Source organism: Perna viridis, chromosome 14 (genome assembly GCF_037379345.1).
Source record: "Perna viridis isolate PV_CMFRI_1.1 ecotype Kerala chromosome 14, ASM3737934v1, whole genome shotgun sequence".
NCBI classification, from domain to species: Eukaryota; Metazoa; Mollusca; class Bivalvia; order Mytilida; family Mytilidae; genus Perna; species Perna viridis.
This window is the reverse complement of record NC_142458.1, coordinates 16,928,368-17,050,263: the sequence shown is the minus strand read 5'-3', so window position 1 is coordinate 17,050,263 and position 121,896 is coordinate 16,928,368. Positions and strand designations below refer to the sequence as shown.

The 121,896-nt window shown below is 33.0% G+C and overlaps 7 protein-coding genes across 11 annotated transcripts in view; 6 read left to right on the top strand and 1 right to left on the bottom strand.

Moving 5' to 3' along the window:
• The first annotated feature begins 248 nt into the window (after positions 1-248).
• LOC148598426 (uncharacterized) lies at positions 249-9,684 on the top strand. 2 transcript variants are annotated; one of them, XM_088562006.1, is made up of 4 exons: positions 280-390; positions 4,428-4,524; positions 5,180-5,531; positions 8,626-9,684. In XM_088562006.1, the coding sequence occupies exons 2-4, from the start codon at positions 4,436-4,438 to the stop codon at positions 8,992-8,994; spliced, it is 810 nt and encodes a 269-aa protein (XP_088418132.1). In that variant the 5' UTR covers positions 280-390; positions 4,428-4,435; the 3' UTR covers positions 8,995-9,684. The 2 variants fall into 2 exon arrangements, with proteins under 2 accessions (XP_088418133.1, XP_088418132.1); XM_088562007.1 differs by lacking the exon at positions 4,428-4,524 and having other exon boundaries at positions 249-390.
• Positions 9,685-18,137: 8,453 nt separating this feature from the next.
• Positions 18,138-82,883, top strand: LOC148598425 (intermembrane lipid transfer protein VPS13B-like). 3 transcript variants are annotated; one of them, XR_015918657.1, is made up of 51 exons: positions 18,138-19,193; positions 19,634-19,836; positions 20,362-20,568; positions 20,965-21,199; positions 21,705-21,893; positions 22,773-22,951; positions 23,639-23,827; positions 24,111-24,235; positions 24,596-24,771; positions 25,371-25,496; positions 25,663-25,824; positions 26,914-27,093; positions 27,469-27,644; positions 27,917-28,139; positions 28,669-28,886; positions 29,300-29,642; positions 30,009-30,132; positions 31,589-32,373; positions 33,436-33,544; positions 34,320-34,434; positions 34,840-35,476; positions 35,751-35,885; positions 37,258-37,425; positions 38,147-38,287; positions 40,185-40,447; positions 51,603-51,738; positions 53,089-53,270; positions 53,940-54,133; positions 54,939-55,105; positions 56,603-56,739; positions 57,543-57,653; positions 58,657-58,758; positions 59,455-59,538; positions 60,110-60,187; positions 60,631-60,783; positions 61,346-61,672; positions 62,082-62,254; positions 62,463-62,621; positions 64,156-64,402; positions 64,975-65,151; positions 66,263-66,400; positions 67,067-67,484; positions 67,851-69,140; positions 69,832-70,008; positions 70,652-70,822; positions 71,392-71,559; positions 72,163-72,268; positions 72,690-72,939; positions 74,902-74,922; positions 79,993-80,381; positions 80,468-80,577. XR_015918657.1 is itself a non-coding variant. In XM_088561808.1 (50 exons), the coding sequence occupies exons 1-50, from the start codon at positions 18,278-18,280 to the stop codon at positions 80,302-80,304; spliced, it is 11,802 nt and encodes a 3,933-aa protein (XP_088417934.1). In that variant the 5' UTR covers positions 18,138-18,277; the 3' UTR covers positions 80,305-82,883. The 3 variants fall into 3 exon arrangements, 2 of the variants coding, with proteins under 2 accessions (XP_088417934.1, XP_088417935.1); XM_088561808.1 differs by having other exon boundaries at positions 79,993-82,883; XM_088561809.1 differs by lacking the exon at positions 74,902-74,922 and having other exon boundaries at positions 79,993-82,883.
• Positions 82,884-85,047: 2,164 nt separating this feature from the next.
• Positions 85,048-107,380, bottom strand: LOC148598424 (WD repeat-containing protein 48-like). Of its 2 annotated transcripts, XM_088561810.1 has the most exons (19): positions 107,304-107,380; positions 105,156-105,296; positions 104,644-104,719; positions 102,548-102,630; positions 101,716-101,845; positions 100,984-101,174; positions 100,351-100,455; positions 98,731-98,850; positions 97,899-97,967; positions 97,097-97,187; positions 96,438-96,535; positions 95,641-95,748; positions 94,380-94,479; positions 93,725-93,796; positions 92,202-92,249; positions 91,283-91,488; positions 90,678-90,754; positions 89,987-90,176; positions 85,048-87,684 (listed from the first exon to the last, which is right to left on the bottom strand). In XM_088561810.1, exons 1-19 carry the CDS (start codon positions 107,367-107,369, stop codon positions 87,586-87,588), a joined length of 2,070 nt encoding a protein of 689 aa, XP_088417936.1. In that variant the 5' UTR covers positions 107,370-107,380; the 3' UTR covers positions 85,048-87,585. The 2 variants fall into 2 exon arrangements, with proteins under 2 accessions (XP_088417936.1, XP_088417937.1); XM_088561811.1 differs by lacking the exon at positions 92,202-92,249.
• Positions 107,381-111,256: 3,876 nt separating this feature from the next.
• On the top strand, positions 111,257-113,387 carry LOC148598423 (histone H5-like). Its single transcript, XM_088561453.1, has one exon. It carries the CDS (start codon positions 111,267-111,269, stop codon positions 111,834-111,836), a length of 570 nt encoding a protein of 189 aa, XP_088417579.1. The 5' UTR covers positions 111,257-111,266; the 3' UTR covers positions 111,837-113,387.
• A 152-nt stretch (positions 113,388-113,539) lies between these two features.
• On the top strand, positions 113,540-117,059 carry LOC148598422 (histone H5-like). The gene has a single exon (XM_088561451.1). It carries the CDS (start codon positions 114,939-114,941, stop codon positions 115,506-115,508), a length of 570 nt encoding a protein of 189 aa, XP_088417577.1. The 5' UTR covers positions 113,540-114,938; the 3' UTR covers positions 115,509-117,059.
• Positions 117,060-117,211: 152 nt separating this feature from the next.
• On the top strand, positions 117,212-120,731 carry LOC148598421 (histone H5-like). Its single transcript, XM_088561450.1, has one exon. The coding sequence runs from the start codon at positions 118,611-118,613 to the stop codon at positions 119,178-119,180; it is 570 nt and encodes a 189-aa protein (XP_088417576.1). The 5' UTR covers positions 117,212-118,610; the 3' UTR covers positions 119,181-120,731.
• A 152-nt stretch (positions 120,732-120,883) lies between these two features.
• The window catches only part of LOC148598420 (histone H5-like), a 3,520-nt gene continuing 2,507 nt past the window's right edge, over positions 120,884-121,896 (top strand). The window contains exon 1 of the mRNA XM_088561449.1: positions 120,884-121,896. This exon is cut by the window's right edge and continues 2,507 nt beyond it. The gene's annotated coding sequence lies outside the window, so the exon portion shown is untranslated.

The following is a 121,896-nucleotide window of genomic DNA, read 5'->3' as shown; positions in this document are numbered from 1 at the left end:
GAAGTCTGTCGGGTAGAAAATAGCCCTTTTGCGGTAAGTTGGTGACCATGCTCAATATACACTTCCGCGAGGTAGGGCTTTGGTAGAATAAAAGAATTTTCCTCGCGGAAGTGATATTGAGCATGCTCATCGACTACCCAAGCGTTAGCACAAAAGGGTCTATTTGTAGAAAGTTACTCCGCTTTGTTTAAAATCTTAAAAAAACGAAGCCAAAGTCGGGAATATGAAAAAGGACTAAGAGTACCATAATATGGGCCATCTTTCGGGAATACGAAAAAGGACTAACAGGACCATACTACGTCCATCTTTTGCATCATGCCCTTATCAGCGTACTTCCGGTTGAAGTCAAAGCTTGAGAGTCCACCGATTTTAGCATTTTATTTTGTTCAGGTAAGCCAGTAGAGAGATGTCATGTGAAAAGATGTACTTTTCATGCGATATTGGAATACTAGGATTGGTGCAAAATTGAATTCTTTCATTTGAAATGATCAGTTTATCTGCAACAGCGAACTTACCCATGTTTGTTTATCCTTGTCAGATGGTCATGCCGGCAACCTTGAGTCACTAGTACCTACATGTATTACTATAACTGTACATATAAATTACTTTCAAGTACTTTAAATACACAGGTTTACAATTTGCAAAGACCTTAGTTGGAATAAATATGTTGATATATGCTGTAAGAAGTATTTGTGAGATTCCTCTCGATCTAACATTTACATATATATGGAGAGACCACAGGGGTTTGCTCTCACTATCAGTTATGCATTCCCGCTAGTATATATATCACTGATGATTTAGGTCATATATTTTTTCTCATTTATTCATTTCTGCTATTTCACAATCATTTATATATATATTAATACACATTCATATCTCATTTGACTTGACCTGACATGACCTGCAATGACTTTGCATTTTCTTACACGTAGTAAAATCTATATGCATGACTAACTTTACATGCTTTCGACTAACTTTGTATGCTTTCACCCGTGAAAAGTTGTAGTTTTACGTGTACTAACTTTTTACTATTACTCTTGGTTATACTGTCTTTGTATGAGGTCGCTGTGTTATATCATGGCTGTTGTATTTTCAGATATTAAATTGTTGTATTTTCAGTATTGAAAATAAAAGTATATGATCATTCTATCAAGACTTACAGCAGTTGTACAGCCATTATGTTAATTCTTCACTTGGTCCCAAATACACTGCGACATATAACCACAAAAAGAGTGATCCCTGTGAGATGTGTGGATGCCTGGCTTCAACTCAATTTTCGTTCAAATAAAATTGAATATTAGGCTAAAAACCACTAATTCCACTTTCCATAGGCTTCTATGCTAATTTCACAATATTCAATGGCTTCTCTGGACTTTACCTTAACTTTAACCTGCAGAGGACTATATATCAGCATGATTCTACATATGTCAGCTCACAATCCTCAGAATGGCATGTGGGGTTAGCAGACTTGCAGTGCAGTACTGGTCACCGGAAGTGAAGGGTCTATAAATAGCATGGGAAATCCCAGTGTTTTCACAAGATAGGGGTATATTTAAAAATCATTATGGAGATTAGGCTTCACATCACAAGAAGCAAAATGCACCTATAAAATGTACAGAAATGTTTTTCCTTTCAGAAACTGTTTAAATTTTTTAAATAAGATGAGAACTTTTTCACAGCACTATGAGGAACAGGGGTAATTTCTGTGTAGGACTATTTTTGCGTACGTTCCAAATGCTCATTGGTTGAATTGGTGGTCTGTAACCTATTATTATTTACTGCTCAGCAATTACTTGACAAATGATGAATGAACATGGGTATCACCATCAAATGCTTCTAATTAAATAAACACAATGATTTTAACATTCAAACTCCATTTTCACAATCACTAAAAGTGAAACTGCTGCTACCTTGACATCCCTAAACAAATGCTTAAGTACCATTCTGTGTAAGAATCAGGCAATGGGTGGAAAATCATTATTCTCATTATTTTTATCTTGAACATACAAATGTATTCAATACATATAATCATGAAGCTTAGATACTTTTTGACAGCATATTGGGAAAAAGTGTGGGAAAACTTTCCTACCTTTTTTCCATAGTGCATTTCTTCTGAATTTGGCCTGTCAATATCTTACTAAGGCAAACTTGACTAATTAATACTTTAATGGTTATTTCTGGAGATATACGAGTTGTAAATACATGTACTTGGATAATGGAATAAAATCTCTGCGGTTTTTTTCTTCATGTGCCACAACTTGTATACATCTTGATTGATTCATAGACGGAGATTCATTGTGGTAAAACTAGGAACACTGATTTTCCCACACTTTCTTTTGCCTGTCTAGTGATGTAAAGGTTGTTTTATTTTTGGTGCAAGCGAAGAGATATGCAAATCATTGTGTTGATTTCAGGGACCATTCTAGACCCAAAATTCAGGGAGACTTCACTTCTTCCTTAGAGAAAAATAGGGAGAAGTTTCAAATCTCAGGAAGATTTCTCAGTGTGCGCAGGTTTCATTAGTTAAATTTAAATTTTGAATGATGTTATCATATAATGACATTCCTTTTTTGAACAACTTCATCTTTCTAAGACTATGCAAAAGATAAAAAGGTATAAGATCATTAACTAATGTATTTGATATTTTTTTCAATTAAAAGACATTAAATTAGTATAAAATTTCACATCTAGTCAATATAATATTTACAAACTTATCGTTTACACATGCACCATAGTTCATTTTCATCAAGTCATTCACTGAACTATTGTTAAATTGGTTTTCAACCTTGACTTGATTCGATTTTGGGTAGAGAATCCTCTTTCACATGTTGCACTATTCACTGGTAGAAGTGTGCAGCACTGAACAAGTTTTACAGTATTTGGTATTATATCTTCATAAATTCATTCCAGGTTTTTCACAATTTTCGCTGAGGGAGGAAGTTTGAAAAGAACCTGTAACAAGCCTTTTGCATTGTTTATATTCCATAGGCACTTGTTCTTTGTCAATTCCTTGGATGGCAAAATGATCAGCTAAAACAGCAACACTTTGGTTTCCAAATGTTGCCAACTCTCCTTTTTTGTGAGCAGAAGTAATGTGAAGAGGCTGCAATACTTGCATTTTTTCTATCAAACTACTCTCTTGAAAATGATCTTTTAAATTGTTCACGATGTTGTCTACATATTGTGGTATAATAGATCAGAGGATATCTTCAGTGTGCAATGTTCATTTAATTAATGATGAATTTTAATTTTCAGTAAGTATTTATTTGTAAACTAAAACAAGGATAATTAATTTATAGTTTATTATGTTTACTGTCACTTAGGGGCGACTTCGAATCAACTGATTATGTTATGCGGTCATATCCTTCAATGTTGACATGTGTACAGTTAGCAGTAACATTTTTAACATTCATATATTAATATATTTATGGTATTAAGTGTAATACTTTATCAGTTTAAGTGTCAAAATTTTTTTATAAGAATTTTGACATCGTAGTGACAGGTGTGTTGTCTATATATTCATTTTCAGAAATGTCAGCGTTAATTCTAGAGAAGTTCCGATTGAGTACTCGATGGGAGATCAGATGAGTGTTAGAAGCAGGGCAGAAACATTGTAGTGACCTGCTGTGAATCGTCTCATTTCATCTGTGAAAACACACAATAAAGTTATATTTAAAGAATCAACGATGCTCTTCTGCATTTTCCTTGTAGATTTTGAAAAATAAAAGGCGGTTGTGTGGTTTTTTTTTAAGGTGACTTTAACTTCTCTTTTGTGGCAATATACAGCGAAGTTTGAAACCAAAAAGCAACTATTTCGCCTCAGTCACCCACTAGATGGTCCTTGGATTTGATAAAAAGTATTTTGTGATACCTGTGTTTATTCATTAGATTCGTCATTTGTCAAGTGATTGCTGTCCAGTTAATAGTAATATAAATGTATTTGATTTCATTTGAAAAAAAAATTATTTGAAGCAAGGCACCTCCAAATCTGGTATCAGCCTTTTCCTGGTTGTATACATGTACATGTACTAGAAGGGCCACATATTTGATAGTACGAGCAAGCCCCTGTGGATACTGATATGTTTTGATGTGCCATATACAAAGTTGAATTTTTGTGGTACTGCTAAATACTGAGCTTTAAATGCTTCTTACAGAAATGTATGTCAGACCTACATACCATGCTTAATATTCAAAGTGCTGGAATCAAATTTATTGCAAAGTCAATTTAAATTTTTACTATTTTTGTTTTGTTTTGTTGCTTCTAGGCATTTGTTGGTCCACAGCTTGTAACAGAGCAAAAAATCCTACTACATGGAAGTAAAGTCGAATCTCTTTTTATATGGTTTCTCAATTTTAGTTTGAAGAGTTACAGGAATGTTAAAAAAGGGTTGACAGTCATGTTTTTTTTTTTTTTTTTTATTTCCCAGTTTACAATATGATGCCAGGAATCTTGCTAAAGGTTGTACTTAAGTCAAATAGATCTCTCCTGGTTGGCTGTCACAAGCTTCACAAGACTTTTAAATTGTGAGTATTGTACAGCCATTTCAGTGCTATATTCAGTTGTGTTTAATGTAATATTGTTTTTAATATACGGGTTGCTAATTTTCATAGAATTTATCAAATGAATTCGTTTCACATTAATTTTCATATTTTTGGTATGCGTTTAAAATCTTTTTGGGTACTAATGCTTTTTTTTTTTCACTTATCAAATATCAATTCCCAGGTCCCCACACCTCAAGATTGTGAAAATATTCTGCCTGACTTCTTGGTTTTTGAAGTGCTGAGCATGTTTCACATTTTACTTATTATACTCACAGGTTTAGGGATAAAAATTTTTTTGTGGGTTGTTAATATAATGTTGTCCACAAGTCTTCATTATTGGCTCAATTTCATTAAAATTTTATTCAGGGTGAGATCATTACTCAGAAATGTGCATATTGTTTGGCATTTAGATGTTGTTAAGTTATGTAAAATATTAGGATTTGACTTCGGCATCACACAGCAGCAAGGACTGTTAGTCCCATTAACAACTATTCTAGTCTCGTATTTAAAGAAAAAAAATGACTCATAAAAGGAAACAAATTCTAGGTTATCTTTGTTTCTTTAACTCTCTTCTTTTGGTAAATTATCTGTAAGATGTACATGTTTTTCCTATCTAAAAATTATCATTTTCTTTCAGAACCAGAGGATTGTCTTGTACATCTGTAACTATGTCTGGGAAAGCAGTTACGTTCAAGACTGAAAACAAGCTTGGTGATGGCAATGGCATGATATTTGGTGACCCTGCACAGGTTAAGAAAGGTGTCATTGTTATACAGGAATGGTGGGGAATGAATGAACAGATCCAAAAAGAGGCTGAGGAAATTTCCAAAGATGGTGGCTTTGTTACCTTGACCCCTGACCTTTACAGAGGAAAGGTTGCTATTGATGCTGAGATGGCTGGACATTATATGAACAATTTGGACTGGCCAGGGGCAGTTGCTGATATCAAAGGGGCTGTAATGTTCCTAAAAAGTCAAGGCTGTGCTAAGGTAGGAACATTGAACCAGAGGTTCATAGTAGTAGTGGTCTGACATCTGGGATCACAATATCTGACCTTGCCTTGGACCTTTGAAATTTCATTTACACAGGTTCTGGACCTCCAATCCCTTAGTCCAAGATGGCTCTGATGTCCAACGGCTGATTTGCCAGACAAGCTGGGACCATGAGGCGTCAGATCTCATCCCATATCAGAAACTTGAAACTTGGAATTATGTAAATTCAAAGAAAGACAGTTAATGGTTGTTGCATGTAGAACAGGTAACACTATTGACATGTTTTTCACTCTATATGCTATTTGCACACTGCTTAATTTTACAAAATTTCATAATGTATTGTAAGAGAGTAATCAAGGGAACCAAGGTTATAGCGGTAATCAAAAGAATGCAATTCAGGGACAAAGACCAGACATGGAAAACAGACACACACAACAAAGAACATAAAGTAACTAAAATCATACATACAAGGTAACAAAAGCAAATGAGCAACTCGAACTCCACTAAAAACTGGGAGCATGGACCTGGTGCACCTGTAGGGTAAGCGTCCTCTGCTTTTCTAGAAACATCCGCTGAGTTGCTCATAAAAAGTCAAGTCCAGGGTAGACAAACGAGGAAAGGGAAACTATGACCCGTTGAATAAATCAGTTTTCATGGTGCAGATGTATACACCATAACGATCCACGAGTTCATGATGACAACCATAAAACTTCTGTAGTGATGACTTCAATCTTGTAGCAACATAACCCTGTTCCAGAAGCCAATTTGTTAGAGTTCTAGCATGATACAAAAAGTCTGTGTAGTTTCAGCAAGCTCTGGTATAATGTATGAGTTGTGATGTGAACACTCCATACGCAGGTGCTGGAGGGATGTTACCATATATGAAAGGAAAGTTGACAATTTTGAATGAAAAGTCGTCACGTTTATCGTAAAGTTTGGTCAATAGTTTTCCTTTACCATCAATTTCTAAATGTAGGTCAAGATATGAGGCTGACTTCACAGTGTCTGTAGTATCCTTTATCTCAAGTTCTTTGGGGTAGATGCGATGTATCAAATCCCTGAAATTAGGATTGTTTAACGATAATGTGTCATCTATGTAGCGGAAACTGAGATTAAAGGATCTAGCTAAAAGATATTCTTTCTTTCGGATCAGATCAGCTATAAAGTCAGCCTCATAAGAGAGGAGGAAAAGGTCAGCAAGTAAAGGAGCACAATTTGTTCCCATTGGAATGCTGACCGTCTGTTGAAATACACGTCCACCACACTGGACAAATATGTTGTCGATTAAAAATTCCAGCATTTTGTAAACATCTTCCTCTGTATATTTGGAAGATGATTAGGAATTATTGAATTTGTAAAATTTACATTCTCATAGCACCAATTACTGCTGAAAAGCCTGATATTGTTATTAGTATAAACTTTCATTACATACTCTGTTAAAATTTTGCAAGAGCCAATAAAGTAAGAAATTATCACCTAAAACCACATACCAGTAATACAGTGTTTTTGATACAGGACAAGCTCAGATGTCCCACGACCCAAGCTTGTCTGGCAAATCAGAGCATTCTCGGACTACAACCCCTTCAAATTGACATTTTATTATGGACTTTTGATTTTCTTCAAGTGGACCTTATATTTGGAACTTGCAGAATTCCAGGACCTTCTACTCTCTTAAAGTAAATTTTCCATGAAATGAAAGAAGTTTGCATGTGGAAGGAGTCTGCATTTGCAGGTAAATTCTACATAAGTACTAAGAAACCTGTTGTCCGCATTAACTTTTAAACAAAAGGCAGAAAATCTTTTATCAATTTGTTGATAGTCAAAAGTTGAACACATATAGAAAACAATTTAAAAAGAGATAATACTTCTTTTCATGTACATTCTTGTTTATTCATGAGTCATATCCAATTCTTCAAATGCAATTGTTTTCAATTGTTGTTTTTTTCCTGAGACCTAAATTAAAAATACATTTGTTTTCTGTTCCCTTTCCTACTAATAAAAAATCTGTTACTCCAAAAAATTAATTGGTTTCCTAATAGAAAATTTTATTTTATTTTCTGACATTGATTAAAACCTCATTTATTCATAGGTAGTAGTGTTTTTAACAAATATAATAGGTTTTGAATGTTAGGCCATCGAATTACAGATTTGTTTCTACTTTCCTACAATAATGTACCTACCAAATCATATTCTGAGCTCAGAGAAATGGAAAATCTAACAGGTGTATCAATTTGCTTGGCCTGATATTATTACATAATAGAAACAAGATGGATCCACTGATCCAGGTAACAAAATGTACTTTATAAATGGTTTGTTTTGTATGATAACCTTAAATTTTTTACTTTCATGTTGCCTATACAGAAACTTTCATATTTTGTTGTTAGGTTGGAGAAATGTTTCAGATATAAGTCAAGTTTGATATGAATTTCAATAAAGACATATACTAGTAATTTGCTTTTAATAACATGGTCTTAACAATACCCCCTCCTTATTCAAGACATCAATAAAAAGTTTTGATACAAATTATTTTTCCTTAAAAGGAAGACAATATCAAACAAACAATGTTATTTTAGGCCTGATAGTAACACAATATGAACTTTGTTTCAGGATATCTTGGTGGATTGTTTTTGTGATTTTGTTGAAAAATAGTCAGTGCTATTTTGAGAAAATTTTAGTAATGGTTGAAGCATCATTCTGCATGATTGAATTCAAGTTGTTAGTAAAAGTTTTTTGTTTAGTTAGAGGAAAATTCTGTCAATATAATCGTAACACAATGGTTACTTAATTAGCTTAATTTATGTAAAAGTACTTTTATTCATGGATACCAATTTTCGTGGTTAAAGTTTGTAGATTTGACTACTCTATCATACAAAATTTCCTCTTTATTGGGAACCAAATTTCATGGTTTACCAAAACCATGAAAACCACGAAAATTAGTACCCCACGAAGAATAATATTTTCACAGATTTTTTAAATAGAATTTTAAGCCAGATTGGCTTTTCGTTAAATTGCTATATAGTATATCAGATTTAACTATCTTTGTACATGCTGGAGTGAGAAAATGATAACGATCATTTCTTTCTTCTGTTAGGTTGGTGTGACTGGATTCTGTATGGGTGGGGCTTTAACTCTTGCCTCTGCAGCTCTTATTTCTGAAGTAGATGCTGTTGCACCATTCTATGGAATTCCCGGAAAAGACCTTTGTGATTTGTCAAAGATTAAATGCCCAGTGCAATGCCATTTTGGTAATTTGGACACATTGGAGGGATTTTCAGCACCAAAAGATGCTGATGCACTTGAAAAGACATTAAAGGATGCAGGAGTCACTTTGGAATTCTATCGTTATGAAGCTGGTCATGCATTTACACACAAGGACGGGCCCCTTGGTAATTACAATGAGGAGTATTGCAAGCAGGCACTGAAAAGAGTTTATGACTTCATGCAGAAATATTTGAGCTAACTATTATATATCAAATAAAATTTAGTCACTGCATGTAGGATCCTATGACACTACATTTTACTTTCTGTTCATCCATCTAGAGCTGTTGAAGCATTATTATAAGGAAAAACTCAAGGAGTCTGAAAAGGTCATCTAAACTGAAAGTACAATGGGGTGTTGCCAGATTCTATTATGCTGTTACTGAATGGAAAAATTATAAGGTTTGATTGATTACATGTAAAACTATTTTCGCCATTCAAAATGGAAAGTATGACTTATTTTAAGCTTGTTATAGACTGCAGAATATTTTTTGTCAGACATAACCTTACAGGACCATTTAGCAGGCACACATCTCTTAATCTTTACTTAGGTAAACTTGTTGATATTACATGACTAATTTTGGAATTCTTTTTTCCATCTGCCATTTACTATATATACTATATGTAGAATATTGAATAATATCAAGTTTTGTTGAATTTGAACTGTTAATAATATTTTCAGGGTCTTATTAATAGTATTATATACCTACACAGCATTTATTGGTTGTAATTTGTTAAAGAGTGTCGTGTTTTTAAAACAAATGCTTCTTTTACCTAGAAAACTAGTTCTACTTAAATGTCTTATTAAAGTACCAATATTTCCTAAAGTTGTTAGTTTGATGGGTTTTGTATGTTGTATAACAAGAATAAAGATTTTTTTGCTTGTTTTCAATTATATTTATAATTTGTTTTATACCTCACAATTTGACAAGTGAGTACTTATTAGTCTTAATGAAATAGTTCTAGACCAAGATGACCTGTTATAAATACATGAATTATTACAGACATTTAGAACTGCAGTGTGGATATACATGTATTTGGTTTTTATTTGGCCATCTTATAAAATGTGAAGTATTATGGCATACTGGAGTCTGAGCTCCCGTCACACTTGTTATGGGACTTTATTTGTACAAATATGGGTGATTTCTGTTCTCAGAGTATAACTTGTATTTAGTTTTAATATCATTATTGAGTTAGGTGACTATTTATTAAAAAAAAAAGGGGGGTGTTCCCATTATTTTCATAACATTTAAATGCTTCAAGTAATTTTCTTGAAACTGTTGAGTAGTTTATTTCAATCAGTGTAAGCCCCCTTTTGATTTTTATCTATTTTGGATATTACATTTTTGACTTAATTCATACAAATATGGGCAAATTTTCCGTCTTTGGACTTTACTTAAAAACTCTTCCTCCAATTATCATGACATTGTGAATTTCTATTTTTTTTCATGATGGGTTTGATTATTTAAATCATACCCGTAAGAAACATAATTCTTGGATTTATAGAAAGCTCTTTGTCCGTTAGTCCGAATTTCCTCTGACCTTGCAACCCTCCTCTTTTTTATTTGGATATTGATATGTCGGGTTGGGGTCAGAACGATGTACCATACAAAAAGTTGGAGATTTAGCAGTACCATAGAGTATTGCCCTTCAGCCCCTTGTAACGACTTTCAATTTGAAATTGTGCATGTCACACCTAACTAGTTCGATTCCGGAATCATTTTCCTGTATGCTGATACCAAATTTGCTACAAAAATTATATTTATTAATGAAGTTTCGATGATTTTCCAAGAGAAACCCTGTTTTGTTGACATTTTGAACCGTAATAGAGAGTAGGCGGAGCTTGTTACTTTTGGAATGGAAGGGTAGCGGACAGGTAATTTTTCAGCGGAATTTTGAAATAATCTGTTGGATTCCAGTTTTAAAAATCGTTTCAGTTCCGTTCCGTTCCAAAGGTAACAAGCTCCACCTACTCTCTATTACGGTTCAATATGTCAACAAAACAGGGTCTCAATATCCAAATAAAAAAGAGGAGGATTGCAGGGTCAGAGAAAATTCGGACTATTTGTCCGTCTGTTCATATTTCCCTTTTAAAGTCTTAATGCAAGTATTTAAGTTATTTAACTGCTTTCATTCGGCTGAAAATATCTTTTGTCACACTATGAAACACCATCAAATTTCTGAGCTGTATTAAGCTTGAACTGTCCTATCAGTCCAGGTGCTCAACAAACAATTTTATTACTAACTTCAAAGGTAATATTGGAGCCACATCTGTTGCATTCTTCACAATTATAGAAAAACTTAATTTGTGACGTAATAGTGCATTACACGTATATGTCACTATTTATTGATGAAAATAGAATTACAAAAAAAAAAAAAAAACTTTCGTCACATCCACAATTTCAACTATGCCATATTCATCGTATGATCTTTCTTAAGTGCGAAACGAAAAGTGAAAATCTGCTTGAAGTAAACTATTGATGGTCTTTAAATCATGATGAAAACTCACATTTTTCGTTTTTTTTTTATTCAGTTTTTTTCAATAAATCTGTTACATTCAATTTAAAGTGCTATTCAGGTCCAGGATTCGGTCAAATTCTCGGGAACAGACATTCTCTACCCAGATTTATCAGTCAGAAAGGAGACCAATAACTCTCGATAGAAAATGGGGAAAAGAAGTCTGATCCATTAATATAGTAAAGTAGTTTTCCTATTCAAAATTTTAAAGGAAGGGGTCTTTGTACAACTAAGTTCATAATCTGCCACTGAAGAAACATACGTATTTTTTTGGGCAAATAATCACAAACACCAGCTTGCATCTCATTCGATATTTCTCAACAACTGATATGTATAAATTAAACAGTTTGCAGACATATGTCTCAAAGTATGCTTCATTAAAATAACAAAACATACATGCTAAAAATATAAAACAGACATTATATTCGTCCAATAACAAAATAGCACATAAGAGACCATTCCAATAGCAGTATTAATGGATATTAGAAATAATAACCAATGGAACTTTACTGAAGCATAATTCATGGTATATTTACGTGGTGAAAAACAATGGATAATTCTTGAATCGTTAGACTGCTATGATGCGATCTGTTATCTTTTATATAAAACATTCTAAACGTGGGTTAGAACTTTAGTAAATAATCATTGGTTATCCTTACGATTTTAAGTTTTTTTCTGCTTAAATTATGTTAGATTTTACGGGAACTTAAAAAAAAGCTAACAGGAATTAATTGAAATTTGCTTCACACCAAACTTCGATGCATATGAAGTGACAAAGGATCTTATTCCTATCAGATTAAAAAAAAATCATCACCTTTAAACTTGGAAGCTATCACTCTTTAATCCATTAATATCTTTTTTTATGTATGAAAATATAAAAAAAAAATGTGGGCAAGCATGTATGTCTTAGGTCCTGTCTACAGACATATAAACAGCTTTAAAAATTCTTGTCAGACACGGAGACAAATATTGTTTAATACGTGAAATTCATGTTTATCGAGCTTCACATGACATTCACGTGAAATAAGCACAATTTTCACATTATTTATTCACTTTACATGAACTTGGTATGAAGAGTTCACGCGAATTTCACGTGAAGGCTCGATTCACCCAAATTTCATGTGAACTTAGTCACATATTTCGTTTACTCAATTATGGTAAAATTCGTGTGAAAAATCATGTGAAGCAGTTAATTTTGCCTGCGTATTTATCACACTTAAAAACTGAATGTTGAGTACAGCGAGACATGCATAACTTTTCATTTCTGGATATATCAATCGTACCTAAAAACTGTTTCAACAAAACTTTTTTCCCGTCAAAGCAACGTACAATTATAATCTTAAAACTGTGATACGTGACCTATACTACTAAGGGATGGGAATAACGTTCTTGACTATCCTGTCAGGCATGCTGACCACTACGTGACCTATGAAATATAATCTTTACACACGCACACACATATATATATATATATATATATATATATATACAAACGTCTCAGAATGTGACGACTCTATTCGCTACACTGCTCCATCGGATCAAATTGATACAGGGAAAATACATAAACGTATAGAAAGGTCTGAAAAATTCCCAACGATGTTAGAACTGTCAATTTGCGATGCAAATATTTTTATATAGCCTAGCTGGGCGAGTGGTCTAGGGCGCTGGACTTAGTGCAGGCGGTGTTGCCATAGATGTCACAACGGTACGAGTTCGAGTCCCGCGGAGGGAGCGACCAAAAATTTGCATCGCAAATTTGACAGTTCTAACATCGTTGGGAATTTTTCAGACCTTTCTATACGTTTATGTATTTTCCCTGTATCAATTTGATCCGATGGAGCAGTGTAGCGAATAGAGTCGTCACATTCTGAGACGCATCGCAAATTTGACAGTTCTAACATCGTTGGGAATTTTTCAGACCTTTCTATATATAGAAAGGTCTGAAAAATTCCCATTGATGTTAGAACTGTCAAATGTTTGCGAAGCAAATTTTTGGTCGTTCCCTCCGCGGGACTCGAACTCGTACCGCTGTGGCGCTGGACTTCGTGCAGGCGGTGTTGCCATAGATGTCACAGCGGTACGAGTTTGAGTCCCGCGGAGGGAACGACCAAAAAAAATTGCTTCCCAAATTTGACAGTTTTAAAATCGTTGGGAATTTTTCATACCCTTCTATAAGTACATGTGTTTCAAGGAGCATCGGCATTAGAACAAATTACACAAGAAGACCTAAATCCAGAAATAAATTGTATACAAGCACTATTCGAAACCAAAAAAAACATGCCAGTGTAATATAATAAAATCCTACCAAACATATATCCGGTATTGGAGAATCTATCCATCAATATATATTCAAAACGTGAAACTGTTAACAAAATAGCAAAACGTGATCGCGGAATGATTACATCAAACACAACAATAATTACTGGTCTGTGTCTAAAATCTTTCATTTATCTTAAACACATACATACAACATATTGTTATCTGCAATTCATCAACATTTTTTTTTATTTAATACTTGAGTTATATGTTTGCAAATATGTATTATTTGAAATCATGCTCTGTAATTTTATCTTGCGAAGTGAAACAAAAAATGAAGGAGAAATAGCCATGTGTCGAGTAAATAACTTTGAAAAGAATGAAAACTCCATCTGACCAAAATAAGACCTATCAATTGTTCCATTCATTCATTCGCTGCATGAAGCCTACATGCAGTGACTGAATGGAACAATTGTCAGGTCTATGATTTTAATAAGAATGAATGAAAACTATGTAAAAATGAAAGAGCTAGAAGAAGAATGCAAGAATGAAAACGACAAAAAATGCAACAACAACAACAACAACAAAATAGCTATAGCTAAAATAAACATCTTGCACGAAACAAATCCAAATAAACTGTTCTTTCTTTTTTTTTTTTTGTTGGTTAAACTGATTTTTTTGTGACAACTGAATTATGTCTCTAAAAGGATGCTAATAATTTATATATAGCAATAATTCTTTATGGCAAGCCAAGGAGGACAAAAATCAATATTTTGTTATATGTTATTGTACTTTTGTAATAAATTTTTAGTATTGAAAAATCATAAAATCATTCTTTTAATATTAGAAAAAAACATTTTTTAGACTAGAAATTCATTTTGTGATATTAAAAATCATTTTCTAATATTACAAATTCGTGATTCAGTAATATTATAAATTTAATTTGTAATATTAGAAAATGAATTTATAATATTAGAAATAAAATTTTAATATTAAAAAAAATTACTTTGCAATATTGCAAAATCAGTCGTTTTTTTTATATTACAAAATGATTTTCTATTATTAAGAAATCGTAATTGAATACAACAAATCCATTTTCTAATATTAGAAAATTGTTTTTTTTTAAATATTAGAAATTCAATTGAATTTTTAATATCAAAATATGATTTTTTAATATTTAAAAAGGGTTGTGTAATATTACAAATCAAATTTGTAGTATAAAAAAAAGAATTTGTAATATCAAATAATATTTTTTTGGTATTAGAAAACACCCATTTTTGTCCACTTTGGCTTGCCATAATTCTTACTTCGTTAATTTGTTCTGTCCTTTTTCACATATGTAAGGACCTCAGTCGTCAGTTCTTTAATGCTACCTAACGATGAGGCGGCAACAGTGGAGAACTTCGGTTCTAGATAAGTGTTTGGATAACTTGTAGTTGTGACCTCTAGTGTGCAATTCGTTCATTAGCATCTAATATTTAAGTACTTCTCCGTCTAAGAATCGGGCTAATTGTATATAAGGTATGGCACATGAAAGAAAATAAAAGCAGAGATTTTATTGCATTAACCAATTAATTATACCTGATAACCATAAAACTGTTTGTAAAATTTACCTTTTTAAGATATTGATTGGTCAAATTTAGTTGAAAGGCACTACGGAAAATGGCGGGAAATTTTCCCGCACTCTATCCCTGTATAAGCAGTCAAAAATATCTACGTCACAGATGCTTCAGGATAAACTTAAATAGCTTTTTTTCTAGATGCACTGAATATATTTTACGCAAAAAATTGACTAAATTGAGGAAAATGATGTGCCACCCATTGCCCAATTCTAACACAGAATGGTACTTAACTCATTGAGAATGGTACAATCATTTATTTGATGATTATAGCGAAAATGGATATGGTTAATATGTCAAAGAGTACAACAACTCCACCGAAATGAAAAATGTCAGCTCGAAGCCACCCCATCAATGCAATGAATGGCGATGAAACCCTAACACCACAGGACGGGTTGCACCTGGTTCCAACATGTACAGCAAAATACTCCAGCAACATAAAAGTAAACAGAAAGTGAAAACGAAAACAGTACATACGGAAACAAAAAAATCCTGACTTTGGACAGGCGCAATAAACGCATGTTTAATTCAAAACAGCAATGATCTTTTTTTTTATTGATTCGTTCCATTTTATATTCTTGTTTTTCGTTATAACCTATTTACTCGCTTCTTACCCTACATGATTTTTCGGGAGTTTTCCTTTGAATTTCATTCGGAAGCTGTTTGATTTTGTCGAGCTGGCAAGTCGTCTGTTGTTGACATTTTATTTGTCGAATTTTCCATCTTATCACGAAACTACAGTTTATCAAATGACAGAAGTAATATTTATGTAACATTAACCATCTTCTAGCTTTCAGTTTACTTACTTTCAGCACAATTTCACCATATTGGCTTCATTGACGATTCTCTGACTGAGTCTGTTTCAGCATCAGAAACTTGTGACTCTGTTGTGTTTAGCTACTTTTGGGTGATCAGTTGCTTAAAATGTTTTGATTACTATCTGAAACAACGTGAAGTTAAAATAACGGTTATGAGAACTCTGAAGTTAAACAGAATCCCAAAGAGATGGGATATTATAGTACGAATTTCCTCTGAGTCTGACCCTGCAACCCTCCTCTTTTTTATTTGGATATTGATATGACAAATCAATATCCAATTAAAAAAGAGAGGGTTGCAGGGTCAGAGGAAATTTGGACTAGGGAAATTATTTCTGCTCTATCTGCCATTCTAACCACAGCAATCATTTGACATTTATGTATGAATGTAGTTTGCAGGATGTGAAGGTTGAGCATTTCAAATTTTCTTGGAAAAGTGAAGTTTGAATAGGGAAAGGCATTTTATAATCAGTACATCCTGTGGTGTATAGCTTTTTGTTGCCAATGAGATGAGTCTGACATTACTCCCTCAACCGGGGCTCAAGCTACATTTGTACATGTACATGTATGCTCATAATGCTGGATTTTGCATCTTAAGTTTCAGTTTTTACTTATTGGAAAATACCCTAAACCCCTTAGCGAGTTCAGCACACTTTGTAAAAACTTTTTAAAAAAATTTCCATTCTCTGTTATTTCCCTGAAATACTTCAATTTTGTCGAGATTAAATTCACTGTGATGCTTAAAAGTCTACACTCAGGGCTTTAGAATTCTCACTTGTCATCTCCCACTAAGGGAAATTAGTCCAAGGAATGATCTGTAAGGCACTAACTGGTTGATTTCTATTGAGGGAAAATTAATTGTCATTTCAAACTTTCCTATAGAAAGCATAAATTTTCACACTTCTGTAGTCCAACTAAAACACTACCATAGTGGCCCTGTTACCTCATTATTTAGAAAAGTAGCAGTTATTTACAGGTACATGTGTGTTAATATAGGTAAGGGATGTCTATGTCATCTTTGTTGTCATTAGAGTTGAAGTTTGAAACTACCAGTGGCATATTTATGAGTTAACCAATATGGACTCATCAGTTTGCCTAGTGGTGTGAGGGTTTCCTGGTCGTTCATTGAAAACCCATGGTTGGCCTTGGGCTTACATTTTTCATCCTGGTGGGGTTGTTCTCTCTCTGACAAATTCACCATATCCAATCTTGTATTTAAACATATGAGACAAATATCTGGACCAAACAATGACAGTAATCTCACGTACACATCTTAAGTTTTGTGTTTTTCTTTTATTATTTTAAATCCTATCAATAGCAGTATTTTTAGCTCACCTGGCCAAAAACCATGTGAGCAAATGTCATCACTTGGCGTCCATCGTCGTCCGTCATCGTCCGTTACAATTTTTCAAAAATCTTCTCCTCTTAAACTACTGAAACTTTGCACATGTGTTCCTTAGGGTATCTTGCACAAAAGTTGTGTTTAGATTTTTGATCTGTCAAAAAACATGGCTGCCATTACTAAAAATAGAACATAGAGGTCAGACTAGTTTTTCACTTATATCTCCGAAACTGTTTGGTTTAGCCAAATTGTGACACAGATAAAAGTGTTCAGCATGATGAGATCTATATTTGGTCAAAATTTTCATTTTAATCTGTTGAGCCATTTAGAAGTTATTTCCCTTTTTCTATGTTTTTTTGCTATTTCTAATGTGTTTTCTTCAAAAATCTTCTCCTCTGACCCTACTTGACCAATTGGAATTAAATTTGGTATGAATGTTCTTTGGTGTATCTTGTGTTTAGATTTTTGAATCGTCAAAAAACATGACTGCCATGACTTAAAATAGAAGACAGGGGTCAGACAATAGTTTTTTGCATATATCTTCAAAACAGGTTTAGCCAACTTTTGACTGGACTTCTTGTTAAATTTATTGCCATTTTAAATACAAAATTTAACCAGAGGAGCGATTAAGGCTCCTGGGAGCCTCTTGTGTAAAGATGTTTCCATGTTAGCTTCCATTGTACATTTTGATAAAAAAAAAAATTGTTATTTACATGTACATGTACATCAAGCTTTTATAGATAATTGTTTTCTATTTCCTTAGTCAAATAAGATTCTTTTATTTTTTAGGTTAACATGGAAAAATAATGTGAGTGTGCCATATTGAAAGAATTTATGTACAATGTACATGTACCTAGCCACTGTATCTGTATGTAGTAAAACAATAAAAAACATCAGCCTGATCAGGATGCAATCATAATTGATCAATAACTCAATATGTTCAAGCTAGAATCCTACATTAGCCCACTTCTTATGGGCTACATTGACAAGTATGTTAAACTTCACCAAGAGGATTTTCAGCTTTCTCTATGGGGAGGAGATGCAGTTCTGAACAACCTTGACCTTCGTCTAGATGTCATTGAAAAAGCTGTTCATCTTCCAATAGTTTTCAAAAGTGGGCACATTCATGAGCTTAGAATACATGTTCCTTGGACTAAACTTGGTTCAGAACCAGTTGTTATAACTATCAATACAATAGAATGTATTCTGAAGCTCAGGGATAGTCAGTTTGAAACAAGCAGCAAAGGGTCAAGAAGTGACCTCAAAAGGTCAAAGTCAAGGTCAGCATTGAAACAGAGGAAACAAGAAGGCGATGACCTTCCACCGGGTTATTTGCAAAGTTTGATGAATAAGATAGTGAATAATGTCAGCATAATTGTTAATAATTTGATTGTCAAATTTGTTGAAGATGATATTGTATTATCACTGAATATTAAATCAGCTGAATTATACAGTGTGGATGAAAACTGGGAGAGAGACTTTATAGAGTTGTCATTACCAGAATTAGTACTTAGAAAATCCATTAATCTCTGTGATCTTACTGTATGTTTGGATAAATGTGACTCCAGTGGAAAAATTGAGCATTATCAAGATCCACTTATATACCGCTGTTCTGTGACTGGACGTCTGTACACAAAGTATGATTCCATGAGTGCTAAAAGGGCAAGTGTAACCAAATTTGACCTGTTTTGTGAACACTTGGATGTGTCTCTGACTGACACACAGCTACCAATGTTTGAAAGATTGATAGAAATGTGCATTGCATTATATTATGGAACGTTAGATCCTGCCAAGAAAGATGAGGGTCTTGATGGGTCAGTGATGGAGGAAGAGGAAACCAACACAACTATAGGTCTGCAGAGTTGTTTTTTTATAAGAACTTAAGTAAAAGTATGAAGATAACTAACGAACAATATAGAAAAAAAATGTCATTTAAAATAATACTTGAACAAAGTGACAACAACATTAAAATGCTTACCACTTGATTGGTCCACAGTTAGTTAAAAAATGATAATGGCAAGGTTGGGCCTTAAGCATGGCTTCTTGTATTCATTTATTCATCCGTCTGTCTGTGCACACATTAATGACTTTGTAGGATTTTATTTAATTTTGGTATGATGTTTGTTTTCATAGGAGGTCTTTACTTTTGTATTTCATTTATATTCTTAGACATTTCTGTGATAGATTAATAGGACTTACATGTAAAATACAATAAAAGTGGTACATGTACAAGCATAGTACAATATACATGTATTACCACACTTGTTTATTAAACCTGTTTTTTTTATCAAGATATGGAGGAAGACTCTGCCAGTGTTGCATCAGATATGACACAGCAGCAAGGTTGGGGACAGTGGATGTGGTCCTATGTACCCCAGATCTTACCTGAGGGTACTGAAGAAGGGGAAGACCAAGAAAACATTACAAGAAAGAAACCTGTCCCTCCTGTACTGGCTATAGGGATGTATGGTCATAAAATATCTATCATATTCAAGGTAAAACTGGTCTCTTTGAATGTACATGTACAGTCTGTGCCTTTAGCCAGTAGCCCAGTAGCTGAGTTAATTAAAAATTGATTCAGGCTAGTGAAAATTAAGTAGTAATTTGCTTACTTATGATGGAAAGTTGTGGATATTTATGATTCTGGGTAGTATATGTAGCTGAAAAGGTTTTTGGCACAGACAGAATTCACATCTGGATTGTTTGTTAAAGACACTTTTGTAAGAGGACATTTTTAATGTTTAATACAAAATAAAACTTTTGAGAATCAGTTCTGAGAAATAATACATGTACATACAAAATGTACCACTTATGATACATAATGCTTGTCAAATAATTATGCATGTCAATTCGTAAAATAGATGTGACTTCTGAATGTGAGTACATGTATTTGAATGTACAATTGTAATGGTACATTTTGTATTGTTTTTGTTGATAAAAGTGACAAATAAGTTTCTGTTTTGACTGACATTAATTAAAGTGGCTAAAAAATGTTTGACAAATACAATTTAATTTTCTAGTTAACGGAAAAACTTCGAGAGAAGGTACACTATGGACCCCAGAAAATAGCATTCAGACCCTTCATTCTGCTGGAATGTGAGGGTATAGCTGTTGACATACTGATGCAGGGACTAGCTTTCTTTGATGCTCAAGTGGGGATAACTCATTTAAATATGTCATGTCAAGGACAGTGTATATGTGGGGTCAAGGATGATTCTGATCTCAGGGTAAGTTCTGTGGCATACTAATAAGAAAAAAAATAACTGAACACCTTATCTATAGTTGAATTATTATACTTACCTTGAGTTTATTTCATTAAGAATAAATGATAAAGGAGAAGGTAAGTTAATGTCTTAGTTTTGTTTCTCCAAAGAAATTGAGCTGGTTATAAGTGGTTAATTTTTTTTCTAAAATGAATTATTCCATGCTTGTAATTGTACTGTGCTATTAATAATGCTTGAGTTAGATTCTGAAAAAGTCAATGTTTTAGTACAATATAGTTGCAGCATGATGATTATTTTGTTCTTCTGTTTATAGAAAATAGCAAGAACGCAAAATAAATAAGTGGGGAAAAAAACATGAACAGTGCAGGCCTATGTTTTCAGCACCTCTTTTTTTTTCAGAGTAAAACCATGGCAATAGGTGGAGACAGTCTGATTGAAAAAACTGAGGTAAACTATTATTCAAACTCTTTGTTTGATAAATCATCAGCAGCCAATCAGGGCCAGCCATTAAATTTACTGCTAGACAGTGAGTCACATAATCAGACATATACAGAACAGTACAGTCTACAGAAGTTTGGAGCATTCTTTTTTGATTATCTGTATGTGATGCCAGAACAGGAAGAGAAGTCATCAGGTATTTTAAAAAAAAGATGAAATAGTCTTTCACTTTAAGTTTAGTCTCTTCTGATAAACTTAATAAAAGAAGTAATGTGATATGTATAATATTTTTTTTTACGAACATCTGGGAACACTTCAAAATCATAGGAGGTGTATCAAGGTGACACTTCATAGGTGCCTTGGGTAAATTACATAGAACCCTGAAAGCTAATTAAAAAAAGTTATCTTCCTCATTTATAAAAAAAAGACCCTCTTTTGAATGATCTTTTGAACAGATACATGTAATTGCATGTGGCTTAATGTCTCAATAATTTGGAATTTGTTATATAATGATGTGCAATTTTTTTCCCGTAAAATTTCAAAATTTAATGGACACAATAACTTTTGCATAATATTAACAATAACTATTAGCTACTATGAGCTATTTATAAAGTGCACCTAAGAAATATGTAAGGAAGTTATATTCTACATACATCAAATCTCCGTTTTTTTTATATGTATATAAAACTGGATTATTTCAGGACCAGGAACCAGTGCCTCCTCTGTATCAGACATGTCAGAAACATTATTTATGAAAGAGAATTCACTGATACGTTTTATCATTGGTCCCTGTCAGTTAAATGCTACATCCTCCTCCATACACAGATTTCAGAAGTTATTGGCATGTGCTTACAACTATAATTATGAACCATACTACAAAGGAAAACCAGGTTGGTAGCTAAGGAGGTGGATATTATCAGGCCTGGGTTTCATCAAATTTGATAGTGAATTAAATCATTATATTTAAGTGTCAGTCTATGTAAAAACCAGGCAGTTGGTGAAACTTGATATGAAAAAAAAATTTTGAAATTTTAATTTGACTATTTGCACCATCAAAATCAAGGAAAAAAGGCAACATTTCCCATATCTTTTTGGTAAATTAAGTTACAATTTCATGAAATGCATTGAAAATGAACATTTCAAGGGAAGTTGACTGTCAAAAATCTGATTTTTCTAACATTCTATTGAAAATTTTCTAAGCAAATTCAGAAATGCACAGAAAAAGTAGTGGTCTTTTCAGATAGAGAAAACATACTTGAGTGAAATTATATTGTCAGATTGGTGGGTTTTTGACATGCATGTTTCTGATTTTTCCCATTTTGCCTTCTCAACAAAAACTTGCAAAAACTTACACATACATGTAAGCAATTTGATTGGTTCAAAATTGAGTTAAAGAAGGTTATTTGAAAAATCTTGATTTAGGATTTATGAAACTTGGCCTTGATATGATGTGATGGAATATTTAAGTCCATTTTACAAACTGATATTTTGGACAATATGCTTGCTGAAGAAAGTTTTTTTGAGATATTTGATGCAATGACAATCCACAATTTGTATTGATGAATAAAAAAAACTTTCCCTATTAGTTTCATTTAATAGTTTAAGATCTGAGTTTAAGAGGCTGAACTACAAAATATTTGACCCCCACAGAAAATTGTTTCACAAATTGGCAAAAAATATGGCTATGAAAACATTAATTTAATCAATTCTGAAATTATTGTCCTTTCCTTTAAGTTGATGCTTTTCTAGGGTTCAATTTCTCTTTACAGAAACAGTAGATGACAACCGCCCCCATCCAACCGAGGATCAGATTAAGTGTTTAGAAGAGTTTATACCAACCAAAACATTCCACGTCAGCCTTCTACAACCTGTAATGTGTATACAGTATGCTGACCATCCCATTTGTGATGTAGCCAAGAAATCATACAAAACTGTCCAGCTTCAAAAGGTAGGTATGGTAAATTTAAGAAATGATAAGAAATTGTTATCATTATTTTGATAGCAATGATTAATCGAATGTTTCCTGTACATACATTTCGATAATTAACACTGTGAAAAAATGTTGTAATTTCTCCTGCCTAAACATCAAACATAAATCTCAATCTAAATTTGAAATTTTTGTTAAATATAGCAATAAATGAATATGAAAATCTACATAAATTGAATAATCAATTGGTTATTGTGAATAACCAAAATATAATCACTTGTGCCAAGAACACTTGGAAGATTTTTGTTGTGTGTGGAACTTGTTAGTTCTAGGATTTTTACGTATTCACAAGCATGTTTTGGTTGTTCATTCTTTCCAATTTATTATCCTACTAAATTTGCATTGGTAGAAATGGATTACTCTATTTAAATTTTATAATTGCCAATTTAAATTTCAATATGGGAGATAGTCGGCTAGTTACAATGAGAGAATGTGTATCTCCCAATATTTGAAGTGTGTTCATTTAAAACTGAATTTGTTAGAAATTTTGAATAATAAAACCACAAGTAATGAATTTTCCAGGCATTCAAAATTTAGTGCCTGATCTGATCAATGCAGCATGACCAGTTTTAGTAATCTCAGAATATTAATGAATAAATTCTCTACATTTTCTCCAATACTACTTTTTTATGACATTTTGTGTTGTAGAATTCAAAATCCTCCACATCAGAACCCAGTCCAGTAGAATACTTACCATGTCTACATTTAACAACAGCTAGGTTCGAGTACCAGACAACAAGTGTCATGTATCCACGGAAACTTGTTAAACTAATCAGTAAGATGGCAGCACCATCTAGTAATTTGTTACATCACTGTCACACCCATATGCAATTTAAGGTATGTCTAAAATTTAGTATTATGCTATCACTATGTTTTACTCATCTCTTTGTTTTACTCCTCACAAAGTTTTACCCATCACTATGTTTTACTCATCACTATGCATTATTTTGATACTTGATAAACCTATGTGGATCAAAGCAAAGACAGAAACAATTCCAAAAGCTATTCCCCAGTTCATCAATGAGTTCAGAAAATGGAACACCCCAAAAAAAAACAAGAATAAACAAATGCTTTAATCTTTTCTTTTGTAAAACTGATTTTTTTTTTACATTAATTTCAGCTGTTTGATTTTTCTACTGGTTTGGTCACTAGAAATTTAAATGGAAACAAGTCTCATGTAGTTACAGTTGTCCCCCCTTGCAGTGGGGCTCTTTACACAAGGAAACTACAATTGACTGTGTATTGGTAAATATAAATTATTCCACTTTATGTACATTGAAAGCTGTATCTTTAATTGTTGATATGTTAAGTGTTCCTCGTTAAGCATTTTTATCCTCCATATATCTTCAAAATTTTAATCCAACATACTTTCCATGTATAAAAAAATATGCTTCCTTTAACGAGACAACTCATCCTTTTATGTTTATTTGGCGGATTACACAAAAAGTTGCAATCAATGTTTACAGTAGACAATTTAATACATATAGTTCTTACTACGTATTATAAAATTTAGTATTGGCCTGATTTTCAGTGTATTGGTCATTTTTTAACACATGAACACCTTAAAGTCCAATTTTTTTTATCTCTATTTATACCTTTTTGCAGGAAGAACTCTCACATGTCAAAGGTAGAAAAGTTGTATGAGCTGCCACAAGTCTCAGTGAACCTAAATAAGGCCAATTTACTGATGATCCTCGAGATATATAAATCATGGCTTCAGAAAGTCCCCAAACCTACTGATATTGATTCTGATACCCTGCTAGATGATGTTTTTACTACAGGTAAAATTACTCTCAGAGTTTTTCAAATTGCAATTAATTAAAAAAATGATAAATGAAAACATTTACTTTTTTATGGTTTGTCAAAACTTCATTATTTTGTGGGGATTTGAATTCAGAGATTTTATAAAAGCACCTCTAAGTTAGTAATAGAAACGTTCAATCTTGTTGGGAGAATATTAATTTCTAATTTCCCTAAACCACAAAAATTACAAAAACTTTTATCATAAGAACTAAAATTCTTCAACAGTAGTAAGAAGAGGTATACTAGTAAACAAAATATTGAATGAACTAGATGCAAAATCTAAGACGTACCCTAATTGGAAGATGGACTTAATCTTGAGTATATAGGTTAATCTGTAGAGATTTCTCTATATAGATGTCATTTAGAAGTAAGAATTCCATTCATATCCTACGATATATATAATCATAGACAAATACAAGAGCTTAAATGCATCAAATTATTTGATTGAAAGGTTGAGTAGAAGGCCATGATAAAAAATGAAATAATATCTTTTGGAGTTTGTGTTGAAAGAATATGCATTGAATTAGCATATGTTTATTTAGCATTTATTTAGTTATGTATAATCCTTATATTTCAGATGAAAGTACACCTGTGCTACCACTCCTGGAAATTAACATTGATGGATTTGAGATGAAACACTGTATTACCTCCCTTGTTTCTGCCTATACAGGAACACTGTCATCTGTACAAATTATTTTGTATGGTAAGATAATTTAGTATATACACAAAGAAACAATATTTGAACTAAATTTAAAGCTAAAGGTCTTCATTGGTTCACCATTTGTGAAGTTTGATGATATTCATATACATGTACTAGAAAGCTTTTGCCATAAAACTTTAAAAAATAATTATTTTGTTTTTTTTTGTAGATGTTCAGGTTGGTTCCATCATCCCATTGTTGTGTTGCCCTGGTAACACAAGTAAGCTGACTTCTACAGAGTACTTTCGGAACCCCTCACCCCTGACAGAAGATAAGAATGACTTCCTAACATTCACATTACAGCTGCCTCATCAAAACATTGTCTCTGATGGTTAGTATAGTGTTTTAGTACAAATCTACAAAATATGCAAATAAAGGAAAGGATGGTAACTTTTTATCTAACCTTAACGCTGTCTGAAATTTTTAAAACAAATTTCTGAAATACCAATTAGAGTCGACCCTAAGATTGGGAAACTAAGCTGGTGATTAGAAATGCAGGTGACTTTTTCACAACCAGATGGTGATAGAATTTCAGTGAAAGTTTTCTAGCGATTTTTACATTTTCCAAGATTTCTACTAATTTCACAGGAGAAACCGTTCTTCTTTAGTCTATTCTTGATTAAAATTATTTCTCCACTCTCTATGGTAAAATAAAGATATTAATGTGTTGAAATTTTAATTTTACCATCTTGAATTGAGAATTAATTTAAACCACTCATTACTGAGGGAGAATCTATATTGAAGAGCGGAATTATATTGAAAATATTTCCCACCACTGATTTCACAACAGATGACTATATACACGAAACCAGTATTTTTTTCACTTTCCTGAACTCCTAACTTTTATTGGTTCTCAAATCACTATGGGGACATACATGTACGGTATCCAACAACAGGTCAAAAGAGAAGTATTGGTAAAATCTAAGTTTCATTTCCAGTTAGATATCCAAACAAAATTTTATGAAATCAAATACTGTGAAAGTATTCGTGGTTTTGGGGTTTTCAGTTTACACATCAATGGAAATCTCCATTTCGTTGGAAACCAAATTTCATGTTTTGGCCTACCCATGAAAACCACGAAAATAGGTACCCAGTGAACAATAGTCTTTCACAGTAAACAACCACCCAAATGCTGTACACATGCTATACATATTTTCTTCCTGGATAAATATATAATTTTATGGTACATTACTATTTTTAGATTGTGCAGCTCCCTTTGGTGTGAACAAAGATTGCAGTCATGTGCATTCCATGAACTTTCATTAGCACATATTTTGGTTTCTCTCCCCAAAAAATATAGCACAAATATTCATTGTTCATTCTAATCAAAATGAGTTCCTTTGACAGAAAACTTGATTTTAGCATTAGTTTTATTGATAGTTTATTATCACATTCAACTTGATCTGTATATTTATTTCAGTGCCAAACCTATTTTTACTGAACACAGAAGGAATTATTTGTGCCATAGATCCAGCTCTGTCTGATTGGTTTGACTATATACCCAAAACGAAATTTTGTCCAAGAGAGCATGAGGAAGAACCATTTAAAGTTGACTTGGCAATTGCACAAGCAGCTTCACCATTACAGCATCTATCACAAGGTAAAACATAATTAAGGGTTGGGAGTTACTAGTTAAGTCTATGTCCATGTTAGTATTGTGCTAGTGGTTATTATACACCTGAAAACTGTAAACGTTTTAATTTTCACGGTTTCCAATTTTCACGGATTCTGTCATGTGAACATATATGCAGGTATCAATTTTTCACGGTTTCAGAAAATTTTGAGCTTTATATAGTGTTCAAAATCAATTTTGCAAATACTATTATTCACACTTTTCTATCCACCGCTAAAATAGCAAAAACTAGTGCACCCAGAAAATTGATACTTTTACAGTACTTAATGACAAAGATTGTTCTAGTAGGCAACAACTCACAGCTCATCTTGTTTTATTTATCACATTTATTTCACTTTTTAGCATCCAGTGGTTCAGTAGCAAGAGATACTACATCATTCAGTAAAACTAAAACTCACTCGAGAAACAGGTCAACTTCTCAGAAAGTGCCCAGTCAGAAAACAGATAGCAACAATAAAGGTCTTCTTGGTGACAAATTGGCAGCCATGTTTCCTTTGATTAGAATGTTACAAGTCCATGTAAGGTTTTGCAAGATAGTTCTGTGTTAAAATTATACTTTTAGGATTTCAAAATTTGTCCCAAAAATATGTCAAGCTACATTGGTTCTTGGATGGGTCAGCATCAAGTGATTAAGCTTCATGACAACAGTATAGGCCTGTTTTATATTTCAGTGAACCACATTTGTGTGCATTTGGAAAATGGGGTAAATAAGTGATTGTATACTATCTTCAGTCCCAACTTTTTTGTTTTTCATGCAGTCATGGCCATACATCATATTTTCTGTTTGTAGGTTGAAGTGAAGAGCTGTGCTATATTTATCCACCAATCAACATTAAAGCTGACTGAACCTAGTGTGGACATTTCACAGAATCTTCTGTCTGCCATTACAACAAATACACTTCCTCCCACTTTAGTTGTATGTTTACCACAAGTTCAAATTACAAGTTCTGGAATGAAACCTACTTCCTGTCTACAGGAAATCCCAGTCAGTACTGTAGATGGATCATTAGTTGGTAAGGAAAGTAAAGCAAAGATTTTGGGGTATACATTTATGTTGCTGGAGTATATAGGGCAACTATTTTGCTGTACCTGTGTATTGTGTTGTGTTTTGGGGCCAGCTGCAGCCAGCTCTGTGGTGTTAGGGTTTCCTTATCATTTATTGAAGACCCATGGGTGTCCTTGAGCTGACATTTTTCATCCAGGTGGGGTTGTTGTCTCTTTGACATATTCACCATTTCTATTCTTGTTATTCCAAGTCATGAAACAACCAGTCAAATAGTCATGTACAAATTAAAAATAACGAAAGAATACCTGTTAGTCTCCACCGAAGAATGTGTTCTTTACTGATTTAACTTTTTTTTTAAATGTTTCATTATTACAAAATATTCTGTTACTCGTTTCTCTTCTACAGTGTGTTACATCTGCTTGATATTTTGACACATGTGATTTACTTGGTTGTTAATTTTTGCCTGTTTTACAAAAATGGGAGGAGGTTAAAGAGACCAGTGACTCACTGTACATGAACATCTTGTTTAATTTTAGGTGAGAAACTACCCTGGAGAATGGTGCTGACAAACTTCTGTGTACATACAATCCTTTCACAACAGAGTGTCTTCCCAATTGTTAAACCTACGACTGTCAGTTGTACCATTGGAGTAACAACAAAGTACAATCCTCCCACTTCAGATAATATATCATCCTTAGGACTTTGTTTACACACAGATATGCATGCTGTTATTGTGTCAATGTCAAAATTACAGGTAAGTAGAGAAAGTGTTGAAATCTTGGTGAACGTGTTGAGATTGTAGGTTATGTTGTTATTGTGTACTTAGTATAATATTGTTAAATTATACTTCAAAATTAAAATTTAAATTTCACAGTGTCCAGTAGTATATTTATACATTAAGGAACAGGACTTATTTAAGAACTTGTGCTGGCATCAGATTTCCATTGCACTCACATTTTCAGATGTCAAAATAATGTTAAATATTTAGAATCACAATTGAGTTACTTCCCTTTGACTTGTTTAGATCATCTTAAGTTATCATTTTGCTGTCTGTTTGATACATATATATCTTTTGATCATTTAATCATACTCTGTTTATCGTAACAAAAACTTGTATAATTATTTCTCCTGGGTATGCCTTCAAAGAATGTTTTCCCCTTTTTTTAGGCAGAACTGTGTAAATCAGTTGTGAACCAGCTGATTGGACTTTCAAGCACTGTTGCTTTCCTTGTCTCATCTTTACAAAAGAAAGATCAGTCTCAGACCCCACACTCAGATCAACCAGATCTATCAGAAATAGCGCTCCCTGAGCCCACTCCTCCAGACCAACCTAGGGACTATACTGGGATGACGGAGACAGAAACCTCTGATGTCACATCCAGGGAGCCAACTCCTAGCCTTGACCTCATTAATGAGAAGTCAGGGGACAAAGTCAAGCTATCTCTTTGGTTACAATGGACGTTACCTAAGTTGGAGTTTCGGTTTTATTCTGAAAATACTATAAAAGATGGTATGTTTTTTAATTCTTTCAGTCAGAAGCAAAATATTTTGAGTTATGTTGACATGCATAGAATAAAATACAGCTTGTACAATGATAGTTTGGCAGATTTATCTTTGCTGATGTGTATACAGTAAAACCTATAAACCAAAAACACTGTATAATCTGAAAATCTGTCTAAACCAGACACTTTTTGAAGTCTCTTTATGTCAGTTTAAATGAATTTGAACTTTATTAACCAAAACCAGTTTTGAAATCCAGATTGGACATGGTTTAGACAGGCTTTCTCTTTACCTTTACTGTCTATTGGAAACATAGTTTTTTTTGTTTTACTTAACTCTGCTTTACTAAATGCACTTTTTCTTTCATTATTTATAGGTAGTAAATTTTCCTTGACATTGGATGATTTGACCTTGTCCTTAGATGTGGAGCAAGTTTATACAAAGGCCAAGGTCAAATGTGGGACCTTCAATGCACATATCTACCACAGGAACACCAAGAAGTTAGTTCATTATTATTGTCATGTAAACTAGAGAAGACTAATCATAAAAGTCATTGACTTGTTCAGACATGATTTTCTCCTGCTTTTGCATTTCATATTCATCATCTGAATATAGCTGAAATATTGCTGCTTGGACGTTTAACCCCAACAATCAATCAATCAATCAATCAATCAATCAATCAATCAATCTTCTGCTTTTGCAAATCTGGAATGTACCATTGTGATTCTTCTTTTTACTGTTTATTTTCTTTCAATTTTGCCAATTTCCACTTTGTTTGTAGACCTTTTAAAATCATATCATTGAATTAGTCATTTCTGGTTTTAATCAGTCATTGATATTATAATTTAGATATTGATTTTGGCCTATTTTGGAGAAAACTTACTTTGCAAGTGATTTTTTTGTTGTTGCTTATTTTGCTAGCAAGAAAAATAATGTGAAAAATAAATTACAACTTATTAGTCGCTTTTTGATGAAATTCATGTAAGACAAAGTGTAAGTTGTGATAATAGGTAACAGCAAATTTGAATTTAAATTCTCAAAAGGGAAATAAATATGGGCAAAATGCCAGTAGTTGGTTTACAGTTTCAGTTCATGTATCATGCTTCATGTTAATTTTCGGGTCAAAGATTTTCTTCTGTAAAGATTATTTTGTGTCTTCATTATAGCATGAACTGAAAGAAGAAAGGAATAATGCTGATTAGGGAAACAATTTTGCATTGTCATATTATCATCCTATTGACAACAGCAAACATTTCTTTAAAGTAGGAAAACTATTAAAACCTTCTTCAAGAACGTACCTGTTAACCTTTGGAAATGTGCAAGTTGGAGATTCTCTTCTATTGACACTGTCTCATTTGGGAGATATTTACACAAAAGAATTTTTGCATATGCAAAAATTCAACTGTTTAGTATTTTTTCTGTGGAAATAATATTAACTTTAACTAAAAACCTCACACAGATATTACATTTTTATGTTGGAGATTCTAAATTTTTCATTGATTTATAGGAGTAACCCCTCTAAGCCCTAAGGAAAAAATTCTGTGGTTGGTAGGTAGGGTTTATTTATTTATTTTTTTTTTTTAAATTATAGATTTATAGGAAATTGAAACATCCATATGCCTGCATTTTGCAAATTTTATTGCAAATACTGAATTTCTTGTAGCCATGGCCACGTTGTTTCATTTTTTTTAATGAATTTTTAACCTCCACATTGGAGAACAAGGTGATTCTAGAAAAAAAAAACGATGCCGGAAAGCCGGAAATCTGTTTAATTGTTTTTTTTTATTTTGACACTATAAAAAAATTAGGGTTGGTCAGGTAACCAAAAACTTAAAATTTTTTTAGGCCTATTGTTGGAGGTTAGCAGGTATTGTGAAAATCTCTAACTAGAGATATTTTGAATTGATCTTAAAGGAGTTAATGCAACAATAACAAAATTTTTTTATATTTTTTCAGCAATCAGTGGGAAGAACAAGATTACTTAGGTATAGTAATTACATGTCAGAAGGAGATACCACATGACACTCACATGATCTGTAACAAAATGTGGTCAGGTGTCCATCAGACTGTTTCTAACTTCTCTCCTAGAGACTCTTCATCAAGGGATGTAACTCACAGTTTTCTGAACTTCACCTTTACAAGGGCGTTGTGTAAAAATGTGGCCAAGAAAATGAGAAAATTAAATGACGATTTAGCAGAAATTGGTAACATTGGTGATGGTACAGAGAGTTACGATCTTTATTTCCATAAATACATCTGTGAAATTTGTCTAAATATAGAACCATGTGATATTGTCTTCCAACCATCTGCCATCAGTACTGTTTTAGACTGTTTTTGTCCTTCACAGACAACTGTAAAAGCTAAATCTTATGACAAGCAGGAATATGTACTTAAAAATCAACTTCCAAAACAGTCTATGCCAATTATCAATGTTAGCACCTTACCCCTAATCTATATCAACATGTCCAGTGTTCGACTGTTCCTCCCAAAGATTGGATCAGAGTCCAGATTAAAAATAGATGTCAGTAATTCACAGCATGCCTTAATGGACCAAGATTTAGCCATTGCTGCAATCCAAACTTTGTCTGTCGTACCACAGGCAGACAATCCACTTCCCCGCCATCCTGTAGATAGGGAGCTCTACCACCGAGCCCTGCATGCAAACTTGACACACCAGCCAGGGTCAGCCATTGAAAATAGACAGTATCAGATTGATATCAAAGGAATGTCACTGTGTACAGGTATGGCCTAAATCTAGTTACGACTGATGATTATTTGAAATAAATGGTTTTTTTTTATATCCCAAAGTGGTAATCACCGTGTATGTCCATCATTCCGTTTGTCCAGAAGTGTATGGCAATTGTCTGAGTTCCCAATGGCTGGATTGATTCCAAATTTGATGCATACAATTTTTTGGGTGTTGTCCAGTTTTAACTTCCTTTTTTGTGGGACTTTGCCATATTCACTATGTGGAATGATAGAGAAAAAATTTTGTAACAAAAATCTCAATTAAATGGATTGATTTTGAATTTGGTGAGTGGCTTCATGTAGATATACAAGTGGCGGTCTGCTTAGTGCAACAACATGTGCAACTTAATTTTTTTTTCAAAGTAGAAAACTGCAATTATAAGGTTGAGAGGAATCTGTTAAAATAGATGCAGAGAACATGAAACGTTTAATTTCTACATAGATAAATATTATGAAGAAACCCTACTTTCACTTTCATTATGAAAGGGTGTAATTGGTAACTCAGAGTTATGCTTTCAAAAATAAAGTTTGAATGGTTTAAGTCTGTCTATCTGTCTGACATAATACTTTTGACAACTCCTTCTTTAGAACTTGCTGTATTCTCAGAAAACTCTTTTTGCATCTTTACATGAGCATATGGAGATGTGCATATTTTCTGGAATTTTAGTTACAATGAATTTTGTGAAAAAAATGTCACACCTGCTACAGCAGGGGTTATTTGTATTTTTCACACCAGTTCTTTATTTATTTTTGGCCACATTCTACATGTGAAAATTAAGTTATAGTATGGTGAATGTTGGTTGTGTGGACAAGGAAATTATTTTTGTAACACCTTTCTCAGCAACTACTAATCACAGCCACTAGCTATTTGGTGTCCAGCATCAGGCACTGGGGCCATATCATTGGATTCTATTTAAGGCCTGTCGGACATCTACTTCCTGTCTTACCAGATTCTGCAATTTCTGTCAGACAATGATAGCCAAATAATGAAAAATAAGTTAAACACTTTTATCCTTTTTGTATATATATCTCAAATAAAACCAAACTTTTTTTAGGAACATGGAATGATTTTCTAGACAGAGTGACTAACAATGGGAGACAATCCAATCAACCATCAGTTCAAATACCTGCTTTGGAATGGAATACTGCTGACAAACCTTTCAGGTAGAGTAATGTGAAGCAGAACTATCAGAAACCAAATGCAGTAAACCTGTCTAAACCAAACCCTGAATAAACTGGTAACTTGTCTAAATCAAATTCCTTGTGAAGTTCCCTCCCTTCACATCAATTTCAATATATTTTGACTTTATGTAAATCAAACATCTTCCTAAACAAAACAAATTCTTTAGTCCCAAAGAGGTTTGGTTTAGACATGTTTAATTGTGTGTTGTATTGGTGGTTTCTAGTCATCAGTAAATTACTGACTCATTTATTTTTTTGTACTTCTTTAATTTGCACCGATACTTAATAAGGAATTATCATGAAACATTTGTTAAATCATACACTCCTTTTAATGATTATACTTTCAACTGGGCTCAGTGTACTTATGGCCAGAAAAATCATAAATGTCTGGTTTGTGTGTGTAAAATCAGGAGCTTAAAAACAGCATCATGGCAGCTTCATTCAATCTAAGCTAGGGATGGTCAAAACATGGCACCTGCATATTTACGAAAATGACTTTAATAATCAGCTTATCAATACTGGAAAATTTTACCCAAAGACATTTCAGTCCATAACAACCCACAGTTCTTACAAAAGCGGGACATTTCAGCCCATACATTTTTCAGACCATGAAAAAGGACAATAAAAACAGTATATCATAACAAATTTTACCATTTTGAAAGTCAATATAACAGGGCGTACACAAATAATTAAAGGACTTAGGTACTGGTGTTAAGGTTTTACCTACTTATTGGTATAGTATATAAAATGATTGTAGGAAAGAGAAGGAAGACATAGAGTTGCTTCCCCTTGTTTCTGGTGTTGATGTTAAAGTAGTTGCCGCCCCTGCTATAGTTTATCAGCCACCAGGTGTCACTGATTCATTTTCTAAGGTATATTGCAAAAAGTCTATTCAATACTAATTAGTGTTTGCAAGTGGTAAGTAGCCAGAATTTTTAAGGGGATTCAGAAGGTATTTTTTGGACAAAATTTTCCATTATTTACTGTGCTTAACAGATTTTAAGTTGGTTTTTCAAATTTTTTATGCTTTTTCCTTATAGAGGGGGGTGTAACCCCTGGATCAACCTGCTTATCGATCTTGTATTTATAAAGTAAGCAATATTAAGCAGTGTTTGGTATGATGTATTTACATAGTTTAGTGTTACATGTAGTTTAATGTCCAGAATTTCTGCAAATTGATAACATTTTTTATTGTTTACCATTATCCCCAAGTTAAAGGATAATTGATCCAAGTACACATATAGCATGTAGTATATATTATTTTTACATGAATGAAGGTTCTGGTTTGTGGACATGCATTAGAGATCAACTTCACAAATGACCTTGACATCTGTATCAGCACAAACCAGGTCAAGGTCATATCAGACATTGCACTACAAGGAATTGCTAAAATGACAGAGGTCAGTGTTGATAATTCCGTCATGGAAACATTTGATGGAACTGATTTATCTGCGAGTGGGTCGGAAAACATTGTTGCAGATAGTGGCATAGAAAGTGATATTTCTACAATCACAGGTAAAAGGACCAAGGACAGAAAACCTCAAATAACCTTAAATTCACCTGACATGGGCAAAAGGCCAAAGTTCATTGCTCCTTTAGATGTTCTTTTAACAGCAAGCAGGATATCAGTTGTAACATACAGCCATAAAATCCCAGTTAAGAAACTTCATAAACAACCCTTGCCTGAAGCTCCACAGTTGTCAAAATCTTGCTCTGAAGCCCATACATTCATCAAACTACAGGTACCAGAACAAAAGGTCAAAGATGAAGGTCACTTGGATGTGACCCCATTCCTGTATGTTTACATTTCTCAGCCACACACAGTATTGTCCTGCCACCAAGAACATCAAAAGTTTGAAATGTCATGTTATGATGTTTTAGTGAAGGGGTCTTCTGCAAAAGTATTGCAGTCAGGTAAATATTTATTATTGACTTTTAAAAATTTTGATAAGCATGTTTCCTGGTTAATAATAGAACCAGGGATAAATTCAGAACTTGGTCAAGATGCCTGAATATGTGCTTTGATAAAAAATGTTCAGTCAAACTTGTAATTGGTTCTTATGTTTGTGTCAAAAGTAAAAGTTGTATCATATGTAAAAGTACGTATAAACTGTGAAGAAAATTTTAATTTAATTTATTGTGGTTGTTTCTGAACAAACATTTCAATAGTGTTAAATTCCATTTATAGAAATTGCTGTAATTCCTGAGACAACAGATTACAATGTGTATTGGTTTGAAACCAGACCAGGAAAGCCACACCCAAAAACAGGAATACCTCCAAGTCTGTTCACACTGAAGGTTGAAGACTTCTTAGTTGGAGCAGGTAAATTAAAATCCCATTTAAGATATATCGCTTCCATTATTTTTTGTGAGTGGTAGAGTTTTTTGATAGGTTGGGCTTCATAGGAGTAATATGCTATAAGGTTTGTGGTTTCACATTATAAATGATTGGCATAAATCAGTCACTTTTTATAAGGTTCTCTTAGTACATACAAAAATTTCCATGTCATCTCAAATTGGTACATAATTGGTTTTTGTGCAAAGCAGCTGGGACATGTTTGTACATATACATATATATAATGTGTCAGGGATAATTACAATTCATTACAAATTTACAATTAAAATATAACTCCAGAAAAAGAAACAAATATGTTGAAATGTAACAAATGCACCAGCATATGACCTAAATACAAAATGAAATGGAAAAAGTGAACTGACACCTTTCTTTAGAATCTTTAGAAATCCAGAGGGAGGATACCTGTGGATGTGTACGGTTGTCTCAATAATCTTTAAAAATTAGCCTGTCACATGGACAACAACACAGTCTGGATATAAAAAGCAATAAAAGTATAATATCTGCAAATCTAGAAGGTGTTGTCCATTTGACTGGTTCATAAATACAAAAAAGTGAAATTTTCTATCATTCTGTTGAAATGTTCCCAGTTTCTTCAAATAGACATCATATGGTGGTCGACATAGAGAGAATTATTATAACTAAATACACATGTATAAGTGTATTTTATTATTCTGCCATGCATGATTTAGATTTTGTAAGTTATGACTAATTTTAAATGTAAAGTTACATACCTTATTCTTTGTGATTTTGTTGTTTTATCTACTGGTACTTCTTGAATTTTCATGGCTTGATATTTTGAGATTTCAAATCATAGGGCAATGTGATATGAACTGGTGATATGACAAATTTGTCGTCATTTTTTTTGGATGTGAATGGCTTGATATTTTGAGATTTCAAATCATAGGGCAATGTGATATGAACTGGTGATATGAAAAATGTGTCGTCATTTTTTTTGGATGTGAATGGTTGTTGTGTGATTGTGACACTAAGTGGATAAATTTGATTCATTAAAAGTGATGTTTTGATGTTTCCTAGATTGTCCTATTGGTATCACATTATAGACAAACAATCGCTAATATGTCGGCCATGTCAAGCAGCCAAATATTCCAGAGGAATCATCAAGAAAAAAGTTTGATAACTTGTAAAATTTGATACAAAATAACAACTCACGTAATTTAATATCAACTACCCAACAAATTCGCTGAGGATCACTTGTTAAAATGTTGAAATTTAATAACTTCATTTGATATTTTGCAACATTCGACTTTCCCTCATTATGAAACTTTTAATTACCACCATTTTGACACTAGTACTGGATTCTGACTATTATTTTTTTCAGCAAGTATACATTTGAGGTTAGACAGACCTTTGAAGATTAATTTCAGTCTTGAGAAGATTGATCAGGTTAATTCATTCCTATCAGAGATACTACCGCCTACTAAGACATCTGACAAGCCAACAAAGGTGGAACAAGTAAAGAAAGACAACTCTTCAGATCCTGTTCTAGGTAATAATACATTGTACCTTAGTTGTTGTCTTGTTCACTTTTTTTGTAATATCCTGTCTCAGTAAATGAGTGGTATACACAGGCAAATATTTTTCATGTGAAATTCATGTTAATTGAGCTTCATGTGAATGTAGCTTCACATGAAATTAACGTGATTTTATGTGAAATTCACTTTACACAACTTTCATGTGAACAATTTATGTGAATTTCACATGGAGGCTCGATTCTCCTAAATTTCATGTTAACTCTGTCACAAAGATAATTTGCTCAATTCAGTTGAAATTCATGTGAAATTTGCGTGAAAATCATGTTAAATAACTTTGCCTGTGTACTGTAAATGTACTAATTCTTGCTATTTTGTAAATGGACTGAAAAGTGCAAAAATTGTACCCTCGAAATTGATTTCTAACATTATGTAACACTAATCATTGTTTTAAACAGCAAAAATTAATACTGCAAATATCCACTGGCCAAAATTCCTGAAAATTAATACATTAAAAGTATTGGAATCACATTTCCTGTCCCTCTGTTATTCTATCAGAACCAAAAAATTAACTTTGATTGGTCTTAATCCTGACTTTAATGCACTTGGTAATCTATGCAAAATTTGTCAGTTGCTATCATTTCTTGTTAATTTACATTTCATATTTTATTACCAAAAAGTTTTTATAACTTTGTACAAAATGTATTTTAAATTTATATTCATTTCTTTATTTTTTAGCCATCTTGTCAAAAGTGAGCAGACTAGATTTATACACAGATCAGGTAGTTTTTGCTATGGAAACCAGAGATAAGCATCATGGGATATTAACTAGCTTAGATTGGTTGTCATTGGAAACAGCATTTAATCAAACTAAGATTGGTATGTACATTGCTACTTGTTGATTTTGTTTTTATTGTCACCCGCGGCAACGAGGAGCGGGGACATAGAAATGCTGGTGTCTGTCTGTCCGTCCGTCTGAAGTTTGTGGATGCAACTTCTCAGAAACGGCTGAACGGAATTTGACCAAATTTTGTAGGATTGTTTGTCACCATATGGAGTTCACCATACTTAACCGCTAGTTTGATTCAACTGTTTTTATGGGAGTTATGGGACTTTGTTCATTTTTCACATTATTCCCAATAGGAACACCTTGTGGACGCAACTCCTGAGAAACCACTGATTGGAATTTGACCAAATTTTGTAGGATTGTGTCACCATATGTAGTTCATTATACTTAACTGCCATTTTGATTCGTCAATTTTTATGGGAGTTATGGGATTTTGTTCATTTTTCACATTCTTTTTTTGCGGATTTTTTGTTGTTGTATGAAGAGGTGCCAGTAGAAGATTATATCTTTTACATAGTAGCTGAAGGTAAGTATATCATCTCTTGTATGCAAGTTGCTTTTATATGGATGGGACCCAGTTGTTCTTGGATAAGTCAAATCATTTTGTTGTCATCATTGTTGTTTTGGAATGCCTGCTTGTATTGCCACATGGACTTATTAAAGCACATATGTTTTGAATCTGCTATTTATACAGGTGTCAAACATTTGTAATTCAACTCTTTCTACAGCGGCGGGGGACATATGGCTACGCATGGCATTCTTGTTTTTTTCAGAAGTGTCCTGCATTTGGGATTTGGGAAGGGAAGAATGTAATTACTAATAAATATTTGTGGAATTATTCTATATGATTTAGTAGTTATGAAAAATTTTGAAATAGTTTTGAACTACCATAGTGGCTTTCTGTTTAAAGTGTGTTTTTAATAGTGTGGGATTGATCCCTGGCTGAATCATACTAAAGTCTTTAAAAAAAAATTGTATATCACTGCTTCTCCCCATGACATGCAGCATATAGAAGATTATGTAACATCTGATTGGCTGGAGTCATAATCATGTGTCCATGTCAGGTGACATAACTTGTTGTGAGCTTTTGCATCTATGAGCTACTCAGCATGTTGAACTAGTACATGTACAAAGGAGGGTCTGTTTGATTCATAATGATCCAATGTTCTTATCTTTAAATACTTTAAACATATTCATCTTCGTAGTTGCTAATATTTGTAGATTCTGTCAAGTGGACATATTCCCCCAAAAACTGGTTAGGATTATATACCGGGTAGTATAAAAAAAAATTCACTGGTACTATTTTTGATGTTTTTTGTCGATCACTTAAGTAGTGAATATTAGTACTAAACATTATTGTGATAGAGGAAGTGGCCGTTGAAGTGAATTTTGGGTAACAGATACACTAGTTCTTTATTTTAATTAGCCCTTTCATTTCCAGTTACTGATTGATTGAACTTTTACATACAATGGTACGTAATTCATGTCTTTAAAGATAAGCATTTAATTTGATTTTAAAGTTTAACAGTGTAGCAAGGGCTTCTGCTCACAAATAGATTTGAATACTGGTCTCCATTAGCTGCACTAGAGGAGCACTCCTTTAGCTCAATAGTTACAGTGTTGACATACAGTGCTTGTGGTAGCAATCAAATTACCAGCAAGTACTGTTGTGAAGTTTGTCAGTGGCATTGTGCTCTACTGGTTACACAAACAAAGCCGGAATTTTTATGTGCCAACTTATGGAAGTAAACACCTACAAGAACCCATTCCCACTCTGTAATATATGGACTGTGAATGGGTTGAATGTCACACAATCTTGAGCTATGATAATGTGCATTTTGTTCAATACAATGTTTAAACTGAACTATTCTGCTAACTCGCAAGTAAACCTTACTATTTCCATTCTAAAGGAATATTTTTTTCCCTCAGGACATCCACTTGATATTGATGTCAACATGCATTTAAAGAATATTCTGGTGAAGACAGTGTATGAGAAGAAGTCTAGGTCATTGATGCAGCCATTTAATGTTACCATAGAAACTGATGTACAGCTTTCCAGTGATATGGATCAAGATCTCTGCCAACCCAGATCTGTTGTAACTTTGACAACTGGACTGGTTTCAGTTTTGATTGGACAAGAACATGTCATGTGCTTTGAAAAGATTTTGAATGAAATTGCATCAGTTCTCAAGGTAAGTATATTTGTACATAATGCAGCAAGAACAAACTACCTTTACTTCTTGAGCACCTGACGTCACTGGAAGTCTTTGTCTGTTTAAAAAAGGAATCTCCTCCATTGGCCTACAACCACTTCCCAATTTACTATACACTGATGGGCTAACTTAAAGAATCATGTAGGATTTGAAAAATTTCAAGCCATGTACATTGTATCATACTGATTTGCATAAAGAGGTGGGATTTAGAATTGAGTGTGGCAGAGGTTATGAAGCTTTAACATAGTAAAGTTACCCTCAATGCAGGAGATTGTGTTAGCAGTAGAAGGTAGCCATGTAGACAAATGCTAGTTAGGTTTTAAAATTTTGAAGAAGATATTTTACGATATATGTTTCAGACCTTGGAGACCGAAAGCATGGATATCATTAGAGGGATATTGTTTGGGTACTGTTTTTTTTTTTTTTTTTTTAATTTTTATTTTTTCAAAGTCCAACATACATAATACAATAACAATCAAAATATAAATGATACACACAAATCCCCAATACTATTGTATTATTGTTAATAAATATAAATACATTGTAGTTGGGTTTTATTATAATTATATAGAATAGAATTTGGAGAAAAAAAGAGAACAAACAATAAAATAAAATAAAAACAAAAACAAAAAAATGGAAAAAAATTGAAAAGAAATTAAAAAATATAAAAAATGTGTGTTTTATAATTTACACTTTTAAATCCTGTTAAAATACATATATTCAGGTGAAAAAAACTAGCTGTATACACAATTCCTTATTACATTTACATAAACTATGATCATGTCAGTAATGTTTTATATGGATTTCATAGAATATAAAATGTTTGTTGTTGTTTTGATCTAACTGCAGTGACCCTTTCAAGTTCATACATGTACCACAGTTTCTCAATTAAAGCTTGTGTAGAGAGATCTTTAGAAAAACATCTGCTGTTGTAAATATATTGTTTATATAAAGAAAAATAAAATTAACTTGATCACCCTTTTGAAGTTTTGAGACATCTCCAAAAAGTTAAGTACATTTACTTAGAGGCAAACTTGTACCACCAGACAAAAACCAATTGTCAATGTTTTGTAACAAGTTTTGAGTATGTTCATGACTCCATAATATATGTTATATTTTTTCATCTTCTTCTGTACAAAAAACACAGAGAGAGCTATCAACAATGTTGATTTTATACAAAAATCTGTTTGTTGCTAAAATATGATGGTTTATTCTATATTGTAACCATTGCAACTTAGTATTTCTAGTGATTAAAAAGGGTAGTCTGTAGATATTATCCCATGAAATATCTTCTAAATTTAAGAGTTCACATCACATAATTTGTCCTGTAGGTACAATGTTATGTTTACTTACTAATACTTTATACATATCATTAGAACATTTATATTTCTTTTTTGAACATGAGATGGTAAAATGGGGAACTCAGTCTGTTTGAAAAGCTGTTGTAACATTTTCCTGCAGCTCTGACAGCTGTGATAACATAACATTCAAATGATATAAAAAGTTTGTATAAATATTATAGTACTGTTGTAGTTGTTCAAAAGACAAAAAAAGAACCATATCATTTACATATCTAATACCATGGTCAAACCAATGCTGATTGAAAAACACATTTGTTTCTTATTTTATATTATCATTTAACCATATTGGACTGGATAAAAAATATTTGCAGTCATTTCTTTTTTTCTTTTTTGACAATCATCTCCCATGATTTGAACACATCTTTCCAAAACAAATTGTTTGTTTTATCATATATTTGTTTTACATATTAAATTCCACAACTAAAAAATTTACTTCTGTGAACATCCGATAATATAATATTACTCCATTTTTATTTCTCTGGAAAATTCTTTTAATCCATGTTGACTTCATAGCTTGAATAAAGGAATTTTAAATATCCAGCATCTTGAGTCCCTCCTGATAAAGATCCTTGATCAAAACTTCTCGCTTAACTCTATGAGTACTGTAAACATACTAATTTTCACTATTTTCGCGGTGGACAGAAAACTGTGAAAAAATAGTACATGCGAAATGGATTTTTAACACTATATAATGCACATCTTTTCTTGAATGCGCAAAAACTCATCCCTGCAAATATACTCACTTGACAGAATCCGCGAAAATTAATACAGTATTTGAGTTCCACACCAATTCATACAACAAATCATTCATTTGAGAAATCATGGTTTTGGAAGAATTTGGCAGAGAGACAATCAGATGGTTCAATACAGGTATAACAAGTGTTTTTACTACAGTTAGTCTTCCAGTAAAAGTAAGATTTCTTCTAGACCATTGTTTCATAATATTTTTAACCTGAATAAGTTTCTCATCATAATTAACCTTAACTATTCTATCAAGGTCTACATCAAAATGTATACCAAGAAGTTTAAAACTTGTCACACCCCAGAAAAGATCTCTATTGGAAGATAGATATTACTACTATATTTCTTGCTACCTATCCATATCAGTTGTGTTTAAGAATAGTTCCTGGTACACTGTCAAACCAATCCAATTCTAAAAGTGATTCTTGCAGTGACTTTTCACAATGCCATATAAAATCAAAGGCATGTCATCTGCAAACTGTGATGGCTTATGCTCTATCCTCATAATCTTAATACCATGAATGTTATCATTTACTCGAATCTTTAGTTCAAGTATCACAGCACAAATAATAAAAAGATAAGGTGATAAAGGATCCCTTTGTCAAAAACCACAGGTAATACTAAAGAAATCAGACAAATTACCACCCTGAATGACAGCACTACCAATATTGTGATAAAAAAAAACTTTAACCCACTTTATAATGGATTCACCAAAATTTAAAACATGAAGATCATTTATTAAGAAATTCCAAGATAGAGAATCAAATGCTTTTTCAGAACTAATCAAAAGTAATAATCCAGGTATATCATGTTCTTCAGAGTATTGCATAATGTCATAAATGAGTCTTACATTTTTGCCAATACATCTCCCACTAATGAAACCAGTCTGATCTGAATCAATAGTACTATCTGCACCATTTTAAACCGACTATCACTTGCAGCTGACCCAGTTTTATACACTGTATTTAATAATGATAATGGGTAGCAGTTCTGTAAAACAACATATGGCTTGTTCCCTTTTTTGTAAACATGTAATAATACCCTATTTTTGTGTAACTGATGATTCACCCAACTGATAACCATAGTTCAATGAGTTAACAACAAAAAAATTTAAATCCTTCCAAAAATATTTAAAAAAAAAAACTCAGATGTAAAACCATCAGAACCTGGACTTTTATTATTTTTCAACTTTTGTAAAGCTTCAGCAGCTTCCTGTACTGAAATAATTCCTTCTTAACTATGTTTTTGTCCATGTGATAAAATGGAAACTTGAGCATTTTTAAATCTTTTAACGATCAGGAGTTATCTCTCTTAATGTATAAGGTCTTTTAAAATTCCTTCAATTCATGAAGAATATCCTGGTTTGTTATGACATCATTGTCCATTTGAACCTCAAGGATAATTTTGCTCATAAAATTTATGGATTAAAGACCACAAACATAGCGAGTAGGTTTTTAACCCTCCTCAATCCACTGAATGCGTGATCCCATTAATTTACCTTTTGCCTTTTTACTTCTCAGTTGCTCAAGTTCTTGTTTTTTCATCTCTAATTCGTCAGTGGATGTTCCGTTAACACTATTTTCCAAGTTCATAATTACATTTTTTAAATCAGTTTCCTTTTTTTTCATTTCCGTTCTTATAACTGGAATAGGAATTACTTTTACTTCTGATTTCCATTAGAAGAATTCTAGAAAAAGCTGAGAATTGATTCTGAAAAAAAAATGTCTTGTGTTTCTACCTTTTCAACAAAATCAAGTTTATAAACAAAGGCACAATATTGTTTCTTGATATCACAAATTTTCTGCTTTTCAACCTTTACATAATCAGCATCATACAGTAAACACTTGTTGAATTTCCAAAGACCTTTTCCTCCAACAAAAGGGTTAAATTCTGAATTCAGTACAATCATGGAGTGATCAGTTTGATAGCTAGAATTTACTGTACACCCTTTCAAACCATTCAGAATATTTTTTGTAATAAGAAAAAAATCAAACCTTGCTTGCTTAAATGGAGTTTTCTTTCTCCATGTATACCTTAGTACATTAGGGTAAAGTTCTCTGAAAGGGTCTACTGGACCTCTTTCCTCTAAAATCATAATGATATTATTCCCTGCTTTTGGTTTATCTACATTCCTATTGTTGTGATGGTTAGTACATGTAGTAGGATTTTGTACTAGATTAAAATCACCACCAATGACCCGTTTCATTTCCAAAATCATCTACTATAGTAAACATTCGTTAAAAAAAACCCTGGCTTAACTGTATTTGGACTATATACGCTTTAGATTTTCAACTAAGAGCTTTAAAACTAAAAAAAAATCCATTTGAGTTCTTCCTTTCTTTTCAGACTTTAAACTCAAAATTGTCATTAAATAATACAGATGAAAAATAGCATTCGTATCCCCACATTGATCTAACAGTAGATTCTATATCTTCAGTAAAATGTGCATCTTGTAGACAATGAATTTTGCAATTTTTAGTTTTTATCATATTAAAGACATCTTTTTTTCTTCAAAGGGTTTATCAAACCTTGACAATTAACAGATAGAATATTCAAACCACACGTCGGCAAATAGAATATTCAAATCACACAGGGCAAATTTTTAGATAATGAAAAAAAATTTATTTATCTTCTGAAAACCAGAAAATATGTAGTACAGATGGAAAACGTATTTGCAGCAATGTATAATATAACTGTATTATGTAATTGTACTTTTCTAATGAATCAGTGCTCTTTTCCTCTTTATATGTATACTTTACTCATATAGTCCCCTGTGGGCCCTTAATTGGCAATAAAATATGTTCTGTTCATCATTCATTGGAATATAAAAGACAATATTGAAGTATAAATACCAGTACAAACTTTCAAATATGAATACATGTATGTGTCAATAATCATAGTTAATAACTTAAATTGTAACAGGATACAAATATGAAAAGTATGTAAGTAAGAAGAAATAGGTATAAGTGATAAAACATATTTTAAGGGCCATAATGGCCAAAACAGTTGTAGCATGATTTTAATTGTAGGGCATTGTACTTTCAATTATGCAGTCTTTATTACATGTAATCATACAATGAAGCAAAAATATTTGTAAATACTTACTTGGTAAATCAAAATTCACATAATATTTAGTAATTAAGTAGCACTCCAGCTGAGAATCATGCAAAATGTAATACATGGTTGGAAAGCCTACATAATTTTAGTTTTGATATTTTGTTTGAAATGCTTTAGTAAACAGAAATTAACATCTGCTTTTTCATATAACCCATGCTCATGTGAGATAAAAATTGTATAGAATGCACTGTAGAATTCAAAATTAAGGGAGATAACTCTGTAAATGATACTCAAATACAATTGAATCTATAGGATTTTCAATGTTGATTATCTCCCAAGAGCAGACAGATTTAAATGAATAATTACACATTACACATAATATAAACCCATAAAACAACTTAATTACAAATATAAAAATATGTAGTCTTTTTTGGGGTGTATCACATCTTTCAGATTTTGAATGATTCTTACAAAAAACCTACTTAAAATTTGAAGTTTAATATAAATATAATTCTGTTCATAAGTGTACTTTAACTACTTTTCAGCTCTACCTTCTCTGCAGAAGCCTTGTGTGTACATCATTATATGGTCTGAATTTAAGTCATAAACCATCTTCAGTTCTGTCATATACTCCACTGCTGTAATACCATGCTGATTCAAAGCAGTTCATATCTCTCAGTCTATTAATCAGTTCCATATTTCGTTTTGTAACATCATCGGAGAAACGGATATTGTTCTTCAGTTCCGTCTTCTCCCTCATTACTTTCCTCTTGACATCACTGCTAAAGAGTCAAACTATGACAGGATTGAGCCCAGGTTCTCTTGTGGGAATCAGTGTATAGCAACTTCATCTCTCTCCTCCAGTTAAATCTGTCTTAACTGTCTTAATAACGGAGGTCTTGTTGTTCTTGTCTTAAAAAATTCATTGCCTTAATGTTGTATTTCCGCGAATATTGCTCACTGTAGTTTGCACTACTAATGTCCTCTTGAGTCACCTTTGGGTTCCAATATGGCTGCCGAGGTGATAACACTGTGAAAATCAGTTCCTCAGTATTTGCAGTTTTTTGACAGATATAGAAAGTGCTATGTTTTGAAAATATGCCTAATGGTTTTTAGAAGAACAGATGATAGCAGGAAGCTAATTTTTTCCAAAATTTTGTGTTATATTATGGAGTTTTGGACCAGAATTTATTTCAATTTGTTGGATTTGTTAAAGTAAAAATTGATTTGTGAACATTTATCTACTAAAATAAAATGCCTACTAGCAGTTCCTCAAAAGGTGACAAAAGTGGACAAAAGCCCCAAGGGAAGAAAACCATAAATACAGTTCAGACACTATTATCAGCAAGAAAGGATTTAGAAACTTCTAAACCACTGTCTAAATTCCAGAAAAGAATTCACTCGTAAATCTCAAGTGAATTAGATGCTAGTATGGACAAAAGTATTGACAAAAGTGGAGTACTTGATCGACATAAAGACCTTGATGAAATCAGGTTGAACCTTCAAGGCATAACAAAAAAATCTGACCTAGACATTCTTACAAAAGGCCTAGTGAGAACTCATGACCTATAGATTGTTGTGACAAATGTAGTAAATAAACTGTTTTGAGTCATCAATGGATAAAAAGATCAATGCAAGAGCTACACAAGTGGAAAAGGAGATGCAAGACACTACAGACAGTGTTAGAAATAGCAGCCTGCCCGCCAGCCCGAGACTGGCTGTTTTTTTGCAGGGCTGGCTAATTTTAGCAAAAATTTATATAGCCATATCGTAAATATATTGAAAAATTGTATTCAGGACTGGCTAAAATTTGAGTGAGTTTCCTACTCTGCTACAGATGCCTTTAAATTAGAAGATGAAAGTTTTTGGTTGACAATCTGACTGCATTGTTATCTCAAGATTGTAGTTGATACAGTTAAAAGCATTGCCAACCCTCTTCAAAATTAGAATATGCTTACTAGAATTCCATTGTCAATAATGGGATTTTAATATTTGCATAAATTGTTTTCATTTGATGTGGCCCATTCATGGTTGATTGAACTTGATACATTCAATCAAACTGGAGAGGACAGAACGGTTGAAAGATTAAGGCACTGAACTTGTAATCTCTAGGTTGACACTGTTGTGGGTCCAGGCCCCACATTTGTAGAGGCTTACAAGTTGAAGCACCTACCCTAACTCAAGGTTTTTTACTGATTAGAATTTAAGGTCCACCAAGTTATTCATTTAGTTTTAGTTATACTGTGAAGGTAATTTTATTTGTTATCAAATTTTTATGTTCTAGCGAAATTTTGTGATTTTGTGGAATTCATTAGACCATTTTAGATTTCAATTTGAACGAACTTTCTGAACCATAAAAATCACTGAAAGTTGTACCAAATGAACAGTGGTATCATTTGGTGTAAGTAGAAAAAAAGATCAAGCAAACAAGACAATTTTTAGGGGTAGTTTTTTTTTTTTTAAACCTAGATTGCATGCAAATAAAAAAAATTCCCAATTTTTAGGGATGGGGATTTATGTCGGATTCGCCTCCAGTGATTCCACGCTGTCCTCCACATTACTTTAAATTAGAACTGTCTTGGATTTTAGAAAATGTAAATGCTATGAAAATTAAGAAAGTAAAAAAAGAGACTCACCAAAAAAAATCACAATTTCTTTAATAATTTTTTTCTTCTGATTATGTCACATATAAAATTTATACTTTTTGCAGAATAAAAAAGGAACAGAAGATTGAATAAAAAAGCCAGAAAACCAAGAATGGCATTATGTTATGCCAGTTTAAAATTAAAATGATTGTAGTAAATTATTTTTCTATTATTATTTTTTTTAGTGTTGAATTGTTTTGGTGTAGTTATCTGCCCTTGAATTTGGCATTTCAAAGATATTATTATACATTTTGTGAGAAGATTTTGCAAATATAATCAGTACTCTCTGATTTTTATGGTGAAATTAGTGTATTACACAAACAGCCTCAGCACTTATATTTGTTTGATTTCAATAGAATAATTTTATGAAAAAAGGGGGAGGGGTGTAAAGTTCTGGTCACACATTTCTGTTTTTGTTTGATAGTTTAAGATGTATTATGCATTAAATGTAACACAGTGTAGTTTCTTTTCATTTAAAAACAAACAGGGTACCAGAACATGTGTTTTGTTTGCAGAATATTCTCATTTTTTTTAAAAGTATAATAGCCTAAAATAGGTTGTAAATGTAATAGATTTTGAAATATTCCATTGTTTAAAAAATAAACAGCAAGTATAGTATTTTAATAAATCAAAAATCTAATATATAAACTCTGTGCCATGTTAAGGGTGATTCATTTTGTGTTTCTCCTGTTAAAAACCTTTTGAAGCAAAAGTAGACCAAAGAAAAAAAAATAATTTAAGATTATGAAAATTTAATTACCTCCCTTTAAAAAAAAATTAAACAGAATGATACTTATTGTTGAATTAACTATATATTGTAATTAAAATTATGTGATAGAACCCATAAAATGTATTCTTATGATTTTAGTTGTTTATATAAGTTGTTGAGGTAGTTTTATGAATTATTTTGAAAAGTGTGATCATAAATGACACCCAGTCTGAATAAAAAAGAGAAATTAATTGGACAATTTTTCAACCCCCAGTTTCAATTACTTACATGTATGTATTCTTTGGCTAAATAGACCTTGTCTTGTACAGGGCTAACATCACAATCAAGTCAAGTAGTAGGGGTAGTTGCTAGCATAGGTGATTTCTTCAAGTACACTGTTTCAATAGGGAGAATGGTAGGGGGGTCTGAACTACCTTCTCCTCTTAGTTTGATAACTTAATTGTCGAAATGAACATCAGTCACACTGTCTTGACCTAATACATAGTGTAAAGAAAACTTATCTTTTAGTTAAAGATGGTAAGCATTTGTCAGGGTCAATTTACAAGGTGTGATGATTTAGTATGTCCCTCTTAGGTACTTAAGGAGAGATTAATTTGCTAAACAGCATTGATTTAACTACATTTCACGTATTTCAAGTATTCTTCCAACATAATTATTATACCCCAGGTGTCAGTTTCACAAAAAGTCGTAAGTGTAAAATTGATCATAAGTAATGACGTCATAAACTAAAATAGCTTTGTGACGTCATGATTTATGAACAATTTCATACTTACGACTTTTTGTGAAACCGACGCCTGCTCTGTAACAGAGGGGTAAACTGTTTTACCTGTGTCTGTCATCTGTAACACATATTTTCCATAACAGATTTCTCAGCTTCTATTGCATGTATTAGAAGAAATGTTTGATATTTGGTATATTGCATTTGCATGATGACTTGCACTATATCTCCCCTTTACAGGTTCCTTGTTCATCTTCTTCCAGTTTGCCAATCGACTTTTTAATTTTTTGGTGGAGCATAATGGAAATTTCTGTGAGCCATTTCTTATCTTCTCTTAACGGGAATGCTTAGATATTTGGTTTATTGCTTTTGCATGAGGACTTAAACTGTGTCTCCCCTTTTTGGGTTCCTTGCTCATCTACTCTCTATTTATTTAACAAAAGGGGAGACAAATCTGTGAACGAATATTGCTATTGAAACATCGTTCACAGATTTCTTTTTTTCTCTCTAATTTTCCATATAAATGACTTGTAGGGAACAGATTTCTTGTAATCGTGTATAATTTCAGTATCTGATGCTAGGTTCTGCATAGGTATAATTGAATACTCAGCCCTGAAATAAAAATTCTGTGTTTCCGGTGACATCTCCTTCAAAATTTGGGTGGGTAGTTAGGTTTGTTTTCTTTTTTTTTTTTTTAAATTATGGATTTGCAGGACATTGAAACCTACTTGTTTTGCTGCCTCTGTTATGAAACTGCTGAATACTGAACTTCTTGTAGCCACAGCCATGTTGTTTCATGTTTTTTTATACTCCATGCAACAATGTTTTTGACCCATCCGGTAGTCCTTCTGTCAGTCCATCATCAGTTTTCCGGACTTTTTTTCTAAACGCTTGCAGATATTGACATGATTTATGGGATATAAGTTCGCCATGATAAGTTACAGGTCAGGTGTAACTTTCATTCTGCTCCAATGATTTTTACCGAAATTACAGACCTTGAACTTAACAAAATTCACAGAAAAAAAAAGTTTTCCTGACTTTTTTTCTACACACTTGCAGATATTGACATGATTTATGGGATATAAGTTCACCATGATAAGTTACAGGTCAGGTTTAACTTTCGTTCCGCTCCAATGATTTTTTACCGAAATTACAGGCCTTGAACTTAGCATAATTCACAGAAAAAAAAGTTTTCCTGACTTTTTTTCTAAACACTTGCAGATGTTTGACATGATTTTTTTTTCACAGGTCAAGTGTACGTTTCGTACCGCTCTGATGATTTTTACCGAAATTACAGGCCTTGAACTTATCAAATTTAACAGAAAAAAAATTTTCCAGACTTTTTGTCTAAACACTTGCAGATATTGACATGATTTTTAGTACAGAAATTCAACATGATAAGTTATCGGACAAGTTTGTAGTTGGTTCCGCTCCAATGAATTTTACCAAAATTATGGGCCTTGAATTTCACAAATTCACAGACATGTACTTATATAGTTAGCTGGCAAAAGCAGACCCAAAAAATCAAGATTTAAGCTTTAACAGTAAACTGTTTGATCTACAGGCCCCAACCATATGAGGATATTTTTATATGGATAATACTGGCCTGTAAGTGGAATTTATACAGGCCCACTGGCTTTTTTGCTAACCTTGGACTTCACTCTACCGGTTTGTCATGAAGAATGAGAATTCATAATTTTCAAAAATTATTTTCTTTCAAATTTTGGGTGAATACTCTAGTTTGATCTCTTTGAAAGTATCTAATAACAAAAAAAAATTAGGTTTAGTTTATAGTGTCATTGGCTTCATACAGAATTTGATACAGATCATAATGAGTAGAAACTAGATTATTTTCAATTGTTTTGTCTCTCTTCTATTTCAGCCAAAATCTAAACAAACCCTTGGCAAGCAAGAAATGACAACTCCACCTGTAGTTATACAACCAAATCAAGCATTTGCAAGAGACCAAACATCTGATGATATTAGACAGGGACAGTTTACTTACATTATGGATCAAGGTAAATCTATATAAAAGTCATGTATCAAGGTAAACCTATACAAAAGTCATGGATCAAGGTAAACTTATACAAAAGTCATGGATCAAGGTAAACTTATACAAAAGTCATGGATCAAGGTAAATCTATATAAAAGTCATAGATCAAGGTAAACTTATCCAAGATTGAATTTAACCTGACAACCTAAACCTCCTTTAGACAGTAGAATTTGTTTGGTTTAGACAAGTGTTTAGTTTATTCAGCTTAGAAATAAATTTAAACTGACACAAAGGAATATAAAAGTATCTGGTTTTTCACGGGTTTTGGGTTTCCCCTGGCATTGGTGAAGACAGGTTTTTGGTTTCCTATGGTTTCAGTTGAGACAGGTTTCTCTGTTCTTTTTATTTTTAGCTCACCTGGCCAAAGGCCATGTGAGCTATTGCCATCACTTGGCATCTGTCGTCGTTAACAACTTTTCAAAAATCTTCTCCTCTGATACTACTTGATCAACTGGAATTAAATTAATTAGGGTATCTTGCATAGAACTGATGTGGGGATTTTTGATCTGTCGAAAAACATGGCCACCCTTACTAAAAATAGAACATAGGGGTCAGACAGTAGTTTTTCGCATATATCTCCAAAACCATTAGTTTTATCTGAATTCTGATGTGGGTATAAGTGTTCAGCATGATGGGATCTATGTGTGGTCAAATTTTCATTTTAATCCAATAAGCCATGTTGGAGTTAATGCCCTTTTTCGACGTTTTTGCTATTTTTAATGTTATTTCTTTCAAAAAGTCTTCTCCCCTGACACTACTTGAACAATTGGAACGAAACTTGGTATGAATATTTTTTAGGGTATCCTGCATAGAACTGTTGTAGGGATTTTTGACCCATCGAAAAAAACATGGCAGCTGTTACTAAAAATAGAACAAAAGCCCCAGACTAGTTTTTTGCATATTTTGCCTCCAAAACAGTTAAGTTTAGCCAAATTCTTTCACTTGCTGAAATGATCCTTATTGTAAGGCCTAAAAAAGTCTCCAGGGATAAAAGTTGCCATTTGACTCCTTGTAAGAGTTATTGCCCTTGAATGATGAAAAATTACCAGGTGAGCGATTAAGGCTCCTCAGAGCCTTTTGTTTCTGCATGAGAAAATAATTAAAAGATATGAACTTCAACATTTAGACAAAAATCTAAAATACTGCTTTTGTAATTTTTTTTTTCATTTTTGATTATTATGGTATACCGCTGACTGTCTGTCTATCTGTGACAGCTCATTGTAGGCTGCTTAGTATGATATCAAGCAGAGATTGAATTGATTCGATGTCTTTCTTGACTCATTGTATATATCATGCCTGTTATTTTTATTTATAGATGGAGATGTCAATAAGTGTGGGACAGGGGAGATAATTTTCTGTAACAGAGGCAAAGATGGAAACAGTCACATGACCTGGTGTTACCATCAACCAAGAGTAGTTTCCCTTGTCAAGTTTACACCAATACCATTCAATATCCCAGTAAAGCAAGTCAGACAAGATCAGGATGATGAACAACTGGTATGTAATGGATGTGGTATATTGGAATCACCTTGTCCATTTATCTCAAATATTATGTTGCAATTATCTCTTATCTCAATAGATGGATTGATTTCAAATTTGCTGCTGGCTTCATATGGATGAGGCATACATTGAAAAAAAAATTTGGTTGCTATTTGTTATCAACTTTCTGCTTTTGTTGGACTTCTCCATTTTTCACAGTATGGAATGATAGAGAAATTTTCGTTATAAGAATCTAAGCTCCCAAATAGATGGATTCAAACTTGGTGTGTGGCTTGATATAGATGGGGCATATGTTGTCCAATGTCAGCTTCCTGTACAAGTGGGATATACCTAGTGTGACAATGGGTGCAACTTTATGCATATTTTTCTGAAACTTGTACATGTTAACTATTAAGGTGTAATATTTTTAAAAGATTTTTTACTGCAAGGCAGGTGATTTGAGAGCTATTCCTGTAAAATTTCTCTGAAAGGAACGACACAATTCATAAGGGATATCACCGAGAGAATTAATTTTGAATTTTGCAGTGCATTAAATTGTGCAAAAAAATATCAGAAGTACTCCCATCCAAGGTTTTAATAATCAAGTGGTGTACTACCCCATCCTGGGAAATTTTACTGGAATAGCCCTGAGCAGTGCTCTTTCTTATTTTTCATGTTTGATTTCAGGTACCATGCTGTTTACAATATTATGACCCAGCTTCTCACAACTTTGTAAACTTCATTGACTTTGAATTGTCTGAAAATGAAGACACAAATTTAATGTTCCCAGAAATCAACAGTGATAATGCAAGGGAGATAACTGTATCACACATGTGGAGGGTTGTCATATACCAAGGTTTTCTTGATGGCTTGGATCAACAGTAAGTTGCTATCCTACTGGTTTTGTCGAAGGAGAAATAATTCATACATGTACATCATTTATATTTTACTGCCAAGTTTACTTTTAAATAACTTTATGTCAATTTTTGTGGTTGGACAAAATAGTGTCAGATATTGGTACTTTGCATTATTTTTTTTTATTTTCTGAGGACATTATCAATTTCAATAAGAATTCCATATCTCATTAGGAATTTGAATTTGGGAATCATGAATACCATTAAAGTTAGTGTAGCATGTGTTAACAAAACACTGTTCATTGTACAATACATGTATTACTTTGACTCTTTAACTTCAATTTAAAGTAAATTTGCTTCAGCTTAGTTTTTTTCTTAATTTGAGTTATGATATCTCTACATAATAGAATATAATATAACATATTAATTTTCCTGTTGCTAATTTTCAAGGATTCTGTCAAGTGAACTTATTCACAGGTATAAATTTTTCACAATATGAAAAGAATGATTAGCATTATGAATTGTTTAAAATCAGTTTTGCAGGTACAATTTTTTACAATTTTCTGTCCACCGTGAAAATAGCGAAAATAAGTACATCACAAATATTAGTACGTTTACAGTACTTTCAATTATCTCAACTAGAACTTCATAATTTTGAAAGGCAATATACCTCTAAAATTGGAACTCATGCTGCCAATGAATATCACAATCTGTTACATTGTGAGATTTTAATTACACATTGGATAATAGTAAACAATTGTACACTGTGAAATGTAGATATATATTTTACAAATTTACAGATACATCTGTGCATGATAATGACTTGTTTCAGTTCCCCAACTGAAGAATCAACACTGGCTATCCTACCTATATCACTGGCTGCTGCAATGAGGGTAGATTCCTGTTATATACCCTCACTCATACCCAGCATACAGTGGTGTATTTCCTGTCCAGTTATAGAAGCGAGGTTACAAAATCATCCCCAATATTTAGGTCAAGGTAAAATTTTGAATACTTTCTTAAGTTATCAAACAAATATAAGACATTTAATTTGAGAATAAGTGATATTGAAATGCATTCTATTTTCAAATTTTTATAAGGTCAGGTTACAAAACCATTTGTAATATTTTAGTCATTCTAAGTTCATAAAGGTTTTTTAGTGTGCTTAATAAGCTAAAAAACACATATTTTACCGAATTTGTGAAATACATATTAATTATACCTCAGCTCCAAAGGAGAGGGAGGTTTACTGTTTTACCCTTATCCATGTTCCCATCTGTAGCTATTTTTCCCACAGATTTCTCAGCAACTACTCATCATAGCAGCTTGAAATTTTAACATATTCTTCTTGTAGGTACACCATATGGTGGGATTGATTTTTGGAAAAATTAGCAACTCCCTATTTACTGTGGACTTGATTATTTTCTTTATATCATGGTTGAATGCAGGGTATCACTTGTGAGTCATTGCTCACATAATTTTTGTTTCATCATAGGATAATTTTCTTGAAAGTCGCAAATTCTTTGGGAGAGTAATCAAGGGAACCAAGGTTATAGCGGTAATCAAAAGAATGTAATCCAGGGACAAAGACCAGACATGGAAAACAGACATACACAACAAAGAACATAAAGTAACTAAAATCATACATACAAAGTAACAAAACCAAATGAGCAACTCGGACTCCACTATAAACTGGGAGTATGGACCAGGTGCACCGGTAGGGTAAGCATCCTCTGCTTTTCTAGAAACACCCACCAAGTTGCTGATAAAAAGTCAAGTCCGGGGTAGACAAATGAGGAAAGGAAAACTATAACCCGTTGAATAAATCAGTTTTCCTGGTGCAGATGGATACACCATAATGATCCATGAGTTCATGATGATGACGATAAAACTTCTGTAGTGATGACTTCAATCTTGTAGCAACATAACCCTGTTTCAGAAGCCTATTTGTTAGAGTTCTAGCGCGATACAAAAAGTCTGCGTAGTTTCAGCAAGCTCTAGCATAACGTATGAGTTGTGATATGAACACTCCATACGCAGGTGCCGAAGGGATGTTGCCACAGATGAAAGGAAAGTTGACAATTCTGAATGAAAAGTCATTACGTTTGTCGTAAAGTTTGGTCAATAGTTTTCCTTTACCATCGATTTCTAAGTGTAGGTCAAGATATGAGGCTAACTTCACAGTGTCTGTAGTATCCTTTATCTCAAGTTCTTTTGGGTAGATGCGATGTATCAAATCTCCGAAATTAGATTGTTTTAAAATAGTACGTCATCTGTATAGCGGAAAATGTTGATATATGGTGCAATCTCACAGCTATACAATGGTCCTGGTTATTTAGCCAACTTGATCTTTTCCATATTGAATAGATGAGAGCAGTGTATATTTTATAAAGGTATTCTTGTTGAATATTTGAGAATGAACTCCTTTTTATAAAGTTATCCAATTAAATTATGAACTGATTGAATTTTTTGGGGTTAAATTTCTGGTAATTGCAGGAGTACCAGGAAAGTTACAACCATACAACTTTGATGACACACCACTTTCTGAAGAGGAGTTTGCACTGGTTACAGTTAAAAACTTAATGTTAACAGGGAGCCAGTTAATAGGAGAGCTAGCAAGAATTAATGCACAGGTAGAGCAATCAATAATTGTTTTCTATCTTACCACTTTTTGACCTATGTATTAGGTCAAAGATTAATTGTTATATAGGAAGTTTAAAATGTATAATGATACCATTAAACCTAAAAAACTAAAATTCATAGCTAAAAAATTTGTGTTGCTGTTCCTTGATATTTTTCTACTCCCCACCAACAACGCTATTTTAAGGAGGTAGACCTAGGGTAAGGGACATAACTCTTGAAATTGGTGATATGTTTGTAACATATTAATTTCACCACAGCCTATCAAGCTTTCAATTGAAACAGAATGAAATCAGTCCAAGTTACTTTGATGCTTACACAAGATTGACGTGAAATGCTGAATACAAACTTTCCAATGATTTATAAGAGTTGTGTCCCTTACCCTCAGTCTACCACTTTAAAAGCTTTAGATATATAGTGATCATGTGTTTTGATTAAACCCTTAATCTCACTTAAAGTGTACATAAGATTAATGTTTACATTTATATAAATTACAGTAGTAAAAATTGCAAAATACCAACTGAACTCATGATATAAAGCCTTGAAGTTCTAAATATATATGTAATCAAACTTGAACGATATCAGATCAAAAAAGACTTTTACGTATGGATAATCAATGGTCATGTGGTGTAAAACAACTTTTAGTCCAACAAATGAATTTTATACATTATAAAATAACCAATTTACTCAAGCCTACTGAAAATCTTAAATTTTCTGCTTTTTGAAAGCGTTATGCTTTAGTGAATATCTAAATCCGCTTGTAATACATCAGATTGACTATGTTATATTGTTGTAGATAAGCAGTAACATCAGCCTGAGTGTTGTAGAAATGAAACATTTGACTGTACATCAGATGGTCTCTGGTACTGATGTCTTCATGGATGTGGCATATTTACAACATCTTAAGGTAGTACTATATTATACCCTACTCAAAATGGATTTATGTATTGGAATCACCCTGTTTCAAATTTGGTGTGTGGCTTCATATGCATGGGACATACATGGTAAGGTGTTTTGGTTGTGGTTGAGTATCAGCTTCCTGTATGAGTGGGGGTATGCCTAGCATAACAACATATGCAACTTCGTGTTAATGAATGCTTCAGTTTTTATAGTTTTGTTTCCCTTTGGTAATTTTTTGTGGTTATCTAAGATATTATGTTGTTTTAGAGAGGAATACTTTGAATGTATTATTTTTTGTGCGAAATTTATTGTTTGTGGTGAATGTATTATTGTTTTTGAGGAATGTATTATTGTTTTTGGTGAATGTATTATTGTTTTTGGGGAATGTATTATTGTTTGTGGTGAATGTATTATTGTTTGTGGGGAATCATTTTTTGTGGTTTTCTTGGATTATGTAAACAACGTTGTTTGGTTCCAAATGAAAAGGAAAATTTCAAGTACAATTTTATGATGAAATTTTCAAATCCGTGAATTCAAGAATCTACAGACTAACATTTTTTTTTCCTAAATGGCTTTATTTATGATTTCAGATTTACTGCTATGAATCTTTATTTGTATATTTAGCTACAATTTTGCCAGTTTCTTCTTAGTTTGTTGACCTGGTATAACTTGGTCTGTAATATAATACATACATTTAGAAACAAAAGAATTTTTGCAAAAATTAAAATTCTATAGAGAAACAAAAAGAAATTGCAATATCATAGTAACTTTGAAGCATATTTTTTTCATGACCTGTTAGGTCTGAATTTCTTTTGATCTATATATTTCTTTCTAAATTACATGAAATGTCTTTTTTAATTGGGTAACAACTATCATGTACTCCAACAATCATTCAATTGTTGTTTAATTCATCTACATTTTTATAATGGAAATTTACATGTGTATGTAATTTGTTTATACAAAATAGAAGCTTTTGTTTTAAGTATATTTTCTTTTTGATATATTTTTAGCCCCCAGCTTTAGAGAGTAACATCAATGTAGGACCAATGTCTGCCAGAGTGGGACAGGGGATGATACATACTTTAAACTCTGCTGTCCAATCATTTACTCAGGTAATGAAAAATGGATTGGATTATTTATGAAGTTCATCATAAACTAATGCTCTGTTTTTATTCTAGTAGATATTGTAAACACAAAATAATTTCAATGCTTTTATTATTGTGAAAAAAAATGTGTTATTCAAAGTCATATTATAGAATTCTCCTCATATTTTCATATTGGTTACTCACAAGACTTCATGGATATAAACTTTTTTACATTCTGATATGAACAATATGAACAAAATACTAAAAATGTTTACCTCATTTAAATAGATATGTTGGTGTGTATTATGCACACATTTTTACATAGAAATTATTTCCAGAAGATGGGGGTGCATATTATACATCAGTACATATAAATTGGCCACGAAACTAAAGATTTTGGTACATGAAAAGGGATTGCGTAATGTAAACAAACAAAGCAGAAGTGAAATGTTACTGAAAGAAATTTTATCTGACCATCAAATACATCTTTAAGTATTAAAATTGAACTGCCCACAGCACATAAATGTGCACTATACACACCAAAATATGGTACATATTGATCAAATTCACCAAAGCTTTTTGTATCTTTATTTTGTGTAATTCTTTGCTTTTGATGTTAATACATGTTCTTTTCAGAGAGAAAACATTTACAGCTTTCAATTTTACTAGTAGTTGTCTCCCTTTGACCATACTCAAATTTATTTAAATTCCCTCTGTTTTTAGATGGCTCAACCCAACGATAGTAGAGTGATCTTCAGTCAGTATGTTGTATGTAATGACACCTATCACACTGTCAGGTTTGGACAGGTAGATATTTGTATTGGATTCTCATACACATACCACACTAATGTAAAACCTTCCAAAAAGTTGCATGTATATCTGTCCCTCCATCTGTCTGTCAATTGTCCCTCAACAGTTCTCAAATGATATCTTCAGAAATATTAATCAGATAATCCATACAACAGTTATGACCATTTTAAGTTGTTTTTACCCTCAATTTTTTTGGAACGTGGATGGATATCATTTAATGCCCAATTAGAGATGCTATTTTTGCATCCAATGAGCATTTTATTATTATGAAGTATTCATTACATTTTTATGATAAGTTATGAGAATATGCTGCATTATATGTGATTTGTCATAACATGAAAAATAATACACAATTATATTACAATTTACCAAGTAAATATTTTTTACAATTTTGATTAGTTTTTTTTTAATTATGTTGGTTGAAAACTAACAAGTTGAGAAAATCCAGTTATTGCTGCCTTTGACAATGTTTTTGGTGTTGAAAGATCCCCAAGCTTAATAATATGAAATAAACTGAATCTAAATGTAAAGATGTAATTTTATGTGGCATGTTTTATTAATAAATTAGATAGGAACAGAGGAAAATATTGTGTTGAAATCAAGACAGATGCACAGCTACAGCTGGAGGTCACATAAAATGAAAAAGGTAAGAGGGAATTTGTACAAATATGTTCATTAGAAAGAAATTGCGAACAATAATATGCTTTCAGTACTAGCAGTGTTTTTTTATCATCATAGACCTACAGCAAATGTTTATAAATATGATTGTTCTCTTCCTATTAAATTTAGGTCAATTTGTTTAGACCGTTTTTGATTTTTCAAACAAAATGTTTATCGGTCTAATACTAATTTTGAATTTCACATAGTTAAAATTGGGTCAAATTATTTTTGTAACTCTTTTCTCAGCAACTTCTAATTGCAGCCTATTGATATTTGGTATCCAATAAAATGTACGATATGGGATCTGATTTCAGGCCTGTTGGACATCTACTTTCCATTAAACAAAATTTGGTCATTTCTGTCTTTGACACATTTTTAAAAAGGTACTATATGTGTATGAAAAAGTTCATGCTTTTTCCATTATGATAGGAAATCCACATGTGTCTTGATGGTAAGATCTGGAAGTGGTGTGCAGCCTTCAACCTAGATACTGTTGGTACTATTATAAGAGTTGTGAAGACAATAGATCGTCAGTATACAGTCCTTATACAGATCAAACAGCTGTCGAATTCACAGAAACAGGTAGGTACAAAAAATATCTAGGGATTTGTAAAGATAATTCTACTATGTGTTTTGTAGCAGTAATACAAGATTGATAATCAAAATATTTAGAAAATAATTTTTAAAATGTCTTTGACTTATATTCATAATCAGCCTACCAGTAAAAAAATTGTCTTACATTAATAAATTAAAAGTTTAAAAAAAAACATATACATGAAAAAGAAATATTGAAAAGTTTAAAGTAAATTACTATCACAAATAATTTCTTCAATGAAAAAGCTAGAGTTACTTCCCCTTGACCATGAGAGGAAGTGTTAGAACTATAGTGTCTTATATTGAGGACCTTGTTGATTTGACCATCCATGTTTATAACAGATTTTATTGTATAGTACCGTTGATTCATACTGTTAACTAACAGAATAAAATAATAATTACTGATAATTTGAAAATTCGTGTGATCAGGTGAAATTTACATGAATAGAAAACCATTTAAAATGCAAAATTAAATCACATTTAATTAAAATTGCGACAAATATTCTATTGCATAATTTACATGTTTAAATATTCGTTTTGCTATTTTCAGATTGTTATAAAAGGACAATTTTCATTTGCCAACAGAACTTCCTGTGACCTTGAAGTTGAGATGCACTCTCCTTCTTTAGAAACAGGAGAAGTCATTGATGTGTTGCCAGGGGCAACAATTTCACCCACCTATGTTCTTGAAATTGACAGTGACATTACCATCAATATAAGAAAGAGAGGAATATTATCCTGGTCAAAAGATGTTGTTATTTCTAAACATAAAGTACCAAGCAGTCATATGGTTTATGTACCAGTTCACCATGAGTCTTATGTACATGTATGGTGTCATGTTTATGAACAGATCAGCAGAGGTGCTTCCAGACTGATGGTAAGTTACAATAAATTAAATTGTAAGGATTCTTAAGTGTTTAAGGATTTTTTTGGTCACATTCAAGTAACTTTTGGGCACCCCGCCCTGTGGAGACTGAGATATTAATTCCATGTTGGAAATGCAATCAAGACCCAGTTAACCTAGCACTGGATAGTTTGGGGTAGTCCACATTGTACAAAAAAATGAAGTAACACTTGGCTACTCTGCTCTGATCTAGGTACATTTTATCTATGGTGTTTACATGAATGAAATTAGAATGCAAAATCAGTACATTATTTTTATTTTAATAGAAGTTTTACATGTGTCACTGTACAGATATTTCTACCTTTCACAAAATGTCCAAATATCAATATTGAAAGACAAAAAATTCCATTTGAATTTTACATATTCTTTGATACAATTGTAGGTTGTGTTTTGTCCCCTGTATGTCCTCAGATCACATCTGCCTTGTTCACTGTTTGTTTCCATGGGAATACCAAACCTTGGGAAGCAGAAAGAGTTAGAAATGGAGGGAAAAGGGAAAGAACTCCAGCTAGAACTACTTGGTGATGCCAAGTATAACTTGAGTTTTAAACTGAGGTATGTATCTTTAATATATCTGTCTACAAAATCATAAAAATAAAAGCATCAAAATTCATTATGTAATAAATAATTCCTTATTATTATAAGAATAAAATAAATGTATTATAACATCAAGAGGTATATTATTGCTTTCCATTTTTGTTGTCCTTTAGATCAAAATATTCAATTGATTTGTTTTTTTTAGTTAATTTAATTTTTTTTTCAGATCTGATACAGAAAAGGTTGAACCTGCACTAACTTTGACCCCTGAACTTATTAACCAAGTGGAAAAGACTGAGGTCAAGAGATATGACTTTGACAAAATGGTCGCCTCCCTTGATGAGCCATGGTCAGATAGATGGCCTTATACTGGATACACAACAGGGTAAGCAGTGATACAATATTCTGGGGCAGGATTCATTCCCTTGAATCCTCAACTCAAACTTGAACCAATTAGATCGCCTGAAATTGAACATTTGAGGAAAAAGTTGATGAAAAAGTAATTTTGAGACCTTTTTATGAAACTGGGCCCATGTACCATGTGTACCATGGTTATATACTAAACTGGCAAATACCACAAAGGTGCTCATTTGTGGCACACCCATGTTGTACGTGCATATTTAGATACCGTATTTTGGTGTGTATTATGCGCACATTTTAACATAGAAATCATTTCCAGAGCATGAGGTGTGAATTTACATCAATATATAATTGGCCACAAAATAATAGATTTTGGTAAGAGAAAAGACATTGCGTAATGCAAACAAACAAACCAGAAGTGAAATGTTATTAAAAGAAAGTTTATCTAATCATCAAATACATCTTTAAGTATTGAATTTTAAATGATATTTTCTTCAAATCATCTTCAAATGTCTGAATAACATGTTTCAGACAAAGGCTGTACAATATTTCTTTCTTATAAAATATGGATGGAGATTAAAATGAAACAACTAAAAACCAAAAAGTAACAAAGTCCTTTTTTGTTAAACCCTCCTTATCAAATATTTTTGCAGCTGAAAATTATTATTTTGTAACTTATTTTGATTGTGTCTTACAATTTTCTTCCTTAAAAGTATGTTTTAAAATGAAAAATTGTGAAATTTGAGTTACAGCCAAAACCGGAAATGTCAAATTTTCTCGATTGTTGGTTTAGTTTTATAAGTTATTCTTGTGTCAATTTTATCATGCTTTGAAATTAAAATTATCCAATTTATGTAGCTACTTATTTTTACATGATGTTTTAGTCTGCATATAAGTTTCTTTCATTCACATTTTTGTATGAAATACCGCATCAAGGTAAATAAATTGACCGATCAAGTGCAAAATATCGATCTTATGTCTTACAAAAATGATACTGTAATCTAATTCTAAAAAACTTTTTTTCACACGATTTGACCTTCAAAATTTTCTGTATACAATACATAAATGTGTATTATACACACCCAAATATGGTATATGCGTGGCACATATGTAGCATTTTTGCCCCTAGTAGTCAACACACTTAGTACATACTGGTATAATATGTATATATTGTCTTATGGTTATTCATATCTTTGTGGTTCACAATTTTTATTGATCTCTTAATACCATATATTGGGTAATTTTGGTGTAGTTTGGCAGTCTGTCTAAAAAACCAAAATAAATTCTGCAAAATATTCACTCTGGACTTCAGTGTTTAGTAGACCTCATAGCATTTCCTAAAATTTATTGTACACCGTTTGATCTAAAAATAATCAAATTTTGTTTTTGTCAAAATAACCAGCCATACAGTATTCCATTAATTCATTGCATAGCCAAGTTAGAGAACATGTCAATAATAAAACATCACTGAGCAAAGGAGATTTATTTTATTATGTATTTATCTCAGAAATATGTTCAACATTTCAAGGCTTTAATTGCTGTATGGTTCATTTGTGTAGCTACAGTGAAAATCTGTCACCAAGGCAACCAGGTGGAGACTTTGCTGACCTTGACCTTTCACTGCCAAGTATTGACCTTAGTTTGACCTTGGCTGAGTATTGGCCTGGATGTAGTACACTTTTGATTGACGTCTGCCCATGGTGTCTTCTGACCAATCACAGTATCCTTGACTTAGTGCTGATAGATTCCAGTAAAACAACATGGCCACTTCCTCATGGAAAAACATTTAGTCCTCCAAAACTTCAGGTAAATACTCAAATATCTTTTTAGTCCAGTTGTTTCATAGTTAATTGCTAACTGGACAATTACACCTCATTCATAAACTGATGAATGTAACGTAACATCAGGAGAAGTTTTTCCCACATTTCTGACGTAAAGTAATATCATTCTGGTTCTATGACAGCCTAAAAGATTGAGTGCATACAATTTGATTTCAGAAGATTGTTTCTACTTGGATAAAAAATTTTGTTGATATTTCGTTGACCAAATTTTGTAATGCGGTCGTGACGTCATCATCCTTTTTTAATGATTAACTTGTTGAATTTTTATGCTTAAGTTAAATTATAAGGAATGACTATTATATTTTTTTCGGTCTATTTGAAATAACCTCAATGCCTTTGGGCACACTTGAAAATAACCTGTGTAAAATAACCTGCTACGTAGGTTATTTAATGTACACCATGTGATTGAGATTATTTCTTCCTAGACCGAAAAAATATAACAGTCATTCCTTAAATAGACTTTCAGTTTGTATATGCTCTTCTCTTGGTTTGAAATGGTAGCTTCATAACAAATACACCTATTTATTTCTTTCCAAGAACTCTTTCACTGTTGGTATATTGATAAATGGAAATCTCTACACTGGAGGAGATATTGGTCTGTCTGACGAGGCTGTAGCGGATCAGAGATATCGACAGGATCTTGGTAAAACCCTGTACACAGATGGATATGCTGTAACTCAAATAGCTGTCAAAACTCAACTTTCAACTTTCCAGGTAAAATCTGTTATACATGTAACAGCAAATTCATATCTTAAGGATGTTTGCTGCTCTGTTCTAAAATAACAACCTTTCTAAACTTTTGGTATAGATTTGTAGACAATGATCTTTGGAACAAAAATACCAAATAAAATTGTAAGGTCAGTGATATCATTTTCGAAATATAAGCGTTGAAAATTTGGCGGGAAATGTGACTTCTCTTGATTTTTCCTTTGACTTACACTTTCTTTAAACTATGAAAAAAATAACAAGGATTTGGAAATATATTGTCACATGGATCAGAATAATGATATGATAATGATACAAGAAAAAGACAACTTAGGATAAATGGTCAAATAATTTATGGCATTTAGTTGGGTAAAACCTGACGATTATGAAAATCTGACAAAAATTCCAAAATGAGACCAGCAGACATCCTTAATGAAATAAGACAATGCATGTCTTTACCATTTTTGTTTGCAGTGCATAACAGTATTATGTTTTCTTGATTGTATTATGGTGCCATATTAATTATTGAGAAATACTATATGGTTGACTTTCTTTTTTGATTTAAAGGAAAATCTTTTTAATGCCTACAGAGGCAACATCTGTGTCTAGGACATATCTGTCTCTCAGACACAAAAATGTTACTAGGGCAGTCCTACATTGAATGTTTTAACTAAATAATTGTGTCAATATGGAGTGTGAGGGCATCACTTCATCATTTTTTAAAATTTTTCTCGTAAGGTTGTATGTGATCAATTTAAATAAAAGTGTGATTTAATGGAAAGTCATTCTTTTATGACATCAAATATTGATATTATGTGCAAAAACAATTCTAAGTACAAACATTTCATATCATACAAAGAAGCACATGTTCTGATGTGTTATCATTGAACTAATTATAACCCTCAGGAGTGAAGCTATCTGCACATTGAAGTAAATATATGTATACACTTCAATTATTTATTTTCCTGATATTTTTCATAACTTCATAGTCCAAGATGCAATGTAGTTGACAAAGATGAGAATAATAAATTGACAACTGAAGCATTGTAATGTAGGTTTTGACAGGATCTGAACCTGTAAACAAATATTTGACTTAAGATTTATATTTTTCTTTCTCCAGGTATATTTCCTGACTCTTCAGTCCAAGATGGTGAGTGGGATGAGGATAATAACCATTAGAGAAACCTATTGTATCAGTAACCAATCAGCTCTAGATCTCACCCTGTCTCATCACTGTGTACAGCTGTGTCAGAAAAAGGTGAGCTGAGATCTGAATTCAAAATGGAGGGCTTATTCACCGTAATTTTTTTTTCATATTTTTTTACTGGTATTTTTTTCCACAATTAAGCCCAAAAAAAATAAATGGCTTGTGACAATAAGTTGTTTTACCTTAGTTGACACCACAGGATCAGACACAAATTTGCTAAATCAAAAATTAAATGATTCACATATTCTTTTTACATGTATCATAATTATAACTTAAAGACGTGATATTGTTTCAAAATGAGTTAGTGTTATTGTTTTTGCCCTTTCTGTTTGTCACGCTTCAGTAAGCGCAACACCTTTGTCACGCTTTAGTAAGCACAACACCTTTGTCACGCTTCAGTAAGCACAACACTTTGTCACGCTTTAGTAAGCACAACACCCTTGTCACGCTTCAGTAAGCACAACACTTTGTCATGCTTTAGTAAGCACAACACCTTGGAAACTTTCGTGAGACTTTGTCAGTAGTTATGACATGATATGTAGTTGTGCATATTGCCAGGAATTTATGTTCCACTGAATTTTGTGGGATTTATACCCTTTTGAACGGGAAGACATATGTTTTGTAGACAAGAACAAACTTAAATTTATCTTGTAGCTTTATATGATTTGTGAAATCAGTTTAATGAAATCTTTTTGATAACTTTGCTTCTGTTTTTAGTTTTCCCTGACAGTCTCTGATGAAAACAATAGGGAGTTACGTAAGAAATCATCTCAAACAATACCACTCCCCTGCTGGTCTGGTTATAGCCTGAACAGTTCAGATGTTTCTGACATCAGTTTTGTAAACTATGTTCTGATGAGACAAGATTTGACATCTGCTGAGGGAAACACATCTAAAGCTGATTGGTCAATACCAGTTAGACTTGTAGCCAATGAGAATCCAGGAAGAGTAACAGTATCATTGCCAGTGGTTACTGAATCTGTGATGTCGCTGCCTTTGTGCATAGTTGGTCAGACTAAGCATGGAGTGTCATATTTTGTGATTAAAGAGGACAAATCTCCTTCCTGTTTGTTGTATAACTATACCAATGTACCTATTGTGTATGGTTACCAGAACCTTTCAATATCTAGAGCAGGTAAAATCAACAAATATCTGGCAAATTGTAATATAAGATGTATTTTCACTTTTGTCACCAATTGCAGACACATTCACAATTTCCCATTGATTTCATACAGTGATCTCTTTCAGTTAAAGATTGTTATGTCACAGTACAAGATAATGTCTTTCATCTGACTTCAAAAGGTCATTCAGAGTAAAATATTAAGTGTGAATTGCAAGATACTGGTACATAAAGGTACATAAGTAACACAGTTTGATACAAAATGAAAAAAAGAGTAAGAATGAAGTTAAGTGAAACTGTATTAATGAAATAGAAGATTTTCTAGGTTTAATGGACATTGTGCTTGAATTAAAAATGTTAAAGATGTTTTATATTTTTTAGGCTATACTACACAAGAGGAAGCTGAATTGACAGACATTTTACCCACAATTCTTCCTAATCAAAATGTGTTCTACACACCTTCAATGACCAATCGACAGTTCCAGCTGTCTATTGGGGATGGAGGTCTGCCCAGGATTCATGTTGGTATCCAAAGATCTTCTGATACAGATGAATCAGACAGTGAGAGTAAACACTCACAAGATCAAGATTGGAATATTACTTGGAGTGACCCACTGGATATAAATGAAGACATGGAAAGATTCATATCACTGCCTAACCTTTTGAACCTAAAGGTTAAGGTCATACATGCTTCTATGGTAACCCATGTCGTGATAAATGCTGCAAGTAAGGCAGAGGTTTCAGCAAAGGAAATCAGAAACAAAATTGGTACTGTTACAATAACTGAGAATCAACATAAAGCAGATGACAAAAATTTAGAAGTTAAAGAATTTGATGTTGGTGTTTTGAAACAGGAAGTTTTTATTAATTCTAATATATTAAAGAGGAGCTATGAGTTGTATGCTAGTTTACATTTACATCATTGGTGTTTGGTTCTACAAGACGAGTCGAGCTCTGATACTCAAATTTCTGAAGTAATCCGAGTTACATGTGATCATCTATTTTTAGCTCATTACCCGTTGATTGAAGGATTCGATGAAAATAGCCCTTGCCATGATTGCTATTCTGTTTCTGCTGAAAATATTCAAATTGATAACCAATTGTTTGAAACTAAGGGTTTGTATGACTTTCCTGTGATATTTGCTCGAAGAGAACAGAAGAAAAAAGATGAAGATTTTCTTGTTGAATTTCATTCCATGAACTTGTCTGAAAAGCTAGCTGTGATAAAAGCAAGAAGTTTTGCTCATGTGCTTGTTGTTATGGAAACAGATTGTTTGGATAATTCATTAATCAAGTCTGTAGAAATTGCTATGGAACCAATATTAGGGAATGTTGATGATAGATTTGTTTATAGAATGCTGGAAGAAATTGAGAAACTCATTCCAAGCTCCTTGTCTGGTTCAGATAGATGCTTGAAAGACATAAACAGGATGCCATCTCATTTAGTTACAATGTCACATGGTCTAAGTTCACCAATTAGAATCAAGCAGCTTGTGATTCAACCTTGTTCCCTGTTGATTAGTGTTCATGCCTCACTAAAGCTTTTTATAGCTTCTGATAAAACACCTTTGACCTTTGGAAAGTTTGAGAAAAGAGGAGTCAACTCGACAACCCACCAACTGGTACGAGTGCTAGCCATGCATTATGCCTCAAGTGCCTTGTTCAGGGCAGGTGAGTTTATATAAACATGATAGATAATTGATTAATTGTTTTTAACTTAATATATATCAGAATAATTGTTTTATAATATATAAAAAGGTGCATCTATGTTTTACTTTTTCTTATCATTATATCTTTATCAACACTACATTAATTAGTGCTAATTTAGAACACCAACTTCCTGTTATTGCAAACATTTGTGGTAGAGGGGTTTTCATGGACTTTAAACTCTTTAGAGGACTTAATAAACATTGTTTTAAAAAAAAAAGTGTCAGCCAAAGTTAGGTTAAATGAGCAATTCCAACTTAACTTAGGAATATTCTACTTTGAAAAAGGAAAGGAAAATCTCATACATAACTCTTGAAATCAGTGATACGTTTGTAACATATTAGTTTCACCAAAGCCTTTCAAGCTTTAAATTGAAATAGAATGAAATCAGTCCATGTTACTTTAATGCTTGCATGAGATTGGAGTAAAATGCTGTCAATACAAACGTTCCAATAATTTCTAGGAGTTGTGTCCCTTACCCTAGGTCTACCTCCTTAAAGTATAACCATTCAAAAATGATTTCAGGAATTCTAGGAAATAAATAATGTCAGAAAAGATGAAAATGTCTACATAGGATTAAAAGTTGTTTCACCCTCTGCATGTTTTTTAGATGGAGTATTACTTAATGTAATTATGTATTTTTTCCTTTACCTAGGTATTGTTGTTGGTTCACTAGAGATATTGGGGAACCCTACAGGGTTAATCAGGTCGATAGGCACAGGTGTGGCTGATTTAGTCAGATTACCCTATGGGGGCCTCACTCAGGGTCCAGGAGCCTTTGTGTCAGGGGTCAGTTCTGGAATGTCATCTTTTGTCAGGAATATTTCATCAGGTTTGTCAAATTTTATTAATTGGTAGGTTTATAGTGGTACTGGTACTGTAAATATATGCACCAAGTTAAAATTTTGTGGTACTTGAAGAGATGTGGATTCTGCCTGAAAATCATAGTCCAAGATATTTATTTGAAGGACATATTTGCTGATTTTTTGTGAATTAGAAAAAAGATTAACGTTTTCAGTCAGTTTTTGTGTTTTCAATAAAGAATGACTTTCATATTATAAAAAAAAATATTTTGTACCTCTGTCATTGGTTCTCTTTAATCATTTAAAAGTGGAGGCAGAAATTTTGCACCAAGGTATGTGTATATTTAAAATAAAGGAGGGGGTGAAATATTACAGCCGTGTGGGTTAATTTATCATATAGTAGAAATACTGCAGTAGGGGAGGTTAAATTTTAAAAAATCAAAATTGTGTTGCATGTACCTCAGAAATAAGAAAGTTTCTTCTCAAGTGCAGGTTGAGATTTCTGATTCATGGAATTTTTTTTTCTGTGATAATCACCAAAACCTTAGATTAATTATTTTCTGAAGTACAGATACTATTCCTCAGAATTGGGAGGTGCTACTCAGTTTGTGGTTCAAATTCTAATATAGTAAAAAATTACTCTGAAAAGTCACTATTATTTTTGGTCTTTAGGTATGTTGACATCAGTGACCAACTTTGCCTCCAGTGTTTCCCGTAATATGGACAGACTATCAATGGATGACAGTCATCGTGAGAGACAAGAAGAGAGGAGGAGGCAACATCCATTGGGTCTTACCAGTGGGCTGAGAAATGGGCTGACAGGCTTTGGCATGAGCTTGTTAGGTATACCATTTATTACCTTGTAGCAGGAAATGTTGACTTTATCCATAAAGATAAGGGAGTCACAAAAATTAAAGCTCACCAAATATAAGTAAAAATATTTCATAGTTATCTCCCATAGACCTGTCTATTGACACGAAAAACTGAGACTGTAAAAATTTAGTACCACTGTTCATAAAGCAAAATTACCTGATACACATTCTTGTCCCTTCTGTACCAGTTTAAAAGAAAATATTAAATAATGGTAGGTGGTGGTAACTACCAGGGTTCTTATGGCTTTTAGACCAGCAGTTAGCCAGTAAAAAATTAAAAGGGGTTATCAGTAGTCTTCCTGGGCCTCAACAAAAAATTCAAGTATAACTCGGTTGCCAGTTTATAGGCACTGTTCAGTAGGTCAATCATTTTTGCCCTAAAATGCATGAAATATCTGCCATAGGATGCTAAACAATTATCAATCAATCAATGGTATTGAACATTTAGTTAAAGTCTTAACCAGGTTATTGGTTATTTTAAAATGTAAACACCAAGAAAATAAAACATGACTTAATTATCCTATAATTGCTTTTTTTCAGGTGCTGTTGCTGGTATAGCTGATCAACCTCTACAGACAATGATGTCAAGGGGTGAAGGTCAGAGGTCAGGTGCTTCAGAACTTGTTTCTGGTGTGGGGAAAGGTTTAGTGGGTGTGTTTACAAAACCAATAGGTGGCGCTGCTGAGTTTTTATCTCAGACTGGACAAGGTAGGTATTCTGCTAGCCTGATTTTTCAAGTATTACTTAAATTTGTGTCTATTGAGGTATGTGTATTTAAATAGAGGGAATATTTCATTGAACATTCCTTGAAAGTTAACTGTAAAAGAATTTGAAGTTGACAAAATTTGTGTTATTATTACTTATTGCAGATTTATGACATGTTTGAGCTGATTTTTTTCATTGATGAAGAGTTTTAGTTCTTGATTTTTAGTGACATCTATATTTTGAGTGAAACCAAGAAAAAAAAATTACTTGTTCAGCAAACTGTTTAATCTCCAGCAAACCACTTTAGAAGATTTTAATCATTTCTACATACATTGTTGGGAAAATTGTTGTGGTGCAGGGGTGGATCCAGGATTTCAGAATAGGGTCTGTAAATAGAATTAAATGCCTAGGGAAACCAAACAAGAAAATTTATGGGGTTAGATTTAGTGGAAAATAAAGATTTCATGCGAAAAAAAAATGTATTCCCCCAATTTTAAGGGGGATGTAAGCCTGGCATGCTCATCCTTGGATTGGCACCTGGGGTGGTCGTAAATAGATTGTTGTATTATGGCTCATTTTCATTGATGTTGTACCTATACATTCTAGGTTTATTATACGGCACTGGTCTATCAGGGGATGTAATCAAACCCTCGTATCCAGCAGAAGAAATTAACATCTCACACATGAACAATAGTCATCTCAAATATATCAGGTAATGAATAAAACCTGGAAGGTGAAATTATGATTTTGATTTGAAACATAATAAAATCTGAAACTGTTATCAAAAATGTTGAAACAAATTTCTATTCTTTTTATTCATTTCAACAGACATATGGTGGTATACTGTTCCATTGTATGAGGCCTATTTGTTCACATTGTTTTCCAATTTTTTATTTCAAAATTACGGGATTTTGGACACTGAAAAAAGGGGGGTACAGGTTTATGCTTTAGTGCAGCTTTTGTTTTTTGTTAATTGCCTCAACATTGAGTGTGTATATAGGTTTATTGGATCCTTCTTAATCACCCCTGCAGTTACATACTAAAAATAGATATTGCTAAAAAAGGTTTATTGCGTAGTTTTTAGCCTTTACTGCTTTAATAAATTCATTGATACAAAGTCTTTTCAATTTCAGAAAACTTCTTCAATCTCTCCCCAATTGTGAGCTCCAGTCTTCTATAGTGGCTAATTATCTTGATATCATGGATTCAGAAGTCAAAGTTGAACTTTTATTGACCAATGAGCTGATGCTGATGCTTGGAATAGAAGATGACAGTCAACAACAAGCTTTTTCATTGGCTGAGTTGGAGGTCAAAGTTCAGCATGACAATCCACAGTTAATTACCTTTGTTTGGAGGGATTCCTTTCATCAAGATATTCCACAGGTTGGTTTATTTGATTGGTTGAGAAAATCCATTGACCTTTGTCCTTGCTTTATAAGTTGATCTTTACTTATATGAGGGTTGTGATGTCATGAAATGAGATTTACCATTGTTGCTTGAAGTCTCATGGGGTTTCAACTTTCTTTTACTTACTTTGTTTTACCTGCCCAGAATAAATCACAAAATATTATCAAGTTTGAATGTGCTCTTGAATCATGTATTGTTGTAACTGAACAAATAAATTGATGGTATGTATTTGATTGATATAAACTCAAAACTTTTTGTGTGCGCAAATCTGTGATTTGGATGTACATTTTGTTGTACCCGTTTGTTTTTTGAATAAGCTATAGCTAAGTGCAAGTTATCAAAATAAGGCTTGTAAGTGTTGTTCTGATTTATTTTTGACCTGGAACTTCAAAATCATTTGAAATCAAAGACCCATTTATATTTAGTTGGTTACTTCTGGGTACAACAAAATGATATTTACCAGATAGTAAATTTTCTGTTTTGTATTATTATCAAACTTATCATAATGAAGAAATGGTTAAGTGTAAGTGTTTGTAAGAATCAGGCAAAATGGGAAAAATCAGAAACATGCATGTCAAAACCCACCAATCTGACAATATAATTTCACTCCAGGATGCTTTCTTTCTTTGTGTCCCATCCCATTTTTCATTTCATCATCATTTCATGTTCATTTTATCATCCATTTCATGTTCATCATCTGAATATAGCTGAAGTATTGCTGCTCGGACGTTAACACCAACAATCAATGAATCAATCTTTCTTTGAAATGGCCATTATTTGATCTCTGCATCATTTGATTTACTTAGAAATTTTTCAACAGAATCGTAGAAAAATGAGGTTTTTGTCAGAGTTATCTGCCCTTGAAATTTTCATTTTCAGTGCATTTTAATGAAATTGTAACTCAATGATCCAGCATGATATAGAAAATCTTGTCTGATTTCCATGATTCCGATGGTTAAAAAAGTCAAATTAAACTATCAAAATGGTTGGTTTTTCCCTACCATGTTTCACCCGCTGCCTGATTCTTACAGATACTGCACTTATACTAGAGCCATATATTTATCATATTTACACATTGGAGGTTTAAAGGATTGTAGTTATTACTGTATTGACAACCACGTCCTATGTTTTTGAATGATAGTTTCTGACCCATTCTTGTGAATTGTGACGAGACTTACAAGTTCAATAGGTCACTCTTACCATTCTTCTAGCATGTTATAAATGGTGCATGGTCTCCCAATCATTGTTTAAAATCATTAGTTTTTTTTCCATGCATGTGAGCCTCAAAACATTTTGTAGTACATGTATGTTACATACCAGGGAAGATTAAAGATCCTTAAAGCCCTTTTCTTGGAAATCCTCTATTGGACAAGAATGTTAACCAAATTATTGAAAGGTACATTTCTTATATTTATATCTCAGGTGACTCTCGTCCTTTAGTATGTAAACACATGAGATGAATAAAAGGGATGAAGTCTCTTAAAGCAAAATTGGTATGAATATTTCGTAGGGTGTTCTGCATAGAATTATTCTTGGGATTTTTGATCCATTTAAAACATGGCCACTGTTACTAAAAATAATACATAATGGTCATTGCCTTTTTTCAATGTTTTTCGCTATTTTCAATGTTATAACTTTAAAAATAGAATGTTGCTTATGCAAGCCAGGTGAGCGATTCAGGCTCTTTAGAGCCTCTAGTTATTAAATCACTCAAATTGTTTCACGTGAGTATGTTTATGAGACAAAATACACAGAAATTGGCAACAATTATAATTGATATATACTAGCATATAGTATTGAACAGATTGGTTCACGAGTCAGTTGATTCCTTTTTTATTTTTTATTTTAATTGAGGAGAGACTTAATAGCAAAAAAACTTTTGTGGTTGTGTCTAACTACTTTATCTAATTATGTATTAACTTTGTCAATACTAATCAGACTTCAGCTGTCATCAAAAAGGTAGGGAATAAACAATCAATAGAATTGTTACACTTTTACTGAGGGCAAATTCTTCTACTTATAAACCTCTTGTAGAAGCGTGGTGAACTTTGTCTTAAAAAGTGGTCATTCCACTCCTTGTTATTTTTTTACCCTTTTAATGGTTCTCAGGGGCGGGTCCAGGTAAGGGCGTAATGGGCGTATGCCCCCCCTTTAAAAAAAAAAAAAAAAAAAAAAAACTATCGTTATAATCTGCTAGTATTGTATTGAATGATGGCAATTTATCATATTCATTAATTAAACACATACTCTGATTTCTTTTTATACTGATTCCCCAATTTGATGGGTCATCATCAACCGTAAAATTTCGTTTCTCGGAGTCCGGCGTGTTCGACTCTGCGATTAGTATCCATTGTTGTTGATGTGATAAAGAATTCGCAAAGATGTCGATGTCAAAAACAAAACGTCAAAAGACCTTAAAATCGTATCAAGGTGTCTTGGACACCTTTTTTAAACAACCAAAACGGTAAGTAAATCAGTATAATACATGAATTTTGGTTGTATTGTGTGACACTAACTTCGATTCCCCATAGCCATTCTAAATATACCGGGGGGGGGGGGGAGGGGGTATATTACTATATATACAATACTGGGTATATTCTGACAAAAGGGGTTGTATTTTCAGCTAAATTGTCTAAAATGGGGTTATTTTTTCACGCGTTGCCTTGGAAGGGGTCACTCAGATTTGACTATGATATCCAGAACGGGGTTCAAACCTATGATTGCGTTGGATAAAAACCGCAATTTTTATACGTGTGCATGCAAAACAAATTTCTTGGTAGAGTGGTATAAATACAGCACAAACAACATTTTCCGTCGGTCCGTCCATCCCGGTGGTTTTAATACAATAACTCGAGAACGGATACACGTTTTTAACATTTGCACAGTTCAATGTAGTTGTTTAGTGTTAATATTAAATCCATGTTAAGATCCATCCAATCATTTTAATATACCATAGACAATTAATGGAGAAAACTCGGCATAAAAAATGTCACACCCTGACACTTTAACTATAAAATATACATGCTCCAAGTCAGGAACCGTTACATTAGTGCAATTCTCTATTATTTTATGTTTTTAAGCCAAAAAAGGTCCAAAAATTTTTTATTCTACGCCCCCCCCCTTTCAAATATCCTGGACACGCCCCTGGTTCTGACTGTCTTTCAGTTAACATTTCAACAATAACAAAAGAATGTCTTGAATGATTTTTTTTAGTTATTGGAGAATCAATGTTCTAAGATTTTAAAAAATCAAAGAAAATTTCTATTTTACTGTTGCTGTCTTAATTTGTAACACAATTTTTAAAGGACAGAGAAAGTAAAGTTACAATCATATAATTGTTTAAAGTCTTATTGTAATGAAAATGAACATTGGTTAACACCTTTCATGTTGGAATAATTACTAATCCCATGAGCATGAATTTATTTGGTCTCTTGAAGTGTATAACTTCATTTAGTGGCTCCAGTGGTAAGGACAGAGTTCGGATGTTAGGAACACCCTTTTTAAAAAACTTTGTAATTTCTTGCAAAATTTGGGCAAAAAATTAAGCAAAATAATGGGCAAGAATACCCCTTTTGTCCTGAAGTCCCTTGAAAATCTGGCTAATCACCTAACTTCTACAGGGGGTTGAAGAGGGATAGTAACGTTCACTTATGTTTTTTTTTAATCACTATTTTTACATGTAGTCATCATTGTGTGGAAACTTTTTGCTTATTTCATTCAATTTCATTTATTATAATTTATATTACACTGTTCACTTACATGGTCAGTTTTGTATGTGTACTTTCACTTATATTTGATTAGAAGATGGGGTTATTCCCCTTTGTCCAATCAAAAACTGAATGAAAAAAATGTAAAAGGTTATATAAAGAACATTTTTTTAAGCATGGCTGAGACTGTGTTTTATTGATTAACCTAAAATTTGCTATTTTCTAGAACGTTTTCATAAAAGTTTTATTGATCATTGGAATGGCTACTTTAGATGAGTCTTTATGAAAATTAATTTAAATTGAATTATTTATCATATTTAGCCATGTAAGGCATGAAGGACATTGTATATTCAATAATTACTAACTTGAAATATGAAATATTTAATTTAAAAAAAATCTTATTAAGCTTTTTAAACTATTCATATTTTATGTAAATACATGTTACTAACAAACACTTAAGGACTTGTGAAGATTATTCTCCTGATAATGGTGCTGATCATGACTGGCTTTGTTAGAATAGATATATGCAGGATATTGTTTATGGTTCCAATTTTACTACCTCGTCATTCATGAAAAGAAGAAAAATTGGCATAATATTCAGAATTAACTATATCATTATGTTCTGAATGTATTTTCCTACTCAACAAAAGTTGACCTTTGTTTTGATGTCTGCCTGTAACTTCATTGCACTTATGGTGAACCATAAACTACTAAGTTAGACTTTGATATATATTGAATATTCAGTAATATATATGTCAAGGATTCACAATGATATATTTTCATGATATTTTTGTCATGAGGAAAATTGCAAAATTTCATTGCATACAAAAAACAAGGGTTTTAGGTAAACTTAATATGATTGGCTTTGGGCTGGCTATATGTGTGGCTAGAAGCTGGTTTCTTCCGGAGATGGCCTTTTTCCAGATGAGATGACCGTGTAAGACAAGGTCATGTGTGCTTGTCTTAATTCATTCTTTTAACCAATGAAACGTCTTGAAAGTGGCAGCATTATAGACATATTCAAAACAAAGGCAGAGAAAATATGTCACTATATACTATGTTTCTAGAAATTACAGCATTCTCTAAGAGAAACTGGTATTTATACCCTTTGAAGATCAAAGATTGGGTTTTCTTTCACTCATAAGAGAAATTCTTGGTCTTTTCTCTCATTCCCCTACACTCCTCTTGCAAAAAAGACAAATTTCTCAAATTGTGAAAAATAAGCCATTCTTTAATCTACACTCCTGTAAGAACATTTATACTTATAGAGACTATTTATGTAAAATTATTCCATCTGATACTTTTTTACAAAATGAACAAGGTACATGTTTGAAGGAAATAGCATTTCTGGAAAAGGTTATATTCTTCATTCATAAGTTGGAAACTTAGCCAACAAAGTTTGTTGAGTGCTAAGTAAGGAACTGATGGATTAAAAAAAACAAAACATTCAAAATGAGAAAATGTTTAAAAAAAAATTAATAAAAAAAACAAAAAAACATGCCAAAAAAATTTAATGTGACCAAATTCTTCTAATAATTATTAGCCTTAAGGCATACATAATATGATTATTAGTGTAATCTCAAAATTACATAATGTTATATCATTTTATCCTGAGGGATAATATGAAACCATTCAATCCTTATCAGTCACCAGGCTGTAATGACCAAACTGATTAGTAATGATGTCGTTTTTATAGTCTTTTCACACTTCAAAGCCTTAAAGATATAAATTGAGGGAAGAAATGTTATTTTTTCTATCCAGTAACTTTTATTTATTACCAAAAAAACATGCATTGCATCATTAATTACATAATTCAACCGATTTGAGATATGATACTATCAGTTGTATCTTCCTTGCTAGAACATGTCTTGAATACCTTTTCTTGTTAACTGGCAACGAGACCACAATTGATTTTCACGTGTATTTCAATATACACATTTGAACAGATTTAAAAAAATTCTACTTGCACAAACTGAATAAAACTTCTCTGGCCCAAAGATACCTACTAGTGGGTTTTTATTTGCAAATTGCAGAAAAATTCTCCATTATTTTATAAAACTAAGACAAATGACCCAGAGATAGGGTGGACATAACAAATGAACTGAGTTAAAAGTCAGAAATTTTTACCTTCTTTCACTGGACCAAATCACAACTTGTAGTCATAATTTATTAATGAAAAAAAATTCTATGAAATTTTGACATATTTTTTACCAATTTGTGGTAAAACTTTAGAAAATAAATTCCCAGAAAATATATCAAAAAATGAGGAAGGACCCTACCATCAAATTTGGAACTATATTCGTATCCAACGAAAAACCAATGGGAATTAATCGTTAATTTTTTAACACAAAAAGATCTATTAGATGTTGTCATATAAAAACTGTAAAGAAAAAAGTATTGTTTATGGAGTCTAATATTCAAGATTTCTTTTAAGATTTTGATAAAAAAGAAATGGTAATGCTGAACAAAATATATTCCATTTTTCTTTATTTTATGTTGAAGATTAATCTACAAATATTTGAATCTCAAGAAGAATGTTTTGTTGGTACCCCTTGAATTGATAAATACTGATCATAAGACTGTAATTATTGAATGAATTAGATCATGTAGCAGGATTCTTCCTTTCTTGTTCACAGCTTTCCTCTTGATGTAGTAATCTTCTTACAATTTAATTATGTATATAACTTTCCCTTGATGTTTTCTATAAAAGGAAGCCTTATGATAAAATGTGTGCTTTTCAGCTGCTGATTTGCATTTAGCATTTGTGATGCATAATTTTAAGCTTAATTAATGACCTACCAGCATATACCTGTATTCACAATGTTTAAACATTAATTTCAATGCTGTAAATTCATTTATTATTGCTATTGGTATGTTTTTATTATAAGGAAAATTGTGACTGGATTTTAAGCACAATTAAAAAATAACCATTATGATTATGTAATGAATTTGAACAGGATTCCTGATATTGCGAAAATTAAAATTGTTTTGTTGGCCATAATGTCAAAGTCATGACTATAATGAAATTAATGCAACATTTTTAAATTTACTGTAGTTAGGTTTCCATTGATAGAAAGTAGAAAATTTTATCTGTTTTACTAGTTATTGAAATAGTATTCGTATTTGGGGAAATTTATATTTTTTTCCATTGCTACTTTCTATATGATGCTTTCTGTTCCCAAACTTCAGTATTTGAAAATAGAGCAGATAATTAATAACATATTTAGAATGAAAATAAAATATTTACATATTGAATATGTTGAGATTGTTAATGACAAACATTGCTGAAAGAGTAATAGTTTTTTGTGTCCTTTTTTTGCAGTCTGAGAAAGAAAATAAAGATCGGGTAGCTGCTTTCATCGACGGGACATCAGAGTTTGTGCGTCCAGACATCTCACTGAAGTTGAACCTCAATCCAACTCATGACATTCCAGATTTCCCACAGGTGTCACCACCAGATTCAGTGGAATCATATGACGACAGCAGACCAGTTTCACCATCATTGTCCCCGACATGCCGACCAAGTTTTGCACCAGAATATCACTTCCTAGTTGACCCCTATGCTAAGGATGTTTTTCTTGCTATATTCAGCTCAACAAAATTAAAACTTTCTGGCAAGGGTTTCCTGTTATGATGATTCGTCATATTATAATTCTTGTGATAGGTGCAATTCATTGTATTGTTTTTCTGTGATTTTTTTTTTTTAAATAGGTTATATTGTGAACTTTTAATTCATCATCAAAATGAGGAATTTAGTATATTATATTGTTTTTCTGTGATTTTTTTATTTTAAATAGGTTATATTATGAACTTTTAATTCATCATCAAAATGAGGAATTTAGTATGAATCACGTTTACATGTGCAGACATTTTAAATCCAATACTTTATAAGAGGCTGTCAATAGAATCTTCTGTAAACCATGCAAAACCTTCCAAAAAAGTGGTTTGGACAATTACATACCAATATAAATTTTTATGCTTCTGGTCTAGGACCCCTTGAAAAACTTACAATTATCAACCTCTTAAAGCAGATATCTGTGGAAAAAAACTTTTTGGTTAGTTTGTTTTCAGATCCCTTACTCAACCTACATCCATAAATGATTTTTGAAGTTTTGATTTTGTTACCGGTAATTCAAATGTATATTGTTGTATACAATGAGGGTTAAGGTATGGATTGTCCTTCAGATAAGAGTTGTTTGTATTGATTAAGTATGCAAGATAGTAAAATGTTTACCTTCAGCATGCAAGTGCAGTGAGCATGTTAAAATACTAATTGAGAGTGGAGAAATAATTAAAATCAAGACTTGGGTGAAGGAGAATCAATTTCTTTCATTAACTTCAGCAAGCAAGTGCAGTGAGCATGTTAAAAAAGAAAAAAAATAATATTGAGATTGAGGAAGTTATTAAATTCAAGATTTGGGTGAAGGAGAAACAGCTTCTTCCTTTCATTTTGTTGAAAACTTGGAAAATTTAATTTGATTGGTGTTTAAAAGGTCCTTTGCATATTTAATGCACTGCTAAGAATAGGAGATATTTTATTAAATTGTGTGTAGCTTTTGTAATTTTGTAACCAATTTTGATGAGTTGGAATATTAGCCATGGTGGATGGAAGTTGATCTTGTTGCTACAGTAAGTGTGTTGTTGATAGAATTCAGTTTTAATAAAAGCAATTGTTAAAATAGAAAAATTATCAACAATTTGGTAGTAGATTTCTCTCCCCGTTTTTCATGTGTTGTAATACACATTAAACCATCTTAACAAAGCCATGAAACTAAATGAGTTGTAGTTTTGACAGGTTTTCAGTTAACGTAGTTTTACATATTATTGGAATCATATGATGATATTTTCAACTTTGTCTCTTCCTTAAAGTTACCCTATTTTACAATACAAAGCCTCCATTTTCTTCAGAAGAACTAGCTCCAATTCAGCTTCTGTAATACTGGTATATGTAATGGTAGTGTACATGTATTTATCATTTGGAGTGTATGTATTTATGATTTGTATTTATATTTATATATCTTTAATTGGGAAATTATTGTGATGTTTATAATTGCAAAAGTGTGACTGGGTATCAATAGCATTTTATAAAACTTTTATCATTGAATTTTCATCATTTCTTAATTTTTCATAAGATCTTAAAATAAAAAAATATTTAATTTTAAATCCTTCTAATAATTTCTGAACTCACAGTATTTTTTGTTTGTTGATCAAATCTTACTCATTCCAAACATTTGGAATCAAGTTTATTAGTAGTCTACACAATATTTTTATCTATTGATACAACTGCTGTCCACTTCGTTAATATCATTTCATTCCCATGATTTTTAATGAATTCATTTGTTTTCACTGGACATTTTATACAAAAATGAAATTTTCTTAGCCACATCACCATAGAAGCCTGGGTTTGATTTTTCATGATATAACTTCATTGTGGGAATTGGGAGCCACTTTATTTCTGGTCATAATTTTGTCTTGTTTCAAATGTTTTATTGAAATCCAAATAAGCTTGAATTGTGTGTCCATACTTACCATAATTGGTGAGATGTCAACCTATGTGGTTGTATCAAGTTGTGTCCTGCAAAGCATTTTATTGTAGTAAGACAAAAACCATTGATGAATGATAGATTTTTCTATTTGCAAACTATATATCAGTAGAATTTTTTTTTTTTTAAGGAGTAATATGTTGTATTTGAATTTTTATGTTCCCATTATTACAGTATAATGTTGCCCAGCCACATTTTACAATGACAGAAAAATTATGTTGTTGATTTTGTTATCTTTTTAGTACAATGTTTGTCTTTATAGTGAGAAGTTCAATTTCCATTATCTGAGAGAAATTGGATCAAACAAAAAAATGGGGATGGCATATCATGCACTTTTAAACAAAGGATCATTTCTACATCATTGAAACCCTAGTTTATTATGCTTCATACTTTCATTCATGACAGGAAGGTGTGAAGCGTAATCAACTGGATGTGTCTGACAATGCTATTTCATGCACCATGAAGCTCTAATCATATTGGAGCTCTGTTTATAATACAACAATTTTTATTCAGTCGTCTTGAGCATGTATTGGTATAGTAGCTATATAATGGTTGTTATTGTATGATATTGGGGGAATATTAATGCTTGTCTGTTACTGGTGACTTTTTGATGAAGTGGAATAACATCACATTTAATATATTTTTCATGAAATAAAAAAAATATTTTTGAGTTGTGCCTAAATTTGGAAGTATAGATCCAAGATGTTATGTCTTTATCAGGTTATATACTGGTATTCATCACCACATGGCACTTTCTTTTGCTATTTATCACCTTAATATAGCTGAAATATTGCTGCTCGGGCGTTAAACCCCAACAATCAATCAATCAATCTTTAATTTACAAGCAACTGTACATCCTTTCAAGGAGTGGTCATAACCCAATTTAGTTGTTTTTATCGTAAATATTTTTTGCAGTAAATAGACCTGTGTCTAGTTTCATAAAAATTTCAAATTGAGATTTTCCTCAAATCGTTCCTCAACTCAAATTTTTACCAATCAGATCACTTGAAATTGAGGAAAAGCTCAGGATTTGAGGAAATTAGTCTACTTCATGAAAATCCACATTTTTTGCAGTATTTTTTTTATCTTTAACTTTGTGAGTGATATTAACAATAGATTCTGTCGGGATGCACAATCAATAGACATAATTGGCAGTCAAAATGAGTAGAAACAGTGTAGAATCTGTAAGGTAAACACCTTTAAATAAACCCTGGAAACACAGAATAAGTAATGATGACAGGTTGATGTATTAGGGGTTCTTGTTGTAATCTGATGATAGGGGGGTTTTAACAGCCTTGAATACCCTTATGGGTCTCTCATGGTCAGTGATAAGTGTTAGTTAACCAGCAGATGTTGGTGGAGGAGCCCAGCCTTCAGAATACCTGATAAGTTCTACCTGACTGAGGAACTCAAAATATGTCCTACTTGAGGCTGGGCTGCTGTGTTGGAGTTCTGGCCTACTACCATACTCCACGTGGGTCTGGGAGTGTTTGCCCACTCTAACAATCTTGGAGCTACACTTATTGATATCTTTACAGAAATTAAATGTATGTATGCCATATTGTGGGATTCAATTTCAGACTGAATCAGCATGAACTTCCTGTTTGACAACTTTGTTTTTACAACTACTTTAACCTGGTAAAAATTAGGAAATACAAGATGGTAGCACAGGCCATGGTTTTGTTTTATATTTTTTGTATGTTCAACTAAATTTTACCCAAAAGTTTGATAGCCCAGCTCAAAATCTAGTAGCCATGGGCTACTGGGTGGCTGCTAATTTTTATCCCAGCTGGTGGAGAACAGGGCTTTCCTTTTTCCTTTTGTTTGTGTGATTTGTTCTTAGTGTGTTGTCCTTTTGATGTTCCTTGCATTGCTTTGTCCTGGTATAAAGTAGTCTACAGCAAAAGTGTAAAGGACAATTCAACACAACAGATCACGTAGCTGTTAACGTGCTGTTGATAGATAAAATGTACAACACAACAGATGCTCAATCTTAAACTTGCCAGATCACGTAGCTGAAAATGTGCTATTGGTAGATGAATCTTCAACACAACAGATCACGTAGCTGTAAACGTGTTGTTGGTAGATGAATCTTCAACACAACAGATGCTCAATCCTCAATTCGACAGATCACATAGCTGAAAATGTGCTGTTAGTAGATGAATCTTCAACACAACATAGCACATAGCTGTAAACATGTACTGAACACTACAGATCATCTAGCTGTAAACATGTGCTGTTGATAGATAAATCTTCAACACAACGGATCACTCAGCCATAAATGTGCTGTTGGTAGATGAATCTTCAACACAACGGATCATATAGCTGTAAACATGTGCTGTTGGTAGATGAATCTTCAACACAACGGATCACTCGGCCATAAATGTGCTGTTGGTAGATGAATCTTCAACACAACGGACCACTCGGCCATAAATGTGCTGTTGGTAGATGAATCTTCAACACAACGGACCACTCGGCCATAAATGTGCTGTTGGTAGATGAATCTTCAACACAACGGACCACTCGGCCATAAATGTGCTGTTGGTAGATGAATCTTCAACACAACAGATCACGTAGCTGTTAGCATGTGCTGTTGGTAGATGAATCTTCAACACAACAGATCATATAGCTGTAAACATGTGCTGTTGGTAGATGAATCTACAACACAACGGATCACTCAGCCATAAATGTGCTGTTGGTAGATGAATCTTCAACACAACGGATCACTCAGCCATAAATGTGCTGTTGGTAGATGAATCTTCAACACAACGGATCACTCAGCCATAAATGTGCTGTTGGTAGATGAATCTTCAAGGTCAGAAAAAATCAAACAATTAATAAATAACTTTTAATACAAATAACAACAATCTGTGTAAACAAAAATACATTAATTTATACTGATAATATCAGCAATGTTAAACCATTCTACATCATTATGTACCAAAAAACTGGAAATTTCTTCATTATTTTGCAGTTTTTAATAAATCACAAAACTGAGTCCATAAAATAATATCTATTTTGTATATTTGAATAATAGTTGTCTCAAAACTAAAAAAGCAACTTGTAGCCATGTGTCCCCTGCCACTGCAAGAAAAGTTGAAGTGCAAAAATCCAATAACACTATTGTAAAAAAAATTGTTGAATCAAAATGGCAGTGCAATATAAGAATCTACAAATGGTAACTAACAATCCTACAAAATTTAGACCAAAATCTGTCTAGGAATTCCTGAGGAGTTGTGTCCACAAGTGTGTTAAAAAAATACAGACACTGGTATCTGCATAGCAGCAGGGGACAAAAATAATCAAATTTAAATTTTACTTAGCCACTTAAGTGCAGATATTTTCAACTCGTCTTATAATCTGGTTATAGAAAACTTCTTTATCTTACATGTACATATATTACTAAATAACATTAAAATAAGTATGAAGATGGTCAAAAATTCCCCCTCCTCTTTAAAGGGATAGATACATGCCCCATTCTTAATATGGATATGCAATACTTGTTCTTAATAGTTCACACTGAATTTACCCAGAGAAATATATCAAATTTTAGGAGGCTCAAGCTCAATTTGAGCATACCATTAAAAGTGCAAAAATATTACCCACCAAATTGATTTTTAATACTATAAAATGCATATCATTCTTTAAATTAACACATTTACAGAAAATTACTGACAAAATCATTTAAAGGAATTCTAGTGACACCTCCTTCATGAAATGGAAATAAAATTTTCTATTGACATGATTGAATTATTGCAAGGATTAAATATGCCTATGAAGTTTATTAAAACATTTGGGGATATCTAAAGATGAAATACAGTCTCACCATAGAACAATACATAATTTTAATTCAGATTCTACAATAAAGTCTGGGTTAAGTCAAATAAAAAAAAATGAATGGAAAAATCAATCTCTAAAAAACTTAATGAATCACAATAAGGCAAAAAAAAAATAATACCAGTAATAATACCCTTGTTTCCTGCTACCAACAGGAAGAAAATAGGGTAGGAAGGTAGGGAAATTATCTTATATTGATAGCAGTGTTTTATCAAATGTTCCCAGTGTAATAAATTTCGATAATTCCCACTATGAAATAAATTCGGTAATTTCACTCTCAGACTTTCTCCTGCCAAAACGTCACAACTTCGATATCAATCCGCCATTCCCATATTTTGAAATTTATGTTTAAATAAGCAACAAATAATGGAGGAAATTATATAATAAATAGGATAACCAATTGGTTATCGTGAATAACCAAAATACGATCACTCATGCCAAGAACGCAGTAAGATTTAACACGTTCCAAACACTCGTTGAATCGAGGTGTTCTTCGGCACTAGTGATCATATTTTGGTTATTCACTCCTTCCAATTAATTATCCTATTATTATTTTTAATAAACATTTTACATTGAGTTAATGGGGAAAAATTGTAGACATTAACATAGCTTGAGCCAAAATGTCTAGGGAAGGCACAAAAAATGGGGTAAGTAAGAAATCAGGAAACATACATTTTGCCTATTAAAGACAAATTTACACTTTTTACCCAATACATATAATATTTTTGATGTTTTTTTTAAATAGAAAGCATATTTAAAAAAAACCATCAAAAATATCTTCTCATTCAGATGAAAGTAAACAATAACAAACTATTCAACTCACTTGGAATTAAAACGGTTATTTTTAAGAATTTTACCTACTTTTTGAAGTATTTTTTAACAAGAAACAGCCTGTATTCAAAGATAAATTATGGGTGACAGTAACACATAATTTTTTTAATATTAAGTAAAGGTTTGGGATGATATATTTTTACATTAATCCCCCTATTGAGAAAAAAAACATAGACTTGATCAAAAAATTCCAATATACAGTTCTGCTATGGAAATTGCAGTATATCAGTTTTACAGATCAATTTTAAAACTATTAACTTGTTCATCAACTAAACAGTGATGTCCTAATTCGGATATTTAATAATAATTAATACTCTAGAAATTAAATACCATGATTCATACCAATACCAAGTTTCCAGTGACTTTAATTGTTAAATGCTTTCAATGAGGTTCATAGAAAAATCTACATGTGTATGTACCTATCCTCAATTTTTAAGGAGTAGGTATAAAAATCAGATCTAATTTATAATTCATCCAGATACATCCAAGCAGATTGCGAAATGCTTCATATTCAGTATTCACAATGAGTCATATCCTTCTTCGGTGCTTTTGATACAGTTTGATCCAGTAATATTGAAATCTTTACTACACCATGTCCATGTGGACGTAAAGTCTGCAGGTATAGGGACCACACCATGATGTCTACAGGCAGACAGACCATGCAGAGCACTTGTATTGCACCTTGATTAATCCTATCGGATCCATCATTTATTAGTTATAGGTCTATAGTGTAACATTAGATCACCACTTTGTTTCCAGATAAAATGTTTAACAGTCCGTAAGTCCATATTAGCATCAAGTACCTGAAAATACCAATTAAATAGAACAGGATTACTGGTCAAGCAATATACAAAGAAACCTATGTAAACTGAACCCCTTCTGGACTGTGGGGATAAAAAAAGTCTTGTTTCATGCTACCAAAATGACCCTATTTTTTTGCTTCTGACCTTGAAGTTTTTCCGAACTACAATTTTCCGGATTTTGGGTAATTACCATCTTCCAGTTCTAGAACTTGTACATATAAAAACATGGCAGTGGTATGTTGGCTCCCAGTCTATTTCTGATTGTGTTGTTATAAAATTGAAACAAACCCTATCTATGAATATAAATAATTAACTTAGGAAGTATGTTACAAATGATAGAAGACCATGTGTCAATAAAATCATATTACAGCGGTAAAGCACATGTGTAAAAACCAAATAAAAATAATTTTAAAGATAAAATTATTTTCCGACCATCCAACCTTTTTTTTCTTGCTGGTAGCAGGAAACAAGACTATTATTTATTCTGGCCTAGAATCAATTCAGTTTGGACAGATGTTTAGTTTACCAAGATTTAGAATACATTTAAACTGATACAAAGCCATTGAAGGGACTTGACAAAAGTGTCCAGTGTAGACAGGTATTCACTTTCTTCAGGGTTCTGTTTAGACAAGTATTCACTTCATTCAAGGTTCTGTTTAGACAGGTATTTACTTTATTCAGGGTTCAATTTAGACAGGTATTCACTTTATTCAAGGTTCTGTTTAGACAGGTATTCACTTTCTTCAGGGTTGTTTAGACAGGTATTCACTTCATACAAGGTTCTGTTTAGACAAGTATTCACTTTATTCAGTGTTCAGTTTAGACAGGTATTCACTTCATTCAAGGTTCTGTTTAGACAGGTATTCACTTTATTCAGGGTTCTGTTTAGACAGGTATTCACTTTATTCAGGGTTCAGTTTAGACAGGTTTCATTGTAATACGTAATTACACTTACTTATAGTTCAGAAATAAGTGTGACAACAATGCAACAGACTTAACATTTCAAGCATGTTTACTTGCAATTACAGAACTTTTCACATTACTGAAGGAAAGATACTTCTGAAAATTTCTAAAACTAGTAAGCATGTTTACAATAACCTATCTGCCCTTAATTGCACTCTTAAGTCCAGTCCCTGTAAGCAAAAAAAGTGGTCTTTCCTGACGGATTCCTGAGAAAAATCAATCCCATCCATGCTTTTACCATTACTAAGCATTCATTCAAGATTATAGAAAGATATCTGTCAAAATGGATGGACGGATGGGTCAAAAACATTGTGTCCCACAACTCATTGACAATTAAACTGACAAAAACATAAATCCTGACAAAATAAAATGAAACTTTAGCATATGAAAAAAGACGTTTCTGATAAAATATTTCTGTCTGTCTAAAATTATTATAGGATTGAAAAGCTATTTTCGGTCATTCATGCATGCATGAACGACCGAAAATAGCTGTTCAATCCTTATAATTCTATCCAACAGTCAAGTCAGTCGGTTATATTGATACACTTTTTATGTTTCAATACACACATATTCCTTTGCACATGCATGGGAGCGCAGACGAATATTTACACATAATCAGCTGCACAATGACAGTGAAGGCAGCATGGACGAAGTGATAGTTGGCATTGAAAAATACGAGATGTAAACAATTCAACAGGAATATAATTATTAAGGAAATACAAGGAAGAAGGAAAATTATAACAAGGTGTTTTCAAGGGTTCAGTCAGACTCAGTTATAAGTTTCTTTCCCCAAGCTGAAAAATTGCTCTCTGTAAACAAACTTGACCGGTAAAATCAATGTGCATGTAATGAACTATTCTTACGGCTATATTATGCCGTTCAGTTCGTTGCCACACTCTTCCGAACTACATGGCCGCCATATTGGTTTCATATTGACTGGCGTTCATGCATGTATGAACGATCGACGACATTCTCGGCCAATCAAAAACAGCTATAAGCATGATTAGAATTATATACATAACAAGCTTACGTGTAGTACTGATGACAGAATTTTTAACACTTGCTTACATTTGGTAGATTTTGGGCTTTACTTTAGTTTGGCAAGTTACCGATATTACTTTGAACACAACTTATATACATGTAAGAATAAAAATCTTAGTGTGGTAGATATATGGTGTTGCACACTCCTCATAAAGATACCTAGCTTTAGTGTATAGTTAACATACATGTAAGTTACTGATGACAGTATTTTGAATGCACCTAAAGTTTGTATACAAAGCAGATAAGTTATTGATGACAATAGTTTGAATGCACCTAAAGTATGTATACCAAGCTTTACCTGATCATTACACAACAGTTCCACTTTGTCCTCTGTTAAAGCCGAGTCAGATGACTTCTCTTTCTCTGTCTTATTGTCTCCTCCGTTACCTGACTGTGACCCTGTTTCTGACCCTTGACCTAAAACTTTCTCATACACATGCTCAATGACTTTCCTGATCTGTATCATATCACTGGCAGACAATCTGTCTCTAAAAATAGTCAACAGTGTTAATCTTAATTCACAGGCTTATATGCATGTGCCACCATCTCCCCTAATCCTACCCAATTTTTCTCACTATTGTTGAGTAAGATGGGGTATTAAATATTTTATTCAAATCACAATTTCAATGTTCAGTCCCAAAGCTTAAGAACTAAAAATGGGAAATAATAAGTAAAAAATGAAATTTCCTGTACTCGAATATCACCCTTAACAATACTTTCTTTTACATTTTTCATTTACATTGCCATAACTATGTAAGCTTCTTTTTCACATTTAAGGAGGTAGACCTAGGGTAAGGGACATAACTCTTGAAATCTGTTATATGTTTGTATCATATTCAATTTCACCAAAGCCTTTCAAGCTTTCCTTAAAAACAGACTGAAATCAGTCCAAGTTACTTTGATGCTTACATGAGATTGATGCACAAACATTCCCATGATTTGTAAGAGTTGTGTCCCTTACTCTAGGTCTACAAACCTCATAAACCTACTTTTTTATTGTTTTAATTCCAGTACATGGGTGTGGCTGGAGAAAGAATGGAATCTTATTTGATTTTGGTGTGTTTCTCTGGAAAGAAAAAATAACCAAACATTTATAATATTATTCAAACCATAAATACTTTACTTCTGAGAGCTTAATTCTTCCTGTTTCAAATTAATATAAGAATTTTTAATGAGTAAGGGGTTTGTTTTTCTTTCAATGTGTTCCTTTAGAAATATATATAAGAGTTTAATTTAAAGGACTAAATTTTGTACTTTAAAAAAAAATAACTGAATGGTTCTTTTTAACAATACATCTGAAATAATTAGTGCATCATTTCGACCAATCACATAACAAATTATCAAACAAAAAAGTTTATTCCAAATTTTTCCAAGCTTATAAAAAGCTGACAATGACATATTCATAAGTAAATACAAACTAAACACACAAAAAAGGAATTGAAACAGTGAATACTGAATTAAAAATGGAAATTCTGCTTTTTAATTGAAAAAAAATACTATTCCCAACACATTGGAGAAGGACATAAAATATGACTTACATGAACTATGTCCACAACCCATATAGGTACTGTCTCATTCATAAAATATAACTTACATGAACAACTACATCCACAACCCATGAAGGTACTGTCTCATTCAATAACATTTGTTCTGTGTCACCTCCAGCATCCCTCGCCAAAAGTCTGAACAAAGCACGACCTCCCACCTCACAGAATATAACAGGAGTGTGGCCAGGTACACCAAAATACTGATGACTGACATCTCCCCCGCCTCCATCTGTCATCATACCATTAATGTTATCTATAAATAGAATGGTTTCTATAAATAGAAGTTACTAAAAATACCAATGCCTATAAAAAGATTCTTTTGTAAAGTTAAAACTGAATGAATTTCCTATAAGTAAAATGCTTTGAACAAAATTGATGGATATCAAGTTAAGCATTAGGAAAAATATTTTTTATCAAACATTTGATATTTTTATGAAGAATTTATAATATTCCTGAAAAGGTCATTATTTTATTAGAAAAGTTTTCAAACAATCTATGAAAATAATATGTAATACTTTAATAAAAAATCCAAGTACTGTTAGTGAGTTCATCAAGTGATATCCTACAGCTTATGATAAATTAAACCTTTAAATATCTCCCTTTAAATCATCCTGCTTCATCTACATACATGTACACATATGATGGCATATCTTAATAAAAAAAATTCAAATAAAATTGGTTTTGTTTTAAAATTCCTTTATTAAGGAATTTACTTTAAACCCTTCAGTGAAATTAACTCCCTTTCATAGTGTCTGAAAAAAAAAAAACAATTGTCTTGAATCAATGATGCATAACATCCACTACATTACACTGAACAGTCTAGGAGGAGATGCATTCAGTGATTAAAGGAAGAACACACAGATGAATAGCCAGACAAGGCGACTCTCAATCTACCCCCATTGATTCTCTTTAAACATTACAAGAGTATATGTTTTTATCCTACAGAACATGATAAATGACTTCAACCTTTTTGATCTTGAATCCTACCACTGATAGTATCTTTTGAGTAATATCCTATATAAAGAGGAGAGTTTACAAAATTAGCATTTTCTATTATTCTTTATTTTACCAAATGCTATACAGTATATAGGTCAATTGACATGACAGTTGTAATATAGCAGACATGAAATTTTTAACACATAAATTTAAATTAATCATGTACATGTAAATGCGATATAATAAACTACTGTGACAGTTCTTTAATTTGTGGACACCCATTCCCATAGATAGGGAAGAAAGACAAGTTTGTGGATTTTTGAATTTGTGTTTTTGTGGTTTTCAGTATACACATCAATGGGATTCTCCTTTTCGTTGGGAACCAAATTTCGTTGTTTGGCCTACCCAAGAAAACCATGAAAATTGGTACCCCACAAACAATAGTACTTCCACAGTACCAACTACTGTAAGTAACAGTAATACACGAGTAACAATTAAACTCTTTCTAAAGAAAGTCACTCCGAATTTCATCAGCTCTATTAATATATACTGTGAAAGTACTTTAATTTGTGGATGCCAATTTTCGTGGATCAGGGAAGAAACACAAGTTCACAGATTCTTGAATTCGAGATTTTAATGCTTACAGTATACACAACAATGGGAATCTTTTAATAGGGAACCAAATTTCGTGGTTTGGTCTAGCCACGAAAACAATGAAAATTGGTTTGGTACCCCACAAACAATAGTACTTCTACAGTACCTCTTTTTATATAAAGGGATACTAGTCTCAGAAATGATTTTACAAAGCCAATAAAAAAGCAAAAATCAGAGAAATCGAAAGTAAACATACATTTAAAAAAAAGAAAATGAATGGTAAAATGAGGATATGAAAAAGCAGAATTCCAATTACAATCAAAAATAAACATATATTTAAAAAAAGAAATGGAATGATAAAATCAGGATATAAAAATCAGAATTTCACTTTAAAACAGAAGAAATTCATGTCTGCTTATTTATCAACCTGACTGAGAGATTTCCTTCTCGAGAATTGTGCTTAAACCACTTCAAAATATATTTCATTCGCAATGTTATGAGATGACTAATGTTTTTTTCTGCTTGTATATGTCAGGGCCCTGTTTTTTTTTTAAAATTTAGAATCTCTTCTCTAAGGAGGAAAAATTATTTAAAATGTTAAGTGAACATGTAGTGTGGAAAATATCTCTCCTCAAAATGGAAAATTTGTTTACATGTATATACTTGTATTCACAATGCATGCCCATGCATGAAAGAACAGAACATATAGAAAATACTATTAACATTACATTAAAACCTGTCTAGACCCTAAACCCAAATTTTGGACTGAAGTCTTTTTTCCTGTTTACCTAAGTATTTTATTTACATAGGTCCAAATCAATTAAAACAAACAAAATAGGGCTTCAGAAGATGTCTCATGTAGACAGGTTTTCAGTGTATGCAGCGTTCAGTTTACACAGGTTTCACTCTACAAAATAAGTATAAAATATTAAGAAGAGTTAATCAAGCAAAGTTCATACCTTGTCCCTCAAACAAATGTGTCTTTGGCCATTGTTCTAACAAAGCTTGCAACAACTGTTGTCCTATATTCACTGAAATAGTCATAATGATCATTTAAATGTGTTTGACTAAGACTCCTTTTCTGCTATACTTTAATACATACAAACATGCATTTGAGTCTTGTAAACTGACCACAGACAAGAACATATTCAATCCTTACTTTCTTTAAGATTCAGAATAGTTAATTAAGTAAAATTCCTTCTTCAGCAAGTACTTTCTTAGTTGATACAATTAACTATCATTAAGCGATTTTGGGAGCTTTTAATGTAGATCCCTGAAAAATTTAATGTAAAAAGGAAAATTTCCTGGAAATTAACATTTTCAACCTCTCTCTACTAATCAATGTAAACATGACCTTTCAACTTGCTCAGACTTTACTCAAAACAAACTTTTTCATGAATGTTTTCAAACATGACAAGAATCATTTAATTTCAAACAGGACTGTCAGCAGCATCTAGAGTGAGTTTACCATGTTAAATGGTACCAAATTGGCAAAACCAGATAAAGTCACATACATCATTCACTTTTTCCGAGTCTGCACTGTTTTGATGAGAGTTTTGAATGTCAGACGCTGTGCAGAGCTTGGAAGAAATAGAATATTTTCAAAGAACTTACATTTGGTATCTGTACTTTCGTTAACAGAAACAAGACCTAATTCTTTGGCAGACATCCAAGACGCAAAGCAATCAGACTCATCCAAATGTATCGTTAATAACTGAAGGGAAAAAAATTACACCTACAGTTTACATGTACAGTGCAGTGATCGAATTTAAGAGAAATACTTGCTAAATGCAACTAGAAATTCAATTTTGATATATGAAATATTTCCACTTGCCAAAATTTGCAAGTGGAATTCTACATGTCATATAGGTTAAGTCCAGAAATAACCACAAAAAAAAAACATCGAACTTGGCCAGTGTAAATTTTCAGTACTTGCTAAATTTAGATAGTGGTAAAAATTTTGAAATTCCATCCCTGCAATGTTTGAAATATTTTAACCTGGGTATTAGAGGGGTTAATATGTATAGGGTTTTAATCGGATAAAAAGAATGCTCTAAGGCATTTTGCCCTACTGGTAAAAGAGCCTTATCAGTCATGTCTAAAACATAAATCAAATACTAGTTCGAATATTTTCTAAAAAAAAAATTGTACTTAAGAGTTTAACCCTTGTTGTGCTGCGCATTTCTGGGAGAGTGGGTGGGCCAACGTGTGAAAATGGGGTCCGTCACTCAAAAATGATCATTTTTGTCCATTTCTGGTCATTATTTGCTACCTGTGGGGTTCAACAGGAACAAATCAGGAACCAAAGCACATTCATCCTACAGCCTGAAGACCGTGAAGGCTACTGAAGCCCAATAAAGTGTGTTACATTCATGAGTGGGGGTCAGGAGCCCCCTGAAGGATCATTCATGAGAAAAAAAGGATTTTTTCCAATTTTTGGCTTCTGTTTGTCCATAAACCGGAAGTAGTCAATACAAGTTGACACAGAAATCATTCTTATTTAGTTTCCAGGCAAAATAGAGTACTACAGATTTATTCTGCTCTGACGAGGGTTAACAAAATGAACCCTATCCCCCAAAAAATCTTTTTTTTTTTACAGAGGAAACTCCTGACCTCCTCTTTAGCTTTCAAGTCATTATTTATTAGCAAACTCTATATCAGATGGCCTCATTTCAAAGCACAGTCATGCTGCTTGCAGATGGACACTAATTGTGCTTTCCTAAACTCAGACTTACACTGCCAGAACCGATAAAGCGGAACATGGTCCAATCCCAAACAGGTCCGGATGTAGCACTACAAGGGTTAAGTTAACCATTTCATTCTTTTAAAATGTAATAAACTACATAAATGATATTACCTAACAAAAAAAACTTACCCCTGTTTTAAGATCAACAGTAAACCAGTTTGGTACATAAACCATTTTAAATCTTTTCTTTATCTCCTCTTCAAAATCTACTTTACCCAAATCTTCAACTTTACTACCCTGAAATAACCATCAAATTATTTTTTTTCTTATTACAAGGGGAGCTAATTCTGTAGTGCTTATAAAAATTCAAGTTACACAACTCTTGCTGAAACTTGATATAGCAGTATGTTGAAAGAATAAATATCTCATATTTAATGATTCTTGTAGACAAACAATTCAAATCATCTAATTTGCAGTTCAATGATGTCATATGTTATTTTTTTTCACTTTAAAACTGAATCTGATTTTTTCCTACCTTTATTTTTTCCTCTATAATACTTCAGCTTCTAATTTATTCATTGAATTTCTTCTAGTAGTGTCAACTCTGACTTTATATTTGCTATTACAGCATTTATGGCAAATTGAGGGGAACTATTATCACTAGAAAAAATGTTAGCAAAACTGACTTTAAAGATACATGGTCAAACTATAAAGTCATCAAAGTGTCTTCAATCTGAAATGGAATCCAAAAACATGGCTTACCTATATAAATTTTCTGCTTAAAAATATCAACTGACCATGATAAATACAGAAAAAAACTATAACAAATAAGTCAATGGTTGAATGGGCAAACAAACAAAAAGAATGATCACTATATACATGTACAGGTCTACTGGATAGAAGGGAATATCATTGAACTTTTACACATTTCAAGTTATTTAAAAGTTCAGAAAAGCACCATGACCACATAGTTCAGATCTACATACCGTTAATACATCCCATAATGCCACATGATCTTCAGTATCTTTTGTTAGTATATGTCTTTTGTCATTTAATACATAATACTGTCGTATGCTGGATCCTCCTGAGAAAAGATAATTTAAAAGAGAGATGACTTTAAATTCATTGAATTAGCATATCAAGTTGTATATGAATTTTTTTATCATAATTCTAAAATTTGTTTTGATTGCTGTTTACACTGTTCATAGCCAGAAGAAACTATGGGGGTGGTTTTTTTTAATTTATTGATGTGATAATAAAAATGGGGTAACAAGATGCCCACAAAAGAGACCTAAGATGAGAATCACTACATCATTCTTTGTTGACATTATAAAGTCATTAATTTCAGCTATTGGATAATTACTTTATAGTTGTCAGGGATGTTTTACCAGGTTATCAAACATAACAGAAATTGGTAAAATCAGAAATACATAAACAGTAAAAAAAAAAAATTGTAGCGGCAAAATCTGGATTTCAATTAGTGGAATTCCGCAAAAAGCGGAAAAAAATCATCCCCGAGTTTTGCAGGAAGTTGCTAAGATAAATGGTATAGTATTTTTTTCAAAAGAATCACCAGTTCAGCAGCAAGCAATACATACAACTTTTTGTTTTGTTTTTCTGTTTTTTGTTTTGTTTTTAAACATACCTTTAATTGTGTGATCAGGCTGTGTATATAATGGTGTGACTGTTTCATTGTCATATCCACCTGACATTCTCTTGGAAACTTTTTGTAATGGCTGTAATTTAAAATAAAAATTCTCAAGTAAACTTCTTTTACTTATATGCAAAACAGATTTAATTAACTTGATCAGAAATTTCATTTAAAACCATACATACATGTATATAGATTCAAATTTATATGTCCATTTCATTAGGTACAGGACTACTGAATATTCATGATGACATGAAAAGAGCTTCAATCTTAACCTTAACTTAAGTTTGATAAACAGAGAAACCAGAATTAGTCAAAAAAATCTAATGCCCCATTTATAACAGAGCAAACTACCTGTCGTTATGTTGTAGAGTCACATGGCATGTTATTTATAGCATAAACAAAACAAAAATCAGTAAAATCTAGATTTAGCAAAATATTTATAACATTTTTTAACATTTTCATTTGTATGTTCAACAAGAAAATGTGAAAATTTCTAATCTAAAAGAGATCTTATGACATTGCCTTCCATCAGACCTTTCACCATTACTGGAAAACTAGTGTTAACGATAAAAAGTGACAATGATTCTTAGTGTCAATGGTAACTTCTGTTTTCCACCGGTGAATGTTTTCTTATTGTCATTGGATGTAAGATAAAACATGAATTGAACATGCAAATAACATAATTTGTCAAAGCGTTAGCAGTACATATCAAGCAATCAGAGGGTTAAAATATTTTTTTTCTAGTAGGAACTACAGGTGAAGAATGAAAGAAACATGCATCCTTACTACTCACCCAGTTTTTAATGCAAGAATCTGTAGTAGCTACCCATAATGACTGTTGTTCACATGATGCCAATTCAAGCTGAATCAAAATGAAATTTAAATGCAACATTTGTTATATAATGTCCTATTTCGTTTGATAATATAAATTATTGGGTCTAAATTCCATGATTTAATGTCAAATTATTTTGCAGGTATCATTAATATCAGGGCATGCAATACAAACTGAATGTACCTGATTTTTAGTTGCAATTTCCATAGTTTCAATAGAATGTAGACATTGCATTATAAATTAATATGAGATAAATACTATAATCTGATTGGTTAAAATAATTTTGTTATATCTCAATGGATAAACAATATTGACATGCCCTTATTCAGTTAAATTCAGAGCTACTTTTCTCATGTTTAATGATAAAAATATGTTTTAAAATTAATTTATAGGAATTAGCTATGATAAAAATTTTGTCTATTGAAAGATAATATAAATTTTCCATGTGCATATTTTGTTTATTGGACTTCCCACAATAAACAATATGCACACAGAAAATTTATGTTATTTTTCAATGGACAAAATTTTTATCATAGCCAATTCTTAAGTATTTTTTTAAATTATGGATACCAATAATGACCTAGCATTCATAAATAACCACATGGGTTGTATAGTCAGTATGTAAAGATGAAATTTACAATCCAAATCTTCAAACACAACATAGTTTTCTGCTTAATACACTCCAATTCATAAGATACAATGATTAATGTAACAAAAGTATAATTTTGCCTCCACACATTTCTGTAACTGTATATTTAGTATAACAACTGAAAAGAGTATTGTGCAATCTTACCCTTAACACAGGAGCCTTTTCTTCACAGATAAGAGTTCTGTATTCTGGATTTCTGATGTCTGTTGCCCAAACTCGCCTATCTCTGCCTGCAGAATATACTGTGGAGAAACTTTCATTTGCCTAAAAATTAAGATGAAAAGCGTACTTGAATCCAAAACTAACTAATATGGAGTTTAATTTGTATCTTGCATTATGAGCTTAGAATATCTAGAAGTCTGAAATGATCTTAAATTCCACACAACACCATCTACTTTTGTTCTTTTAGAAGCACTAATCACCACTTGTAATTACAGGACATTTCTATTTCAATGGTGCTTTTTCATATTCCTTGCTTTGACTTCATTTTTTTTAAATTGGAGACAAAGGGAAAACTGTTTACTGTCTGATTGGATCAATGGACAGTAGAAGACTTCAAATTCAAATATTTGATTTTTTGAGCTGTGGTTTATAGTACTGGGGTACTTCTAAACAAATTATTTTAAACCATTTAGGTATTTATTGAAGCAAACATAGTTTAAACTTGAGTACTTGTCTTACTTTCCTAAACGAGAGCGCTAACCTGGCTGTTGTATGTTGGTTGATTTTGGTACCCTTATTTGTATGGTTATGTCCCTTGAAAACTAAAATGACTTGCATTCAGTAAATATGAAAACGACTATTGAGACTACATGCTGGACACTTGGTCTGACTAATAACTTGTTTCAGACCTACAAAATCATCTGTCAATGGTCTTAAAGAGAAAGAAAGGCAGTCGAAAAATTTCCTGTGGACAATATATATATATGAAGCATAGTTTAAATATAACTAGAAACACTGTGAACATGCTCTCCGAAATAAGAATACCCTCTATGTCAAATAGAAACTCAGTAATTGGATTATCTCCCTTTGTAGACTTGGACAGTAACATATTCTTGACGAAAATCAAATTTTTTATGTTATCTCTTAATGAATAAATACAAAAAAAAACATGGATTTATTAGAATGTGATTCTTCATCACTGAAAGAATTGAGTTGAATTAACAAATTTTACTACCTAAAGGGCCATCAATTCATGGAACAGACAGTACAATGAATTACTATAAACATTTACACTCACCTGTAGAGTCCATTACTATAGACATTACACTCACCTGTAGGGTCCATTACTATAGACATTACAGTCACCTGTAGAGTCCATTAATATAGACATTACAGTCACCTGTAGAGTCCATTACTATAGACATTACACTCACCTGCAGGGTCCATTACTATCCACAGACATTACACTCACCTGTAGGGTCCATTAATATAGACATTACAGTCACCTGTAGGGTCTGTTACTATAGACATTACACTCACATGTAGGGTCCATTACTATAGACATTGCACTCATTACTACAGACACTCACCTGTATGGTCCGTTACTATAGAAATTAAACTCACCAGTAGGGTCTGTTACTATAGACATTACACTCACCTGTAGGGTCCATTACTATCTATAGACATTACACTCACCTGTAGGATCCGTTACTATAGTCATTACTGTCCCCTGTAGGGTTCGTTGCTTTAGACATTACACTCACCTGTAGGGTTCGTTACTATAAACACTCACTTGTAGGGTCCATTACTACAGACACTCACCTGTAGGGTCCAAACCCCTTCTTCATGGACTCTAAATGTTGCTACACATCTCTGTTGACCCAGGGACCATAACCTTATTGTACCATCTGAGCTCCCCGACAAACACTGAAAAATATAGGAGGTTTTTTGTTCTCAATAATCAAAAAACAGTATATTCTAAAAAAAATAAGCCACAGAGCCAAGTATCACTTTCAAAGAAAACGACATGATTTGTGCTAAAAGCATTATAGCTACTTAACAACTTAGTAATAGCCAAATTAAATAACTGTATAGACAGTTAGTACATGGCCAAAACAAATATAAAAAATTGAACTGAAATATTACTAGTTTCTAGCTTTAGCCATAGCCCATCAGGCAAATGGTTAAAACACAAGACAGACAAAGTTTTGGTTATATGATTCATTTATTCCGCATACAAAAAATATACACACAAAGAACATGATAAATTTAATTGTTCATTTAATTTTTTCATACTAAAAAGTTGATTAATAAAACAAAATTAAAACAGCTTCTTGAAACAGCTTGAAAAGGATTCATTTGGGATAGTAAAATTAAATTTACAACAACAATGATCCATAGACATCTTCAGTTGTCTGGTAGATTTTACACAATATCTTTTCGAGGATGATTTACCTGAGTGCCATCTCTGTTGAGCACCAATGCCTTAACATTATCTGTATGCCCTTTAAGTTTCATGAGTTTCTGACAAGTCCGTGGATCCCAAACCCTTAACACTTTTTCTGTAGATCCTGACACAATAACGGACCCTGGGGGATTCATTGCAAGGCTGTAGATAGAGTCTTTATTTCCATTTAAACTAGATGCTGAAAAAAATAAAGAACAGATATAGTGATTGGTTGACTGCAGTATTAGGTCCTAAGCAAAAGGCAGATATATGTATTTCACTATTTTAAGATATGACCAATAGAACACTCCATATTTTTCTAACTTGAGTTTTACTGTGCTAGCCCATACATAGCAAGCAGTCCCCTTTAAGGAATTTATGGAGAAACAATCCTGCCAAAGTTTTCATGGTACATTTCATCAAAGCTTGAAAAAAAGCACTATCCAGTCAATCTAACTTTTTGGCATGGGTGGAAAATAAAAAGAAATATCTAAAAAGTTTGTCTAATGATCATAATCATTTATAAAACTGATAAAGATGAATAAAAGATAAATAGTTATTCGGAGTTTAAAGTAATGATGTTCCACAGAAATATGGTAAAGGCCATTCTTATTCCTGGTAACATGACTTGGACTATACCATGACTTACTAATGACTGTTATTAGAAGCAATTAAGACAGTCAGTGTATTGACGTCCCACAGAAATATGGCCCTGTCCAGCCCTGCTAAACAATACTTACTAGTGACTGTGTTATTAGAAGCAGTTAAGGCAGTCAGTGTATTGACATCCCACAGAAAAATGGCCCTGTCCAGCCCAGCAGATGCTACTTGTTCCTTGTCTTTGGCATAGGCTAAAGCTTTGACATAATCCTATAATCCATGTAAAATACATTCATAAAAGTTACACATTGGCAGATTCAGATGATAGGGAATACTGGATGCTCCAGGGAAAAAAAATAAAATGGAAAATTAACATGTTTAAGCTGCTTAAGACTACTTGAAAAAGAAAAAAATATACTGCAATTACAATAAACCTAGGTTGACATTGGGACATCATATGTCAAAATTAAAATATAGTATTTCAAAATTACAACATAGTATGTTGAAATTACAGCATACTTTGTCAAAACTATGATATGCAATGTAGTATGTTGTAATTTTGACACACAATATATAGTGATATTGACACAGGATATTGTAATTGTGAAAGAGTTTTTTCCTTCGGTAGCCCTTAAGAGTTTCAGTATTTTTACGCGAAATCTAGATTTTGCAGACAATCTTTATCCAAGAGTTAATGCCATTCTCTACAGACAGCATTTTCCCCGCCTTGTAATCTTGGATCCACCCACGTAAAGGATATTTATACCATATATTGAGGTACTTTCACAAGGCCCTGTTATTCAGTTCAATAATTAATAACTGCTACTTATAATGTAGTTTGTTTATTTTTGTAATTACCACTCATGCAAGGCCTGTATAAAGGCTGTTAAAAATCACTGTTTTCTAGGACTTAAATTTGTTTTAGCAACATTTTTGTAAGCTATTAAGATGTATATTTAACAGTATTCTAACCTTGTGAGTCCGTAAAGTTGACATACAGAATCCCTTGTGTGCATTCCATACTTTAACTGTAGTGTCACTGGATGCTGATATTACTGAAAATATATGGAAAACATTGGAGATATTACTGAAAAATACATTGATGGTATTACTGAGAAATACACTGGTCGTACTACTGAGATATACACTGGTCGTACTACTGAAAAAAACATTGGTTATGTAACTACTAGAGACTCCAGAGAGCCTGGATCATTCACCTGGTCAAACATAGTTTTATTTTAGCTGTCTAAAGCTGGACTCTCGACCCTTACTGTTCTATTGCCACAAGAATCATTTAATCAACAGAGAGCATTGCCATGACAGTCACCAAGTGTTGACACAATGTGATTTCTGCCATCAACGGATCTTTCTGAAAATTTCAGCATAGGTCCATCCCATCCTGCAGAACAATTTTACTCCAGCCAGATTTTAGCAAAAATAAACTGCTTTTGAGTCATTTGCAAAATTCTGCAATTTGACCCTATAATCTATTTTTAGTACTGGTAGCAGGCCATGCATTTCAACAGATAAAAAATACCCATGCACAGTTTGTTAGTTCTACAGAACATTTATGCTAAATTTTGTTTCAATATATTCAGAAGTTTCAGGAGAAGATTTCAAGTTGGAAATGTAAATACGGTGGAAAAATCCATTTCAGGACCAATAACTCATTTATCCATCAATGGATCTTCGTGAAAATTTTTGGCAATTTTACTCCTGCCAGATTTAAGCAGATTTTAGCTAAACCCAATTGTTTTGAGTTCTTTGAAAAATTCTGCGATTTGCCCCCTCAACAGTCTATTTTAGCAACACTAGCTCAGTAAGCTGGTCATGTTTTTTTTTCGCCAGATCAAAAATCCCAACACAAGTATTGTTAAGAATACCATAGGAACATTCAGTGATTCATGCAAAGTTAGGTTACAATCTTTCCAGTATTATCAGAGGAGAAGATGTTTGAACAAGAGACTCACAGGAGCCTACATCACTCACCTGGTAAAATTTTTGCTTTCAAAAGCAATTAATTTATCAAGGAGTTGGGTCTCACTAACCACTTCCGGGTCAAATGGCCACCACCCCTATGTCGAACCAAAAACACACTGAACCTAGACCTATGCATTGTAAGTGCATTATTTGTGTGTATTCTGATTAAAAGTATTAAAAATAAAGCTGAGAATGTGTACCTTAAAATCATATATGTAATTCACTACAAAAGTGTATGAATATTGTTTACATGTGTGAGTAATTTGCCTCCATGCTGTCAGTTTGCTGAACACTTTAAACCATCTCAAAATTGGCTAAACCTATAGGTTATATGTTTTTGGAGATACATGCAAAAACTATTCTCTAACTGTCATGTTCTATTTTTAGTAAAGGCTGCCATAATTTAGGCAAATAAAAAATCCCCACATTAATTTTATGCAAGATACCCCAAGAACATTCATACCAAGTTTGGTTCCAATTGGTCAAGTAGTGTCAGAGGAGAAGAGTTTTGAAAAATTGTTAACAAAGATGGCCTCAGGCCAGGTGAGCTAAAAAGTTAACAGACAACAGCTATGAAGTGATGACAAAAGCTCACATGGCCTTTAGGCCAAGTGAGCTAAAAATAAATAAAAAAAAACACTGGCGATGGCATGCCCTTTACATGTAATTGTCACATATGATACATGTACATTTCACTGTGCAGCTTCTTTCTGGTCATACATGTAGGACAGACAGATCCTTTAGACTTCAAACTCTTTGGTCTTTCTCGGTATTTTAACAAATCAACTCTAGTATTTCATCCTTACTTTATGTTGCAAGTTTGAAGAATATCAACTCTGAAATCATTGTCTGAGAACAGTATATTTTCCATATTTATTATTGGTTTGTTAAGTAGCTCTTAAATAAAATCTTGATCACATACAAATTCCAACTTGATCGAAATTTTATGGTCATATAGTTTTACGACAAGGGTGACATACCTAAAACTGTTTGAAAATCAAAACTGGACTAGTAAACCACTGGTCAAAAAGTATATACTGTTACCTTTGCAAAGAAACATGGGATTTTACATGACAATGTGAACTTACAAGTTCTCCCACCACAGCACAGAACAATATCATTGACCCAGTCTGTATGATGTTCCATTGATAACATGTAGGGATCCTAGAAAAAAAATATAAACAAAAAGTTTCAGGTAAACTCACCTTCACTTACTATCTTTCAGTTTAATTAGTTGTAACCAACAGTAGGAGACAACACTTTTATTAATGATAAATTTCCATGCATGTGAATGGTTGAATGGGACCCATTCTCATGAAACCATGGAGTCACGTAATGAGACTCACATACCCTATAGCAATGTCTCAGTCACTGATTTATGTTGTGGCATATTTACTAAGGAATAAAAATACTAACAATGTCATACAGAATATAGAAATCATAAAAATATGACATTGTCAGAAAGTAGGAAATGTAATGTTTTCAAAATCAAAATTTAAGGAAAAAAAGAAACATTTCAGAGTAAACCAAACACCTGTCTAAACTAAGCAAAACATTCAGGCAAAAAGAGGTTCGGATAAAACAAGTTTCTCTGGATTACCTTATTAGTCTTAGTATTGAAGATTCTGATGATGGAATCTCTACCAGCTGAGTAGAGCCTATTGATGAGTGGATCATACTGTAGAGAGTTAATTCCTGATCGATGGTGGCGCTCAACTTCATCCCTGATTACAAATGAAACCTGTAAAATAAAAAGGATAAATTCCTGATCAATTGTGATGCTCAGTTGCAATCCTGAATATAAAGACCCCTGTAAAATAAAAACGTATTGGATACACAGCTCAGACCTGGCAAAATAATTTTTCAACCTGTCAGACATTTGGTACAGCAACCTAAGAAAATCTGTTGGATCGAACAATTATCTGCCGGACCTAAAAAAAAGCAGCCATGAATGGCCAACTTACCATTCTGGATTAATACTCCTCGTTTTACGTTTTTTCCTGTTGACAAGCTTTAACCTCTGAATCAGTAAGCTTCCTTTTTAAAGGCTTTCCAGGGATGGCATCCCTATTATATACTAAAGCCGGAATCATTTATCTGATCAAATTTAAATTTGCCTCGATTTGGACGCCACCTTTAAACCGGAAGTTCAGTTTTTTTTTAAAATAAACATACCGGACATCTGGTCCAGAAATCATGCAAATTTTACTGGACCAGTGGCTAAAAGTACCGGTCATGTCCGACGGTCTGACGAATTTCGCCATGACTAACAACTCTTGACATTTCAACATAGAGAAACACATACGGTTTCATGATAAAATACTTATTCCTCCATGTATTACGCACATTCATGTATACCTTGCACCCCCTTCTTGGCAAAGGGGATTGATGAAAAAAATTAGTTTCTGTGTAAAGCGCATACTGGGGAAGCAAGGAAAAAATCACCAGCAGAAGACCACATTTAGTGGAAAGGATTCCAGTGAATTCCCTGAAATGCATATCCTTTCATAATTAATCAAGGAAAAAATCACCAACAGATGACCACATTGAGTGGAAAGGATTCCAGTAAATTCCCTGAAATATGTATCCTTTCATATTTAATCAAGGAAAAAATTACCAGCAGAAGACCACACTGAGTGGAAAGGATTCCAGTAAATTCCCTGAAATGTGTATCCTTTCATCATTAATCTTTTAAATAAAAGTATTCTTTATGATTCCCTGCGTTTGCAAGCCATTTATTGATTTAAATACACCAATGCATTGGATCTATTCAACAGGTCAGCTAAAATGTTTACATTCTTGTTTGTATGCAAATCAGGCACATGTATTTCACTAAAACAATGGTGTCATGTCCAACCATTTATAAAAAAGATGTTTAAATTTACCAAGCTTGTGAAAAGATATTTGACATCTGGAAACTGTTCATCAAGTGGATTAAAAAATTATAGAGAATTGTTTTAATTGATCTTTTGTTATTTAATAATTAGATGACAATGGGCCCAAGGACAGGTTGGCACTTATTGAGTATTTAATGCTCCACTGCACACTGGTGAAGAAGTTATAATTAGGATGGCAAGTGTTGAGAGGAGAATAATAAGAAGCCAGACATGGTTTTTCTTACAAACTATGAAATGCAAGAAAAAGACATTGATGGATAAAACAACTATTAAATAGCAGTAAAAAAATGGCTCCATGTTGTCTTGCATTGAAGACTTCAGTTCTGATTCAAAAAAATTATCTCTACAGAAAAAAATCTAGAAACTCTTTGTTTTGGTGTATACCATACATCCCCCTCGTGGAACAAAGAAAAAGATGGAAAAAGGTGTGCTGTATACACGGAAGAATATGGTAAAGAAACCGAAAGTCTGGAAAGAGTTATGCACTCAAGTTTGTCACAGACGTTTCATTCTAAGCCTGGCATAGAGTTTAGATGAGATGGGGGATTGCCTTCTGTGACATATTGAAATATATGCAACTGCCATTCAAAAGCCTCTACATTACATTTGTACAACAACATTAACTACTTCCTGAGATATTGTGTAATGGCCAGTTTGGAAACTCCCTGCTCCTAGTCCAAATAATTATGCTGTCTTGGGAAGCTATTTTTTATTCTGCTTGCTTGCTTGCTTCCCTTCGACATAATCTTCATATTTAACAAAAATTGCCTTAGCACACTGAAAATGAAATACTACAGGACAACAGACATTTTTGGTAAAAAAGCCTACAGATGCACCGCTAAGTCTATTACCTGTACTTTCTTCTTTCCTTGTCCCGCAGAATTTCTGTGGTGTGTAGCCATTGATAACATGTGCATTACGTAGTCAAATTGTGCGGTGTCGGTGTAAAGTTCGGTCCGGATACGAAAAGCTGCAGTAATATATCCGTAGAATGAAAGCTTTTATAGCTAGGTTTTTAACCTAGTTAAATTACGATAAAAAATAATTGTTTAAGATGTTGATAAAAGGTTAAAAGCTAAATGGAATATAGTTTTTGAAAACTGAAAATTTAAATTTTGAAAAAAATTCTTTCTGAAGACAAAGGTACTTTCATTTAGATATTATTTTATCATAATTCAAAGCACGTTTATTTAAGAGTAATCAAGGGAAGCAAGATTCTAGCGGAAATAAAAAGAATGTAATCCAGGGGAAAAGGCCAGACCTGGAAACAGACAAACACAACAAAGAACATAAAGTAACTAAAATGAAAAATAAAAAGAAACATAAGTACTAAAAACTGGAAGCATGGACCAGGTGCACCGGTAGGATAAGCGTCCTCTGCTTTTCTAGAAACACCCGCTGAGTTGTTAATAAAAAGTCAAGTCAAAATAGCCTTGCCACTCAGCAGATTTTACTCTTTTCATTTGACATTAATTTCTTTTTAATAGATGCAATAGTTTTCACAAACACCCAATAATAAATCAACCCATATATGAACATTAAAAAAGTGGTTTTCAATTTCTGAATTGTCTTGAAAGTTCTAAGTTTGAACTGGAAAATATTTACATATTTCTTATTCCAATAAAAGAAAGATATGTTGCCATTCTCCATTTTTTATCTTTAATTTGGTAGACCTATCATCAAAATCCATCAAGTGGTTTAGCAAAGTTATCCTATTTTTAACAGAGAAATTAGAGAAAATTTTCTAATAAACAGCCAAATAGCAACATATGACAATGTTCCGTATAAATTATAACAAGTGACTTCTCCCTCTATTATACATTTTCTGGCCTAAGAAGGGATCAGTCCAGTGATTTCAAGTGATTTTCTGTATAATCGACTAAAATTTTCTATCATAAGGTTATGCGTATGGACAGCGGAGGTGATGTATACCCATAAAATCTGGTTTAATCCACCGTTTTTGGATACTTTAAAATACATGTGCTATAGCATGAACATTAGACATTATTTTATTTACCAATCATGGGCCCTTGTCAGGCAAGATACACGGACATCATAATTCAATAATTATCAATACAAAGAATCTTTTAGTGAACAATATACAATACACAATTAGATATAAATAAGAATGTGATCAATATAGGATATTATTACAGTACGAAGTGTTAAGTGTAATGAGGTCGGATTCATAATTAAGAAGATATAAAAAAAATAAATTTATTATTATATAGCGCAAAAAATACAGTTTCTCATTGGCGGTAGTTTTCTTCATGATTTGTGCATGCAGTGGTGAGGAACTTATGTCACTATAACGCAGAGGTCATCAATGGGCGGTCGTTCAGAACCTGCTACGAAGAGTATAATGTGATTATTCCCACTAATGGTTCGCCTCATGAATGATGCACAGCATCAAGGGGTTAACATTTCTACTGTATATGATTCATCAAGGGACGGTGCGCTAGAACTCACTATGGGGAGATTATAGTTTAAACAAGTGATAAAAAAGATTAATCCCATCAAAACTTTTCATATTTCTGGATGAAAATGCACAAATCTGATAACAATTTGTCATCTTCAATATTCATTAACCATATCATTTTTCGGTAGGGTCTAGATTTTTAAAATTTGTCAATGATTTTTACCATATCTTTTCGTTGCTCAGATAGACTATCAGTCAAAAAGAAAATGTATTTCATCTTCGACCTCATTACATCTTTGACATACTCTACTACGTCGGGGAGTATTATTATTATATCTACCTCTCTCTATAAGTAAATGGTGGGCAGATATGCGAAATCTTGTTAGAATAGGTTTTCTTTGAATTTTTTAAGAATATCAAGGTATTTTTCGCAAATAAAATTGGATGTAAAAGTATCATAGTTTCCCTTCTGAGTGGTTATTAAGATTCTTTTCCCAATACATGTACTTCAACATGGCAATTTTAAGTTTTCTGTCGTCAATTGGTTTTCCTGCTTTCCTCTGTCAGAGGATGTTATGCAATCAATGATCAGTGAAAAAAAAATTCTGACGACATACATACATGGTTTCTTCGGCTCGTACAATTTCTTAGATTTCCAAAAAGGTATTGTACAACAATGGAAAGTTAATACCAGATTTTTCTAATCTGTAATAATAGTTAATCATTGCTTTAATCGTGTTGAAATATATGGGCAGTTTTCCTAACCCAGTTAATGCAGCAAATTTAATACTTCTTTTTGCATGGAGCTCCAAGAATAAGTATCAACCTTATTTATCGAAACTGGATCAGTTTTTTTAAGCAGTTTGTCAAATTATTACAAAAGGTTTTGTAGATGTTGGACTAGGATTGTCTCCTGGTTTTTCCCCAAGGTGTGTTGGAAAGCTGTAGTAGTGAGGTTTCGTTTACATTCACACAAGATTTGCTTGCTTCGTGTACGTTTTTAATGATGTTGTAAAATGGAGATCCCGCCCCAATATCTAGTGGTTTCAGATTGATTCCAGTATGAATAAAAGAATCAAAGGCCTTTTTGAAGTCAACAAAGCAGGCATATAGTCTACAACCAGGAATATTACAATATTTATCAACAAGGTCATAGCTTTCGTTGTTGAGCTAATTTGGCATCCATCAATTATTTCATATTCGATTAGAAATTTGTTAAGACGGCAGTTCAGAATAGAATCAAACAGTTTCCCTGTTGAATTAGATATAGTTAACTCACGACAGTTGTTTGGACCAAGGATAGCATTGGTCGTATGTAAAGGTGTATTATATCCCTTTGCCCATTTTTCAGGATATATGACATTACTCAAACAAGAGTTGATTTTTTAAAAGCAACCAATTAAAATAGTTTGGCTGCATTTAATCATGTTATATGTCCAAACCAGTTGATTTGTTCAATCTTAATTTTGAGATGGCAGTGATAGTTTCAGTTCAGAAATTACAAAATCTAAGTCATCAAAATATTTTTGAGATATCTCGGACCTCTGATCGAGGTGTTTTACCTAATCTAAAAAATATCCTTAACCTTACTTAATTCTTGACAGTGATCTAGCCGTTCAAAATGATGAAGCCAGTTAGATGGTGATATATCATGTAATGAACAATTTCATTTTCCTATCGTTCTTGTATGAAGATTTACCTGTCGATTTATGATTGAGTTCGGTGACTTTGTTAGGAGATTTACAAAAGAGAAGGGAAATGGAAGGGATGGAAGGGAAGGAAGGGTTTCGATCAGAAAACTTAAAAACGAGGTTCCAGGCATTAATTATTGCTTATTTTCTTCGTATTTTGCGTAAAACTTCCACGAACCCACTCTGGGACTAGACACTATATTATATTTTAGCCATATAAACCTTGCCGGAAGATATGTCTTCCTTCATATTACTATGTAGACTACATGTTTTTGATTTAATTATAATTAAAATAAACGCAATTTGGTGAGGTGAACAGATGTAGTTATACTCCACACTGTACAAAAATAGGGTAATCGAAAAGGAAATAAATGGGGGCATTATTATAGCCGTACCCGTGGACTTCGAATATAGTTCCCCAAAACAACCATATTTCCACCCACTACAATGTATCCATTAACAATCTTTTGATAAACCTTATTAAGAAAAAAAAACATAGACAAGAATGTCCAAAGTTTTCGATCCATTAGATACTCTTTTGCAACTGCGATGAAAAATATATATATACCCGCATATCCGGAAATACTAAAAAAAGGATAAATGCATGGACGGTCTCCAAGAAACAAAACCAGCGGAATATGTTGGAAATCTTTCACCACGTAGAAAAGGGTTTAGTGAAAGACGTACTGATAAATTCTACAAAAATGTCTGACGCAGCAGCAGCAGCCCCAGCCAAGTCACCAAAGAAGAAGGCAGCAGCCAAGCCAAAGAAGCCATCAGCTCACCCAAAATACAGCGAGATGGTCGGCAAAGCCATTACAGCTTTGAAAGAACGCGGAGGTTCCTCAAGACAAGCCATCTTGAAATACATCATGGCTAACTTCAACGTAGGAAAAGATGCCAAGTCAGTCAACGCTCACCTTAAAATGGCATTGAGAGCTGGAGTGAAGAACAAGACCTTGAAACAGTCTAAGGGAACAGGTGCCAGTGGTTCATTCAGACTCGGAGAAGTCAAGAAGGCACCAAAGAAGAAACCAGCAGCAAAGAAAGCAGCCAAACCCAAGGCAGCAAAACCCAAGAAGGCAAAAACACCCAAGAAGAAGGCCGCAGCCAAGAAACCAGCAGGCGAGAAAAAAGCCGCCAAACCAAAGAAGGCAGCAAAGAAACCTACAGTCAAGAAGGCAGCCAAGCCCCCCAAAAAGGCCGCCAAATCTCCAGCCAAGAAGAAGGCAGCCAAGAAACCAGCCGCCAAGAAAACACCCAAGAAGAAGTAAATGCAGAGAGTCTACCTCTGAACTGGCTGTTTAGCAGCACCAAAAGCCCTTTTAAGGGCTACCCAAATATTTCAAAAAGATTCTTAATTTGCATTGTTACGAGTATATCCAAATCTTAAACTGAGCTATACCGAATCAGGGGCGGATCCAGACACTTTGAAAAGGGTGGGTGCCAGCCGGGGTTCCTCAGAAAAAGGGGGTGCTAATACATTATTTGCCTACTTTACACATGAAAACGACAAATTGTGCAATAGGAAGGGGGTGTGCCAACCCCCTGAACCCCCTCTGGATCTGGATCTGCCACTGCCATGCCAAATATTTCTCTCATTTTGCCTTCTTTCTCACTGTCCTGCATGTAAAAATTTTTCGGGAACATATGCCTTTGAATATGTATACATAGAAAACTCTATGATGTATGATGCACACGTACAACATTCTCATTTAAGACATTCACATTTTGCTACTTTTATTTGGTATGATAACTTCTAATAATACAAAAACAAAACAAAACAGGTCTCTTAATTACACCCCCCCCCTTTTAAAAAAAAGATCAACAATGTGATATAAATATCTTCGTTCTTTTAATTATGTGCTTTGTGACGGTGATGGGGAGGTAACTCTAACTTCATTTTTTGTATTTTGATAAAAATTAATAAATTCACAGTATACTTTTCTTTGTTATGTAAGTATTGTGTGTATGTCTCTATATAACTCTTGTGGTATCTTTACTCGTGCTTGTTTTGTACTTTAGAACCAGTTTTGTCTTGTATCATTAAAAAAACAACATATTGTAATTTAGTATCCAGTCGATGCGCGTGCAATTCATAATTAGCAGCGCGTGAATCCTCTGACGTCCTTTCCCTCGCGCGCGACAATGACGTTTGTGACGTAAATACCATGACTACAACTAGCATGCACACAGGAAACAAAGTGAGTTCTATTTTGCACGGTAAGACTTAAATTCCCCTTTAATTTGCCCAAAAAGTCATACACTTAACCTTTCTCTGTCAACGTTTTTCAAATAGGAACACTCCCTTAAATTAAAAAAGAACCATATTATTTGTCGCGCCATATCTTAGTTATCTTATTTCTAACAATTCAAACCCCTAAAATTTTCCGCGCTCGCTCCGCTCGGCCCATCCTTTTATACACTAATTTCCAATAACCTCAAACCATCCACATCAATATCATCCCACACAAACTTCAAAAATATCTCAACCACACCCCCACCCACCCCCCCGACCAGTCTACCCCTACCCCCGCCACCCCCCCAAAACAAAACCCCACCCCCACCATGTTCAGTCACAAAGCTCAACGGCACAAACTCAATTTTATATACCTATAGTTCACTTAGTCTACCTATCTGCCTGCATAATAAACAATACCATACATCAAATGCATGTATTTCCTGCATTATAAAAAAAAAACTTCAAAATAACCAAGAGTTTTCATTAATTAATAGCTAGTTCTCTAGTCGCCCTTTTTATCAAAACCCCCTCCTTGAGATAGCGCAAGCAAAAAAAAAAAAAAAAAAAAAAAACCAAAATAAAACAACACTGCCCCCCCCTCCCCAACAATTTCTTGAAGACGTGTTACTACACGTAGTAATTTATAATGACTATCAAATTTATAATTGTACTCATGACAAGTACATACACGATCGAGAGATTGGTGAGCGAAACCATATTACACGAAGAAGTAGTGACAGGTCGTTTTTTTTTTTTCGATTTCGATTTCCAGTTCTAGCACATGTACACCATAATGTAATGCCATATGATTCTCTTCTGTGCTATACTCTTACCCATTTACCTTCGTGTTTCATTCGGTGACTGACAGCTATATTGTCGCTGCATGTACGCACGTTACGATTGAATCAAATCATGAAGAAAATTTGGCCAGAGGTTTTAGTATTTACGAGGACTTTTCTCGCTTTCTAATTTTATTGTGTATGCCAGTTCATATGTCTATGAAAAGATTGCTTTTCTTGCTGTAGTTTATATACATAAACATATATATTACATATTTCCCTGTTTGATATACATATAATTTTCAGGAAAAAATGCTTTGATTTCTGTTTTTATCCTTAAGTTCTTTCGCTTTTTCCGAGATTGCAAAAGTAGCAACCGCGCCGACAAAAATATAGTTGTGTACGCCATGCATTATACAGACAGTCACTCTTTAGTGGACATATTTGTGAGTGTTGTCGAAAAGGTACAATAATCCTCTCAAATTATAGCTTGGTTGGAATAAAAAGTAGGAAATCCTGAGTGATATTTTATTCACGGCAGTTATTTTTTATCTCAAAGCTTGAAAGTTTTAAAATTGAAATTGAAAAAATCAGAACCTACTATATCATGACATCTGAATATACCACACAAGCTTATGTATGGGACAGGAACTCAAATTAAGGGGAAAATAACGCGTTGAAATGCCAAAAATTCGTTAAAAACTCGTCTTCCCATTATATGTAATTTTATTCAAACCCTAGTTATTATATCAAGGCAAAAAAAATAGAATTTAGGAATAAATTCAGAAGGTAACATTTTGGAAAAATTTTCAGTCTTTCAATGGCGCAGCTGGTTTTTGTGTGTTTCATGTCCGATGAAAGATAAGTCGGTACAGCGAATATATCTAGTTTAGACGTGTTAAACCACTTTGAAATAAAAGAAAAATGATTATTCTACTTTTCTGCAGATTTTGTTTTCTGAAATATACGCGCAATTAGCAATTATGAATATTTTTCTGTCGGGTTACCTGCATTGACAAATCGCTTCGCTCTACGAAAACTATTTATAACTTTTTACTGTGTGTATCAAAAATTACAATTTCTACGCAGAGAGGCAGAATAATGTCTGCTGAACATTTTCATATATAATTCAAGGGTGTTCTAGTAGAAATTGTATTAGAATTTACCACAAAAATCGGAGAAGAAGCACATAATCATTTTACCGAGATCGAGTAATGGATTTTACAATTTATTTTTATGGGTGTCTTCGTCGAGGTCCGCGTTGATCGTTTATAAACGAACAGAGCATGTCGGCGTTATTTTCAAATCGTCAATCGTTGGATTAACTTCGTGAAAGACGGATAAATTCTACAAAAATGTCTGACGCAGCAGCAGCAGCCCCAGCCAAGTCACCAAAGAAGAAGGCAGCAGCCAAGCCAAAGAAGCCATCAGCTCACCCAAAATACAGCGAGATGGTCGGCAAAGCCATTACAGCTTTGAAAGAACGCGGAGGTTCCTCAAGACAAGCCATCTTGAAATACATCATGGCTAACTTCAACGTAGGAAAAGATGCCAAGTCAGTCAACGCTCACCTTAAAATGGCATTGAGAGCTGGAGTGAAGAACAAGACCTTGAAACAGTCTAAGGGAACAGGTGCCAGTGGTTCATTCAGACTCGGAGAAGTCAAGAAGGCACCAAAGAAGAAACCAGCAGCAAAGAAAGCAGCCAAACCCAAGGCAGCAAAACCCAAGAAGGCAAAAACACCCAAGAAGAAGGCCGCAGCCAAGAAACCAGCAGGCGAGAAAAAAGCCGCCAAACCAAAGAAGGCAGCAAAGAAACCTACAGTCAAGAAGGCAGCCAAGCCCCCCAAAAAGGCCGCCAAATCTCCAGCCAAGAAGAAGGCAGCCAAGAAACCAGCCGCCAAGAAAACACCCAAGAAGAAGTAAATGCAGAGAGTCTACCTCTGAACTGGCTGTTTAGCAGCACCAAAAGCCCTTTTAAGGGCTACCCAAATATTTCAAAAAGATTCTTAATTTGCATTGTTACGAGTATATCCAAATCTTAAACTGAGCTATACCGAATCAGGGGCGGATCCAGACACTTTGAAAAGGGTGGGTGCCAGCCGGGGTTCCTCAGAAAAAGGGGGTGCTAATACATTATTTGCCTACTTTACACATGAAAACGACAAATTGTGCAATAGGAAGGGGGTGTGCCAACCCCCTGAACCCCCTCTGGATCTGGATCTGCCACTGCCATGCCAAATATTTCTCTCATTTTGCCTTCTTTCTCACTGTCCTGCATGTAAAAATTTTTCGGGAACATATGCCTTTGAATATGTATACATAGAAAACTCTATGATGTATGATGCACACGTACAACATTCTCATTTAAGACATTCACATTTTGCTACTTTTATTTGGTATGATAACTTCTAATAATACAAAAACAAAACAAAACAGGTCTCTTAATTACACCCCCCCCCTTTTAAAAAAAAGATCAACAATGTGATATAAATATCTTCGTTCTTTTAATTATGTGCTTTGTGACGGTGATGGGGAGGTAACTCTAACTTCATTTTTTGTATTTTGATAAAAATTAATAAATTCACAGTATACTTTTCTTTGTTATGTAAGTATTGTGTGTATGTCTCTATATAACTCTTGTGGTATCTTTACTCGTGCTTGTTTTGTACTTTAGAACCAGTTTTGTCTTGTATCATTAAAAAAACAACATATTGTAATTTAGTATCCAGTCGATGCGCGTGCAATTCATAATTAGCAGCGCGTGAATCCTCTGACGTCCTTTCCCTCGCGCGCGACAATGACGTTTGTGACGTAAATACCATGACTACAACTAGCATGCACACAGGAAACAAAGTGAGTTCTATTTTGCACGGTAAGACTTAAATTCCCCTTTAATTTGCCCAAAAAGTCATACACTTAACCTTTCTCTGTCAACGTTTTTCAAATAGGAACACTCCCTTAAATTAAAAAAGAACCATATTATTTGTCGCGCCATATCTTAGTTATCTTATTTCTAACAATTCAAACCCCTAAAATTTTCCGCGCTCGCTCCGCTCGGCCCATCCTTTTATACACTAATTTCCAATAACCTCAAACCATCCACATCAATATCATCCCACACAAACTTCAAAAATATCTCAACCACACCCCCACCCACCCCCCCGACCAGTCTACCCCTACCCCCGCCACCCCCCCAAAACAAAACCCCACCCCCACCATGTTCAGTCACAAAGCTCAACGGCACAAACTCAATTTTATATACCTATAGTTCACTTAGTCTACCTATCTGCCTGCATAATAAACAATACCATACATCAAATGCATGTATTTCCTGCATTATAAAAAAAAAACTTCAAAATAACCAAGAGTTTTCATTAATTAATAGCTAGTTCTCTAGTCGCCCTTTTTATCAAAACCCCCTCCTTGAGATAGCGCAAGCAAAAAAAAAAAAAAAAAAAAAAAACCAAAATAAAACAACACTGCCCCCCCCTCCCCAACAATTTCTTGAAGACGTGTTACTACACGTAGTAATTTATAATGACTATCAAATTTATAATTGTACTCATGACAAGTACATACACGATCGAGAGATTGGTGAGCGAAACCATATTACACGAAGAAGTAGTGACAGGTCGTTTTTTTTTTTTCGATTTCGATTTCCAGTTCTAGCACATGTACACCATAATGTAATGCCATATGATTCTCTTCTGTGCTATACTCTTACCCATTTACCTTCGTGTTTCATTCGGTGACTGACAGCTATATTGTCGCTGCATGTACGCACGTTACGATTGAATCAAATCATGAAGAAAATTTGGCCAGAGGTTTTAGTATTTACGAGGACTTTTCTCGCTTTCTAATTTTATTGTGTATGCCAGTTCATATGTCTATGAAAAGATTGCTTTTCTTGCTGTAGTTTATATACATAAACATATATATTACATATTTCCCTGTTTGATATACATATAATTTTCAGGAAAAAATGCTTTGATTTCTGTTTTTATCCTTAAGTTCTTTCGCTTTTTCCGAGATTGCAAAAGTAGCAACCGCGCCGACAAAAATATAGTTGTGTACGCCATGCATTATACAGACAGTCACTCTTTAGTGGACATATTTGTGAGTGTTGTCGAAAAGGTACAATAATCCTCTCAAATTATAGCTTGGTTGGAATAAAAAGTAGGAAATCCTGAGTGATATTTTATTCACGGCAGTTATTTTTTATCTCAAAGCTTGAAAGTTTTAAAATTGAAATTGAAAAAATCAGAACCTACTATATCATGACATCTGAATATACCACACAAGCTTATGTATGGGACAGGAACTCAAATTAAGGGGAAAATAACGCGTTGAAATGCCAAAAATTCGTTAAAAACTCGTCTTCCCATTATATGTAATTTTATTCAAACCCTAGTTATTATATCAAGGCAAAAAAAATAGAATTTAGGAATAAATTCAGAAGGTAACATTTTGGAAAAATTTTCAGTCTTTCAATGGCGCAGCTGGTTTTTGTGTGTTTCATGTCCGATGAAAGATAAGTCGGTACAGCGAATATATCTAGTTTAGACGTGTTAAACCACTTTGAAATAAAAGAAAAATGATTATTCTACTTTTCTGCAGATTTTGTTTTCTGAAATATACGCGCAATTAGCAATTATGAATATTTTTCTGTCGGGTTACCTGCATTGACAAATCGCTTCGCTCTACGAAAACTATTTATAACTTTTTACTGTGTGTATCAAAAATTACAATTTCTACGCAGAGAGGCAGAATAATGTCTGCTGAACATTTTCATATATAATTCAAGGGTGTTCTAGTAGAAATTGTATTAGAATTTACCACAAAAATCGGAGAAGAAGCACATAATCATTTTACCGAGATCGAGTAATGGATTTTACAATTTATTTTTATGGGTGTCTTCGTCGAGGTCCGCGTTGATCGTTTATAAACGAACAGAGCATGTCGGCGTTATTTTCAAATCGTCAATCGTTGGATTAACTTCGTGAAAGACGGATAAATTCTACAAAAATGTCTGACGCAGCAGCAGCAGCCCCAGCCAAGTCACCAAAGAAGAAGGCAGCAGCCAAGCCAAAGAAGCCATCAGCTCACCCAAAATACAGCGAGATGGTCGGCAAAGCCATTACAGCTTTGAAAGAACGCGGAGGTTCCTCAAGACAAGCCATCTTGAAATACATCATGGCTAACTTCAACGTAGGAAAAGATGCCAAGTCAGTCAACGCTCACCTTAAAATGGCATTGAGAGCTGGAGTGAAGAACAAGACCTTGAAACAGTCTAAGGGAACAGGTGCCAGTGGTTCATTCAGACTCGGAGAAGTCAAGAAGGCACCAAAGAAGAAACCAGCAGCAAAGAAAGCAGCCAAACCCAAGGCAGCAAAACCCAAGAAGGCAAAAACACCCAAGAAGAAGGCCGCAGCCAAGAAACCAGCAGGCGAGAAAAAAGCCGCCAAACCAAAGAAGGCAGCAAAGAAACCTACAGTCAAGAAGGCAGCCAAGCCCCCCAAAAAGGCCGCCAAATCTCCAGCCAAGAAGAAGGCAGCCAAGAAACCAGCCGCCAAGAAAACACCCAAGAAGAAGTAAATGCAGAGAGTCTACCTCTGAACTGGCTGTTTAGCAGCACCAAAAGCCCTTTTAAGGGCTACCCAAATATTTCAAAAAGATTCTTAATTTGCATTGTTACGAGTATATCCAAATCTTAAACTGAGCTATACCGAATCAGGGGCGGATCCAGACACTTTGAAAAGGGTGGGTGCCAGCCGGGGTTCCTCAGAAAAAGGGGGTGCTAATACATTATTTGCCTACTTTACACATGAAAACGACAAATTGTGCAATAGGAAGGGGGTGTGCCAACCCCCTGAACCCCCTCTGGATCTGGATCTGCCACTGCCATGCCAAATATTTCTCTCATTTTGCCTTCTTTCTCACTGTCCTGCATGTAAAAATTTTTCGGGAACATATGCCTTTGAATATGTATACATAGAAAACTCTATGATGTATGATGCACACGTACAACATTCTCATTTAAGACATTCACATTTTGCTACTTTTATTTGGTATGATAACTTCTAATAATACAAAAACAAAACAAAACAGGTCTCTTAATTACACCCCCCCCCTTTTAAAAAAAAGATCAACAATGTGATATAAATATCTTCGTTCTTTTAATTATGTGCTTTGTGACGGTGATGGGGAGGTAACTCTAACTTCATTTTTTGTATTTTGATAAAAATTAATAAATTCACAGTATACTTTTCTTTGTTATGTAAGTATTGTGTGTATGTCTCTATATAACTCTTGTGGTATCTTTACTCGTGCTTGTTTTGTACTTTAGAACCAGTTTTGTCTTGTATCATTAAAAAAACAACATATTGTAATTTAGTATCCAGTCGATGCGCGTGCAATTCATAATTAGCAGCGCGTGAATCCTCTGACGTCCTTTCCCTCGCGCGCGACAATGACGTTTGTGACGTAAATACCATGACTACAACTAGCATGCACACAGGAAACAAAGTGAGTTCTATTTTGCACGGTAAGACTTAAATTCCCCTTTAATTTGCCCAAAAAGTCATACACTTAACCTTTCTCTGTCAACGTTTTTCAAATAGGAACACTCCCTTAAATTAAAAAAGAACCATATTATTTGTCGCGCCATATCTTAGTTATCTTATTTCTAACAATTCAAACCCCTAAAATTTTCCGCGCTCGCTCCGCTCGGCCCATCCTTTTATACACTAATTTCCAATAACCTCAAACCATCCACATCAATATCATCCCACACAAACTTCAAAAATATCTCAACCACACCCCCACCCACCCCCCCGACCAGTCTACCCCTACCCCCGCCACCCCCCCAAAACAAAACCCCACCCCCACCATGTTCAGTCACAAAGCTCAACGGCACAAACTCAATTTTATATACCTATAGTTCACTTAGTCTACCTATCTGCCTGCATAATAAACAATACCATACATCAAATGCATGTATTTCCTGCATTATAAAAAAAAAACTTCAAAATAACCAAGAGTTTTCATTAATTAATAGCTAGTTCTCTAGTCGCCCTTTTTATCAAAACCCCCTCCTTGAGATAGCGCAAGCAAAAAAAAAAAAAAAAAAAAAAAACCAAAATAAAACAACACTGCCCCCCCCTCCCCAACAATTTCTTGAAGACGTGTTACTACACGTAGTAATTTATAATGACTATCAAATTTATAATTGTACTCATGACAAGTACATACACGATCGAGAGATTGGTGAGCGAAACCATATTACACGAAGAAGTAGTGACAGGTCGTTTTTTTTTTTTCGATTTCGATTTCCAGTTCTAGCACATGTACACCATAATGTAATGCCATATGATTCTCTTCTGTGCTATACTCTTACCCATTTACCTTCGTGTTTCATTCGGTGACTGACAGCTATATTGTCGCTGCATGTACGCACGTTACGATTGAATCAAATCATGAAGAAAATTTGGCCAGAGGTTTTAGTATTTACGAGGACTTTTCTCGCTTTCTAATTTTATTGTGTATGCCAGTTCATATGTCTATGAAAAGATTGCTTTTCTTGCTGTAGTTTATATACATAAACATATATATTACATATTTCCCTGTTTGATATACATATAATTTTCAGGAAAAAATGCTTTGATTTCTGTTTTTATCCTTAAGTTCTTTCGCTTTTTCCGAGATTGCAAAAGTAGCAACCGCGCCGACAAAAATATAGTTGTGTACGCCATGCATTATACAGACAGTCACTCTTTAGTGGACATATTTGTGAGTGTTGTCGAAAAGGTACAATAATCCTCTCAAATTATAGCTTGGTTGGAATAAAAAGTAGGAAATCCTGAGTGATATTTTATTCACGGCAGTTATTTTTTATCTCAAAGCTTGAAAGTTTTAAAATTGAAATTGAAAAAATCAGAACCTACTATATCATGACATCTGAATATACCACACAAGCTTATGTATGGGACAGGAACTCAAATTAAGGGGAAAATAACGCGTTGAAATGCCAAAAATTCGTTAAAAACTCGTCTTCCCATTATATGTAATTTTATTCAAACCCTAGTTATTATATCAAGGCAAAAAAAATAGAATTTAGGAATAAATTCAGAAGGTAACATTTTGGAAAAATTTTCAGTCTTTCAATGGCGCAGCTGGTTTTTGTGTGTTTCATGTCCGATGAAAGATAAGTCGGTACAGCGAATATATCTAGTTTAGACGTGTTAAACCACTTTGAAATAAAAGAAAAATGATTATTCTACTTTTCTGCAGATTTTGTTTTCTGAAATATACG

Bases quoted from the DNA above. Each gene is read 5' to 3' on its own strand.
- LOC148598421 (XM_088561450.1), top strand. From the start codon at position 118,611: ATGTCTGACGCAGCAGCAGCAGCCCCAGCCAAGTCACCAAAGAAGAAG.
- LOC148598424 (XM_088561810.1), bottom strand. From the start codon at position 107,369: ATGCACATGTTATCAATGGCTACACACCACAGAAATTCTGCGGGACAA. The intron at 104,720-105,155 runs GTAATCCAGAGA...TTTTTTTTCTAG, and splicing joins TCAATACTAAGACTAATAAG to GATCCCTACATGTTATCAAT. The intron at 95,749-96,437 runs GTATGTAGATCT...TGGTTATTTCAG, and splicing joins CATTATGGGATGTATTAACG to GGTAGTAAAGTTGAAGATTT.
- LOC148598422 (XM_088561451.1), top strand. From the start codon at position 114,939: ATGTCTGACGCAGCAGCAGCAGCCCCAGCCAAGTCACCAAAGAAGAAG.
- LOC148598426 (XM_088562006.1), top strand. From the start codon at position 4,436: ATGATGCCAGGAATCTTGCTAAAGGTTGTACTTAAGTCAAATAGATCT. The intron at 4,525-5,179 runs GTGAGTATTGTA...ATTTTCTTTCAG, and splicing joins CTTCACAAGACTTTTAAATT to AACCAGAGGATTGTCTTGTA. The intron at 5,532-8,625 runs GTAGGAACATTG...TTCTTCTGTTAG, and splicing joins AAAGTCAAGGCTGTGCTAAG to GTTGGTGTGACTGGATTCTG.
- LOC148598423 (XM_088561453.1), top strand. From the start codon at position 111,267: ATGTCTGACGCAGCAGCAGCAGCCCCAGCCAAGTCACCAAAGAAGAAG.
- LOC148598425 (XM_088561808.1), top strand. From the start codon at position 18,278: ATGTTCAAGCTAGAATCCTACATTAGCCCACTTCTTATGGGCTACATT. The intron at 35,886-37,257 runs GTAAATTAAAAT...TATTTTTTTCAG, and splicing joins AGACTTCTTAGTTGGAGCAG to CAAGTATACATTTGAGGTTA. The intron at 66,401-67,066 runs GTGAGCTGAGAT...TTCTGTTTTTAG, and splicing joins TACAGCTGTGTCAGAAAAAG to TTTTCCCTGACAGTCTCTGA.